This window comes from Rhinatrema bivittatum, chromosome 7, assembly GCF_901001135.1.
Source record: "Rhinatrema bivittatum chromosome 7, aRhiBiv1.1, whole genome shotgun sequence".
NCBI lineage: Eukaryota > Metazoa > Chordata > Amphibia > Gymnophiona > Rhinatrematidae > Rhinatrema > Rhinatrema bivittatum.
Genome location: NC_042621.1, coordinates 128,359,102 through 128,488,837, shown reverse-complemented (window position 1 = coordinate 128,488,837; position 129,736 = coordinate 128,359,102). Strand labels below are relative to the sequence as shown.

Genomic DNA, 129,736 nt, shown 5'->3' with positions numbered 1-129,736 from the left:
CCTCTGGCAATCTATGAACTTTATTCTCACTCAAAGACTGAATCATGTCTTCCAAGTCCTTTCCAAAAAGCAACTTGCCCTTGAAAGGAAGAGAGCCCAGCTGAGCTTTGGAAGAAACATCTGCAGACCAGTTTCTCAATCAGAGAAGCCTACATGCAGAGACAGCCGAAACCATCGACCTGGCGGATGTCCGCAGCAGGTCATAAAGGGCATCTGCACTATAAGCAACCGCAGCTTCCAGGTGCCCTGCCTGAAGAGCTTCTTCCTCCGACAGAGAAGCGTTGCCCTGTAGTTGTTGTACCCAGTGAAGACCAGCTCGCAAAGAAAAACTGCTGCACATGGCAGCATGCATTCCTTGTAGAAGAAACCTCAAAAGTTTCTTCTTCAGCTGAAGCTCCAGTTTGCGATCCTGTCGCCCCCATAACCAGGATGGTGGTCTTTTTTATAAACTCGAAGAAGGTCCAAGGCTTCCTCTGGCAGAGGATATAGCTTGTCCATGGCTTTACTGACCTTCAACACCAAATCAGGGATGGTCCCATTCATGGAATAGCAAGTCGGTAACCGAGAGATGAAAAGGGAAGGAAGTGGTTGGACCATGAAGTCCCAACATCACCGGATCAATGGTCCCTATCCGGGATTCTTCCTGTGGAACGTCGATGCCTAACTCCTCCAGAATCGCAGGGATAAGCGGGCCCAGCTCATCCTTTCTAAAAAGGCGGACCACTTTTGGGTTATCACCCTCAACAACATGGGAGCTGCAGATAGAAGCATGCTGCTGATCTCCATCACAGGTCTGCTCCCATTGGAGGTTTGGATGGCAGAGCCTGATCATCCGGATCGGAAGCCTCTGAAGAGGAATCAGTCTCCGAATGGGGTCCCAACGACCATAAGGGGCACTTCAGCTTTGAGGACTCGGCACCCTCCCGAGGTTTGGACCTCTTCCGAGAACCTGACAATGGCACCTCCAAAGAAGATTTTTCAACACCATGCTTTTTTGCTGATTTCCTGGCCTTAAAGGCCTTATGGAGGAGTAAGATAAACTTGTCGGAGTAGGAGGACGAAGAGGAGGAGTCTGAGGCCCCCTCAGGGCTCTCCTCAGCCGCGTCTGAGCCATGCCCCTTTGGTCTGCCCCCCTTGGGGGCTGTCTATTGTGGGGATAATGGAGGCAGGGAAACCCCTTCCCTCACTGTGGCTCATGTCGCTGCCCAGAAAGAATCCAATATGGGAACGGATCTGGAGAAGGGGCCCGCGCTCTCCCAAGCCCCGTGGAAGCTTTGCAGGCTTTTGAAACGTCACCTCTGGCTGCCACTAAAGTTCCCTCCCCCCCCCCCTCCCTCCCCTCCGGAAAGGCAGGACAAGCAAAGGCCGTTGTGCAAGATTCGCGCACGCGCCAACCCACACACCCAAGCCATCCGTCTCAGCATCACTGAGGAGAAAAAAGCCTCGAAGCACAGCGAAACAGCACAGAAAGGCAGGTAGCGGCAATCAACCCCGGCAGTAAAGTAAAGGGAGAGTCCGGCCCAGCAAGAAAAAGGAAAAGGTAAACCGAGAGATTTATTTATTTATTAATTTATTAATAAAGCTTGCCCAGCAGTCCTCTGTGGCCACTGGTCCTCCTAGGGTGAGGGAGCCGGGCTTCCTAGTATCACACCCAGTGCTGATATCAGTTGTCTATAGGGTCCTCGACTCCCAGCCTCAGCTGCCTCGAGTACCAGGGGGGATAGTCCCCTCAGGACCTGCCAACCCCCTGGGAGGCTGAAAGAAATCTTCTTCTGACACATTTATTATTATTTTTTTTAAATAAGACATAAGCCTAAATCTAATTAAACTCTCTCTCTGTTTTTGTTTTTTTTTTAAACTTAAGTACAGACTGTAGGTTTTGCACCTCCACCATCTGCTGGAGACAGAGAAATACTGATGGACTGTAGGTGATACCTCAGGATATAGGGCAGAGTCAGTCAAAATTTCTCTGTCTTCATCTGCTGGAGGGGAGGCAAAACCCAGGAGTCTGGACTGATCCGGGTACATACAGGTAATGGGGTTTGAGTTAAGAGAAATAAAATGGGAAGGGGTAGAAGAAAAGGGGAGAGGGAGGCAGACAAAGTACTGGGGGAAATTATGCGCACCCCCCCCCCCCCCCCACACACACACACAAAATCTTCCCTCCCCCTCCCCACCAGAGAGAGGAGCAGGAGAGGAAGTATTGTGTGTTTGTGTGGGGAACAAAGTGGAGAGTGCAAGGGGAAAAGAATGTACACATCAACCTCAAACCCAGCATATTTACTGGCACTGTCCCCCTACATCCACACAAATTGAGGGGGGGGGGTGTGTGTATGCGGTGGGGACATGTAGAGGAAAGGAGTGGACAAGTGGAGTGCATGAGGGAGAAAGGGTACACAAACAAACACACAGCTGATAGCATTCCTCCACCCCACCAAGTACACACACGTTGGGGAGGGGGGAGATATAGGGGTAGGGGAGGGAAACAGAAGAGTGCAATCCCATAACACATCTCCGTATCACCACTTCCTCAACTTCCCACACAACCACCTCTACACCATCTTCATCCCTTACATAACACCATGCCCATACACCTGGGTGAGAATGCAACAGAAGCAGAGTGCCCCCCCTATCTCTATACCACTCACACTTTCCCAACATACACACCCTGCAAGTCTATTGACCTATACCCTGCTCTACACTCAAGACACATAAACCCTATTCCTCCATCCCCACAGAGCAAATACGTAACACCCACACACCTACAGCTTCTATAACAGATCCAGGTCATGGAGTCATAAAATGCACTCTTTAAGTTGGTATGCAATTCTAATCTACTCTTTTTTTGGAATTTTCCTTAACATATAGGCACACTCAGTCAGGGTGTGGGGGGTGTCAAGAAGTCTATACCTCTCCCTTTCATTAGCTCATCAAGCAGCCTGTCTGTATATTATCATTCAGTTGCCTCACCCTTGCATTCTACACCTAGGCAGGAATGTAGAGTCCAGAGTGGACAGACTACTGGTGAGATTGGCGAAATGATGCAAGCAAGGGTGTAGCTCTTAAAGTACTGCACATGCAAGGAATGAAATGTTCTTTTTCCTAGCGTGTAGCCAGATGGACTCAGGACCAATGGGTATAGTGTACTCCTGATAGCAGATGGGAGACGGAGTCAGATTTCAAAGCTGACGTCAGCCTACATATACCCATGCAGGAAGCTTTGCTCTTCAGTATTTCTCAGTCTCCTAAAGCAAAAAGGGACACATCCACACACTAGAATAGTGTTAGCATTTCGAAAACAAAGAAGAAAGAAAATTTACCTCAAGAAGACGAGCCCCGATCTGCGGTGATACCTAAGGATCTCTCCCTGTCGAGAATTCCTGAAGTGATTTCAGAGATCCTTCAGAGGTAAGCCTCTGTCTGGTAGCTGGTTCCTGGCGTGGACTTAGCCCCCAGAGTGGCTGAGAGGCAGCGGGTGCAGAATCGAGCGAGGCGGTGAAGGTAATTTCCTCTCCCCCCACAGCCGGAGCCCGCCCGGCACGAGACCAGGAAACGCCGAGACCAGGTAAGGTAGAAACCTCTTCTAAGTCTCCAAGGCTCGAACAGCCGAACAGATAGTCTCTTCCGGCGTCTGTTAAAGCGGGTTGAGCAGCTCAGTCCGAGCTAGACCCCGATCCGGTGCGAGGGTACACACACGTGGAGAACCTCCGAGGGGGGGGGTTCGCCATCTTGTCCACGTGGACGTCGGCACCATTTCCCCCCCTTGATTGCCATGTTGCCCGCTCATCTGAGCCGTGCGCACAGCGACGCGCATATCTGTGCTGAGCGCACAGTGGCCTGCACAAACGGCCCGAGCACACAAATAGCGCCATGTGCACAGCAGTGTGCACATCTCAGCCAGGCGCACAAACTACTAGCCTGCGCGCATCCCGCATGCACAGAGCGCACACAACTAAGCCGACACGCATACCAACGCGCACAGACGAGTTTTGAGTCACTCCACGTGCCCAAATCATGGCACCGCTGGCCGAGAAGGCCAAGGGACAAGCCCTCTGCCCAGCCTGCCACATGAGAGCTACGCAACCTGAAGTGGCCTCCGCCCTATGCCAGCAATGCGAAGAGGCTCAGGGGGAACCTAAGCAAGGCCTCCCCACAGCTGGTAGAGGGTTCCAGATCCACTAACTATAGTCCCCCGGACCTCTGTATCTCCGACTCAGTGCCTACACAGGAAGGCACCTTGGGGGCCTCCATCATAAACCCGCCGGGACTCAATATGGACCCAGGGACCTTTTCCTGGGTGGAATTCTTCAAAGGGCTGCAAACCTTTGTCCAATCGCAATCGGTACCGCCTGCGACATAGTCCCAGTCTCCACCAGAAGCACAAGATCTTCCAGGCACCTCTCAAGACGTGTCCCACCTAGGCAAGAGCCTCCCTACAGGGGATACAGACACCTCGGGGGACGAGACTGACTCCGTGGAGGAAAGGGAAATCCCTCCAGAGATGGAACCATACCGAACCATGCTGCGATTCTTCTCCAAAGACAAGTTGCCAGTTCTTGTGTCTCTGACCCTGAAGATGCTGGCCATTCCAGGCACGGGTACCACAGCGGAGCCAAAGACGAATCCCGTTTTGGTGTCCCTCCGTCAGGCCTCATGCTATTTCCCAATGTTGCAGGCCGTGCAACTGATTGACCTGGCCAGCTTCAAAGGAGGACAGGCCTTAGAAGTCCTATACCCCCTGGAACCCACGACCAAGGAACTCCTATGGTTCCCAAAAGTGGACGGCATGGTCTGCGCAATCTCTAAGCGCACAACTATCCCGGTCAAAGGAGGAGTGGCACTCAAGGATGCCCAGGACAGGAAGCCATCCTTAAAACAGTCCTTTGATGTAGCAGCAATGACCCTGCAAATCGCGTCCTGCTGCGCCATAGTAACACGTACCTGCTTGCTTCTCTCCAGAGACGCAACCACGTCCGGTGAAATATTAGAACCGGCGATATGCGACCTCAGACCTAGTGTGCACCTCAGCCAGGGGCATCTCCTCCATAGTGGCAGCCAGAAGACAACTATGGCTCTGAAATTGGTCGGCCGATGAGACCTCCAAAGTGAACCTTACAAGAATGCCTTTTAGAGGATCCCTCCTGTTCGGAAGCGAATTGGAGAAGTTAGCCAACAAATGGGGAGATATTCCGGTACCTCATCTACCAGAGGACAGGAACAAAAGAAACCAGCGTTCCTCCCCCTGAAGAACCAAGGGCAGAGGAGCCCAGCCTTTTAGACCGTACAAGAACACATACTGCCAAGCACCTCGTCCCACAGGCAGGTCCTAGACCTTTCGGAACAGACACAACAAGAGGGGCGCAGGCTGAGGTACAGGCTTCAGCCACACCCCACAATGAGAATCAGCAGACCCATCCACAGGAAAAAGTTATAGGAGGCAGACTTACCCTCTTCTACCAAAGATGGGTTGAGATAACGTCAGACAAGTAGGTCCTAACCATCATTCAAGAGGGATACTTTCTGGACTTCCACAGCATCCCTCCAGACAAATTTGTGAGATCACCGTGCCACCCCCTCTCCAAGAAGACGGCAGTGGAAACCACACTGACAAAACTATTCAGCCTAAAGGCGATAACCTCGGTGCCCATGCACCAACAAAATACTGGTCACTATTCCCTCTATTTTATCATGCCCAAGAAGGAAGGAACGTTCCGGCCCATCCTGGACTTCAAGACAGTCAATCGTTACCTGAGGGTACCACACTTCCGCATGGAAACCCTACTCTCAGTCATAAGGGTAGTACAGCCGGGAGAATTCCTGACTTCACTGGATCTATCCGAAGCCTATCTCCACATCCCGGTCCATCATGACCATCAACGTTTCCTACGCTTTTCGGTACTGGATCATCATTACCAGTTCCGGGCGCTACCATTTGGACTAGCTACCACCCCTCGGACCTTCACCAAAATCATGGTGGTAGTGGCAGCAACACTGAGGAAAGAAGGAATCCTCATTCACCCCTACCTGGATGATTGGCTGATCAGGGCAAAATCTCCAGAGGAAAGTCACCAGGCGACCACCAGATTCAAGAATCTGCTACAGAATCTCGGGTGGGTCATCAACACAGCCAAGAGCTGCCTGCAGCCCTCCCAATCGCTAGAGTACCTGGGAGTCCGGTTCGACACCAAGAAAGACAAGGTTGTCCTTCCCCCCTACAAGAAGGAAACTGATGGGTCAGCTATGAAAACTGTTGAACTATGCTTGCCCAAGGTATGGGACTACCTCCAAGTCCTCGGTCTCATGACATCAACCCTGGAAGTCGTTCCATGGGCAAGGGTCCACATGCGCCCACTACAGTGTTCCCTACTGTCACGATAGAACCAGACGTCCCACAATTACTCCGTTCACCTCCAGCTACCAGCAGAGGTTCGAACCCAGCTCCAATGGTGGCTACAGGAAGACTATCTGAGCAAGGGAGTAAAACTATCCCCACCAAATTGGATCTTGCTCATCACGGATGCAAGCCTGCAAGGGTGGGGAGCCCACTGTCAGGAACTGAAGGCCCAGGGACAATGGGACAAGGAAGAAGCGAGATGGAACATAAACCGGCTGGAAGCCCGAGCAGTCAGACTAGCCTGTCTATGATTCAGCCACAGTCTCCGGGGCGAGTCTGTCAGAGTCATGTCGGACAAAGCCACTACAGTTGCCTACATCAACCGCCAGGGAGGAAGCAGAAGCCAACAGGTGTCCCTGGAGATAGATCACTCCCCAACCCTCTTCGCCTAATTTCAAACTCCTCTCATTTCAAAAAATCACTCAAAACTCATTTGTTTCAATTAGCATTTAAAACACTTACTCAAGACCAAACATAAAGCTTTTTCCACTGTCCCATTTATAGCCCCTATCAGTCTCACTCATATCATTCTACTCTTCCCCTCCTTTCCTTCCCTCCAACCAGTTATCTCATTAATCTTATTGCACTTTCCTTCCTTCCCTCCCATAGCAATAGCGAGTCCCATGGCAACAATTTTATTTTATTTATTTTAGTAAATATCTGATTTATTTTTAGCTAGAATTCGTTCCAGCTATTAATTAATTTTATGTATATTTTAATTTAATTTGATTTTGATTGTTTCTTTATAATTTTATTTTCATCTAATGTAAACCACTTTGACAAAACCGATTTTATAAAGTGGTATATAAATACTTTTAAATAAAATAAATAAAATCCCCTCATGATGTGGGCAGAAACAAACCTGCAAGGCATCTCAGCCTCACACATCGTGGGAAAAGACAATGTCTCTACGGACTACCTCAGCAGGGAGAGTCTAGACCCAGGGGAATGGACGCTGTCAACCACAGCCTTCCAGCTAATAGTAAACTGCTGGGGAACCCCAGCCATGGATCTACTGGCAACCTGGTCCAACGCCCAAGTTCTTCAGCCACAGATAAGAACTGCAATCCCGGGGAATTGACGCCCTCGTCCAGACCTGGCCACAGGAAGACCTGCTGTACGCTTTCCCCCCCATGGCCACTACTGGGCAGGATCATCTGCAAGATAGACCACAGGGGACTAGTACTTCTAGTGGCCCTGGACTGGCCAAGAAGGCCATGGCGGGCAGAAATGCAAAGACATCTTGCGGGGAACTCTCTGTGCCTACCTCCACACAGGGACCTTCTCCAGCAAGGACCGATCCTCCACAGAGACCCGACTCTATTCTCTCTTACGGTCTGGCCCTTGAGAGGACTAACCTGAAGAAAACTGGATACTCTAAGGCAGTAATTGACACCTTGCTCCGAGCACGGAAGTTCTCCACATCTCTAGCTTATATACGAATACGGAGAGTATTCGAAGCCTGGTGTGAAGACCGCGAGATCCTTCCACGGACAGTCAAAATTCCCAACATCCTGGAATTTCTGCAGGACGGCTTGAAGAAGGGGCTGTCCCTCAACTTCAAGGTTCAGGGGGCCGCACTGGCCTGCTTCAGGGCCAAAATGGACGGCATCAACCTATCAACCCATCCAGATGTTTCCCGCTTCCTGAGAGGGATCAAACAAATCCAACCACCAGTGCCCCTATGAAATCTCAATCTAGTACTAGACTTCCTAGCGGGAACTTCCTTCAGACCAACACGCGGTCTGCCACTACGGCTCCTGATCTTGAAGACTGCATTCCTAGTGGCAATATGTTCAGCCCGTCGCATCTCCGAGCTTCAAGCGCTATCCTGTCGGGAGCCGTTCCTCAGGTTCACATCGGGAGCCATACAGGTACACACTGTCCCCTCCTTTCTACCAAAGGTGGTCTCTCAATTTCATCTAAACCAAACCATCTCACTGCCATCGCCAGATGAACATAAGGACTCGGAAGACTCACGCCTTCTTCGCCATCTAAACATCGGCAGACTCCTAGTCTGATACCTGGAAAGATTGGAATCTGTGCGAAAGATGGACCACCTATTCGTCCTTCACAGTGGGAAGAAACAGGGGGAAGCCTCGCAAGTAACCATAGCCCGCTGAATCAAAGAAGTAATCAAAGCGGCCTACGTAGAGGCAGGGAAGCCCCCACCTCTGCAAGTCAAGGCCCATTCAACAAGGGCCCAGTGTCCTGGGTGGAAACCAAGATGCTGTCACCCACCGACATCTGTTGGGCGGCAACGTGGTCCTCCATTCACACCTTCTCCAGGTTGTACCACCTGGATGTCCAGGCCCGGGAGGACACAACCTTTACTAAGTGGGCCACGGGCAGCCTTCCGCCCTGTTCGGGAGTAGCTTTTGTACATCCCATTGGTCCTGAGTCCATCTGGCTACACGCTAGGAAATGGAGAAATTACTTACCTGATAATTTTGTTTTCCTTAGTGTAGACAGATGGACTCAGCACTCCGCACACGGCTGCCCCGGAATCCGGCAACCTCGGGTGACAAGCCCCGAGAACAAGACAAGCACGGGTAAGCCAGATATTACCCCTAGTTCAAGACACCCATTGTTGCCGGGTGTCAGCGTTATCTGGTTGAGTGCACTGCCGGTCTCCATTTGGAAATCAGTTGAACCAGTACTAGTTAATCAAGTTATTAAAGCACACATATATCCACAATTGCTTTTCGAGGAGAATACTAAAGAGCAGAGCTTCCTACACGGGTATATGTAGGCTGACGTCAGCTTTGAAATCTGACTCAGTCTCCCATCTGCTATCAGGAGTACACTATACCCATTGGTCCTGAGTCCATCTGGCTACACTAAGGAAAACGAAATTATCAGGTAAGTAATTTCTCCTTTACATAAGAACATAAGAAATTGCCATGCTGGGTCAGACCAAGGGTCCATCAAGCCCAGCATCCTGTTTCCAACAGAGGCCAAAACCAGGCCACAAGAACCTGGCAATTACCCAAACACTAAGAAGATCCCATGCTATTGATGCAATTAATAGCAGTGGCTATCTCCTAAGTAAAATTGATAAATAGCCATTAATGGACTTCTCCTCCAAGAACTTATCCAAACCTTTTTTGAACCCAGCTACACTAACTGCACTACCACATCCTCTGGCAACAAATTCCAGAGCTTTATTGTGCGTTGAGTGAAAAAGAATTTTCTCCGATTAGTTTTAAATGTGCTACTTGCTAACTTCATGGAATGCCCCCTAGTCCTTCTATTATTCGAAAGTGAAAATAACCGAGTCACATCTACTCGTTCAAGACCTCTCATGATCTTAAAGACCTCTATCATATCCCCCCTCAGTCGTCTCTTCTCCAAGCTGAACAGCCCTAACCTCTTCAGCCTTTCCTCATAGGGAAGCTGTTCCATCCCCTTTATCATTTTGGTTGCCCTTCTCTGTACCTTCTCCATCGCAACTATATCTTTTTTGAGATGCGGTGACCAGAATTGTACACAGTATTCAAGGTGCGGTCTCACCATGGAGCGATACAGAGGCATTATGACATTTTCCGTTCTATTAACCATTCCCTTCCTAATAATTCCTAACATTCTGTTTGCTTTTTTGACTGCTGCAGCACACTGAGCTGACGATTTTAAAGTATTATCCACTATGATGCCTAGATCGTTTTCCTGGGTGGTAGCTCCTAATATGGACCCTAACCTACTAATTATGTATTGCTGTCATTGGCTCTCATTTAAATACTATTTGCGTTTTGCTTGTGGTGAAGGGAAAGGGAAGGCTGCTTAATTTACTATTAAAATGAAACCCTCCCAGTAGCAGAATGGGATTCTTCACCTGTCCATATTTATTCAGTTAACTACTCATGTTATGTTTACATTAAAAAAAAATGCTTTGTTTTAAACTGTGTTTCTGTCTACTTCCTTTCAGGATTTTTAGTCTCATTCTAATTTTTTTAGTCTCATTCTAATTCTTTCATAGATAAGTTGAGTTTTTGCACCTCATTAAAATGATAATGCGTGATATGCCAGCTTATTTGTGTTTATATGACTGCTAAACCTGCCTGAAACAGTCTAAGAATGCAAATTTTTTTTTTCTTATAGAAGAAACCTTTTGCTGAAAAATGACAGCAAATTGTTTAGGTTTCTTTTACACATGAAAATGTTGAAAAGAAGATATTCAGTAGCATTAAGGTAATTCTGTCTCTGCAGAATTACTCAAAACTAGGAGACTTGGTGGATCAAAAATTAAATTGGTGTCCTCTAGGTTTTACAGCTCCATGCTCTAACCATAAACCTAGTGTCTTAATTAAACAATAGAAGGCAAAATATTATAACAACTAATTCTTCTGGAATTTACTTTACAACAGAATGAGGGGAAAAGCCTTAACTCCATTTGATGCTGCTGGAATCCTGAGAGGGAATTACAACTTAGTTTAATAATCAGGTTTGCAGTCTTATGTACTGTAAATGGATCCAGTCCATACTCACTACATCTGGATTTCTCCCCTACCTGTGTGGCTCACTCTCTTTCTGGATCCCTCATATTCTTGATAGCACAGTTATAGCTCTTTTTAAAGGGAAACATGTCCATATATGTACAGCCCTGCAACACAGCAATTCACAAAAGAGTATAACCATGGCAGCTAGGTAAGTTTGCAAACCTGAAATATTTCCAAACAGAAATATAGCTAAGCAGACTCCAAACTTGCTTTCTTGCCTATGCTTCTAGCACAGTGGTTCCCAACCCTGTCCTGGGGACCCCCCAGCCAGTCAGGTTTTCAGGATATCCACAATGAATATGCATGAGAGAAATTTTGCATGCACTACCTCCATAACATGCAAATGTTATGCAAGCTTGGATTTTCATTTTAGCAAATCTTCAGATAATACAATCAGCTTTTACTTGTTCCCTAACATTTCACAAAACTGCAACACAGTGGCCTGACCATCCTGCTTTTTTTGTCTGGGATTTTCCTAAACAAACTTCATCTTGGGACTTACCCACAAATCTTCCGAGACCGTCATGCAGGTCTAGCACCAAAAATTGAGAAAAAGCATTTCACAGTACATGTGTTTCTACACCATGTCCTAATACTTGATATCAAATAATAGTTCACATTCTAAAACACGCACATGCAAAGTACCATGGCTTAACAACTGTTACATATTCAGCTTAATAGCAACTGACTGTCACATAGTTTGAAGAGAAAAAAAGAATACTTCCAGTAAAAGTTAGTTTAAAAGTTCATCTTGTGAGTTAATGATTCTTCTAAGCACAATAAGGTCTGCAGCAAGCATGACTAATATACTGATATGCTGTCAAAACATTGTTCTAATAAAAAAAAAAATAATCCCCAAAAATGCATGTTTTCAACATCAATGCAAATGATTAGTTCCAGGTATTGTATCAAAGATCCACGCCTGTCCCCGCACAAGTTCTAAATGAGGTCCAGCACAGTCAAAGACTTTTTGAGCAAGACAGCAGAGCCAGCTGCAGAGCTCTGAGGGGTCAGTGGAATTTATACTTTCTGGCTGGCTTCAGGTTGATGTAAGTTTTCTTCATTTCTTCACTCTCAGGTTTCTTTAAGTCCTTGTATCTCTCACCTTTAAGGCTTACTACCTGATTGTCAATGTAGCGGATCAGCTTCATGGGTGCCTGGAAGGTGATGAGAAGGACACAGGGTAACAACTTGATATCTGCAAGACTAGGAGATTGCTTTCAGTTCTAGCCCTCCTTTCCTAATGTTCATTCATCCTCAGTAACATTTATGTTGGTTGTTTTCTTCTTACCTTTACTCCCCGCCCTCTGCTGAACAAGCCCAGCAGCACCCTAAACCTTCCACGTTGGCAGGGTTGTAGCAAAGATACCTGCATGGAGGTGGAACCCAGTGCTGCTCTTACCCAGTAGGCCTTTCCCTGTACCGGAATGTGTGATACTCATACACTCATCTGGCACCAGAAAGGTGGCATGACATGGTCTCCTTGCATAGCAGCAAAACCCAGGGGTCCGACAAATGATGCTTTAGTTATTATGATTTCTCTTGTACATACCCCCTAAGAAGTGCTCTAAAGCCTGCGATTATCTAAGATATAGACTGTGCGATAGAAATAGACAGCAGATAGGCTGAAGAGAGTTTTCTCTTCTTTAAATTACACATGCGAGTCAAATGACAGCTTTTACAGTTGAAGTCCCCAATAACCCACCCTCACCTCCTTTGGAGCCACCGGCCTGTGAGTTCTCTTATCTTCCTCACGGTCTACCATCATGTATCTAGAATGGGGTGATAAACCAGAAAGTCAGCTCTCCTCATGCAAAATTCAGTCTGTAAAATGTCACTGGGGGGAGGTATTCAGTGGGTCAATTTGCTCAACTGGCTTACATCCCCTTTTCCAGTGATTCCGATACAATGTTGGACATGCAGTGCAATGGCAGTTGTACCATTCTTTGTTAAAGCACCAACAAATCAATACTTGATAAGGGCTTTCTACCAAGTTAAAATGTTAGTTTAATTGTCATTGTTCATAATGTGATACTCACATAAAAGCCATTTTAAATGATGTAAGACATGCTGGCTGCCTCAGGTAACCAAGAAGTACTGAACAGCAGCCCGAGTTTTTCAAAAACAGAAACAGACTGCCGTAGGAGAGCAACGAGGCCCAGCCAGCCTAACCATTTTCCTTTCCTGCAGCAGGGTTTATTTGGTTTTCACTTAGCCTTTTTGTTGCTACCTCAAGTCAAGTTACATTCAGGTACAGGAGATATTTCCATGTCCTTAAAGGGCTTACAATCTAATGAACCAATGTAAAAAGCTGAATGTTAAAACTGTGCCTCTGAATTCAGTACATTGTTTCCTAATGAACAGGCTAATTTTTTAATTCCTGATGCAATAAACTAATGGCCTGGTAATGTATCGGGAGTTAAAAAATGTACACAAATGTTTGATATTGCATTTTGTAACATTTTGGAAATTTGAATGTTTTTAATGTATATTGCTTAGGCCTTCTGTGTTAAGCAATTAATAAATGTAAATGTAAAATACTAACTACAGGTCCTGAACAGAAATCGAGCTTCTGCCCGTAGATGAACATTAGCTCTGGAAACTTTACTCCACTTTGGACTAAGATTTAAGTTTCCAGCACTAAGAAAACACAAGGTAAGCCAGCATGCCTTTCTGCTTTTTTTTTTTTGGGAGGGGGGAGGAGATAGCTAATACCATCATTAGCATGGGATTTCCATTTGAGGGTGCTAACAAAAACACTCTGCGCATAGATTTTGGGCACAAAACTCCTTGCTGCATCAGCAGTGAAATTTGTGCACATAACTGAGGATTAAATTGGACATTGTGCTGAGTGCGCCTTAATGCACTCAGCACAATGTCCAATGAAGGAGTTAATAAACATGTGGATAAAGGTGAACCGGTAGATATAGTATACGTGGATTTTCAGAAGGCGTTTGACAAAGTTCCTCATGAGAGGCTTCTAGGAAAAGTAAAAAGTCATGGGATAGGTGGCGATGTCCTTTCGTGGATTGCAAACTGGCTAAAAGACAGGAAACAGAGAGTAGGATTAAATGGGCAATTTTCTCAGTGGAAGGGAGTGGACAGTGGAGTGCCTCAGGGATCTGTATTGGGACCCTTACTTTTCAATATATTTATAAATGATCTGGAAAGAAATACGACAAGTGAGATAATCAAATTTGCAGATGACACAAAATTGTTCAGAGTAGTTAAATCACAAGCAGATTGTGATAAATTGTGAGACTGGAAAATTGGGCATCCAAATGGCAAATGAAATTTAATGTGGATAAGTGCAAGGTGATGCATATAGGGAAAAATAACCCATGCTATAATTACACAATGTTGGGTTCCATATTAGGTGCTACAACCCAAGAAAGAGATCTAGGTGTCATAGTGGATAACACATTGAAATCGTCGGTTCAGTGTGCTGCAGCAGTCATAAAAGCAAACAGAATGTTGGGAATTATTAGAAAGGGAATGGTGAATAAAACGGAAAATGTCATAATGCCTCTGTATCGCTCCATGGTGAGACCGCACCTTGAATACTGTGTACAATTCTGGTCGCCGCATCTCAAAAAAGATATAATTGCGATGGAGAAGGTACAGAGAAGGGCTACCAAAATGATAAGGGGAATGGAACAACTCCCCTATGAGGAAAGATTAAAGAGGTTAGGACTTTTCAGCTTGGAGAAGAGACGACTGAGGGGGGATATGATAGAGGTGTTTAAAATCATGAGAGTTCTAGAACGGGTAGATGTGAATCGGTTATTTACTCTTTCGGATAGTAGAAAGACTAGGGGGCACTCCATGAAGTTAACATGTGGCACATTTAAAACTAATCGGAGAAAGTTCTTTTTTACTCAACGCACAATTAAACTCTGGAATTTGTTGCCAGAGGATGTGGTTAGTGCAGTTAGTATAGCTGTGTTTAAAAAAGGATTGGATAAGTTCTTGGAGGAGAAGTCCATTACCTGCTATTAAGTTCACTTAGAGAACAGCCACTGCCATTAGCAATGGTAACATGGACTAGACTTAGTTTTTGGGTACTTGCCAGGTTCTTGTGGCCTGGATTGGCCACTGTTGGAGACGGGATGCTGGGCTTGATGGACCCTTGGTCTGACCCAGTATGGCATTTTCTTATGTTCTTATGGCTTCTAAGGTAGAGGATCAATTGTCTGAGGTCTAAGATGGGACGCAGACCTCCCGAATTCTTTGGGATTAGGAAGTAACAGGAGCAAAATCCCGATCCCATCTATGACTTAAGAACTACCTTTATGACTCAGTGGAAGAATAGGCTCTGGACTTCTGTCTAAACTGGCAGCAATGATGAGAGTTTGTGCGTTCCATCACCGTATGTGAAAGTTGTGGATAGTGAGAAAGGTTGAGATGGTATCCCCTTGGTGACAGACTGCTACATAGGTAAGAAATTCTTTATTCTGGCCCCCCTATGGGAACTCGTTTCTCCTGGAGTGGTTGCACTAAAAACTTTGCGACGTTTTTGCCTGTGACTGCTGTGAGGGCTTCTAAGGCTTACAATCAAGTAATGTTCCTCACACTGCAGACTGCTGGGACTGTTGTCGCGTTACTTGTAGTAGAGGAAGGCCTATATGGTCATCTTGAGTAATATGGCTGTTTAAATTAATATGATTTAACGAGTCGTAGATAATGTTTCAGTTGTCCACAGGGACTGAACAGCTACATTTTGTTGCTTCAGTTGCGATACAGTCTCCCTTATGTTTCCCTGTGCGGAGCAAAGCCATAGTTCGAGCTCTGATGGCGGCTGCTAATGTTCTCACTAGCAGGTTGAAAGGTTCATATATTGCTCTTAGCAGGTGGTGAATCGCCTTTTCAAGGTCTGGTAGCTCTTCAGTGCCAGCTCCACCACTACAGACTGATTTGGCAGTTGAACCACACCATAACCCAGTGACTTCTGAATGCAGAGCTTTAAGTCCAGCTTTCTAGCCACTGGTGTGAGGGAGATCAGTTTCCCACATCTTCATCTGGTCTTTGTCCAACATTGAATGCGTGGGAAGAGCTACCGGTTCCAAGGAGACTTCCAAGATGTGAAGGATATTTGTGACATCAGTTCTTGCGTCTGACCTTTGCGTATGTAGACTCCTAGGGACTTCCCCACGAACTTGGAGTACATCAGATCTTCCAGGGGGCAGGAGAGGGATACAATTCAGAGGCATTGGTGATAGTTCTGACTGAAACCTTGTCAAGCTTCCTGGCGAGTTCCCTGGAGAGTGACCCACCGATGAAAGTTGAGGAGATCATGGCGGCAAGAAGATAGGCAACACTGGGGGAGTGGGTGATGGAGAATATTCATCCCTTGGAACCCACAGTAGTGTGTCTGACGAGGAATCCTTTTGAGGTGAGAAGGGCAGTGCTCCCAGAATAACCTCGGAAGGAAGGTGACAAGGTACAGGAAGCAGCAGTGCAAGTGTAGGCGGAAATGTAGCATAACCCGGTGAGAACATTGTAAAGAATGACTTGACTATGTCTGTCAGTTGCTCCATCAAAGTTTGAAGCTTCTGAGTAGGAGACTGTGGTTCATATTCTTCCTCCAGCAATAATACCAGTTCTGGTTGTAACAAAGAGGACTTCGTAGAAGACAGCGGAATAATAGAGCACCTTGGGTCTGGTCCCTCTAAATGCAGTCCCTGGATCATGAAATGGCTAATTGGCATTGTATGTACTGAAGGTGAAAAGTAAAATGTTGGTGCTGGGTACAGCAAGGTGCTGTATGACACTGGCAAAGCTGCAGCTAGACTCTGCAAAGTTGACTGAACTACGATTGGTTCACCCCATGGGGAGTGACGAAGCGAATAAAATTCTGTGCGCGTTCTCGGCTCAGACTTCAAGCTCTTTGCATCGAGAGGGCCGGTGAAGCTGCATGCTGCCCTGGCGAGCTAGGAGTACTTGTGTGCGCCATCTGCTTCAGATGAGTCTGGACAGTATGCTTCGAATGTTTGTGTGTTGGAGTGCGTCGAGAGCAGCGGCGAAGCTATACAATGTCCTGGCATGCTCGGAGTTTTGTACACTATCCACTTCCAGTGCATCAGGTCGGTTCATTTTAGATGCTCCGATGCATCCCTTGGGTATTTTGAGGCACCTAAAGCTTGTAATGTACTCTTGACATGTCTCGATGAGACCAGTGCAATTGATGCAGGGCACTTCAATTGCATCAGTGGAGTCAAAGCAGTTAGCTTCAAGCATTTGTCCTGCGCCTTTTCTTCGAGACATGCGCCGTCTTTTCCAATACTTTCCTCAGCATACAAGGCTTTCTTCGAAGCAACCGGTTTCAAGTGTGCCAGCTCCTTTGCATCTTGAGACGAGGAGTGTGTCGATGGTGCTCCTTTTAGCTTTTTCATAGTTAGTGCATCTCCCCTTCCTGCTTTTGCTTGTGTGTGTGTGTGGGCGGTGTCAAAAGGAGAAGAGTAGATGCTTACCACACTGTCCAAGGACCGTGAAGCAGAGTGACGGCAGCCTACTTGGGCCTGTCGTAATTCCTCTATTTTCCTTGCTCTTTTTTTTGAGCTCGTGGGGACATTGTGCCACAGGCTGGGCATGATAAAGCCCCAGGCAGCAGTAGCACTTGTCATGGGTGTCCACTACGGCCATCAACCAACTGCAGGCACAGGCCTTGAAGCCGCTTACCAGTTTTTTGGAGGCCATTCGTTAACTGTAGCTTTTATTTATTTTTGTAATGGCACTAAAAAGGCCATTTGGGGACTGCAGAAGCAGTGGATAGGCAAAAAAAAGTGAGAAATTGAAGAAAACACTGTGTGGTGAAAAAACTGAGGTGAGAGAGCGAAAAATCCATCCATACTCCTGTGTGGACAAAAAAAAGACCGATGAGAGTTGCAGAGCGCTGGCTGCACGGAAACTCCCACAAATGCTCACTAGAGCAAAAAGCTCTACTAGCTATGAGAGAGAAGTCTGTTCGTTGCCACCAGATGGCATCAAACCTAGAGGTCATGGCTAATTCAGACTGCTTATCGACTGAAAAATAACATTAGCCCAGAGTTCTTTGGGCAGCTTCTTGTTTGGCATGTTTTGACTTTTGCTTCAGATTGACTTCATACAACAGAACAGTTTGATTCTTCAACCAGGAGTATTCAAATCAGCTCAACTACTGTGATTGGAAACAAGTGGGCTCTATTTAATTTATATGGACCTTGTTAATGCAATTATTTGATCCAGAGCTAACCTGGGTTTGTATGACAAAGGGTGTAAAGACTTATTCAATCAAGACTTGTTTTTTATTCTTAATTACTATTGGACTATATCTATACAGTAATTGTTCTTTCATGATGAAAGTGTAGCATATGTTATGTAGATCAATGAAACAAACTCATACAAATCTAAAATATATTAAAGAACATTTCAGACAGCAGAATGCATATGCACCAAGGCACTTGCATCCTCAACACATCATACCCATCATTCCAACATGCATGGTCCTTCCACACCAATATCTTAAAAGAAATTAGCTGCTTTTTATTACTTACTTCTGTAAAATTATGTCTTTCAGTTCTCCTTTAGTGGAGGATACATGAGCCAATGACATTCCCTAGAGAAAAAAAAAATAGCTGAGGAAACCTGTCAGTGATATATAGACAAGTCCTTTGGTAATCTGTTGTCACTAAGCTCACGCGGTAAAACAATTTTTTCTGGGGCCAACATGTGACCAGAAATTAATCCCAAAGCACAGGATTCTTTTAAGTATACATTACCAGCTTATACCCTCCCACCTTTATGAACAATGTTTCTTGCTTGTCTAAAGTCCATTTAAGAACATAAGAATTGCCATGCTGGTTCAGACCAAGGTCCATTGAGCTGAACATCCTGTCTCCAACAGTGGCCAATCCAGGTCACAGGTACCTGGCAGATCCCATAAAGTAGATCTAATTCTTGTTATTTATACCCAGGGATACCTTGTTAATAATGTGTTATGGACTTTTCTTCCAGCAACTTGTCCAAACCTCTTTTAAACCTCACTATACTAATCGCATTGATCATGTCATCTGGCAATAGATTTCATAGCTTGATAGTGTGCTGAGTGAAAAACTACATAGCCACTGCTATTACTACCATTAGTAGCATGGGATATACTTCATTTTTGGGTACTTGCCAGGTGCTTGCAGCCTGGATTGGCCACTGTTGGCAACAGGATGCTGGGCTTGATGGACCCTTGTTCTGACCCAGTATGGCAATTTCTTATGTTCTTATGATCTATTTTGAATTTGCTCATTGTAAGTTTCATAGAGTGTCCTCTTGTTTTAGTATTATTTGAAAGGGTAAAGAATGTTACTTTATTTATCCCTTCCATCCCACTCACGATTTTATAAACTTGATTCATATCTCCTCTAACAATCTCTTTTCCAAGCTGAACAGCACTAGCTTGCATAGCCTCTCATCATAGGAGAGATGCTCTATCACCTTTATCATTTTTGTTGCCCTCCTTTGCATCTTTTCTAGTTCCACTATGGTTTAGTCTTCTTTTGACCTTTTTTTTTTTTTGTTTTAATTTTATTTTTATTAATTTAAACAAAATTTACAAAAGATTATCACTTTGTACAGAAACATAGGAAACAATCTATCTCCATCTTGCAACTTTATCAGTTATCAAAAAGAATAACATTTTCAAATAAACTTGACCCCAAATATATGCAAAGGGTGTTACAGCCAGAAATAAATGAGGAGAATTCTTTAAGAAACTTTTACTAAAGAAAAGGCTTAACGGTCAATAACAACTATTCTTCCTTTTCTATGACTCCACGTTTGAAGCTTCCTGGGCTGGGGGATCAGGAAGTAATCTTTTCCTATTCTTTAATAATTCTTTCATTTGTTCAGGTACAAAGAAAACATAAGTAACATTATCTAGCTTTAATATACATCGACAAGGATACCTGAGTACAAAGCTTGCCCCCAACAAGCGGGCGTCCTATCTCATTGACAGGAACCCCCGCCTTCTCTCTTGGGTAGCCTGTGCCAAATCTGGGAAGACCTGCACAGATTTACCCATGAATTCTGCTCTCATATTTGAAAAGTAATTCCTCATTACTAGACTGAGGTCTTGTGAATAAATAAAAGAAACCAAGAGAGTAGATCTCTCTATCACTTCTGGCATAGAAGTCTCTAGAAAAGTTGTTAAGTTAGCAAGATCAAGCTCTGGAGAAGCTTCTTCTCCTCTAGGCCTTACATGAGGCATGAAATACACCTTATTCAAAGCTGGAATATTTTCAGGTGCTATCTTCAAAATTTCCAACATGTATTTCCTCAAAGTTACTCTCGGTTGTTCGCCCATAATCTTTGGGAAATTTATAAATCTAAGGTTTAAATTCCTTGATTTATTTTCAAGCTGTTCCAATTTCCTATTAATGGCGATACGATCTTTCAGCATAGCTGCTTGCATATCTTGGGACTTCTTTACTTGCTCTTCCAACCTCAAAATCTTTTGATGTTGTTCCAAAAATTTTGCATTATATTCATGAGTAAAACCTTCAATTTTCTGGGTCACATTCGATTGTTGTTGAGCTACTTTATATAATGCCATCCCCATTTTAGTCATCAGCTCCCAGAGAGCGTCCATGGATACAACCTCAGGTTTAGGGAATAAAGCATTTCCTGCTTCGGGCTCAAACTTAAAGAAATCTTCGCCATTAAGGGCATTTGTTGTGGAAACAAAGTCCAAATTCAAGCTTGCCGCCTGTAGCCCTGCCATCCCTTCTCCTGTCTCCTCCAGGCCTGCATTTTCTCTCCCATTCCCCGCGGTGGTTCCTGCAGCTGTACCCAACTCCCCAGTAGGGACCGATAAAGCACTCACCGGGCTCGAGGAGTCTCTGGGGACTGGCACTGGAGGTATCCTGGGGTCTGGAGGGCTCAGGGTGGTTTCTCCAGGGTCTACCATGACTCCTCTCGTGGTTACCTCTGCGGAGCGTGTCACCTCCAATCTTGAATAGTTTGCAGCCAGCTCGGCTATCGTACGCTGTCCGGGTGGAAGGGATGGCGCTGCAGGATACACGCGAACCCGACCTTTCCTTTTCGGGGGCATATTCAGATATTCTCCAGCGAAGAAACAAATAATTTGTTGGAAAACGGAGAGCGTCTAAGCTGAGCTGCTACACCGCCGCCATCTTGGCCACACCCCTAGTGCACTTCCTTGACTTTTTTAATGCAAGGAATACATTTTATCTGGGCTTCCAACATGGTATTTTTAAACAATGTCCATGCCTCAATCAGTTTTATCCCTTGCAACTGCTCTTTAGTTTTTTGTTTTTTTTTTTTTTAATTTCCTCATTCTATTATAGTCTCCCTTTTTAAAGTTATATGCTACTGTAGTAGTTTTACTTAATGCTCTCCCTTCAATGATTTCAGATTTGATTGCATTATGATCACTATTGCTTAATGGCCCCATCACAGTAACCCCTCATCAGATTATGCGTGCATTCCACTGAAGACTAAATTAAATGCCCCTCTCATCAATTCTAGGATCAGCTGCTCCATGAAGCAGTCATTTACGGCATCTAGAAACTTAACCTTTCTAGCATGTCCTCATGAGACACTGACCCAATCAATGCCGGGAAACTGAAATCTCCCATTACTGCTGTTGTCACATTTATTTGCTTTTTAATTTCAACTAGCATTTTATAGTCTGTTTCTTCATTTTGGCTAGGTGACCAGTAGTAAACACCCACTGTTATACTCTTAACCATCACAGAAGCAATTTCTATAAGGATTCCACAGCGCACTTTGTTTTCTGTAGGATTTTTATCATGCTTGACTCTGCCATCTTTTACATATATATCACCCTTACACCAATTTGATATGCCCTATCACATACATATAATTTATACCCTGATATCACACAGTGTCCCATTAGTTATCCTTCTTCCACCATATATCTGAAATGCCTATAATGCCACACATTCTAACTCACCAATCTTACTGTTCAGACTTCTGACATTTGTATATGCATGTTTATTTGTACTTTCTTTTCTCTTTGTATTCACAACCTGCTTGTTAGCAAATGATTCAAGCAGTTTAGAGTCATTCATATTTGGGTGCTTTCTGTCTAGTTCATCTAGACTACTTCTGTCTTAAAACACAATCTCTTTATTAGTATATTCTAACTTCCCAGTTTTGCAAGCATCTTTGCAAGATACATCTCTCTGAACCATGTGCTTCTGAATGACTGTTGACTTTCCCCAATGTCTACTTTAAAAGCTGTTCTATCTTCTTTTAAAATGTTAACACCAGCAGCATGGATTCATTCTGGTTAAGGTAGAACCCAAGTATAGGCTCCCCCTTGTCCAGAATATTCTCCAGTTCCTAAAAAATTTAAACTCCTCTTCCCTGCACCATTGTTTCATCCACTAATTGAGACTCTGGAGCCCTGCACATGGAAAAGAGAGCATTTCTGAGAATGCTACCCTGGAGGTTCTAGATTTCAATTTCCTATTTAAAAACCTATATTTTGCCTCCAGAACCTCCTTCCTATGTCACTGGTACCCACATGTTCCACAAAATGGGTCCTCCACAGCACTCTCTAAAAATCTTATCTAGTGTGCATGGGAGGTCTGCTACCTTCATACCAGGTAGGCAAGTTACCAAGTGATCCTCACACCCACCAGTCACCCAACGATCTACATTCCTAATGATTGAATCACCCACTACAATGGCCATCCTAACCTTTCCCTCCTGGGCAAACGACCCTGGAGACACAACCTCAATGTCAGAAGATAAGGCATTACCTGGAGGGCAGGTCCTGGCTCCTCCAAAGTAGCACTAGGACTGCTTTACTAGAGTTGGGACTACTGTACTATATCCCTGAAGATCTCTTCTATGTATCTGTTTGCCTCGGCTCCTCCAGAGATCACTTATTCTCTGACAGTCAGGAGCAAAGTGCACTGGTCCACACATTTATTTATTTAAAATATTTTTTATACTGTCAAGTTAAATACCATCATAATGATTTACAGGAAGGCACATAAATTAAGGTTGGTTAATGTATTGGAACATACATTCTACATAGGTGCCATAAAGATTCGGTAACAATTTTGTGATCAATATTATTTGGTGAAAGTGATAAATCATGTCCTTTTACACAGGTTTCATTCTAGATTACAGGTTGTTTATAAATTGAATATTTCTTCTATGTTAACAGTGTGATAAAATAATAAAAGCGCACATATCGAGTTAAGTGTTTTGCGCGGGTGTTCTACCGCCTGCTCCCTTCTATTTTCTATTCTCTATTCTCTTTGTGATAGGCTTGTCTAAAAAGCCAGGTTTTTAAACTTTTTTAATGTTTTGAAATCTCTTTGTAACCTGATCTCAAGTGGCATGGTGTTCCATAGTATAGGTCCTGCCAGTGATAATGCCCTTTCTCTAACTTGTGTTAGTCTTGCTGTTTTGACAGAGGGAATGGTTAGTAGTGCTTTGTTAGCTGATCTCAGCTATCTATGTGGAACGTGTACCCGTAGTGCTGTGTTCAACCATTCTGCTTTTCTATTGTGTATTAATTTCTGTATAGTGCTTTGTATTGTATTCTGTGCTCAATGGGTAACCAGTGTAATTCTGCTAGAGTTTCTGTAATGTGGTCTCTTTTTCTTTTCCCAGTCAGATTTCTTGCTGCAGTGTTTTGTAGAATTTGGAGTGGTCTTAGCGTTGTGTATGGTAATCCTAATAGTAGGGCATTGCAGTAATCCGTGCTTGCAAATATTAAAGCTTGAAGCACTGTTCAAAAGTTTGTGGGTGCTAGTAAAGGTTTTAATCTCCTGAGAACCATGAGTTTTGCGTAGCCTTCCTTTACTTTTAAAGATATGTGTTGTTTCATGCTTAGTTCCGTGACTACTATTACTCCGAGGTTCCGTACCTTCTCAGATAATTCTATTTTCTGGTTGTTTTTCAGCATAACTGGTTTTGAATGACCTCGATATTTTATTGCTCTAAATGTAGAAATGTGTTTTTTTTAATGTTAATAATTAGCTCCATTTGGTTTAGTAGCTGTTTTATTATATCTAGATACATGTTGGCTAGGTTTAGTGTCTTTTCAATTGTGTCAGACAGGTAGGATTATTTGAATGTCGTCAGCATATATGTAATGTATGATACCTAGGCCTGCCAGTAGGTGGCATAGTGGCAGAAGGTATATGTTAAATAGTGTTGCAGACAGGGCTGATCCCTGTGGTACTCCTGTTTGAAGTTTTATTTTTTCTGATATTACGTCTTTGATCTGTACTTGGAAATACCTGTGATTTAGATAAGATCTGAACCAGTTGATTGTTTTGCTGTGTAATCCTATTTCTTCTAGTCTTTTTAATAGAATATCATGGTTTACCGTATCAAAAGCTGAGGGCAGATCTAGCAATACTAGAATGAAATGTTTTCCTATCAAAACCTCTCATGATGTTGTCTGTTAGTGAAAGCAGCAGTGCCTCTGTGCTGTAATATTTACGGAAGCCATGTTGTGATGGATACAGTATATTATTGCTATCCAGATGTTCAGCTAGTTGTTTTTGTACGGTTTTTTCTATTAATTTTGCAATTAATGGAAGATTTGATACCAGTCTTTCGTTGCTTAGGTCCAGTGGGTCGGGTTTTTTTTTTTTTATTCATGATTGGTTTTATGATTACTCCTTTCAGTATATCTGGCATTGCTCCTTCCTGTAAAGATAGGTTTACGATTTTTGCTAATATCGGGGATATTATGTTGGCTGCTTTTTTTATGTCCATAGTTGGTATTGAGTCAATTATATGTGGGGCTGGATTAACCTTTTTTAGCATGTATTCAACTTCCAGGTACGATATCTCGTTAAATGTAGACCATTGGGTAACATCTCTTTTTTGCATTTTGATTTCTTGCTTGGTTGTGTTTGGGATTTTGGCTTTTAAGTTTGTAATTTTTTCACTGAAGAACTTTGCTATTTTGTTACACTTATTTTCTGGTAGGTTTTGTGGAGATTCTGATTTGCCATTGGTGAGATTATACACTATGGTAAATAAGGTTCTTGGGTTATTTGCAAATTTTTCTATTTTAGAGCTAAAGTATTGTTTCTTTGCATTAAGAATTACTTGTTTGTAGTATGCTAGATGTTTTCTAAATTTAGTTAGGTTTTCGGTTGTTTTATCTTTTCTCCATTCTTTTTCTTTTTTCCTAAGATTTCTTTTAACTTTCTTTATCTTTTCATTGTGCCATGGATTTATCTGTTTTGGTTCTTTGATGCATGTAAATTTTACGGGGTTTATCTCGTCTGCTAGTTTGTTGGTTGTTTGCATCCATGCTGTTGTTGCAGAACAGCAATCGTTAAAGTCAAATTCAGTTAGCTTTTCTTCTAATTTATCTTTTAGTGTTTCTATGTTGTAGGGTGGTCGATACTTAAATTCTATGGGTTCTTTTGTTTGTATCACTTGTGGTTCCAGATAATTAATAGAAGATTGTATGAGGAAGTGACCTGACCATGGAATTTGTGTGTATTCTGTTTTGATGTGTTTTAAGTAGCTGTGGTTGATAAATGTAAGGTCAAGAGAGTGTCCCGCTTTGTGCGTGGGTTTATCAGTAATGAGCGTGAATCCTATAGCTGTCATTATATCCATTAGTGTCTGGCAGGTATTTGATAATGGGCAGATAATCATACATGTGGCCCTTGGTGCAAAAGACTAGATAGCCCTCAACACGCTGCTGGGCTTCTGTCTATATCTTAATTTTGAGTTGCTAAAGTTTTAAAAGCTGATTAAGGAATAACTATGACTCTCAATTTAAGGGTTTTTAAATGATTTATTTGGTGTCTAAAATTTAAGGGCCTGATTTTAAAAAGCATTCACACACTTAAAATTGGGTTTTATATATGTAAATGCACTTTACCCATGTAAGAGGGGTTTTTGAAAATTACTACAATATATACTATTGAATTGTCCATAGGATTTACCTGCATAAGTGCACTTTTAAGTGCAATTTTTAAAATTGCTACAATAGTATGTTACATTTATGTGTATAACTCCTTCTAAGGTTTTTTTAAATTGATAACTAAGTGACATGTTAAATTGTGAATGATCAGCAACAACATTAAAATTAATCAATCACTAAAATAAAAAAAAAATTGTATGTTATTCTAAATCTGACTCTTATTTTGAAGATTTTCCTCCTTCTTGGGGGGTGGGGGGTGGGGACGGGAATCAAACTAGTGACTAGTTGCACAGAAATCAGTACTCTCACCTTCTCAGCTCAAGTAATTGAGCTTTGCAAACTCATAATTCTAACATTTACAAACAAATATTTACTTATTTTACTAGCTCAGAAAAGTCTATTCTCCCAAACCACATACAATTCTTAACACTTGCAAACAAATACTAGCCTTAAGAACTAAAACAATGTACACAGCCAGTAAAGCAGAGTTGCTTACCTGTAACAGGTATTCTACGAGGACAGAAGGAAATCAGCCCTCACATATGGGGTGACATCATCCTATAGAGCTTGACAATGTATAACTTTGAATGAGCCTCACTGGGCATGCTCATTGCATGACATTATACTGTGCGTCCATGCGGTGTCCCTTCAGTCTCTCTTTAGCAAAATGAAATTTGAACATCTCAAGGAAGAGGCTTTGTCAGTGGCCGAGCCCTTGTTGTGGAATTCTCTTTCAGACCAACTGTGGGCTATAGACTGTTTAAAATCTTAAGAAAGTACTTAAAATCCACCTATTTACTCAGGATTTTGAAGGCATGATTCTTACCATTGAGCCTTTCAGTTTTCAGGAACCCTACAAGCAGTTACAGTGTGTTTATTAGTTTTTGTTTGATTTTGCTAATTTTCTGTTATAATTTTCAGTCATTTTATTAATGTTTGTTATTTTAAATATATTTTAATTTCCATTTTTATACGTTTCCATTATTTATGTATGTATATTGCTCTTCTCTGCCTCAAATATGATGTGAAGGAAATGCAAATTGTTTTAAATAAATAAATGAATAAATAAATGAATAAAATAAATGTTGGAGAAGCTAATTCCATTGAGAGGTGGATGGGTTTCATGAGAACAGACATCCTGCTGTCCTCAGAGAACACCTGCTACAGGTAAGCAATTCTGCTTTCACGAGGTCAAGCAGGATGGCAGTCCTCACATGGCTCATCCCTTTTTACAGGCTGCCCAAATGAAAAAGGGGAACAACAAAACCAGTGCCAACGGCCACAAGAACAATGGTTTTGTTGGTCTCAATAAGGAAATTGAATTGTCAACATTCCTCTGATTCAGTTTTTTTTTTTATACCTTTTGTTCCTATATTAATTTGAATTTTTCAATTTCTCATCCTTATTCCCCTTCTTTATACCTTTTCATATATTCCCCATCTTTTCATACCCTCCATAAATTTATTTCTCCCATTTCCCTTGTATTTAATTCTGGTGACAAAAATTTGTTTTTGCCGGTTCTCATTTGATCAATTTACCTAACTTTCCTTAATCCTTCCACTTTCCGTTCCTCACGTTGTTACTGCTTCTTCGACCTTTACACCCTGTGCACAATCATTTCCAGTGTTTCCAACTCAGTTTCTTCTGGTTTTGCAGTGCCTTCTGCTCTGACGTCATTAGCACTGTCACAATCCTTTTGTCAGGCTTCCCCTCCATTTCATGCTCTATTCCTTCTTAAAGCTAGCCTTTAGCTCTGCTGCTCTTGCTGTCACAGCCGGCTGTTTCGAATTACTGTCAACAAAAGGTTTGTCTTGCCTTGTTTCACTCGCCTTTTGATGCACTGTTTACAATCCATCAAGTTCCTTTGCTTCCTTCTCCTTTCATACTCCTTTTTCACTGCTTTTTGCCACACCAGCGTTACAGAGCCACATGGCACTCTGAGTAGTCCTTACAACAGCTTGTTTACACAACTTTAGCCTTCTTTCCTTTAATTTCAATGTTCCCATATTTCGGTCTCATTTTCTCACTGTTTAACGTTTTTAACTTACTTTTCAGCATCTCTTTGTATTTGAGTATGTTCCATGGCTTGTGGCATTGGCAGGCTTTGTTTATTGGATTGCACATTGTTTCATATCTTTTTTTCCTTCCCCTCTCAGGCTAATTCCTCCCTCTCAATTCAATCTGGCTCCAAATGTGTTTCAAAATGCATATCTTTTCCAACCCATTTTTTAGTTTAGTTTTTTTTTTAGTTTATCCACAGCCTTTCTTACCTCATCTTTATATAAACCCTGTTTCCTACCTCTTGAATCGCTATGTATGGTGAATACTGTGTACAATTCTGGTGGCCGCATCTCAAAAAAGATATAGTTGCGATGGAGAAGATACAGAGAAGGGCGACCAAAATGATAAAGGGGATGGAACAGCTCCCCTATGAGGAAAGACTAAAGAGGTTAGGACTTTTCAGCTTGGAGAAGAGACAGCTGAGGGGGGATATGATAGAGGTGTTTAAAATCATGAGAGGTCTAGAACGGGTTAATGAGAATCAGTTATTTACTCTTTCAGATAATAGAAAGACTAGGGGGCACGCCATGAAATTAGCATGTGGCACATTTAAAACTAATCGGAGAAAGTTCTTTTTCACTCATCGCACAATTAAACTCTGAAATTTGTTGCCAGAGGATGTGGTTAGTACAGTTAGTGTAGCTGTGTTTAAAAAAGGATTAGATAAGTTCTTGGAGGAGAAGTCCATTACCTGCTATTAAGTTCACTTAGAGAATAGCCACTGCCATTAGCAATGGTAATATGGAATAGACTTAGTTTTTGGGTACTTGCCAGGTTCTTATGGCCTGGATTGGCCACTGTTGGAAACAAGATGCTGGGCTTGATGGACCCTTGGTCTGACCCAGTATGGCATGTTCTTATGTAAATATTCTACATATTAATTCTTTTTTTCTGGAATACTACCTTTTGTGGTACACTATACCTTTTCCCTTCTGTTTTTTAGGATGATTTTAGATTGCCAATCTCCCTTTATTAGATCTGCACCCATCTTTACATGCATAAGTGGTAGGTATGCCTTTTGGTTTCCTACTATCTAAAAATGTTAGAAGCTTTTTGTTTGTGCTCTATTCACATTTATTTTTTACATTTTTCCTTTTGAAATAGTACAATGTACATAGCATAACCATAATATCTCTCTTATTTGGGTATGTATTCATTATCCTCTGCTTTTTGCCATATGTTATATGGTCCTTTGTATATTTATAGTTAATGTTATGTTTGTGTTTTTTCAGAATTCACTTTCAACCCTACACAGATTTCTGCTCTTATGTAAACTGCTCTTATGTAAACTGTCCCTCCCATGTTGGAGGACCAATTCCATAATAGATATTGTTATGTACAAACCCTGAAGGCATCTAGTGCTTATGCATTCTGAGGTTGTTGGACCATTTATGAGCACTACTGCAACACAAGTTTATACTGGGCCACTTGTTTATGTAAAGTTGCAAAGACCGGATAGAGGCAGTACAAAGAAGAGTGACCAAAATGGTGTGGGGTCAGCATCGGAAGACTTATGAGACGAGGCTGAAGGATCTGAATACGTATACCCTGGAAGAGAGGAGCAGGGGAGATATGATACAATCATTCAGATACCTGAAAGGTTTTAATGATGCACAAGCATCAAACCTTTTCTGTTGGAAAGGAATCATTAGAACTAGGGGTCATAAAATGAAACTCCAGGGAGGACGACTCAGAGCTAATGTCAAGAAATATTTCTTCACAGAAAGGGTGGTGAATGCCTGGAATGCCCATCTGGGGGAAGTGGTGAAGACGAAAATAGTGAAAGAATTCAAAGGGGCATGGGATAAACACTGTGGATCCCTAAAGGCTAGAGGATGGAAATGAAGAAAAGAGTGCATGGGGATAACTTGCTGATGCAGCTGTTACTACTAATGAGCCTGATACTTTTGATGCAACTCCAACATTGCTCTCTGCTTCCATGCAAGGGTCAAGGGAAATAGAATCCAAACAGCATCCAATGAAGGCCCTGACTTTTACTCTGGGAAACTGATAAGCATGGGGGTAACCCGAACAGTGCGGCAGTCTAGGTGGATCATTTGGTCCTTTTCTGCCATCATTTCAATGTTTTTATGTAAACCTTTCCCTGACTGGAAAGGTCATCTGGGATCCTGGCTAAGCTTTCTGGACACAATAAACAAGGCGGAGTAAATAGCACACACATATAGAGCAAATGCAATGGAGCTAATGAGTGGCAAACATTGATAACTGATCAATACATTTCAGAAAATAAAGCTTTTATTGTAGATATAGTCACAAACAATGGTGTACATTAATCGAATATATCTTAATTATGTAAGCACAAGGACCCCGACACGGCCGTGTTTCGCATCAGGGCTGCGTCAAGGGGGCCAGACACTGTACATATCTGTAAACAAGAGAGTTCAATACTATATAACTTTGTTTCTTGTTTACAGATATGTACAGTGTCTGGTCCCCTTGACGCAGCCCTGATGCGAAACACGGCCGTGTTGGGGTCCTCGTGCTTACATAATTCGGGTACCTCCAGGAGCAGGGTGGGTGTGGAATGGCTGTGGAGAGCTGCTGGACCATTGCGCAATGATCTTGGATCTGTGCCACCACCTATCTCTGAAGAGATTCTCTCCAGTACACATTATATCAGCAAGTCTTTCCTGCATTTCAAGGCGGAGATCTGAGACCTGCAGCCAGGTGAGTCCACATGCCCCGATCCCTACAGCAGAGACGCTTGATGTCATTTTGAAATCATCATAGATTGAATGGACCATGTGTTTTCCAAACTCCAGCCCTCTGTCTACCAGAGAGTGAAGGGCGTCTAGCTGCTTTTGAAGAAGCTGCTCAGCCACCCCCTGCACTTGCTTCAGGATGTTCTACAGATTTTGGCCCATGATGAACTAGTAGGCTGCTATGCGGGCAATAAGCATTGCACCTTGAAAAGTCTCTCTCTCAATAGAATCCATAGGTCTAGAATCCCTCCCAGTGGCACAGAAGAACAGGTTCTGAACCTTTTGGCCTTTTTGAGAATGGATTTGATGACCACAGATTGGTGTGGCATCTGCTTGTCGAATTCAGGAGCCTTCTGGATGAGGAAGACTGTGTCTGCCTTCCTATTTACAGGAGCCACTGAGAAGGGGGTCTCCCACATTCTTATCAGCACCTACTGAAGGATCTCATGAACTGGGACTGCAAGATCTCCTTAGGGGCCTCCACAAACTGCAGAATATCTAGCAATTTGTTATGGGACTCTTCTTCCGTCTGTAAAATAAATGGAATGGTTTCAGCCACTGCTCACACAAATGAGTGGTGGAGGAAGGAGTTGGAGGGGAGACCCATAGACATCTCTTCTTCAGAGATGTCTGCAGAGTGGTAGTTGTACCCCCAAGAATAACGAGAACCTGAGTCACTGTGATCTGCAGGGGAGGGCTCTTTTGGCACTCTATCCTTAGCTAGTGAATCTCAGACCGATGCAAATGGCTATTTGGGCCTGGACCCTTAGGAAGTTTCCTTCAGTGTCTTAGGGAAACTTCCCCTCCCAAGGAGTAGGAGATCAGCAGAGAACTGGCAGCCATTGACCCCAATGCTCCTATAGGCATTGGCACCAGTATCAATGCAGCGCCGGCAACCATCTGAACAGAGTTGAGCAGCAGTTCAAGGATCATAGATACTGTCCTCTGTGCCCCAGCACAGAGGCTCTGCTGTGCCTTTTCCACAGCCCACTGGATCCTTTTCTCCAGTTCCTCCTCAAAAATCACTAGTACCAACAGACTAGGAAGCAGGAGAGATGGCCATATCCTCTTTGGAACCAAGAGGCGAATTGGAGGCAGACACCAGGACCAGTGGAGATTGTCACATGCCCCCGCATTTCCAAAGGATGAGCTCTCCTTGCTGTGGGACTGCTTAGGGGTGCCCTCTGCCAAAGCCGGACCATCCCCACTCCTGGCATCAGGCATCGACAGACACAGATGCTGATACATTTTTGGCTTCCATCGATGTCCAGGTTGAAGAGCTGGAACCAGATGTTTTCTTTGAACGGGAGAAGTTGGATAATGGTTTGTCTCTGGGTTCCCTACCAGCCATTGATGTCAAGGGAACTGATAGTCCCCTTCATGATAATGGCCCCTCTGCCACAGGTACAGCTCCAGGGTCCTTTGATGTTGATGCCTCCAATGCATCGGTCTTCCAGTGCCCAAATAGATGCTCCATAGAATCCAATTGGGACTTTTGCCCCTTTGGCTTCATTTCTAGGCACCGGCAACACCCATGGATGTTATGCGATGCCCCCAAGCACAGGACACATCTATCACAGGGGTCCTTCCACACTCATGGCATCACTGGAACCCATTAAAATCTTTGACAGCTTTTCTGTGTCGGTCTCAATCGAATGATGTCACTCCATGTGTGAGCACTGTCATCCTGCTTGTGCTCGGAGAATACTTTGTCTTTGATATATATATATATACACACATATATTTAAAGATTTTAACCATTTTTTCTTAGCAAATCCAACTTACCACCAGCAAATGAAGGTTCTTTAGGCAGTACTTCCTCCTTCTTACTGTAAAAACTGCTTACATCATCAACTTCACTGAGAGTCTGCTCATTTTTATAATCCTTTAGTCTCATACCCTTTGCTAGTTCATTAGGCAATTGCTAGCTCCATCTTGGTCTTAAATTACACACCATGGAACCATTTTCCCAATTCTTTTCTCCTCACTTATAAAAAGTTTGACCATCATGATCATCTCCTGTTCTTTTTGGATAAATGAAAACAGATCCAGTGTTTGGTCTCAGCTCACAGTTCAGACTTTCTTATCCCTGTCATTATTGCTATAACCAGCCCAACTGTCAGTGCAGGAAAAAGTTATTTACAATGAACTGGAGGTCAAGTCATAGTAAAGTCACCAGAGTAAATGAAGTACATTAAGACAGGACCCTGCCTCAGACGCTAAATGGATCAACACCTCCTCCTCCCAATGACAAACCATTTAATTGGTTGAAATCTTGGAACAACAGATCACTTAGTTATCAACATATTCCTTTATTTTTAAGTTGGTTTTAGACTCCTACCAGTAGTAAAGGCCCAAATAACTAGTAAGCCAAAACCTGATGTGTTTATTTGGTTTAGCTGTCAAAGCAATTAGTACAGAATGGGCAGACTAAACCTTTATGCTCTGGGAGAATAACAAGTTTCAGCTTACATCAGAATCCACCATCTGATGGCTCAGGGGAAGAATGCAAAGCTCTCTGCTGCTCTTCAGTTACCTTTCAACTTTTGTTTTGGCAGAATAAAATCTACAGATGGATGATCCCACCTGATCCCTTCTTACACTGAAAAATTCTTCATTTCCCCACCAAGCCATCTTAAGTTGTCACCAGGTTTGCTCTTCTAGAGGTTCCACTATAGTTAAAAGTTGTTACAATTAGCATTCCCTTCCTATTCCCAGCCTTCTTTTAACTGGATTTCCTAAAACATCAAAGTAAACCATGTAAGCTTTGTATTTGTTAAATTCTGATATTTCATATTTTTGGGATACACAGGAATGTGTATAGTAAGATTTTGGAGATGGAGAAATTACTACTTAACTGATAATTTTCTTTCCTCTAAGGAAGGCAGGCCACCAGTGAGTTATGCACTCCTACCAGAAGATGGAGATAGAGTAAAGCTGACTTGCTGATGTCACTGACATATAGCCCTGCCCCGAAACACCCCACCAGTATCTCTAGAAAAGCCAAACTGTGGACAAACTGATTATATTTGAACATGACTATTAACAGTCAACCACTCATGCTTCCAACCAACTGGGAAACACTGAGCTCAGCAAAAAAAAAACCCCGTATCAACTAATCTTAGGGGCTGGTTATATCACTTACCAGTCCTTCAAACAAATTAACAGAAATCATACTTTTCATTATCTGTATCTAAAGAACAAACTAAAAGCAAGTAGGCAGTCCAGGGTGGGTTGTGGATTGGCCTGCTTTCCTTAGAGGAAAGGAAATTATCAAGTAGGAAATAATTTCTCCTTCCTCTGCACTCAGGCAGGCCAATCCACACCAGTGGTATGTACCAAAAGCTACTCCTCAAAAGGGCGGGAGACTGCCCGTGGTCCTATCAACACTGCACACATGAAAGTCACATTCTCCTTAGCCCTAATGTTCAAGTGGTAATGCTTGGAGAAAGTATTTAAGGACTACATTGCTGCTCAGCAAATCTTGACGGGAGACAGCAACTGAAGCTCCGCCCATGAAACCGCCTAATTTCTAATGGAATGTGACTGACCTGTCTAGATAATGGGACATCTGCATCCACGTAGGTGGCCGTGATGACTTCTTTCACCTAACAGGCCACATTGCCGTTTTTCCCTGTTTACCTCTACCATGGAGCATAAAAAGTTGATTAGACTTCCTGAAGGAGTAAGTAATTGTCAAGTATCACACCAGATGCCACTTGACATTTAAGGCATGCAACAGACAATAATTATGATCATCTCTACCCTGTCCTGCTCTTTGTGAAAAAAACCGAAGGAGAGTCCAATATGGCTGCAAATCAAGTGGAATTTCTCCCTTTTCTAGAGGGGAGAAAACCAAGTCCCCATTGGCGCCATCCGACATATGATCCACATCCCCCTGAACATCTCCAGGGATAGCCTCCCTGCGACATTTGCCCACAGTAGCTGACAAGTGGGAGTCCCAAGCATGCAATCCCTTCTTAGTAGAATGCTTTGCCTCTGCTGGGCATCCCTGCAGACCCTGGAAAAATTCCACCCAGAAGGAGAATGGATCCATACCAGGGTCCACAGGCACAAACCTGGTATTCTTCGAACCCTCTCTCGGTGTCGTGAACAAGAGAGTAGGGGAAAGGAAAATTGGTTCTTACCTGCTAATTTTCATTCCTGTAGTACCACGGATCAGTCCAGACTGCTGGGATGTACCCAAGCCGCCTTAACTGGGGTGGGATCTGGAAAGTCCTGCTCGAAGCACTCCGCTACCAAAACAATCGACATCCGGAGCACGGACATCCAACCGGTAATGCTTAGCAAAAGTGTGCAAAGATTTCCAGATAGCTGCTTGGCAAATCTCCTGCATCAAAACACACTGGCTCTCTGCCCAGAGGCCGCTTGAGATCTGATCGAATGAGATTTAAGACCATCCGGTACCTGCCGCCCGTGGCATATGTGTGCCAAAGCTAAAGTTTCTTTTAACCATTGAGCAATAGTAGCTTTGGATGCTTTTTGTCCTTTCTTAGGACTGCTCCATAAGACAAAAAGATGGTCCGACTATCGAAAGGTATTAGTTATTTCTAAGTAACTAAGAAGCATCCGGCGGACATCCAATTTACGCAAATCATAAGCCTGAGGAGACTTGTGATCCAAATCTGAAAAAGCCGGTAACTCCACTGACTGATTCATATGAAAGGCCGAGACCACCTTTGGCAGGAAAGAAGGCACCGTCCGAAGTGAAACGCCTGAATCCGAGATCTGCAAGAACGGCTCCCAACAGGACAACACTTGAATCTCAGAAATCCGCCTGGCTGAACAGATAGCCACGAGGAACACCGCCTTGAGCGTCAGATCCTTCAGCGTAGCCCGCTTGAGAGGCTCAAAAGGAAGACTGCACAGCCCCCGGAGCACCAGATTCAAACTCCACGAAGGGCACACTGGACGCACTGGAGGGTGTAAATGCTTAGCCCCTTTCAGAAAGCGTGCCACATCAGGGTGTCCTGCAAAGGTCACACCATCAATTTTACCTCGTAAACAGCCCAATTCTGCAACTTGCACCCGAAGCGAATTGTATGCCAAGCCTTTCTTTAAGCCTTCCTGTAAGAATGCGAGAATGTGCACAATGGTGGCCCTTCGCGGGAAACCTTCAACCCGCCGCACCAGGAATCGAAAACCTTCCAGACTTTAACATAGGTGAATGAAGTAGAGGTCTTACATGCGCGCAGCAGGGTGGATATAACCGAATCCGGATAGCCTCTCTTTCTCAATTGCCTCCTCTCATAAGCCAAGCTGCTAGACAAAAGCGAGCCGCCTGATTGAAAAATACTGAACCCTGTCGAAGGAGATTTGGAAGGTGACCGAGACGCAATGGCCCATCTACCGCCAAGTTGATCAGGTCTGCAAACCAAGGTCACAGATCTGGGGCTACGAGGATCACCGGCCCCTGATGGGACTCTATCAGCCTCAGGACCTTGCCAACCAATGGCCAAGGAGGAAACACAGAGAAGTACGTCGTGGGGCCACGGAAGGACCAGGGCATCTACTCCTTCCACCCCGTGTTCCCTTCTGTGACTGAAGAAACGAGCCGCTTTTGCGTTCATCCGAGTTGCCATCAAGTCCAGATGAGAAATTCCCCACCAACGAGTCAAGAGCATCAGCGCTTCCTCAGACAGTTCCCACTCTCCGGGGTCTAGCTGTTGGCGACTGAGGAAATCCGCCTCGACGTTGTCCACTCTGGTGATGTGAGATGCCGCCAATAGAACGAGATTGCATTCCGCCCAGACCATCAGCTTGTCTGCTTCCGCAGCCACCGGCCGACTTTTCGTTCCCCCTTGACAATTTATGTACGCCACAGTGGTCGCATTGTCGGAGAGAACCATTACGGACTGATGGCAGACGAGGGGGAGGAAGTTGCGCAGCACTAGATCTATTTATTTATTTATTTACTTTTATATACCGGTGATCGATTTTACATGAACTGCTCTAGTCTCCAAATGATTTATGGACCACTTGGACTCCTTAGTTGTCCATTGCCCTTGTGCCGATCATGACTGACAAACCACCCCCCCAACCGGAGAGACTGGCATCCATTGTCACAATCAGCCACTGGGGATTCTCCAGGTCCATCCCCAACTGTAAGTGCTTGGGAACCAACCACCATCCAAGACTGCTCCTGGCTGGATCCATGAGAGATAAGCGGAGGTGAAACTCTTCGGACTTGGGGTCCCAGCGGGAAAGCAACGCTCTCTGCAAATGTCTCATATGAGCGAATGCCCAGGGAACTATTCTCCAGAGTAGACGCCATAGATCCAAGAACTTGCAAGTAGTCCCAGACCCTGGGCAAAGGGAGGGCCAACAGATGGTGAACCTGTCCATCCTGTCCCTGGGAAGGAAAACCTTGCCTACAACCATGTCGAAACGGGCTCCCAGGAACTCCAACACCTGAGACGGAACTAGTTAACTCTTGGAGAAATTGACAACCCAGCTGAGTGACTGAAGATGATGCAAAACCGACTGAACTGCCTTCTGACAAAGGGCTTCAGACTTTGCCCGAATCAGCCAGTCGTCCAAATAGGGATGAACTAGGATCCCCTCCCGCTGGAGAGCTGCTGCTACCACCACCATTACCTTGGTGAAAACGCGGGGAGCCGTCGCTAAACCGAATGGGAGTGCCTGAAACTGGTAATGTTCGCCCAATACCATGAACCACAGAAACCTCTGATGATGCTCTTGGATGTCAATGTGCAGGTAAGCCTCCATCAGATCCAAAGAGGCCAAAAATTTGCCTTTCTGAGCAGCCGCAAAGTCTCCATGCGAAAACGAAGTACTCAAAGCGCCCTGTTGACTTTCTTCAGGCCTAGAATCTGACGAAAGGAGCCTTCCTTCTTGGGGACTACGAAATAAATGGAGTATCTGCTGGTCCGGCATTCGCCCGGCGGAACTGGGATGATCGCTCCTAGAGCCTTCAAACGACACAGGGTCTGGAGTACCACCTGTTGCTTTGCCCGAGGCCCACAAGGAGACACCAAGAAAAGATCCAGCAGTGGGCGAGCAAAATCTAAAGCATAACAGTGTTCTAAAATGTTTAGGACCCACTGATCCGACGTGATTTTGACCCATTCCTCTCGAAACAGAGAGAGACTACCTCCGATCTCCGAACCCGAGGAATGGGTCGGCGCACCTTCATTGGGGAAACTTGTTGGCGGAGAATCCTTGGGAGGTTCCGTCGTGGAGAGGCCACCTGCTGCAAAAGGAACGGGCCCAAGCCTGGAACCTCGATGACGCCTGGCGAGGAGGAAGAGATGGGGGCCCTACTGGACCAAAAATGACATTGGCCCTGAAAATGGCCCCTAAAAGAACTGAAGGGGCGAGAAGACCTGGGTTTGTTCTCCAGCAGCTTGTAAACTTTGTTATCCCCTAGGTCCTTGATGAGATTTTCCAGATCATCCCCGAATAAAAGCTTGCCTTTGAACGGGAAGGACCCCAGTTGGGGCTTGGAAGAGCCGTCAGCTGACCAATCGTGGAGCCAAAGAAGTCTCCTCGCTGACACAGCCGAGGACATCGTGCGTGAGAAAGTAGGTAGAAGATCATACAGGGCATCCGCTGTATAAGCAACCGCTACTTCCATCCGCTCCGCCTGCTCCGCTTCTGCCGGTGGAAGTTCCTGAGCCGTAAGTAACTGTTGTACCCATCTAAGGGTGGCTCTCTGCTTGAGACTACTGCAGATGGCCGTTCTGACACCAAGCGCCGACACCTCAAAAATCCGCTTGAGGAGAATCTCCAGCTTACTGTCCTGGAGATCTTTGAGGGCAGCCCCTCCTGTCACTGGAACGGTGGTGCGCTTGGCGATTGTCGAGACGGGCCACATCAACCTTTGGAATCTTAAGTTCTAAGGACTCATCTGGGAGTGGATAAAGCTTCTCCATGGCCCTGCTAACCCGCAGAGTGGCTTCCGGGGCATCCCATTCCCGGGTCATGAGCTGCAAGAGCCTCGGGTGGAAAGGAAAAGTTCTAGGAGGGGTGCGAAGGCAGGACAACACAGGATCCCCCGGGGAAGGCGCCGCCACCAGTTGTGGAGCTGGAATATCGAGTTCCGCGAGCACGTGTGGAATCAAAGGGTCCAGCTCATCCCTTCAAAATAACCTAAGCACCCGCGGGTCATCCCCCTCAAGCAGGGTGGAATTAGCAAATCCATTGCCTGGGTCCTCAGAGAGAGGGTCTTGGGACGCGAGGTCAGGAGGGGGAGAGGGCGGCGTTACATCTGCATTAGGAGGTGTGCGGGGTAGTCTGACCCTAGGAGCCTCCTGACCATCCCCAGGCCTGGGGATCTTAGCTGGAGGAGATTCCTGCCTCCATATAAGCCTTATGGAGTAAAAGAACAACTTGTGAAGAAAAGGAGTGCTGCCTCTTTAAGGCGCCCCCCAGAGGCAATTAAGGAGGCGACGGAGGATCAATTCCCGAATCGAGGGGCCTCTCAGGACTCAAATTAGGTGGCAGTGGGAAATCCCCTCCCCCAGAGCAGCATCTGAGCTCGAGTCTCCCAAAATGGCTGTCGTTCCCGCACTAATCGGGGATGGCCGTTTCTTCTGAAGCTGCTTACAGGTTCCAGCTCCTCGCGGCTGCGATATTCTTTTGCCTGCTGCAGGCAACTGTGAAGGGCCATCACTCCTGGGAATGCAGCAAGAACACAGTCCCTCGCGGGAGAGCCACACTGCCGGCTCTTCACAGGCCGAGCACCGCAATCCCCGCGGCATGGTAAGAGAAGCTGCGGAGGAAAACAGCTGGGTAATAGATAATTACCCCTTCTGGAGACCCAGGAAATAAGCAGGCTGACGCGGCTCTTTTTTTGCCGGTCTAACAGGGGAATGAAACTTCCCTGTTTGTAATGACTAAAAAGTAGCCTTCAACAGAGGAATGAAGCGTCTAGAGCAGTGGTTCTCAACCCTGTCCTGGGGACCCCCCCAGCCAGTCGGGTTTTCAGGATATCCACAATGAATATGCATGAGAGAAAATTTTCATTGTGGATATCCTGAAAACCCGACTGGCTGGGGGGGTCCCCAGGACAGGGTTGAGAACCACTGGTCTAGAGGTATGGAGGGGGGAGGGACCGGCCCACTGGTAAATCTCCCCTCTCACCGGGCTTCTGAATCTACTCCAGGTAATAGAGGCTTTAGGACCAAAGATCTGCCTTGCCTGCTGACACTAGAACTGCCCTCCTAGGGAGAATCCGTACTCCTTGTAGTTTCCTCAGTCTTAAAACTTTTTTTTTTCAAGCTACTTACTAAAACCTTGATCTAGCCAGAGGCACTGAAGGGTGAAAAGGTCCCTTCCAACTTATTAAAAAATCAAAAATTTGTAAAGGATCAGGACCTCAGGTTATGCCATCCTTCATCTGCTGGAGTCAGAGAAATACTGAAGGATCACAGGTGGCAAATGGATTATCAGAGGGTGCCTTACAGCTTTTTTTTCTGACTCCATCTGCTGGAAGGGAGGCATAAAGTAGCAGTCTGGCTGATCCGGGTATGTACAGGCAACTGTCCGCTGTGTCGCCTTCCGCCACTCTCTCCTCCGAAGCCACCACAGACCAAGGGAATGTCCCAACCTCCACAAAATCTGTAGCAGCCAAATCACTTTTAGCATCTAAACAGCATTAACACAAGCATAGAAAGCGATGGCTGGATTGCCCTTATATGGCAAGCCTCACAGATAGCAAGGTGCTTAGACTTTTTTGTCCTTGGTGCCATAGCTTTCCTGTACTCTGTTCTAGGCAGCCTCCTGTATGCACCCAAACAGCGCCTGGATATACCTGCTCAAATACCCACTCAAATCTAGGCCACGGCCTTACACGCACAAATACCCGAGAATGCATGCCTATGCCTAAGTGTGCAGGAAAGAAATCTGCCACCACAGCCGGCTGACTGAACCGAGCATAAGAAGCACGGCCTAACCAAAAACTGCTCAATCTGTCAAGCCCGAGCCGCCTCCACTCTACATTAACTCCCCAGAGAAGTGAGAGGGAAAAGGTGGTAAGAAATGCAGAGGAAAATGTTGAGGGATGGGAGACCCGGTAAGGAAAAAAAAAAGAGGGGGCCTAGAACTTCTACTCTGTTTTTTGTTTTTTTTTAACCACAGCAATCCCCAAAAGGGAGATGCATGTCCACCATCTGCTGGAGAATATTGGTGGGCTAATGTTGGGGTGGAGCTATATGTCAGCAGCGTTAGTGAGTCAGCTTTACTCCATTTTCATAACCCACTGGTGTGGATTGGCCTGCCTGAGTGAAGAGGAAGTCACTATTTCAAAGCTGAGAACAGACATACAGCAAATCTCTGTTTTTAAATAAGGAAAAGGCTTAGGCTTGTTACTCGAAATATTATCACACGCAATGGTTTGTTCTGCATTGTGACTGCAACAAAGACTTATCCTTTTCACTCCTCAAATCATCATGGGTGAATTTCTGCCAATTCACACAGTCTGTACAATGAACCATCTCCTGTGACCAAGATGCAGTTCTTCACAGCTACTTCAAAATGCTGCTCTTTGGGTGGCTTCCTGATGTTGCAAAAATTTGGTTGAGCTCCTCCTTGTAAGGCCTTGTTAGGGCAATATGTTCATGATTCTCAACCAAGACAAACCCATACAGCTGAAGCATAAATCAAAAACTTGAACTGGGGCATTTGCTGAATGGCTTTCATATGGTAATGCCTGTCGGTCACAAAGGATGTGGCCCACATTTAAGCTCACATGCCAAGGTGACAGAATCTGTATCCCCAAACTATCTGGTTTCCCTGTTTTTGTCTTTTCAAGGGTGATGCAAAACATCTTATCTACAAGATCCTGCAGTTTTCACAGCGGCAGCAATTCTGTGATCGATATACCTTTGAATTAATGCTTTTGCAAAGTTCCACTTTTCCCTCCATGATTAACTGCACAGCTTCTTCCATGTCTCCCATCGCCACAGACAATACCTTCTCAGCTTGGGTCACAGTGCATGCCGGGAACATCTCCAGAAGCATCTCCACTGCAGTTTTCAGGTCACCTTTCTAATGATCCAGAGAAGAAACAACCAAGAATACCAATTCATCTGTTTTATTTACATGGAACTCTGCTAACAATAAAGGGGGCCTAAGCGGAAAAACAGTCTTAGCGCACCATTAAACAGGGCAGTTCAATCAAGTGGATATAAACAGTTTTATAGCACACTGGGCGCTTCAGGGGAAAACAAAACCTATAACTTAAGTTTTAAAAGTACTACAAAGGGATTTGCAGCCACACAGAAAATTTGTTTTTAAGCAATATTTACTTTGCTTAACTGTAATTTAACATTTTACTATACTGCCTTCAGCAGGATTCCAATGAAAATGATATGGAAAGCAATTTATATAAATACTGAAATAAATATTTTTCCGGAGTGCTGAAGTCAGAGCACTCTGAAAAAAATGGATCCCAGAATAAAAATGACACCACAAAATGCTCACACACTACCACAAATAGCAAAATATGAATAGACCACTGGCATAGCCCAGGGGTACGCAGCACTGGTCCTTGAGTGCCACAAACAGGTTGGGTTTTCAGGGTATCCACAATGAATAAGCACGAGATATATCTGCATGCTGTGAAGACAATGTAGACAAATATACCTCATGCATATTCATTGTGGATAGCCTAAAAATAAGACCATTTGTGGCACTCCAGGACCAGAACTGCCTACTCCTGGCATAGCTAATTCATCTTCTATTGATTGTTCAAAAATATCCTATTCCTTGTTTTTCACGTAGTGAACAAGCCAATTTCTAAACCTTAGTAGCTCTGATTTTGCGTAGATTCTAAACCAAGACACTTTGACATTGATATTCAGACTTTGTCTAGGCAACTTTTCAAGTTACCTTGACAACGCCCAAAATGTAAATTTTTTCCCCTTCTGTCCAGTTAAATTATGCCTGGGTAACTCATTACCCTGACAAAATTTAGCCGGGTAAAAAGAAGCAATGGGGGGCATTCCGGGGGCGGATATTCAGCGCTACCGGGCTAAGGTTAGCTAGGTAAGTCTGGTTGGTAAAAATAAATAGCTGCCCTAATGTTATCTGAGTAACTTTAGCTGGGTATATTCAGTGAAACACTTATCCAGCTATGTTCTGCTGAATATGCAGATACAGTTACCCGAGTAATTTTGTGAACTGGATTCTCAAATGTGGGTCTAGGGTAGTTGTGATCTCATTATCCTGTGCTGCCACACAAGAAGCAGGAAATAAACATTTTATTTTGGGCTCTAATGGGTTAGGTAGCTCAGCATAGCAGGCTAATGCTGCTCAAAAAAAATTTTTTTTTTTAATTTATGATTTTTCAAAATATTACAAAGAACAAGCTTTGCACAGAAACTTCAGAGAGATTTAACAAAGGAAAGAATAAAAAGAAAACAATTCATAGTACGCGAATCATACAATGATATATAAGCAAGTTTTCCATAGATAGCAGAATGATTTAGCCATGCTGTCTGGGTGATGTTATCCGGGTATCACAGGGCGGAGCTGTCTCTCTAAGCTCGCAGAGCTTTTCCCGTGTGGCTGTGGGGCTCTTCCCGCATGCCTCGTGCAAGTCTCTTAAGTTGGTTATAAAGCCGATCTATGTAGAGTAAAATTCAGATGGCTGTCCAGGGAGGAGGGAGGGTTTGCATGGCTAAATCATCCTGCTATCTGGGGGAAAACACAGTTTAAGGTAAGCAAACTTGTTTTTTTCCATCGATAAGCAGACTTATTTAGCCAGGCTGTCTGGGAGGCCCAAGCTGAAGGTTGCTTGTGTTAACGATATTAAGTAGGAGGCCCCAAAAGTAAAAAAAAAAAAAAAAAAAAGTAAAAATCTGCCTGCGGCCCGGAAGACAGACGCTCAATTATACCGGCGTCCATTTTCCAAACCCGTGGCTGTCAGCGGGCTCGAGAACCGACGCTGGAAAAATAGAGTGTTGGCTGTCAAACCCGTTGACAGCCACTGCTCCTATCAAAAAGGAGGTGCTAGGGACGCGCTAGTGCCCCCAGCGCCTCCTTTTACCACAGGCCCTAATTTGCATAGGCCACCCTCCTGAATCACATGCCCAGGAGAGTGGCCTGTGCGTTTGCCGGCTCTCCCGCGCCTTTTTCTGTATCAGCCTGTCAATTAGCAACTCATGCTTGTGGTCAGCCACTATTTTTGTTGGACAGGATGCAATGCTGCTGATCCCAATGCACTGTCAGCTTGCTTGAGACAGTAGTGGGATGTGAAAGAATGAATTGATGACCACGTTGCTGCTTTACAAATATCTTGAATTGGTACATTGTGCATGTGCGCTAATGAAGTCGCTCTGACCTGATACGCCTTAATTGGATTAAGTAACACCATTGAATGTGATGTGTAACAGAATTGAATGCATTGAGTTATCCAATTGGATAGTGTCATTTTTAGACCGAACACTTTCTCTTGAAGATCATTGTCCTTACGAACACTGACTCAGAGTGCTATTCCCAACTTGTCCAGAATCTGAAATAAGAGAAGTCTAGGTTTAGAACGTCCTTGTAGGGGATCTGATGGAGTGTGCACTCTGATTAGGGAAGCTGGAACTCCTAACAGAAGTAAATCTGATATCTTGGAAAGGAGAAGTTGGAGAGTATCCTCAGATGCCAGGAGGAAAACAGAAATATGATGGCAGAAAAAGACAGTATGGCCCATCTGTCCAATTAATTTAGCATTATAATTCTAATCACTTCTTTAGAGATCCCCTGTAATTATTTCATGCTTTCTTGAATTCACATACTGTTTTTGTTTCCACTACTTCCACTGGGAGGCTGCTCCACATATCGACCACCCTTTCGACCCAGAGGACCCAGCTTGCTTTGCTGATGGGGGAAACCTCTTAAAGGAGCTCCTGCTCAACTCTACACCTGGAGAGCATGAAGAAGTCCTGCTCTGAGAGAAGGATTGACTGTGGTTCCTCAATCTCATGCAGTTCCTCAATTTTTGTGACCATGAACATGTGCAGCCACAATGATAGCAATTTGTTTAGTCGTAGCCAAGTCCAAATCAGAGATTTTGTCAGTTGATAATGGACATTTTCCTACTGCATATACACTCTTTGAAATCACTCATTGTGGGATTTTTGTAACTGGACAATCTATGAAGAAATCTTCATATCTGTTTCTTTTTTATGTAATACTGAAAAGTGCTGTTTGGGGGTTGGCCGAATGAAGCAACAAAATGATTGAGAAAAGGTATGTAAAATATGATTACAAGGAAAAATAATTCCTGAAGAGAAAGTGTACACAACTGTGCTGAGGCTTGGGCAAAAAAAGACTGAGGGACTTCACGAGGCAATGCCTGTGTGGGAATTCCTGCACATGCTCAGTAGAGCAAAAGCCCTATGAGCTTAGAGAGAAAGGTCCATTTGGTGCCATTGGATGACATCATCCATGTGTCATGGCTAATTCAGTGCCCTACTTGTTGTCGAAGAACTCAGAGTATCAGAGTTAGCCAGCTAAGTTATTCAGATAATTTCACCCTGCCCAGGAACATCCCCGATTTATCTGGCTAAATTTTACCTGAGTAAAAATTTAGTTGCTAGGCGGGGCAGGATAATTAGATCTCAGGGTTTGGCTGGGTAATATAAAAGTTACATGGACAAAATTCTCCCAAGTAAGGATCTGTTAGAGATGATAAATTACATTACTGTTATCAATATGTGAGTGTCCTGATGATGTCAAAAAGCAAAAGAACTTGCTTTGTTCTGTCAAACTCTGAAAAATGAACTCACAAATTAGTCCTTGATGAACTCCAAACCAATCAACTGGACATACTGTTTGTCACCACAGGGATGTAAAGTGGGACAAAGCTATCTCTTTATTACTGAGGATTGGATTCTGGCTGAGGACTTCAGCAGACAAGAACTGTGACAAAGGAAAATGGATTCTTACCTGCTAATTTTCGTTCCTGTAGTTCCTGTAGTACTAAGGATCAGTCCAGACTGCTGGGTTATGCCTCCCTTCCAGCAGATGGAGTCAGAGAAAAGCTGAAAAGCACCCCCAGATAACCCGGTTTGCCACCTGTGATCCTTCAGTATAATCAATATCAAAGCAGAATGAAGTAAATTTAAACAACCAATGACTAGATCAAGAGAATTTAGCTGAACAATAACCTGTGAAAACTATGTATAGGACAAGAGTACGGATTGAAATGCTTCCATGGATAAGCTTGCTTAAAAATCTTCAGATTAAGAGCATGCCATACTGGGTCAGACCAAGAGTCCATCAAGCCCAGCATCCTGTCTCCAACAGTGGCCAATCCAGGCCATAAGAACCTGGCAAGTACCCAAAAACTAAGTCTATTCCATGTTACCGTTGCTAATGGCAATGGCTATTCTGTAAGTGAACTTAATAGCAGGTAATGGACTTCTCCTCCAAGAACTTATCCAATCCTTTTTTAAACACAGCTATACTAACTGCACTAACCATATCCTCTGGCAACAAATTCCAGAGTTTAATTGTGTGTTGAGTAAAAAAGAACTTTCTCCGATTAGTTTTAAATGTGTCACATGCTAACTTCATGGAGTGTCCCCTAGTCTTTCTATTATCCGAAAGAGTAAATAACCGATTCACATCTACCCGTTCTAGACCTCTCATGATTTTAAACATCTCTATCATATCCCCCCTCAGCCGTCTCTTCTCCAAGCTAAAAGGTCCTAACCTCTTTAGTCTTTCCTCATAGGGGAGCTGTTCCATTCCCCTTATCATTTTGGTAGCCCTTCTCTGTACCTTCTCCATCGCAATTATATCTTTTTTGAGATGCGGTACTTGGATGCGGTACTTGGACGTGACTAATGCTAAAACTGCAGAGAGAAAAAAAACAAAACCAACCGAGTGGACTCTCCTGAACACTATACACCTGGGCGGGCGTCTGGACTGATCCTTGGTACTACAGGAACAAAAATTAGCAGGTAAGAACCAATTTTCCTTTCCCTGTACGTACCAGGATCAGTCCAGACCACTGGGATGTACCCAAGCTGCCCTAAATGGGGTGGGACCCGGAGAATCCTGCTCGAAACACACTGCTGCCAAAAGAATCAACATCTGGAGCCCGGACGTCTAAACGGTAATGCTTAGCAAACGTGTGCAAAGATTTCCAAGTAGCTGCCCTGCAAATCTCTTGTGGCGAAACACATTGGCTCTCTGCCCAAGATGCCGCTTGAGATCTGATCTAATGAGCCTTAAGACCATCTGGCACTTGCCGCCTGTGACATATGTATGCCGAAGCAATAGCGTCCTTCAACCATTGGGCAATAGTAGTCTTTGAAGCCTTACACCCTTTCTTAGGACTGCTCCATAAGACAAAAAGATGTTCTGACAATCAAAAAGCATTAGTCACATCCACTGCAGAAGTATCCTGCGGATGTCCAGTCTCCTCAAATCCTGATCCTGAGGAGAATTCCTATCCAAATCTGGAAAAGCTGGTAACAACTGACTGATTTACGTGAAACGCCGACACAACCTTCAGCAGAAAAGAAGGCACCGTCCGAAGCGAAACCCCAGAGTTCGAGATTCGCAAGAACGGTTCTCTGCAGGACAACGCTTGAATCTCCGATATTTGTCTGGCCAAACAGACAGCCATGAGGAAACCGCCTTGAGTGTTAAATCTTTCATCATAGCCCGCTTGATAGGCTCAAAGGGAAGACCACAGAGCCCACGGAGAACCAAATTTAAACTCCACAAAGGACACACTGCACACACCGGCAGGTGTAAATGTTTGGCTCCCTTCAAAAAACGCGCCACATCCGGATGTCCTGCAATGGATGTACCATCAACCTTACCTCTTAAACAGCCTAACGCCGCTACCTGAACTGGGAGTGAGCTATACGCCAGTCCTTTCTTTAAGCCTTCCTGCAAGAACGCGAGAATGTGCACAATAGTGGCCTGGTGCGGGGATACCTTCAACCCACTGCACCAGGAATCGAAAACCTTCCACACCCGAACATAGGTGAGAAGTAGAGGTCTTTCGTGCGCGTAGTATAATGGTAATCACCATATCCGGATAGCCCTTCTTTCTCAACTGTCTCCTCTCATAAGCCAAGCCGCTAGACAAAAGCGAGCCGCCTGATCGAAAAATACTGGACCCTGTCAGAGTAAATTCGGTAGGTGACTGAGATGCAAGGGACCGTCTACCGATAAATTGATCAGGTCTGAGAACCAAGGCCTCCACGGCCACTCCGGAGCTTCGAGAATAACCGGCCCCCGGTGGGACGCTATTCGCCTTAAGACCTTCCCCATCAAAGGCCAAGGAGGAAAAACAGAGGAGCGCATCGTGAGGCCACGGAAGGACCAGGGCATCCACCCCTTCTGACCCGTGCTCCCTTCTGCGACTGAAGAAACGAGCCGCTTTCGCGTTTAGCTGAGTCGCCATCAAATCCAGCCGGGGGGCTCCCCTCCAGCGAGTTGAGCCGCATCGCCTCCTCGAACAGTTCCCATTCGCCGGGATCTAGCCTTTATCGACTAAGAAAATCTGCCTGGACGTTGTCCACTCCGGCTATGTGTGACGCCGCCAACCGGAGCAGATTGCGTTTTGCCCAGACCATCAACTTGTCCACCTCTGCGGCCACCCCTTGACGATTTATGTAAGCCACGGTTGTCGCATTGTCGGATAGGATCCTTACCAAATGATGCTGGATTAGTGGGAGAAAATGGCGCAACGCTAGACGAACCGCCCTTGTCTCCAACCGATTTATGGACCACTTGGACTCCTGCGCTGTCCTTGTGCTGATCATGACTGACAGACTGCCCCCAACTGGAAAGGCTGGCATCCGTTGTCACGATCATCCACTGTGGATTCTCTAGATCCATTCTCTGCTGTAAGTGATCGCAGATCAACTACCATTCTAGACTGATCCTAGCTGAATCCAGAAGGGGCAACGGCAAGTGGAACTCCTCTGCAAAGGCCTCATATGAGCAAACGCCCAGGGAACCAACTCCAGAGTAGATGCCATAGAACCAAGAACTTGCAAATAGTCCCATACCTTAGGCAACGGAAGGGCCAAAAGACATCGAACCTGAGTCATTAGTTTGCCCATCCTCTCCCGAGGCAGGAAAAGCTTGCCTACAGACATATCAAACTGTACTCCCAGAACTTCCAACACCTGGGACGGTACCAATTGGCTCTTGGAGAAATTGACAACCCATCTGAGTGAATGGAGGCGATGCAAAACAGACTGCACCGACACCTTGCAGAGCTCTTCCGATTTCGCCCGAATGAGCCAGTCGTCCAGACAGGGATGAACTAAGATCCCCTCCTGTCGCAGACACGCTGCCACTACATAAGAACATAAGAAATTGCCATGCTGGGTCAGACCAAGGGTCCATCAAGCCCAGCATCCTGTTTCCAACAGAGGCCAAACCAGGCCACAAGAACCTGGCAATTACCCAAACACTAAGAAGATCCCATGTACTGATGCAATTAATAGCAATGGCTATTCCCTAAATAAAACTTGATTAATAGCCGTTAATGGACATCTCTTCCAAGAACTTATCCAAACCTTTTTTGAACCCAGATACACTAACTGCACTAACCACATCCTCTGGCAACCAATTCCCAAGCTTTATTGTGCGTTGAGTAAAAAAGAATTTTCTCCCATTAGTCTTAAATGTGCTACTTGCTAACTTCATGGAATGCCCCCTAGTCCTTCTATTATTCGAAAGTGTATATAACTGATTCACATCTACTTGTTCAAGACCTCTCATGATCTTAAAGACCTCTATCACATCCCCCCTCAGCCATCTCTTCTCCAAGCTGAACAGCCCTAACCTCTTCAGCCTTACCTCATAGGGGATCTGTTCCATCCCCTTTATCATTTTGGTTGCAACTTCTCCATCGCAACTATATTTGTTTTGAGATGCAGCGACCAGAACTATACACAGTATTCAAGGTGTGGTCTCACCATGGAGCGATATAGAGGCATTATGACATTTTCTGTTTTATTAACCATTCCCTTCCTAATAATTCCTAACATTGTTTGCTTTTTTGACTGATGTAGCACACTGAGCCGACGATTTTAAAGTATTATCCACTATGATGCCTAGATTTTTTTCCTGGGTGGTAGCTCTCAATATGGAACCTAACATCGTACAGAGGATATCTCCCCAAGGCCTACTGTCCAGGAGGGAAGGGTTAGGTCGGCCGTCATAGTTGGTGGTTCGATTATTAGGAATGTAGACAGTTGGGTGGCTGGTGGGCATGAGGATCGCCTGGTAACATGCCTACCTGGTGCGAAGGTGGCGGACCTCACGCGTCACCTAGATAGGATTTTAGACAGTGCTGGGGAGGAGCCGGCTGTCGTGGTACATGTGGGCACCAACGAAATAGGAAAATGTGGGAGGGAGGTTCTGGAAGCCAAATTTAGACTCTTAGGTATAAAACCTAAATCCAGAACCTCCAGGGTAGCATTCTCTGAAATGCTCCCTGTTCCACGCGCAGGTCACCAGAGGCAGGCAGAGCACCGGAGTCTCAATGCGTGGATGAGATGATGGTGCAAGGAAGAGGGATTCAGTTTTGTTAGGAACTGGGGAACCTTTTGGGGAAGGGGGAGTCTCTTCTGAAGCGATGGGCTCCATCTTAACCAGGGTGGAACCAGACTGCTGGTGCTTACCTTTAAAAAGGAGATAGAGCAGCTTTTAAACTAGAACAAAGGGGAAAGCCGACAGTCGCTCAGCAGCGCATGGTTCGGAGAGAGGTATCTTCAAAGGATACTAATGATGCATTAGAATTAGGGCATCCTGACAGTGAGGTTCCAATAATAAGAAAAGTATTCCAAGTGCCTGTAACTAAAAACTCACCTGAGCTAAAAAATTCTAACTTATCCCTATCAATTAAAAAGCAGAATGAAAATACAAACAAAAAACAAACTTTGAAATGTTTGTATGCTAATGCCAGAAGTCTAAGAAGTAAGATTGGAGAATTAGAATGTATAGAAGTGAATGACAGACTTAATTGGCATCTCAGAGACATGGTGGAAGGAGGACAACCAATGGGATAGTGCTATACCGGGGTACAAATTGTATCGCAATGATAGAGAGGAGCACCCGGGAGGCGGTGTGGCGCTTTATGTCTGGGATGGCATAGAGTCCAACAGGATAAACATCCTGCATGAGACTAAATGCACAATTGAATCTTTATGGGTACAAATCCCTTGTGTGTCGGGGAAGACTATAGTGATAGGAGTATACTACCGTCCACCTGGTCAAGATGGTGAGACTGACAGTGAAATGCTAAGAGAAATTAAGGAAGCTAACCAAATTGGTAATGCAGTAATAATGGGAGACTTCAATTACCCCAATATTGACTGGGTAAATGTATCATCAGGACTCGCTACAGAGATAAAGTTCCTGGATGGAATAAATGATAGATTTATGGAGCAATTGGTTCAGGAACCGACGAGAGAGGGAGCAATTTTAGACCTAATGCTCAGTGGAGCACATGATTTGGTGAGAGAGGTAACAGTGGTGGGGCCGCTTGGCAATAGTGATCATAATATGATCAAATTTGAATTAAGGATTGGAAGGGGGACAGTAAGCAAATCCACGGCTCTCGTGCTAAACTTTCAAAAGGGAAACTTTGATAAAATGAGAAAAATAGTTAGAAAAAAACTGAAAGGAGCAGCTACAAAGGTAAAAAGTGTGCAAGAGGTGTGGTCATTGTTAAAAAAATACCATCCTAGAAGCACAATCCAGATGTATTCCACACATTAAGAAAGGTGGAAGAAGGCAAAACGGTTATCGGCATGGTTAAAAGGGGAGGTGAAAGAAGCTGTTTTAGCCAAAAGATCTTCATTCAAAAATTGGAAGAAGGATCCAACAGAAGAAAATAGGATAATGCATAAATGTTGGCAAGTTAAATGTAAGACATTGATAAGACAGGCTAAGAGAGAATTTGAAAAGAAGTTAGCCGTAGAGGCAAAAACTCACAGTAAAAACTTTTAAAAATATATCCGAAGCAGAAAGCCTGTGAGGGAGTCAGTTGGACCGTTAGATGATCAAGGGGTTAAAGGGGCACTTAGAGAAGATAAGGCCATCGCGGAAAGATTAAATGATTTCTTTTCTTCAGTGTTTACTGAAGAGGATATTGGGGAGGTACCCGTACTGGAGAAGGTTTTCATGGATAATGATTCAGATGGACTGAACCAAATCACGGTGAACCTAGAAGATGTGGTAGACCTGATTGATAAACTGAAGAGTAGTAAATCACCTGGGCCAGATGGTATACACCCCAGAGTTCTGAAGGAACTAAAAATGAAATTTCAGACCTATTAGTAAAAATTTGTAACCTATCATTAAAATCATCCATTGTACCTGAAGACTGGAGGATAGCTAATATAACCCCCATATTTAAAAAGGGCTCCAGGGGAGATCCGAGAAATTACAGACCGGTTAGCCTGACTTCAGTGCCAGGAAAAATAGTGGAAAGTGTTCTAAACATCAAAATCACAGAACATATAGAAAGACATGGTTTAATGGAACAAAGTCAGCATGGCTTTACCCAAGGCAAGTCTTGCCTCACAAATCTGCTTCACTTTTTTGAAGGAGTTAATAAACATGTGGATAAAGGTGAACCAGTAGATGTAGTATACTTGGATTTCACCTGGAACTGGAAAGAAGCAGCGATGTAAGTGCTGCGATCCTTAGACCCGCCCCCCCATGACGTCACTAACATCGGACAATTAAGACAACCTCAACACCAGGCGTCACGCGCCGAAGGGGCGCCTCAAAGGGGCTCTCCCCTTTGTGCACCCCTTCGTGCAAACCTTTGTGTATATGTAAAAATGTATATTTATGTTTCCTTTGTTAACTAAGCTGTTTCATTGTATTCGACTAAGGAATTTTTTCCTGCTTTTTCTGTTTCACTGTAAACCGGCATGATTTGCATTTAATGCAAGAATGTCGGTATATAAAAGTTAAAAATAAATTTCACTGGGCAACAAATTTTCACAAAAGTCATGTTACGGAAATGAAATTAGTCAATTCTTATACATTTCCATGTGCTAAACACGAATGTAACTGTGAAAATGCAAAATTGGCTCTAGTTTTTTGTAATATGCAATAATATAATTACATCTTGAACTGTATGCCAATAGCTCACTGGGCAACACATTTTCACAAAAGTCATGTTACTGAAATGAAATTAGTCAATTCTTATACATTTCCATGTGCTAAACATGAATGTGACTGTGAAAATGCAAAATTGGCTCTAGTTTTTTGTAATATGCAATAATATAATTACATCTTGAACTGTATGCCAATAGCTCACTGGGCAACACATTTTCACAAAAGTCATGTTACTGAAATGAAATTAGTCAATTCTTATAAATTTCCATGTGCTAAACATGAATGTGACTGTGAAAATGCAAAATTGGCTCTAGTTTTTTTGTAATATGCAATAATATAATTACATCTTGAATTGTATGCCAATAGTAGGAGACCTACGGTTAATACCGTTTGAAAAATGAAGTCATAGACTACGTCTTAGATTTCTTTGCTTGTCTCTTGTACACCTGTTCGGGAGCATCTCTGCGGAGTGTCCAGCAGTAGTCAGCCAGCATGAATATTTCAAATGCACACCCTTTCTGACTGGGCTTCATATAGTACACTGCTGACGTCAGCTTACTCAGCAGCAGCATGGCAGTAGAACTGCATTGCATCAGAAAATGATGTAATAAACTCTGGATGATGTGTGCATGATAGTATTATGCAATATGATGCAATATTACATCATTCTAGGCTTATTTAAAGTCCTACTGGATAAATTTACATGACTAAACATAGAAAGTGAACTATATTAAATATCTTCAAAACTAGAGCCAATAAAAACTTTTCATGGTCATATTCGTGTTCAGCACATCACGATACTACAGAGTAGGACCTTTTTAGGTCAGTAACACTTTCATTGTTGCCCAGTCAGAAGGCATTTGACAAAGTTATTCATGAGAGGCTTCTAGGAAAAGTAAAAAGTCATGGGATAGGTGGTGATGTCCTTTCGTGGATTACAAACTGGCTAAAAGATAGGAAACAGAGTAGGATTAAATGGACAATTTTCTCAGTGGAAGGGAGTGGGCAGTGGAGTGCCTCAGGGATCTGTACTGGGACCCTTACTTTTCAATATATTTATAAATGATCTGGAAAGAAATACGACGAGTGAGGTAATCAAATTTGCAGATGATACAAAATTGTTCAGAGTAGTTAAATTACAAGCAGATTGTGATAAATTGCAGAAAGACCTTGTGAGGCTGGAAAATTGGGCATCCAAATGGCAGATGAAATTTAATGTAGACAAGTGCAAGGTGATGCATATAGGGAAAAATAACCCATGCTATAGTTACACAATATTAGGTTCTAGGGATGTGAATCGTTTTTCAACGATTAAAATTATCATCAGATAACTTTAATATTGTCTTAAATCGCCAAAGACCTCAATACAATAGGAATTCTAACGATTTATCATTAAAAAAATTGTAAATCGGGCTAGTGTGCACTAACGGGAAACTAACAGAAAATGATACAAATTGACACTTTTCAGGTCAGTTAAGGTCAGTTAGGAATGAATATGTATTCCTATTGGCTGGCTGCCCTCTTATTTATTGATGTTACCAAGGTTCACACTGAGGTGATGGTTGGGGGGATGGTAAATGGAAATGCACTAAATGGAAATGGAAACTCACGAACACTAACAGAAAATGATACAAATTGACACTTTTCAGGTCAGTTATTGGCTGGCTGCCCTCTTATTTATTGATGTTACCAAGGTTCCCACTGAGGTGATGGATGAGGGGATGGGAAATGGAAACGGTTGGTAGCTTGACAAAAAAAGTAATGTGATGATCATCACTCATGTGACTAGAACTTGTTTATTATTTTTGTTACCAGGCAGGCACTGGCAGGTGAAATGCTAGTGCATGTTGAATTTGCCAACCCCTGTGCATTGTAGAAAGGTGGTCCTGGAACTATTATACACACTTCAAATATATGTATATGGTAATTGTTGGTAAGTGTATTTTTGAAGTGGCCACACTGGCCAGTATGTTTACTTTCCCTCCAACTTTACTCACTAGCTAAGCTTTATAAGAAGGGCTTCTCTGCTTGTGTGTTGCTTTTGTTTGGTGTGAGGAGAGGAGAAACATCAGATCTTTATTCAATCTACTACATCTATTATATTAACCTACTCAATTTTTTTAAATGATTTATGATATCAGTGAATTAATAATTAATTACTAGGTGGTGGTGAATGTCTGACTAGGCTATTAGCCTAGTGTCACTGGCAAGGCTAGTGGCATTTTAGCAGAATTATAATTTATTAGTACTGCAGCATTATATTCAAGCCTAGGTAGGCAGGCAGTGCACCACTCCAGCAGTCACATCATTGCTTCCTGTGCATTGCATTATATATATAATATTATCAATCAATCAGTGTACTATTAGCTGCAGCTGGTGATTGATTAATACTGAAATATCAGTCTAATTACTAGTGTGTCGTCTTACAGTGCCAGTGTGTTGGCGCTGGACTTGCACGTGAGCCTTAAATTAATAAATCAATTGTTTGTTAGTAGTGCTAGTATATTAAAGTATAATATTATTTATTATGGGGTAGCCTAGTGTCATTGGCTAGTGGCTGGCTACTAGCCACGCCAGTGAGCCACTAGTCAGATTACTAGTCACACAGTGACCTGTCACTTGATTATATCCTTCCTATGCTCTGTCCAGGCAGACTCAGGTCCAGCGCTTACTTTGTTGGCGCTGGACTTGAGTCTGCCTGGCTGGTGGTGGTTAGTGGTTACAATTTATAAATCTCTCAGTATCAGGGGTAGTGGCTGGCTACTAGCCTTACCAGTGAGCCACTAGTCAGATTACTAGTCACACAGTGACCTGTCACTTGACTATATCCTTCCTATGCTGATTTGTTCCAAGATTGGTTCCATGTAAACTGCCCCCGGCAGTAGTTCTTACTGTTATTTGGAAACCGGAGTGATATGTATTGTATACAGGAACTCCCGGTATATAAAAACTATAAATAAATAAATAAATAAATGCTCTGTCCAGGCAGACCCAGGTCCAGCGCTTACTTTGTTGGCGCTGGACTTGAGTCTGCCTGGCTGGCGGACGGTTACAATTTATAAATCTCTCAGTATCAGGGGTAGTGGCTGGATAGTGGCTGGCTACTAGCCATGCCAGTGAGCCACTAGTCAGATTAATAGTCACTCAGTGACGTGTCACTGACTGACGAAGTCACTCACTAACTAACCCTTCTTTATATCTTATCTATTAGGTGCTGCTATCAGTACACTGCTGTGCCAGCTTACTTGTTGGTACTGGACTAGACTTGCAGCCATAAAGTTTTAAAATGTTTGCTGGTAAGAAGAAGAGTGCTACTGGAAAGAGAATTCCAGTCACTAGAAAAAAACTGCGATTTGATAATGATACCCCTTCTAATGCAGCTAATGTAAAAGTGCAAGGTAACTTGCAGGACAAGAAAGGAGCAAAATCAGGAAAGGTGAAAGTCAAATCTGTGCAGCGGCAGTAAAGTTTATTGATAGATGAAGTGCTACAGAAAGTGTTGAATAAAGAATCAGAGGACTCTGAGGAGGATGACAATGTTGATGATGATCAGGATGAGGAGAAGAACACCACCAATGACAATGGTAGTAATGAATCAGATGATGGTAGTCCGATTGCAAAAACCACTGCCAGTGCCAGTATCCTCTCTATTCCTAAACCAGTTGAAAATTGGCAGGTTAATACAACAACTTCTTCTGCTACTTCTACTACTACTACTACTACTATGACAACAATGACAAGAAATGTCCAGCCTAGAGTAAGGGACAGTAGAAAAACATCTAAGGTTTGGAATCATTTTAATGTTATGGAGGATTGGAGATGTGCTGAATGTATCCATTGTAAAAGGATGGTGAGCCGTGGAAGAAGTATTGGACATCTTACTACCACCACCATGAAATATCACCTTGAAAGAGAACATAGAGCACTGTTGCTTGCAGAAGAAGCTGCAGGGAAGCCACAGAAGGAAATTACTTCAGAAGATTGTGTGTATGTGAAGCAGAAGCAGTCTCCTTCTCCTCTTCCCCGGCAGCAGAGGAAAGCTACTATTGAGCAGATGGGGTGGTGTCCTTCTTCAGTTTCACAGACTAGGAAGCAAGTATTATCCAAAGTGGTGACACGACAAATTGCTGTAATGATTGCTGTGGATGATCAGCCACTGCAGATTGTAGAGAATGATGTATTTAAGCAGCTGATCCATCTTTTAGCCCCTGACTACAAAATTCCTTCAAGAACTACATTTACCCATCAGGTGATTCCTTCCCTGTACTCACAATGTCGTGCTGAAATGCAGATTGTGATGGCAAGGTCAAAGGGAAGGAGCATACATCTCACCACTGATCTTTGGACTAGTATGAATGCAATGCTCGCATATTTGTCTCTAACAGCACATTGGTGGCAGCTGGATGAGGCATTAACTGACAGCCCAAGCAGCAGTGGCTGCAGTAGCACCAGCAGCTCCAAAAAGCTTTCTCCAGGATACCGGTGGGCTTTACTGCATGCTCAAGTGGTAGACAGACAAACTTCTGTAAATATCTTACAGACAATTCAGGGGATGATGGAAGGATGGAAAGGGCTATTTAGAAGCAGTGATATGGAATGTTTAAATGGATATATCATTACTGACAATGCTGCCAATATGATTAAGGCTCTGGATGATGGTGGATTCAAAGGCATCCGATGCTTTGCACATACACTGCACCTGGTAGTGAGGGATGCATTGGGGCTAAGTGGCAAGGAAGTGCAAGGTGCTGGTACTAGTCAAGCCCTGAAGCAGTTGATTGAAAAGTGTCGCAAAATAGCTGGGCATTTCAATCGCAGTGTGAAAAGTGGGAAGGAACTCAGAGAAAAACAAATAGCAGTTAGGGCACCATTGCATAACCTTGTTCAAGATGTGCCTACCAGATGGAATTCCACTTATCTTATGTTGGAGAGGTTGTCTGAACAACAGACACCTCTGCATGATTTGGCAATGGAATCAGAAATTGGATTGGAAAATCCACTTGGATGTCAGGACTGGAAAACATTGCACAGATGGTGTATGTCTTCAAGCCTTTCAAAGAATATACTGATGAACTGAGTGCAGCTACAGCCACATTAGGTGATATCATCCCTGTAATATATGATCTGGAGCAGGTATTAGAGGAATTTCTGCATCAGACAGATTTGTCGAAGGAAGTGTTGCAGCTTGTGAAATGCTTAAAAGAGCAAGTACAGAAAAGGTTGAAACCTCTAAAGGAAAATGATTGCTATATGTTAGCTGATATGTGTGACCCACGTGTGAAAGGCAGTTTTGCTCTCAAGTGCAATACTCTTGCATACTGGAAAAATAAGTTGATTAAAATGGTTGAAAAGATTTAAACTCCTCCCACTCCATCCTGCTCAACTTCTTCCAGTTCCACCAGCTGCTCCCCTCTCATGATGACACCCCATTCTCCTCCCAAATTTCATCAAACTGGTGCTATTTCAAAAGCAAGAGCAAGACTTGGCAGAATTGAGACTGGTGGTGCTGCTGCTAACCAGCAGCAATACCTGCAAGAGAAGGTTGCAGAAATTCATGTGAAGAATTTTCTCTGAGCCAGTTCAGAGCATGGAGTCAGATCCCCTGAGATATTGGGCAGAAAAAGCTTCAATGTGGCCTTATCTTACCATAGTAGCACAACACTTTCTTTCCTGCCCACCCACCAGTGTGCAAAGTGAAAGCGTATTTTCATTGACAGGGAACATTGTGAGTCCACACCGTGCACGTTTGAATCCAGGCTTAGTAGAGGCATTGGTTTTCATCAAAATGAACCTTCCGCTGCTTGAGAATGTGAAAATTCGCTGTGACTGGGAGGAGGAGTGAGTCTCTTGTCTAGGATGGGGATGCAAGGTCATTTGGGGACGCAACAGGATGGAGCATTCAGCAGCAGCACTGCCTCATGATAAAACTGCCCCTGCCTCTTCACCTCAGGTGTCTGCTGTGCTGTTATCATCTATCTTGTCAGCTTAATGAATAAGGACTTTGTATGTGCAAGAAAGAAACCTAAGTTTGTGTCTATCAACTGTGTGCGCTAGTATTTAGCAGCTGTTAGAAAACAGGAAGTTAAAGTACTTTTGAGTTTTGACCATAGTCTCTCTAAGCAGTTAATGTTGTGTGTGTATCATACTAATATTTTAAATATCATGTAATATTTAAGTTGTATTATTTATATTTATATGTTATATGTTACTCATATGTTAAGAAACGCTGTTTAATGTAACGCCTTTAATGCGACAGTTATTGTTCTATGTAAACCGACCTGATTCGATATAAAAATCCGAAATAAATACTGTGATAGGGGCATGGTTTATTTTTCAGGCTGAGACAGTTTATAGCTCAGCTTACCAAACCGGTCCTGGGGATTCCACAGCCAGTTGGATTTTTAGAATATCCACAAAGAATATGCATGAGATACATTTGCATATCATGGGGACTCAGTATATGCAAATTTACAATATGCATAAAATCCGGCTGAGTGGTTATTTGGGAAACCCTGGTTTATAGGGGCCAATTTGTCTCACTCTCTAGAAATAAAGCCTGACCACCTAAGTTAGTGCCTAAATCAAAACCATCTCTCCACTATGTGTCATGAGTTTCTTAACCTCCCTGTGGTCAGTATTCAAAAGCTTTCTCTGGCCGAGATTTAAATATTTCTCCCTGCTGAGCAGATACATGTTAAGCTGAATTTTCAAGTTGCATTAATAAAAAACAGCATTTACGTGTTTAAATTGCATATACTTGTTTATATACTAGTACAACATGAGTAAATCTACACGTGTGAAAAAAAGGGATGGTCCAGGTGTTCCCAAGTGGAAGCCAACATTTATGTATGTCAGTCGCTATTTTATAAGAGATTTACTGTATGTGTAGATTTGGCAGCTTACTTAATATTTACTCTCGCTCTTTATCTGGAGTAAGTGATTGTATAAGTCTTAACAGTGAAATACTGACTAGGTCGGGGTCTGGGAGAAATGGGGGAAGCTGAGGCTGATCTTGATGAGTTGCAGATGGATTGGAAACTGAAAGACTAATTGATACACTGGTAATTTTATTGCTGTGTGCATGTTAGAAAATCTCTTGACAAGCACACATAAATCCCAATTTACAATAATTTTAATAATTGAGGCCACTACTATTTCTCAAATGAAAAACATTTTATTAACTACAAAAATATAACAAAAATAAACAATACTGTTAAAAATATAACTTTAAAATGACAAAATAATAAAATTAAAAAAAAAATTATGTGTTGTTTAGCACCCCACTCAGGGCTAATTTGGTACTCATTAGTACTCAAGGATGTGGAGAGGAAGATGGCAACCCGGGAGGAGGATCCTGCTCTGGAGCAGAGGGCACTGGCATCTCCTCCTCACGAGGCATCTCATGAGGAGGAGATATCTGTGCCCTCCACTCCTGAATGGCCTCCTCCATGGCTGACAGCCTCCTCTGCACATCCTTGAAATGTGCCCTGAGGCTGTTTACTCCCTGCAGGATCTCCTTCAGCATGCCAAACTGCGCATGTGCAGTGCATACGCAGCTTGGAGGAGATCCTGCAGGGAGTAAAGCAGCAGTGGTGCTGGTGCTGCTGCTGGTCCTGGCTGTGGCTGCCTCCATTCTTTCTTCACCACTGGTGGCACTGGTGGTTGTGGCTGCCTCTTCTTGCCCTGTAAAGAAATGTAAAAAAAATTCAACATAAGATATAGAACAGGTGTGGGCAGTTCCGGTCCTCGAGGGCCACAAACCAGTCTGGTTTTCAGTCTGGTTTTATCCCTAATGAATATGCATGAGAGAGATTTGCATGCACTCTGCCTCAGTTGTATGCCTCCCTCCCCTCTCACTGACTAATACCCCCTTCCCTCAGTCTCACATTCCTCCCCCATTCACATTTGCAGCATGTTGGTCAATGGTCAGGGCTCAATTATCTAATAGTATAATACCTGGCCCACCAGGGACGGTTCCCTCCGTCCTCCTCTGCTGACAGCTACTGGGCCCAGGAAGCCCCGCCTCGTCCCTGCTGGTGTGTGGTTCTGTACGAAGACACAGATCAAATTTCAGAGAACAACAGTTAAAATTTAAAAAAAAGGAATCTGATCTGACACAAACATTATTAAACAAAAATTCCATTACAATTAATTGAATAATATTTGTGTACTTGTTCTCAAAACAACCTACCAGGCAAAGGACGCGCTAAAGTCCTGCGGACCTCCTCAAGCCAATCACCCGCGTGAAGTCTCAGATGCCGACCTGAGAATTAGAGGTAGAAAGGAAATAGAATAACATTAATTGATTAATAAATTAATTACAAACACAACATGCCCTACTAGGTTATTTTTTTATGCAATATATAAAATTCAGTAATAAAAAAATACTTAGCTATCTTTCAATGTGGCATTCCAAATTCCCAAATACAAATCCCACCATTTCAAAATGATAAATAAATATAAATAATATACCACTAGTTAACATTATCTCTCACCTTTCTTCTTGAGATCTTTGATCTCACACGGGTAAGAGGCTCTCCGGCAGAACTCCTCCTGGAGAGCCACCCAGGCAGCAGACTCCCTTTGAAGGTTAGGCCTGCTGCCTGAGGGGGTGTAGAGATTCTCCTCATCCAGGAGGAGTAGCCGGGCTAGGAGGTCCACATCTGCCTGTGTGAACCGGGGCTTCCTGGACCTAGTATCATCAGCTGCCTTTGAGGAGGACGGTTGGGCTGACTCCCTATCAAGATCCATCTACAATGAGAAAATAAAAAAGAAGATGAAAAAACGTAAGTTCAGAAGCTCAGAATGCAAAGGGCTGAAGTATCCCACCCTTCACATCCCTTCCCCCCCCCCCCTGCTGGTATATGGGAAAGAGAAGGGGTGGGGGAGGTGAAGGGGCAAGCAGTCCCACTCCCTGGTCTCTGAAGGACAGATCTCTTCAGAAAATCAGAGCTGAATGCAGGGGCTGTCTTCCCCTTCACATCCCTCCCCCCCCACTGCTGATATATGGGAGAGGGAAGGGGAGGGGGTGGGGGAGGTGAAGGGGCAAGCAGTCCCTCTCCCTGGTCTCTGAAGGACAGATCTCTTCAGAAAATCACAGCTGCTAAATGCAGGGGCTGTCTCCCCCTTCACATCCCTCTCCCCCCCCCCCCCCACTGCTGGTATATAGGAGAGGGAAGGGGAGAGGGAGAGGCAAGCAGCCCCACTCCCTGGTCTCTGAAGGACAGATCTCTTCAGAAAATTAGAGCTGAATGCAGGGGCTGTCTCCCCCTTCACATCCCTCTCCCCCCCCACTGCTGGTATCTGGGAGAGAGAAGGGGAAAGGGAGAGGGTGGGGGAGGTGAAGGGGCAAGCAGCCCCACTCCCTGGTCTCTGAAGGACAGATCTCTTCAGAAAATCAGAGCTGCTGAATGCAGGGGCTGTCTCCCCCTTCACATCCCTCCCTCCCCCCCCCCCCCACTGCTGGTATATGGGAGAGGGAAGGGGAGGGGGTGGGGGAGGTGAAGGGGCAAGCAGCCCCACTCCCTGGTCTCTGAAGGACAGATCTCTTCAGAAAATCAGAGCTGCTTAATGCAGGGGCTGTCTCCCCCTTCACATCCCTCCCTCCCCCCCCACTGCTGGTATACGGGAGGGGGAGGGGGAGGGGAAGGTGCAAGCAGCCCCACTCCCTGGTCTCTGAAGGACAGATCTCTTCAGAAAATCAGAGCTGAATGCAGGGGCTGTCTCCCCCTTCACACACACCCCCACACACACTGTGCTCAAGTTTGCAGTTCCTGTGTTAAACTAAACTTCTTTTTTTTCACTAGCGTAGCATAAAATAAAATGAAGTACTTTGTGTATTAAACTAAGGAAACTTTACATAAAATGAAATTAAGTACTTCTCTAATATGCTACTTTAGTGAAACAAAACATTTAATAAAGAAACTTGCAACCTGAGCTTCAAAACATTAACATACTATAAGAAAAACTACACAAAAAAGTTTATTATTAATTTATTATACTTACAATGGTTAAATTTACAGAGCAGGCTGTTACACTGTTCTACTATAGTACTGAGTGAGTGCTTGCACTACTTCCTGGCACCTGCTGCTAGCACTTTCTCTTGTGGCAGTGGCTAATGGCTGGCTAGTGGCTACTGCGTGCTTATCTGGTATCAAAATGGCGACGGGGAACAGCACCAAGCATGCGCGGGTTAGTGCACACTAACTCCCGTTAGTGCGCACTAACCGGAAAAAACGATTTTTTAGCTAAAAAATCGTGCCAAACACGATTTTCTTCTCCTGCCAGCTGATTTCGATCGTTAAAATGATCGGGCACACGATTCACATCTCTATTAGGTTCCATATTAGGTGCTACTACCCAAGAAAGAGATCTAGGCGTCATAGTGGATAACACATTGAAATCGTCGGTTCAGTGTGCTGCGGCAGTCAAAAAAGCAAACAATGTTGGGAATTATTAGAAAGGGAATGGTGAATAAAACGGAAAATGTCATAATGCCTCTGTATCGCTCCATGGTGAGACCGCACCTTGAATATTGTGTACAATTCTGGTCGCCGCATCTCAAAAAAGATATAATTGCGATGGAGAAGGTAAAGAGAAGGGCTACCAAAATGATAAGGGGAATGGAACAGCTCCCCTATGAGGAAAGACTAAAGAGGTTAGGACTTTTCAGCTTGGAGAAGAGACGGCTGAGGGGGGATATGATAGAGGTGTTTAAAATCATGCGAGGTCTAGAATGGGTAGATGTGCATCGGTTTTTCACTCTTTCGGATAATAAAAAGACTAGGGGGCACTCCATGAAGTTAGCATGTGGCACTTTTAAAACTAATCGGAGAAAGTTCTTTTTCACTCAATGCACAATTAAACTCTGGCATTTGTTGCCAGAGGATGTGATTAGTGCAGTTAGTATAGCTGTGTTTAAAAAAGGATTGGATAAGTTCTTGGATGAGAAGTCCATTACCTGCTATTAATTAAGTTGACTTATATAATAACCACCGCTATTGGCAACGGTAATATGGAATAGACTTAGTTTTTGGGTTCTTGCCAGGTTCTCATGGCCTGGATTGGCCACTGTTGGAAACAGGATGCTGGGCTTGATGGACCCTTGGTCTGACCCAGTATGGCATATTCTTATGTTCTTACAGCAAGGGTTATTTTCCCTATATGCAACACCTTGCACTTGTCCGCATTAAATTTCATCTGCCATTTGGATGCCCAATCTTCCAGTCTTGCAAGGTCTCCTGTAATGTATCTCAATCCACTTTTGATTTAACTACTCTGAATAATTTTGTATCATCCGCAAATTTGATAACCTCACTCATCGTATTCCTTTCCAGATCATTTATATATATTGAAAAGCACTGGTCCAAGTACAGATCCCTGAGGCACTCCATTGAGAAGATTCACCATTTAATCCTACTCTGTTTCCTGTCTTTTAACCAGTCTGTAATCCATGAAAGGACATCACCTCCTATCCCATGACTTTTTAGTTTTTTTAGAAGCCTCTCATGAGGGACTTTGGTGAAGACTCGGGGAGCCGTCGCTAAACCAAATGGCAGTGCACAAAACTGGTAATGCTCACCCAAGACCATGAACCGCAGAAACCTTCAATGATGTTCTTGGATTCCTATGTGAAGGTAAGCCTCAGTCATATCCAAAGAAGCCAAAAATTCGCCTTTGTGGACGGCCGCAATGACAGACCTCAATGTCTCCATTCGAAAACAAGGGACCCGTAGTGCTCTGTTGACCTTTTTTAAATTCCAATATCGGCCGGAAGGAGCCTTCCTTCTTGAGGACTATGAAATAAATGGAGTACCTGCCGGTCTGACATTCGTTCGGTGGCACCGGGACAACCGCTCCCAGAGCCTTGAGCCGAGACAGGGTTTGGAAAAATGACCTGTTGCTTTGCCTGAGACCCGCAAGGAGACACCAGGAACAGATCCCGAAGCAGGCAAGCAAAATCCAAAGCGTAACAGTGTTCTATGATATCTAGAACCCATTGGTCCGAAGAAATCTTGACCCATTTCCTTGCGAAACAGGGAGAGACTACCACCGATCTCGGGAACGGAGGAATGGGCCGGCGCACCTTCATTGGGAAGCCTTGTTGGAGGAAAATTCTTGGGAGGATCCTTCACGCTGAGGCCATCTACCACGAACGGAATGAGCCCAAGCCTGAGACCTTGCCGACAACGGCCGAGGGGCAAAAAACGAGCCCTTACCCATACGAAAAAGGCGCTGACCCCGAAAATGACCCTGGATCGCACCAAAAGGGCAAGACAGCCTGGGCTTGTTCTCCGGGAGCTTGTAAACCTTATTGTCCCCTAAGGACTTAACCAGTTGTTCCAGATCATCTCCAAATAACAGCTTTCCTCTAAACGGAAAGGCACTCAGCTGAGTCTTAGAAGAGAGTTCACCCGACCAATTGTGGAGCCAAAGAAGCCTCCTTGTCGAAACTGCCGAGGACATCGTACGCGCAGAAGTACGAAGAAGATCGTACAAAGCGTCTGCTGTATAAGCAACTGCCGCTTCCATGCGGTCGGCCTCTTCTGCCTCCGCCGGAGGGAGCTCTTGAGTTGTGAGTAATTGCTGAACCCATCTAAGGGTAGCTCTCTGCATGAGACTACTACAGACTGCCGCCTTAACTCTGAGGGCCGATACGTCAAATATCCACTTAAGTAAACCTCCAGCTTTCTATCCTGGAGGTCCTTGAGAGCTGCTCCTCCCATTACCGGAACCGTGGTGTGCTTGGCGATGGCTGACACAGCCACATCCACCTTAGGGATGGCTGATAAAGTTTTTCCATGGCCCTACTATCCCTTAGGGTGGTTTCAGGCGCATCCCATTCCCGAGTCATAAGCTGTAAAAGCATTGGGTGGAAAGGAAAAAGTTCTAGGAAGGGCCCGCAGGCCCAACAAAACAGGATCCCCCTGAAGAAGGATCCGTCACCAGCTGCGGAGCCTGAATATCTAGTTCCTGTAGCACATGAGGAATCAAAGGGTCTAGCTCCTCCTTACTAAATAATCGGAGCACCCGCGGATCATCCCCCTCCACCGGAGCGGCATTGTCAACATCATGGCTCGTATCCACCGGGGAGGGGTCCGGAATCACGGACCCTGGAGGAGTGGAAGGCGCCGGTAGCTCAGAGTCAGGAGCAGGACGGAAAGGCTGGGTCCTAGGAGCCCCTTGATCCTCCGCAGGCCTGGGGATCTTAGCAGGAGGAGAAGGCAGACTTGCCCATCCAAGTCTGCCTCAGCCTCCATATAAGCTTTGTGAAGCAGTAAAATAAACTGAGAAGAAAATGGGTGCTGTCTCTTTAAGGGCCCCCGGAGTCACGGCAGGAGGAGGAGAAGAATCATGTCCCAAATCGCGAGGCCTTTGGGGGCTTAACGTAGGTGGAGAAATCGGCGGGAAATCCCCTCCCCCTGAGCCCTGTGCATCGGAGCCCTGCGCAGCAGCGGGGCCGGAATCGGGCAAAATGGCCGCTGTTCTCGCACTTGTCGGGGACGGGGCAGGCCTCTCTCCTTGTGAACTGTCTGACTGCGGCCTAAGCCACGTGATCGTGGCAACGCTGATCTTTTCCCTGCAATCGGCAGCTGCGAAGGCCCCTCGCCCCCAGGGATACAGCGAGAGCAGAGGCCTTCACGAGAGAGCCACGCTGCCGGCTCTCCACATGCTGCACATCGCGATCCTCGCGGCATGGCAATCTAAGCCGAAAGTAGAAATTCAGCAAAGTGAAGCAATTCACCCCCTCTGGAGCCCCGGGAGATTTCAGCAGGCTCGCTCTGTTTAAAAGGCTTATCCTTTGTCTTTTATTTATGTATTTATTTTTTCTTTTTCAGAGCTATTCAACCAGGGGAATGTACATCCCTGGGCTTAATATATAATTTGTAGCTTCCACCAGAGGAATTAAGATATGTCTGGCACTTGGGGGGAGGGGGGGGGGTAGGGACCGGCCCACTGGTAAATCCCCCCCAACTCACCAGGCTGCGTTAATATTCTCCAGGAATTAAGGCCAAGGGCAGGAGCCCAGCCTTGCCCACTATTACAAAGTGATCTCAGTCTTCCCTTATTTTATTTTATTTTTTTTTTACTATTTACTACAAGTTGATCTAGTCAAAGGTACTAAGGTTAGGACACCCCCTTCACTTATTAAGCAATCAAATAAAGAATTTTGCAAGGATCAGGACTGCAAGTTATGCTATCCTTCATCTGCTGGAGTCAGAGAAATACTGGGGGATTGCAGGTGGCACACAGCTTTTCTCTGACTCCCATCTGCTGAAAGGGAGGCATAACCCAGCGGTCTGGACTGATCCTGGTACATACAGGGAACTGTCTCGTGGTTTTGTGCATCAGCTAAGAGACTCCTGAAGGATGTGGTACTTGCTCACTCTAGAAATTGATCACTGAAGGCATCAAACTGTGCCCGATATTTATCTGCCTTTCTTTTCTCAAAATACTGTGAAGGCTTAGCTAGGAAATTTTTTACTTGCCTTGGTTTGAAAGGCTGCCATGAGTTCTGGAAAGTGTAATCTAGTTGTAATGGAAATTAATAAACATGGCCTTATAAACCTCTTTAAAAAAATTCTACTTTGTAAATGATTGCTTTAAGGAAGCTTTTATTGAACAGAAATTTCGACTAAAGTAAACAAAGAAAGATCTTGTGGGTATTCCGAATAAAAAGTGAGGTATCACAGAGGCAGTTCGAATCTAGTAGTACTGTTCCTTACCATTTGTTGCAGCCTCTGTAAACCGGCCTATGCCTTTGCTTACAGTACCTGAGCAGTGGCTCCCTCCATTGAAAGCTGTATCCTCCCTTCAGCATTTTCCCTGGGCTCCTTGCTGCAGTTGGCAGATGTCTCACAGACTCTTCCTGTAGCTTTTGGGAGGACATTTTCTTAAGAGAACACAATACATATTTTCAAGAACTTAGTGTATTTTATTCTGTTTTCCCCTTCTCTTCTGTGAATGCATCTCTCTACCTTTTTCATCCTCTTGCAGTTTTATTTTTGTTTTAACACTTCCTAAAATGGACAAAATCTACAAGGCCTGGTAGCCTGGTGTGTATTTAGGTTAGAGGTAGAATTTAGCAACCTCAATTGAAACAGTCAGTGGTTTTACACCATCTCTCTTCATCCTCCTCCATCAAGGACAGACATTTGCAGCCACCTTCAGTGGTGCAGACAGCTATGAGACTTGTCAGTGAGCTGGCAAGGGTTACTAAGACAGCAGTCCACAATTCTACCCTCCCTTCATGAGAGCTGCCAGCAGAAAAGCATTCAGCTTCACTGCAGCCTCGAGTCCAAGCTCAGAATACAATCCAAGGAATCAAAACCCAATAACCACACAGTCAGCAGATAAGTCCACTAAAAGAGTTGAGTAAAAATTCCATTCTTTACTAACAAGCAAGCTACCTGAAGCTGTCATGGAAAACAATTGTATCACATTACTAGTATTTCTGTGTAGCATGAAAGCCTGTCGGCTCAAGGAGTGGAATAGCAGTCTAGTGTTTAAAGCAGGGGGCTGCAAACCAGGGAAGCCTCCTGCTGCTCTTTGTGACCTGGGTAAGTCACTTCACCCTCCATTGCCTCAGATACGAACAGATTCTGAGCCTTCTGGAGATAGGGAAATACCTAGAGTACCTGAATGTAATCCGCTCTGAAGTGTCTGAAAGGCAGAATATAAACTGAATAATTAAAATAAAAAAAAATAAGGGCCTCTCATCAGGATACCTAGCCACTGGCTGCTGTTCACTGTTTCAGACTTATTTTATTAATTTATATTCCACTTTTTGGCACAATCCAGTGGGAGCATTGAGAGGAGGATCACCTTGCTAGTGGCTGAAAGGAATCAGTAAGTTTTACCTGGGAATTTTTTTTTTCTTTAAAGTATTGGGGCGAAGTTAACTATTGGGGAATATTATTCAGTGTGTTTGTGCTTTTAATATTTATTTATTTATCAAGTTTTATATACCGTCATTTCGTATCGCCATCACAACGGTTTACAAATAGTCAGTAAGGCCAAATGGGTGCTAAACGGCGCTGTAAGCAAAATTGCTTACCTTGTAATAGGTGTTATCCCAGGACAGCAGGATGTAGTCCTCACATATGGGTGACATCGGTAATGGAGCCCTATGTACGGAAAAACTTCTTTAAAAGTTTCCATGAAACTTTTGAATGGCACCGGAGTGCCTACTGAGCATGCCCAGCATGCTATGATATTCCCTGCCACAGGGGTCTCCCTTCAGTCTTATTTGTAGCAATAAGCGTTAGCCAAAAATAAAATAATAAAACGTAACGGACCCAACTCCGCGGGGTGGCGGGTGGGTTTCGTGAGGACTACATCCTGCTGTCCTGGGATAACACCTATTACAAGGTAAGCAATTTTGCTTTATCCCAGGACAAGCAGGATGCTAGTCCTCACATATGGGTGATTAGCAAGCTAGAGGCTGAGTCATTTTGAGGTGAGCAACAGTGAAGTATTGTTGTTGAAATGAATCAGCCGAAATCACAGCAGGTTGGATGTAGAAGGAGTTGGGGTTACACTGGAAATAAGTTCTTTAAGACAGATTGTCCATATACTGAATCTTGTCTTCCTTCTTTGTCTAGGCAGTAGTGAGCTGCAAAGATGTGAAGAGAACTCCATGTTGCTGCTTTACAAATGTCCAGAATAGGTACAGAGCGAAGGTGCGCTACTGAAGTTGACATTGCTCTGACTGAGTGTGCTTTTACTCGCCCTTGAAGAGTAAGGCCTGCTTTGTCATAACAAAATTGTATGCAATCTGCTAGCCAGTTGGACAGAGTATGCTTACCCACTGCTTTACCTGGTTTGTTTGGATCATAGGATACAAACAGCTGACTGGAGTTCCTTTGGGCTGTTCTGCGGTTTAAATAAAAGGATAACGCACGCTTACAGTCCAAAGCAGACCTGGGCAAGGGGCGGCCCGCGGGCTGAATCCGGCCCGCCTACGGTCTGAATCCGGCCCGCCCACTGCTGAGAGCAGACGGGGAATGAGGCACTGCTGCCTTCCCTTGCAGAGGGAAGGCAAGCAGTTCATTCTCCGCTCCCTCGCTCCCCGATTGGCCGGCCAATCGGGGAGCGAGGGAGCGGAGAATGAACTGGGTTTTTTTTTTTACAGCGTCCGCGGGGGGGGGGGGAGGAGGGAGTGACTCGAGCGAAGGCACGCTGTCCGATTGGCCGGTGCTGGGCAAGCCTTGCCCAGCACCGGCCAATCGGGCAGCGTGCCTTCGCTCGAGTTTCTTTCCTACATATGTCACGGAGTTTTTTGCCGGTCCGCGGCGCGCGCTCCCGGTCTCTCCCGCTGCCGTTGCCGCTGGGCTGTCAGCACGTTCAAGCCCAGTGGGAACGGCAGCGGTGTTGGAAGAAGCTGTGGCACCCGCGGCTGGCCTTTTCTTCTTCCTGCGCCTGCCCCCCTCCCGTGACCCGAAACAGGAAGTGATACATGGAGCGGTGCGCGGGAAGGAGAAAGAGCCGTGCCGCGTCGGCTGCAGCATCGGCCCCCGAGCAATTGAACCAGCCGGCAATCGAGAAGAGTCAGCAGCATGAGCCTCCCGCGGCCGAAGGGATTCTTCTTTCTTGGCCTGCGGGGGCTCATGCTGCTGACTCCTTTCTCGATTGCCGGCTGGTTCAATTGCTCGGGGGCCGATGCTGCAGCCGACGCGGCACGGCTCTTTCTCCTTCCCGCGCACCGCTCCGTGTATCACTTCCTGTTTCGGGTCACGGGAGGGGGGCAGGCGCAGGAAGAAGAAAAGGCCAGCCGCGGGTGCCACAGCTTCTTCCAACACCGCTGCCGTTCCCACTGGGCTTGAACGTGCTGACAGCCCAGCGGCAACGGCAGCGGGAGAGACCGGGAGCGCGCGCCGCGGACCGGCAAAAAACTCCGTGACATATGTAGGGGGAAGAGGAAGTGAGTAAGAGAGAGTGAGAAGCAGCCAGCCAGCCTGTGTGTGATTGAGTGGTCAGAGAGCTGATGTGTGTGTGTGTATGTGAGAGACAATGAAAGTGATTGCTCAGGGAGATGACTGATGTGTATGTGAGAGTGTGAGGCATTAGTCAGGGAGGTGACTGATGTGTGTGTGTGTGTGAGAGAAAAAGCATGGAAGTGAGAAGTCTGGGTATGTGGGAAAGCATGAGCATAAGAAGCCTGGAGTTGTGGGAGTGAGAAACCTGGGTGAGTGTGCATGCATGAGAGAGAGAGACTGCTTGGTAAGGTGACTGTGTGTGTGAGAGAAAAAGACTGGTGTGTGTGAATGTGAGAGAAAGTGATTATGGGAATGAGAAGCCTGTGCATGTGAAGAGAGTGAGCATGAGAGTGAGAAACCTGGGTGTGTGTGAGACACAGCATGGGAGGGAGAAGCCTGTATATCTGAAAGAGAACTTGGGAGTGGGAAGCCTGTGTGTGTGTGTATGCATGAGTGAGATCAGGTGACTGGTGTGTGTGTGTGTGTGTGTGTGAGAGAGAGAGAGAAAAAGTGATTATGGGAATGAGAAGCCTGTGCATGTGAAGAGTGAGCATGGGAGTGAGAAACCCGGGTGTGTGTGAGACACATCATGGGAGGGAGAAGCCGGTATATCTGAAAGAACATGGGAGTGAGAGACTGGTGTGTGTGTGTGTGTGTGTGTGAGAGAGAGAAAGAAAGTGATTTTGGGAATGAGAAGCCTGTGCATGTGGAGAGAACAAGCATGGGAGTGAGAGACTGGTGAGTGAGTGTGTGTGTGTGTGAGAGAGAGAGACAGAGAAAGTGATTATGAGAGTGAGAAGACCATATATGCAAGTAGAACACGGGAGTGGGAAGCCTGTGTGTGTGTATGGCATGAGAGAAACTGTTCAGGAAGGTGACTGGTGTGTGTGTGCCAAAGACTGGGAGATGATTGGTGTGTGAGAGACAGAAACTGGTCATGGGGGCATGACTGGTATGGTGTGTGTGTGAGAGACATGGGCACTAAGGAAGGGGACCATAAGTATAGAGCTTAGCTTCTACTGCTGCTTCTGGTGTGTGCCATGGCCTGCAGGGAAGGGGAGTAGGAGAGCTGCTGGAGGGGGTAAGTAAAGGTGGCTTAAGTTTATTTTTCTTGACTGCCATTTTAATTGTGTGATGTCTGCTTTTTTTGAAATATTTTATTGGTGTTTGGAGAATGTTTAATAGTTTTTATGAGTTTTTAATTGTTGGATGTTATTCTGTTCATAGCTGTTTAGAAACATTTATTCTGCTTATTAGTATAGTTTTACAATTATTTCTGTTTGGGGATCTATAGCTGCTTGTTAGTTCTGTTTTCCTAATAAGAGGTGTATTGGTGTTTAGGGTCTGATGTAATATTTGTAGTGTTGCCTTTTCATAGATAGGGTTGCTCCTGTTTGAGTGTATTCCATAATACAGGTGTAAGTGTGTGCGGATTAGTTTATGTGCATTACTACAGATCCTGGGAGTATGTTAGGTCGGTTCTGTGTCTGTTACCGAGATGAGATATTTTGCTAGCATGTAAGCGTTTGTATCGGTCTTATTTGTTGTGTTTTCTCAGAGGACATACATTGGTGGTAAACTGCTGTCTTTTCATAAGTAGGGCTATTGAGAACTGAGTTAATTATATTAGTCCGGCCCTCTAAAACCATCCCAATTTCTCATGCGGCCCCGTGGGAAAATTAATTGCCCACCCCTGGTCCAAAGTGTGTAAGGCTCTTTCTCCCTGGTGAGAGTGAGGCCTAGGAAAGAATGTTGGTAAAACTATTGATTGGTTCAAGTGAAATTCCGTGACAACTTTAGGAAGGAATTTTGGATGTGTCCGGAGGACTACCCTGTCATGGAGGAACTTTGTAAAAGGTTCGTATGTGACTAGCGCTTGTAATTCACTGACCCTTCTAGCTGATGTAATGGCTATGAGAAAAACCGTTTTCCAAGTTAGGTATTTAAGGTCACAAGTATTTATGGGTTCAAAAGGAGAACGCATAAGCCTAGTTAATACTACGTTCAGGTCCCATTGTATGCTTGGGGAATGAACTGGAGGTTTAATGTGAGTTAGGCCTCTCATGAATTTACTGACGAGAGGCTGTGTGGAGATAGGAGCATCTTCCAGCTTATTATGGTAAGCTGAGATTGCACTTAAGTGTACCCTTACAGATGATGTCTTAAGACCAGAGTCTGAGAGATGGTAAAGGTAATCTAGTAGTGAGGTAGTGGGGCAAGTGAAAGGATCTAAATCTTTCTGAGTGCAACACAGTGTAAACCGTTTCCATTTGTAGGAATAATTCTTTCTAGTGGAAGGTTTACGTGCAGCTATAAGCACTTGAGATATAGTGGATGGAAGGTTGAGAGGCTGTAAGATCAAGCTTTCAACATCCATGCTGTCAGGGACAGGGACTGAAGGTTGGGTTGGCGCAACTGACCCTGTTCTTGAGTTATGAGATTGGGAGCTACTCCCAGGCGAATTGGATCCCTGACAGAGATCTAGCAGTGTGGGAAACCATACTTGTCGAGGCCAATATGGGGCTATGAGTATCATTGTCCCCTTGTCCTGTTGTAGCTTCACTAGAGTCTTGGTTATGAGTGGTATCGGAGGATACGCGTATAACAGGCCTGAATTCCAATGGCGAGCAAAGGTGTCCCTTGGTAGGCTGTTGGACTGCCAGAGGAGAGAGCAGTAATTGTTCACTTTGTAGTTCAAGTGGGATGCAAAGAGATCTATCGTCGGTTGACCCCAGCGTTGGAAGATCTTGGATGCTATTGCTGGATCCAAGGACCATTCGTGCGGTTGGAACTGACGACTGAGGCGATCTGCTACTATGTTGTGGATGCCTGCTAGGTAAGTGGCCCGTAGAAGAATTGAGTGTGTCAGGGCCCAGTCCCAAATCTGTGCTGCTTCTTGACAAAGGAGGTAGGAACCTGTCCCCCCTTGTTTGTTGATGTACCACATGGCTACTATGTTGTCCGTTTGGATCAGAACAGTCTTGTGTGATAGGCAGTCCTTGAACGCATGCAGCGCATAGCATATAGCTCGAAGCTCCAGGAAGTTTATTTGAAAAGAGGCTTCGAGCTTTGTCCACTTGCCCTGTGTCTTTAGATGACCAATGTGTGCTCCCCACCCTAAGGTGGATGCATCTGTAGTCAAAGTCACTTGTGGAACTGGTTGCTGGAAAGGTAGGCCTTTGAGCAGGTTGTTCATTGATGTCCACCAGAGGAGCGCAGATTTGAGCTCTGGTGTGATGTGAATAGGAGTGGACATTGGTTGAGTGGCTTGTATCCACTGTGCTTTGAGTGTCCATTGTAGAAGTCGCATGGTCAATCTGGCCATGGGAGTTACATGAACCGTGGAAGCCATGTGCCCTAGAAGAATGAGGCACTGGTGAGCTGTTACCTGGAATTGGTTGCGAAGATTGTGAGTCAACAGCACAAGTGTTTGAGCACGGTCTCTTGGAAGAAAAGCTGTTGCTATTGTAGTGTTTAGTTCTGCACCTATGAACTGTATCAGATGAGTTGGTGACAGATGGGATTTCTGGTAGTTGATGAGAAATCCCAAGGAGTTAAGCACTTGGATGGTGAGCTTGAGAGAAGTGAGAGCTCCTTCTTTTGACTGACTTTTGATGAGCCAATCGTCCAGATAAGGGAACACGTGCACTCTTTGCTTGTGGAGGTGTGCCACTGCTGCAGCCATGCACTTTGTGAATACTCGTGGTGCTGATGCAAGGCCGAATGGCAGCACTCTGTATTTAAAATGCTGATCCAGTACCCGAAAATGCAGGTACTGGCGATGAGGAGGAAAAATGGGAATGTGAGCGTATGCATCTTGAAGATCCAGAGAGCAGAGCCAATCTCCCCTTTGAAGAAGAGGCAGAATGGTGCCTAGGGATATCATTCTGATTTTTTCTTTTTTGAGAAATTTGTTGAGATTTCTGAGGTCTAGAATGGGTCGAAGGCCTCCTGTTTTCTTTGGAATGAGGAAATATCTGGAGTAGAATCCTCTGCCCTTTTGAGGTCCAGGAACTGGTTCTATGGCCCTGGCTCTCAGAAGGGTGGATAATTCTGTTTGAAGAATTATGGAGTGTTGATTTATTGTGCAAGAGTGAAGTGGTGGATTTTGCATTGGGATAGTTAAGAAATCCAGCCTGTAACAGTGAGTCGTGATTGATAACACCCACTGGTCGGTGGTGATGGAGGTCCAATTGTTGTGGAAGTACTGTATGCGACCTCCTACTGGTGTTTCTGGGAACGGGTTGATCTGGCTGCTGCTCTCTGGGGCTTTTCAGAAACCAGAAGTGGTTGCCGTTTGTGGAGGTGGTTGAGCCCTTGCAGGCCTTTGTCTAGGCTGCTGGCGTTGTGTTGGGCGGCTAGCTCTTGGCCTACCTGCTGGGGGGTAATATAGACGTGGGCGATAAGGCCGTCGAGTGTCACGCCTTGGAAATTTCCTGGCAGAAGGCTGGGTGTCTTGTGGTTGGGACGACAACTGTTTCAAGGTTTCAGTGTGGTCCTTTAGGGTTGCCACAGCTTCTTTTATTTTCTCACCAAAGAGATTGTCCCCTGAGCAAGGTAGATCTGCCAAATGTTCTTGAACCTCTGGGCGCAGATCTGAGGCTTTGAGCCATGCCCATCTTCTTGCTGCAATACCTGATGCTGAGAGCCTTGCAGCAGTTTCAAAACAATCGTAGGTTGCTCGAACCTCGTGTTTCCCAGAGTCCAGGCCCTTATGAACTATGTCCTGTAAGGATTCCTGATATTGTTCAGGGAGAGAGAGAGAGAGAGTTCCTGAACCTGCTTCCAAAGGTTTCTTTGGTACTGGTTCATGTACAGTTGGTAAGATGACATTTTTGAGACCAGCATTGAACCTTGAAAGATTTTTCTTCCTAGGTTATCCAACAGCCTACTCTCTTTCCCAGGTGGTACAGAGGAGTGAGATTTTTGCCGCTTTGCTTTCTTTTGAGCGGATTCCACGACCACTGATTGGTCGGGCAACTGTATTTTCTGGAACCCTGGAATAGGTTGCACCAGATATGTTGATTCTGCTCTTTTATTAACTGCAGATACTGAACCCGGATGCTCCCAAATTCTATATTGTAGTTCCTGGAACACCTCATGAACCGGGACTGCTAACATCTCCTTGGGAGGGTCCACAAACTGGAGGACTTCCAAGGTCTTCTGACGTGCATCTACTTCCGTTTGAATGGGAAAGGGAATGGTGTCAGCCATCTCTTTAACAAAGTTGGTAAAAGAGATGTCCTCAGGAGGAGATTTCCTGTGGTCATCTGGCGGAGAAGGCTCTGAAAATATTTCCTCATCAGATGAAAATTCAGAGCTGGTGTCTATAGGAATCTCATGTGTGTGATGAGGACGAGATGGTAAGACTGGAGAACGAGGCCTTGGGGGTCTTGGAACTCCAGATGGGCCTGGAATCGGTGCTGGCATCGGAGATATCGGTGTGGGCACCGGTGTAGGTACCGGTGGATGGATCGGTGGAGGTACCTGTGGCATCGATGTCGGTTCCCGTGCCCTCGTCGGTGTCTGCGGCATCGATGGTGATGGCTCTGTCGGTGATGGAACGGGTATCGGTGGAGTTGTCGCATCACTTAAAGCCTGATGCACCGCTTGACGGATAAAGGCGTCAAGTTCCGCTCTCACAGCTGGTGATAACAGAGCAGCTGTGGAGGGAGGCGGTGTTGGCGATGCCAATACAACCTCAGAGCCCTGAGGAGGTATGGAGCCTGTCACCGATATCGGTGGGGATCGTCCTTCACTAGGCCTCGGAGCCTCAGTCCCCGTCCGGGGTTTCTTTGCCGGCGAGGCCGTGTCCTCCGATGGATTCTCGGTCATCGTTACCTGGCGTCTCCGATGCCGGTGGTGGTGCTTTTCCTTCTGTTTTTCGCTCCCCGAGGTTGATGCTTTTGAAGACACCGAAGGGGATGGCGTTGAGGCATCTCCCGCCTCCGGACGTTTCTTCTTTAGGGTTAGTTGACGTACGGAAGCGGATGGAGAAGAATGCGCTGAGGTCGAGGGCCGTGGAAGCAATTGGATGTTAAATAATTGCTCCATCTTTTCGGCCCGAAGACGACGACCTTTTGCTGTCATTTCCGCACATGATTTACATGTTTGGATATTGTGGTCTTTGCCGAGGCAAAGAACACATTCGAAATGAGGGTCGGTAATCGACATAGTCCTCACGCAGTTTGGGCACTTTTTGAAGCCCGAGGCCATGGCGCCGGACAGCCGTCGACGGCGATAAGCCGAAAAATATCGTTCCCGGCCGGGAATCGACAACGGGAAAAAGTTATAGGAAGGGAAACCCTTGCGGACGGAGTAATTTTTTTCCAAAAATACGAATTTTTTTCGCTAGGTGAAATTCACCTCAGGACTCCAATTTAGCCCGCGATGCTAACGGCTTCGCGGAAAAAAGAAGACTGAAGGGAGACCCCTGTGGCAGGGAATATCATAGCATGCTGGGCATGCTCAGTAGGCACTCCGGTGCCATTCAAAAGTTTCATGGAAACTTTTAAAAAGTTTTTCCGTACATAGGGCTCCATTACCGATGTCACCCATATGTGAGGACTAGCATCCTGCTTGTCCTGGGATAATACTAATTTGCCTGTAAGCCTGATACTTTTGATGCAGCTCCAACATTGCTCTCTGCTTCCATGGCAACGATTAAGGGAAATCGGATTCAAACAGCATCTGAGGGCCCTGACTTTTATGGTCTGGGAAACTGATAAGCTTGGGGGCAACCTGTACAGTGCAGCAGATGCTGGCATAAGCTTGCTGGGCAGACTGGGTGGCTCATTTGGTCCTTTTCTGCTTTCTATGTTTCTATGACTAGGGTAAGGTCCAGGGATTGGATTCAGTCACTGCTCCATCGGGGAGAGGGACTGGGGACTGCCATTGTGTGCATACTTTAAATTTTTTTTTTTTTTTTTTTTTTATTTTGGCCCTAGGTTGAAATGGAGGTCAGCAATGACCTCCACTCAATCTCCCCGTTTGCCAGTGGGCTATTTTTATGGTGGCCAGTGGCCCTTTAAGACGATGGCAATCTTGTGATGTTGGGGGCCACCATCGTGTTAAAGGGCTGCTCGCTGCGTTCTTTTGTGTTGTAGTGTTTGACTGCAACACAAAAGAACGCACCATCGAGCCACAATGTGTTTTCGGGGGAGGGGCCACACTATTGCAGTGACAGCCCCTTGCAATAATGGGACCCTCTCTTGCGAGAAAACATTGCGGCTTGATGAATTTAGAGGTAAGTTTGTACCTCAGGCAACAGAGGGTAAAACTGATTTGCCTTAAGTCCCGAGGAGCGGCAATTAAAGTCATGAAGGACTTTGTCAAATGCTTTCTGGAAATCTAGATACACTATATCAACTGGCTTACCTTTATCCACATGTTTATTTACACTCAAAAAATGTAGCAGATTGGTGAGGCAAGACTTGCCTTGGTTAAATCCATGTTGGCTTTGTCTCATTAAACTATGCCTATTTATATGTTCACAAATATTTAGCAAGAAAATCTCCCTCTAAATATACTAAGTAATGTTACATGGATAATTTTAAACCTAACCAGATAACAAAAACAAACTCCTTGCAGGCCAGCTGTGATGTCAGGCCTATTTTCCAATCCCCTCTCCTGTTGGGGTGCTTTGAAAAGGTTTTCCTATGAAGCTGTCATCAATGCACTGTGAAATCACATTGCTTGTACCCGTAAAAACTAAATTTAAGGTTTCTGACATGACAGAACATGCTGAAATGCTAAAATAAAGGCCAAAAGTAAAAAAAGTATGTTGTGCCCATTTCTGATATATACCAGGTCCCAAAAGCAGAACTTGTAAGGAAAATGCCTGTTCTTATTCAGAGGGTACCCTCAGAGACAGGAGTCTCTTGCTAATGATTCTCCTTTCTTGAAGCTGCGGGCTGTTGAAATAGTCTTTCACTGGCTGCAGTCTTCCTTTCACTCATTATGACACTCACCTTTACTGCAAACGTTTCTCAACTTTCCTGCTAGTTCAAACATCATGTCATAAACTGCCATGCTGCAAGAAAATATACCAAAGCTGCTGAGACAGGACAACACAACAATGCTCAGCAGTTACAGTTTTTCTTACCCATTCTGTACCCCTAGGGACAAGTCCTTGAGGTGTTTTATTTGGATTACCATCTGGCTCCAGTTTTGGAAAAAAGATTGATCCAGTTTTGGTTTTCTACCTCTGCATGCATGGACTTGTAGCTTTGATTCTCTTAGGAAAATCAATGAGAAAAATCAGAACTTCATATGCATGCAGTGGTGTAAATCCTAGACAGGATCAAATTGTCTTCCAAAAATGGAACCAGATGTTAACCTAATGATCTGGTCAAACAGAGTTGCTACATGTCCTCCATGAATTACATCAACCTTTATATCAATACCATAGGCATTGACCACATGTCACAGAGGACAGTTCAATGTGATGACATTTTATAAATGGACTCTATAAATTCACTAGCTTCCCACATCAGGGTCATTTCTCCTTAAAATATAGCAGCATTGTAATATCAGAAAGAAACAACAAATGTAGCTGCTCCGCTCAGAAGTCTCATTTCCTGGAATTTGGCCAGTATCACCATCAAAGAGCACAAGCTTATTAAACACAGAAACATGATGGCAGACAAAGACCATATGACCTACCTAATCTTCCCATCCACCACCAACTTCTCAGCTCTATAATCCTTACCATAACTTTAGAGATCTCTGTATTGGCCCTATGCTTTCTTGAATTCAGAGCTATCCTTGTCTCCACCTCCTCCACTGGGAGACTTCCTTGCATTCACTACCCTTTATGTAAGAAAATACTTCCTTAGATTACTCCAGAGTCTACTCCCTTTCACCCTCAGTCCATGACCTCTTGTTCCAGAGCCTTTTTTCTGTTGAAAGAGGCTCACTCATATACATTGATACTTTGGAGGTCTTTAAATGATGCTATCATCTATCCCAGTGATGATGAACTCCAATCCTCAAGTGCCACAAACAGGTCAGATTTTCAGGATATCCACAATGAATATGCATGAGATAGATATGCATACCATATGGAGGCACTGCATGCAAATCTCTCTCATGCATATTCATTGTAGATATCCTGAAAACCTGGCCTGTTTGTGGTACTTGAGGACTGGAGTTTGCTTTCACTGATCAATCCTATCTTTCCTCTTGAACATACATATTTAGATCTTTAAATCCATCCCCATATGCTTTAAAATGAAGACCATGGACCATTTTAGTAGCCACTCTCTGGGCTGAATCTTCAATTTATATACTTTTGAAGATGCAACCTCCAGAATTGTACACAGTATTCCAAATGGTTTCAAGGGATTTATAAAGAGGCAATATCATCTCCTTTTTCTAGTGACCATTCCTCTCCCTATGAACCCAAGCATATTTCTGGCTTTTGCAGTTGCCTTGCCACCGGTTTGGTCACCTTCAGATATGATTATCCCCAGATCCTGCTCTTGTTTCGTGCACATTGTACCATGCCCGCGGGTTTTTGCAGTGCAAATGAGTTTCTCTCCATTTCTTAGCACTAAATCTTAGCTGCCAGACTCTAGACCATTCCTCAGACTTTGCTAGATCTCTCCACAGGTTTTCCACACAGGATGTCTACCCTATTGCAGACATTGGTATCATCTGCATAAAGGCAACCCTTTCCCATTAGTCCTTCACTTAAGAAAATGTTGGAAAGAACTAGTCCAAGGACTGATCCCTGTGTCACACCGCAAGTAATGTCCTTTCCTCAGAGTGAACTCCTTTTACCACTATCTTTTGTTGCTTTCCACTCAACTAGTTTCTAATCCAGTCAGTCACTTTAGGGCTCATTACAAGGACATTCAATTTATTTATAAGTCAACTATGCTGAACCGTGTCAAAGACATTAACATTCTCCCCTAATCCACCTCTGGTCACCTAGTCAAAGAAACTGACAAAATTCACCTCACAAGACCCACCTCTGGTAGGGATCTTGTAATCCCTTGGATTCCAGAAATTGCACTATTCTCCGTTTTAGCAGCAGTTTCATTAATTTAGTCACCACAGAGATCAGATTAACCAGCCTGTAATTCCCAGCTTCCTCTTTACTTTCACCTCTGAAAAAGAATCACATCCACCTGTCTCCAGTTCTCTGGAGCTCCCCATGACTCTAAAGAAGCATTCTTCAGGGCATACCTGTCAATTTCAGCAAAGCCTGGGATGTAACCCTCCATCATTTCAACGAAGGTCTCCACGTCAACATTCTCTTCAGATGCATCTGGTGAACCCAGATCCTCAAGAACACTAGTGATATAGGAAAAGAATACCTCATCCATCGCACTGCAGGCAAAAAAAAATAAAGAGCAGCTATCAACTAACCTGCCTGTCATGGAGTCATACCAAACAGCTGAAGAGGACTAGTAGCAGACCACAGCTAGACAAAATCACCTCAACTATAGATTAAACTTACAAAAATCTTGGTTTGTGGCAATATTTTCAATGATATTATGTAGCTGAAATTGGGAAAATGTTATATGTAAGTATGTGTGAATAAAAAAAAAAAATCTATATTATCTACTTATACATGGGGTCTATTTCAGGCATTCGGGCAAGACTGTAAATTTTGCAGGTGCTTGGTCACATAAGCACCTAAAATTTTGACAAAGGTGCTTGGAGCAGTCTTGTAATTTGTATGGCACTTCTTCACTCCATTATTGGGCTTGATGAGAGAAACAGGAGCAACATCCGCAGTTGAAGAGCCATACACCAGTTCCTAAACCCTTGCCTGGCGCAGAGTTGGTAGGCTATCCTTCTCTCAAGTACATGAGAGAGGGGAAGGAGACAGGGAGACTGGGAGCAGATGCTCTTACTTTTAACCTATGCTGCTGGACCTGCCAAGACTCAGGATGCAGGGAGAGGTAAAGGCTGTGATTGAGGGGAATGAAGGTAAGAAATAACATGGAAAGTGATGGCAGAGAAAGCAGCAATATTGAGGGGAGAGGGACTTGAAAGAAGGAAGATGTGAAAAGAATATCTACGTAGGAGGGGTAGAGCCAGGGAAAGGAGGAACTTAAGAGGACAAGAGCACCCTCTCTCCCGGCACGCGCACAGGCCACTCGATTCAGGAGGGTGGCCTATGCAAATTAGGGCCCGCGGTAAAAGGAGGCGCTAGGGACACTAGCTCGTCCCTAGTGCCTCCTTTTTGACAGGAGCGGCGGCTGTCAGCGGGTTTGACAGCTGACGCTCAATTTTGCTGGCGGTTCTCAAACCCGCTGCCAGCCAAGGGTTCTGAAAATGGACGCCGGCATAATTGAGTGTCCGTCTTCTGACCCGCGGGCCGATTTTTAATTTTTTTTTTTTTTTACTTTTGGGGCCTCCGACTTAATATCGCTATGATATTAAGTCAGAGGGTGTACAGAAAGCAGGGCCATCAACATGCATTTGCATGTTGCGGGGGTTATTAGTTTCGGGGGGTTGGACGTGTGTTTTCGACACGCTATTTCCCCCTTACTGTATAAGGGGTAAAGCTAGTGCGTCGAAAACGTGCGTCCAAACCTGGGCTAACCATGCGCTCCACCGGAGTGCACTGTACTGTATCGGCCTGAAGATTAGGCAAATCTTTTACTGAACACTAATAACCACCCTATAGTTTTAGATGCAACAGAGGCCTTAAGAGATTCACAGACATCAAAATCAAATATAATTTTTTTTTGAGGGGGGGGGGGGGGGGAAATTCTCAAAATGCTGTTTTATGCATAGAAATGCTTTTTTATAAAATTGACTGCCTGTTTGTGTGAAAGATTCCCCGTGAAGGTTTTCCCAGGTGGGGATAGGGGCGCAGTTTTCACTTGTGTGTGCACAGCGTTTTCCAGATTTTAAAAAGGCATGCACGTAAGTTTACACAGGAAATGCATGTGCTCTGGATAGCAGGTGTAATGGATGCTTTTGGTGAAATCATTTTCAAAGCGAATACAAGCATGTTATGTTCCCTTCTTGAAGACTGGTATAACCCGTGTGTATTTGTTGCGCAAGTTACCTGCAATGTTACAAAATTACCTTCCCTGTGATTTTAATTTTTAAAATAAATTGACATTATGAATTTTAATTAAATTCATTGAAAAACATGGAAAACCTGACTTTTTTTTTTATCACTGCAAAACAGTAGCACAAAACTCTACAGCCAAACTGTAAAGAAGAGTATTGATTTGACTGGATACACCTTTCAGCAGTAACTAATATTGCACATCATATGTTAATACTTTTTCTCGTTTCATCCATGATTTTGCACTTTAGAGTAATGACATCAATATTCTGCTTAAAGCAAAGAAACAAACAAAAAATAAGATATCATGGCATAAGCTCAAAAATAAGCATCATCCCTGATTGAAAGGAAGAGTGAAAACAATCTTCCAGAAAGATAAGCTCTTCCTTTTTCTCTGTGCTACTCCATTCCTCTCTCCTTGCTCTATGCCTCTCCGCCCTTTATCCCTCTTCCCATTCTCTCCTTGCACTCTATGACTCACGCCACTTTCTCACTGTGCTTGTGTTTGGCCTTTTCGCCTTGAATTCTTGTGACTCTCTCTCCTCCTCTGAGCCTATCACTGACTGTTTTCCTCTCTGTCCTTTACTCTTCCCTTTCCCCGTGCCTTTGTCCTCCTCTGCTCCCTAAGATCCGTACTCTTTCTTCTCTGGTCCAAGCCTTTTCTCTCTGCCCCCAGTCCTCCTCCCTGTTCCCTTTGTTTTATTTCTTCCCTGCTCCATACCCCTCTGCCGCCCCCCCCCCCCCCCCATCTCCGCTGACCTTTTCTCCCCCTTCACTGGATGAAATGAAAAAAGGATGATGCTGACACAGTATGGCTATTGCTGGTATTGCAGCCTTTCACTCAACTATACTAAAACTCTGATCACTGTTAGTACTGCAGCCTCAGGACAGAGACAGAGTAAAGCAGAGTTGCTTACCTGTTAACATGTGTTCTCCTAGGACAGCAGGATGTTAGAACTCACACTTGGATGGTAGTCCTCATACATGGGTGACATCATTGGATGGAGCCTGGCACGGAAAATTTATATCAAAGTTTCTGTGCATACGGAGCATGAGGTCCCTCTTCAGTCTCGAAAGACAGAATTACATTAAAGAAAATAGGATAAACCCAACTCCGCAGGGTGGCGGGTGGGTTTCGTGAGGACTAACATCCTGCTGTCCTAGGAGAACACCTGTTATAGGGAAGCAACTCCTCTTTCTCCAAGGACAAGCAGGATGGTAGTCCTCACACATGGGTGAATCCTTAGCTATAGGCTGCTCCCCAACACAAAAGGGGACTAACAGACACCCACCAAGTGCCAACAGGCACAACAATAATGCTGTTGGTAACAGAGAGGGAGACAGCCTGAACCCAAATAATGGGCCCTAGGCAGGGAGAGTTGGGTCCTACACATCAAAGAGGCACTTTCCCAGGCCTGGCACCATGCATTGAAGGTGACCAGTGCCAATGCTTCCTCAGCTTCCCTTGGTGCTTGGCTCGGTCTTTCCACATTGCCGAGGTAGATGACGAGGAACCCAAAGTCCTCGACCTGGAAGAGACTGGCATCGATGGAACCGACAGCCCCGCTGATGTTGATGGCGCAGTGTCAATCGGTGAGGCTCCCGCCAATGCTGATGTCGATGGCTTGGATTTCCTCGACCAGAAGAATTTTTCCATCTTGTCAAGTTAAGCGCGACGTACTTTAGGGGTCATCTGGACACACAAGTAGTAACCCTGATGTCATGCGATGCCCCCAGGCAGAGGACACAGACCTCGTGAGGGTCTGTAATGGACATAGTGCTCGGACACTGGGGGCATTGACGAAAATCGGACAAGGCCATGCCGATCGAAAGGAAAAATGAGAGCGGTGACAGCGGGCGGTCGAAGCTGGTGGGCACCGAGGCACCGCCGCCACAGGGGGGGAACAGAGGCAAAAAGGAGAACCGAGAGGGACCCAGAGTCGATAAAAACCGCGAAAAATCCAAAAACTAGTCTGAAAGTTTTCCAAGGCAATTTTATAAGAAAAAGCAGAGGGTTCACTTCACTGCGAGGCAAAAGCTCTGCGGAAAAAAAAAAAGAGACTGAAGAGGGAACCTGTGTGGATGCGTGGTATATGACATACTGGGCATGCTCAGTACGCACAAAGTTCCAGAAACTTTGATATAAGTTTTCCGTGCTGGGTTCCATTCAATGAGGTCACCCATGTGTTAGGTGTACTATCCTGCTTGTCCTAGGACAGGGATGGCAAACTCCAGTCCTCAAGGGCCGCAGACAGGCCAGGTTTTCAGGATATCCACAATGAGCACGCATGAGAAAGATTTGCATCCAACGGAGGCAGTGCATGCAGATCTTTCTCATGCATATTCGTTGTAGATATCCTGAAAACCTGACCTGTTTGCAGCCCTCGAGGACTGGAGTTCACCATCCCTGTCCTAGGAGAATATATTCTAATAATGTTATTAAAATATATATTATACATATAATTTTTTTAATTACATTTGGACAGAGATATGACCTATTGCATTCATATGGCAGCACCATATAAAATTGATTAGATCCATGACATTAATAAACTGCATTTGTATATTCCCCAATAGCTACCAAGAAAGATCCAGATCAACAACTGTGTGCATCATGCAAAAGGCAGCAAAGAAATGAACTAGTTGCACCTTTATTCCAGTATTTAAAATATAGGATGAAATAAATAAATAGTTTCCATCTGTCATGTTAAGGGGTGGAAAAAAAAAATACAAGCCTCAGGTGCCAGCAAAAATTGTTAGGATCCAAGGTAATTGCTGTTCCATTATTTGCTCTTTTTTCTTTTGGGCTATTTCTTACTTTTCCTTTTTTTTTTTTTTTTTTTATCTCCCCAATCCTTCCAGATTCTCTCCTCTGAACTCATCATTCCCCACAGCTTCTTCCTCTCCTTACAGTCCTTCTCCTGCCACTACATCTTTCTCCCTGGCCTAGGTCCACCAACCACTGTGACTCTTCTCATTGCCCAGGCCCTACCAGCCAACACAACACTTTCTTCCTGGTCCTGCTAGCAACTCCCTATCCCCAGCATTGGACCTGCTGGTATCTCTTCAGTCATGCACCAGGTCCCGAATTTTAGGTGCCCAGGCAATCTGGCACCTGGAAATTTTCCAGCATACCCTCCCCTAAAAAAAAAAAAAAAAGAGGCAGACATCATAAAGTCTTGCCAAGCAATCAACTTTTGAACCAGTTGCCAAGCAGGGAACCATGTTGGCAGCCAGCATCCGTTTTGTCAACATTGGCAACTTGCAACAACTTGCCCCCCTCCATGCCCCCACCCCACCAGTAGTGCAGACCCCATGAACACAAGAAATCAGTTAGAAAATGCTAGGAAAACTGTGTTGGGAAAACACCTGCCATGGCACAGCAAGATAGCCTCTGCCCACCGACCCCCCGCAGTGTATCCAAGCAAGAGGGCCTCGCCATCCAGGCTATTTCTGCCCAACTGGAACTGCCAGGACTGTCCCAAAGGACATGCTGTTTGCCAAAATCCTTGATATCCATCCCCCAAGGTGCCTACCGGCTTGGGTATTCCCGCCCTCTCCAGCTGCAACAAGAGCATATATCCAACACTCAACAGAAGTAAATCACTAACATATTTAACTAACTAACCAATACTGCTTCTAGAGAACATGTACCCCTGGTACCCCCCAACCTGTGTACACTACTAACAAAAGGGCTGGTGGGTGGGATTGTGGCAAGCCCCGGCAATATGGCGGCTGCCGCTGCACAGCAAGAGGGAATTTGAGTTGCTTACCTGTAACAGGTGTTCTCCTAAGACAGCAGGATGCTAATCCTCATATGTGGGTGACATCATCAGATGGAGCCCGGCACTAGAAACTTTGACTTGCACACTGAGCATGCCCAGAATGCCACTATCTATGTGTCCAGGCGGGAGTCCCCCTTTAGTCTTGTAACAAGCAAAAAAATAAAACAACAAAATGCAGGAGAATCCAACTCCACGGATTGGCAGGCGGGTTTCCTGAGGACTAACAAGCTGCTGTCCTAGCAGAACACCTGTACAGGTAAGGCAACTCTGCTTTCTCCTAGGACAAGCAGAATGGTGGTCCTCACATGTGGGTGAATGCCAAGCTATAGGCTGCTCCCAGATACAACAATGGCCAACAGACCCTAACTGGGTGCCAAAAGGCACAAGAAACTATGGTGCTGTTGGTAACAGAGGGAGGCAGCCTGAACTCTAACAATGAGCCCTAGGTAGGGAGAGTTGGATTTAACACTGGAAGATTGAGAAAGACAGATTGGCCGAAGCTACTGTCATGCTGATCATCCTTGTCCAAGCAGTAGTGGGCAGTGAATGTGTCTAAGGAACTCCACGTCACAACCCTGCAGATTTCGGCAACAGGAACCGCCCACAAGTGGGCTACTGACGCCGCCATAGCTCTCACAGAATGAGCTTTGATACGGCCTCCAAGCTAAAGGTCCACCTGCGGATAGCAGAAGCAGATACAATCCGCCAGCCAGATGGGCAGAGTTTGCTTGCTCACCTCAACTCCCAATCTGTTCTTGTCTAAAGATATGAAGAGTTGTGGGGACTGCCTGTGGGCTGTTATGCGTTCTAGGTAGAAAGCTAAGGCTCTCCTGCAATCCAAACTGTGCAGCATCCATTTGCCCTGGTGTGAATGAGGCCTCGGAAAGAAGGTGAGCAGAATGACTGACTGATTTTCATGTCAGTCACCACCTTAGGCAGTAACTTAGGATGCATATGCAGAACCACACTATCAAGAAAGAATTTCATGTAGGGTGGATACGTAACCAAAGCCTGAAGCTCACTGACCCTGCGTGCCGAAGCAACCACCACCAGGAAGAGAACCTTCCAGGTGAGGAACTTCAGATCGCTGGAGCACAGAGACTCGATAGGATCTCGCATGAGCCGTGCCAATACCACGTTGAGGTCCAAGGACACAACAGGAAGTTGGAGGGGAGGCTTCAGCTGAATCAGACCCCGCATAAGTCGCCCTTCTAAGGGCTGCAAAGAGATGGACATACCAGCAACATCCCGATGGTAAGCACTGATGGCACTTAGGTGTATCCTTACTGAATTGGTTTTTAACCCAGTCTCCCAGAGCTGCCACAAACAATCCAGCAGTTTCAGAGTGAGACAGGTGAATGGATCCAAGCCATGACCCTCGCACCAGATGGAGAACCTCTTCCACTTCAGTCTGTAAGACTTCCTAGTGGAAGGCTTCCTAGAAGCAAAAAGCACCTGAGACACGTCAGAGAGGTCAAGGGACCACAGGACTAGCCTCTCAACATCCGGCCAAAGCTAACAACCTGAGGTTGGACTTGCCCCGATCGTGTGTAATCAGATCCAGGGAGGTCCCTAGACTAATCGGGTCTCTGATCAACAGGTTCTGCAGGAATAGGTGCCAGACTTGTCTTGGCCAATAGGGAGCCACCAGGATCATGGTCCCTTGTCCTGCTGGAGCTTTAAGAGTCTTCATTACCAGCAGAAGCAGAGGGTACGCATACAGAAGACCCTTGCCCCAATGGCGGGCGAAGGCTGGTAGTCTGTCTGCCCTGAAGAGAGAGCAGAAGTGGCTCACTTTTCTGTTGCAAGGGGAAGCAAAGTAGTCCATGACTGGGATTCCTCACAGGTGAAAGATCCGGTCTGCTACTGTTTGATCCAGCGCTCACTCTTGTGGTTGGAATGCAATCACATTCTCTGTGATTGCACACTATTCATAGAAGCATGCCTTGCGACAGAGTCCAGGCCCATATCTGCACTGCCTCCTGACAGAGGAGGAATGAACCAGTGCCCCCCTGTTTATATACCACTTCGCTACCTGATTGTCTATCTGGATTAGGATTGCTTTTGTGGGACAAGTGAACCCGAAATGCCCAAAGAGCATAGCGGATCGCCCGAAGCTCCAGGAATTTGATCTGGCATTGAGATTCTTGAGCTGACCAATGACCTTGGGTACAGAGGTTGTCCACATACACCCCCCAACCGAGGGGGGATGCATCAGAGGTCAGTCCGACCTGGGGTGGGGTGAACTTGAAACAGGACCCCTTGCTCCAGATTGGATAGGTCCTCCCCACTAGGACAGGGAGACCTGGAGAGGTGGCGTAATGCACATACATGCATCGAGGTTCTTGGTCGCCTGCGTCCATTGAGACTGTAATGTCCACCGCACTCTGTGCATGCACATATGGGCCAAGGGGGTAACATTGGTTACCGATCAAATACAGAATACAATTCAAAATCCTAATTATCCATAATACCAATTCTACCACCTTATGTTCTCTCCTTCGTATATACAAACCTTCCAGACATTTGAGATCAATGAACAAAAATTTGCTAGATGTACCATCCCCTTGACAGGCTCGTCAAAAATGACCAGGAAAAGAGCGTTTTCGGTTGCTGGCCCGATCCTTTGGAACACTTTACCAGACTCACTAAGAACCATATCCAATCAGAATCACTTCAAAAAAATCATTAAAAGCACATCTCTTTCAACTTGCATTTAAAATTACATCCACCAAATAATTTTTCAAAATCTTAATTTCATTTTTTGACTCAATTGCAATGGCACCATATTACTATTTTAGTATTATTCTAAGTTGTCTTTTAATAGTTTTATGTTTTTAATTTTTTTTATTAATTATATTTTTTGTAATATATTTTTCACTTTTCCTTTTTAGAACGATAGTTTTGTACACAGTTTTGATTAAACATTGTTTGTAAAAGCAGTATAGAAACATTTTTAAATAAATAAATAAACAAACATGGACAGATGGTGCCATGTGACCCAGAAGATGCAGCAGAAGACGAGCTGAAACCTGCTGGCATCAGTGAAACAAACTCGCAAGGGACGATAGGGCAAGTGCTCGATCATGGGGCAGAAACACCCTGGCTTGCACTGTGTCCAGACTGGCCCCGATAAATCCCAGGCGTGGCAATGGGATGAGATAGGACTTGAGGTAATTGATAAACCAGAGACTGCAGCACCCCAATAGTCAGATTGCGTAATGCACCTTGATGAGTGGCACTCTTGATCAGCCAGTCGTCGAGGTAGGTAAACGCGTGTAATCCCCTGATGACGGAGGTGCGCTCCCATAACTGCCAGGCACTTGGGGAAAACATGAGGGGCTGATGCAAAGCCGAATGGCAACACTATCTTAAAAGTGTTCCCTGCCTATAACAAATCGGAGATACTTCCTGTGATTAGGGAAGATCTCAGTGTGGGTGTATGCATCTTTTAAGTTGAGGGAGCACAACCAGTCTGCTTTTTGCAAGAGTGGGATTAGGATGCCCATGGAGACCATCTTGAACTTATCTTTTTGAAGAAACTTGTTCAAGGCTCTGAGATCGAGAATAGGGCGGAGGCCCCCTGTTGTCTTTGGTATCAGGAAATACAGAGAGTAGAACCCCCATCCCTGCTGACGCAGATAAACAGGCTCGACGGCTCATTTCCTGATGAGCAGATGGGGCCCACAATGGGCATGGGGGAGAGTCCGCGGGAACATACCTGAAGTTTAGCCTCTACCCCTGGCAAAAGATGGAGAGAACCCACTAGCCTGAGGTAACGTTGGGCCAGTATTCCGCAAAAACACGCAGCCTGCCCCCAACTGGAGGGTAGGGCGCCGAGGGTACGGCAGTCTGGCTCATGCTCCACTGCTCCTAGTCAAAACCCTGTAGCGGGGCGTTGATGGGGGGGGGGGGGGGGGGGGGGGGGTCTGGCTGAGTCCCGGGAACCCTCTGCTGCCTGGAGCGACCCCAGGAAGCCACGTGTGGCATGTGCACCCTTGAGGCAGGAGGGTAGTATTTTCGCTGGCGAAAGGACTTCTTAGAGCCCTGTCGCGAGGATTTTCTGATTGAGGATGGTGGGTCAGAGGTGCTGGGGGAAAGATGCTGAAGGGTCTCATGGTGGTCCTTCAGCTGGGCCAGCGCATCCCTGACCTTATCCCCGAAGAGATTCTCCCTGGTGCAGGGGAGATCTGTCAGCTTCTCCTGGACCTCCAGACGAATGTCTGAGGCAAGAAGCCAGGCCATCCTTCAGGCGCCAATGTCCACTGCGGCCACCCTGGCCGCCATCTCAAAAACATCATAGGTGGATCGCACCTCGTGTTTCTCTGCCTCCAGACCTTACTGTACACCACCATTGAAAAGGCGTCCTTCTGCTGTTGAGGCAGGCACTTCAACAGTTTCTGGACTTGCTTCCACAAGTTTTGATTGTACTGAGTCATATACGGTTGGTAGGAGGATATGTGGGTATTGAGCATAGCTCCCTGGTAGACCTTCCTACCCAGAGCATCCAACGCCCGATGCATCTGATCTAGAGGAGCAGAGGCGTGAGTGCAGGAGTACTTGGTTTTCTTGAGGGTGGACTCCACCACAACAGATTGATGTGGGAGGTGTCACCTCTCAAACCCCAATGCTTGTTTATTTATTTAATTAAAAGTATTTATATACCGTTTTTACAAATGGAATTTTTATCAAAACGGTTCACAAGAATAATATTAAACTAAAATTAAATTTAAAAGAATAAAAATTACACAAAATCGGTATAATAAACAATCAAAGTAAACACATTTTTACAAAATTAAACTACTCTTAAAAAGAGAAATAAGAAAAAACTTGTGCCATTCAATTACCCTAAAGGTAGAGGAAAAAAAGGGAGGGGGGTTAATTAATTATATGATGATGTGAAAAAAAAAGCAGGGGGGGGGGGATGCACTAAATAAATCGCATTTGCCTTTCGATTGACCAGAGGAACGGACACAGGGTGTGTCCAGATCTTGAGGAGTAACTCCTTGAAAATATCATGGATGGGACAGCCACTATTTCCTTTGGGGCATCCACAAACTTGAGGACTTCCAGCATCTTGTGTCTGGCATCCTCCTCAGTGAGGAGCTGAAAAGGGATGGCCTCCGCTATCACCTGTACAAAGCCCGCAAAGAAAAGGTCTTCCTGGAGTGGGGACCTTCGCCTCTTGTCTGGCGGAGAGTTCCGATAGAAGGTCGTCAGAGTCTTCTGAAGAGGATTCAGAGCTATCCTCCTCCCATGGATCATATGGAGGCTCCTCCTTGCCAAGGTCTCCTGGGGGCTGATGTGGAGGGTCCCTGCCCAAGCCTCTCTGTTTGGGCCCCAAAGACATCGACCACCCCTTTGACCCCCGATGGCCCAGGGCCAGAATTGGGGAATCACAGCCACGGAACTGGCGCCTCTGCAGGTGTCATTGACCGCGCTGATTCTTCCTCCTCCTCGGACCCGATCATGGGAATCGTTCCGGAGGTGGGCATCAGTGGCCGCTGGGGCACAGAGGTATCCCGGGCACCAATTGCATCGTAAGTACGCCCAAAAGGATGTCTAAATGCTTGAGCAGGGGCGCCAAATCCAGCATCGGCATGGGGACTGGTGCCGATGGCGGATCAATACCCCGCAGGGCTTGTAGTACCACTAGCTGAACACTGCGATCCAACTCCTCTTCAAAGTCCACTGAGGAAAGAACAGACTGAGGAGGAGGAGGAGGAGAAGGCATCATCACAGTCTCCTCGGAATCCTGAGGAGGCTCAGTGCCCAGCACCAGTATTGGTGAGGAACGCCTGGGACTCCCCCAGGTCTGATAGAGGCCAAGGCCTCCTCTCCATAGGGCTGCTTCGGAGCCAGCACAGCAGACACTGGTGTTGTGTAAGGACGGCAATTGGTGACAATGCTTGCGGGATTTCCTTCGGTGCTCGGCCCAATCTTTCCCGGCAATGAGGAAGGCGAAGATCCAAATGTCTTGGAATGTGAGGACACTGGAGATGGCCCATCTCCGGCCCCTCTCTCTTGAGAGGGACCCGGAGGAGAAGAGAGGGACAGCATATCTAGCAGCTCCCTCCAGCCTCCCGGTGTCGACGCCTCCAATGCTGGAGTAGATGGGTCAGACTTTTTGTGCCTAGAAAGCTTTTCCACCTTATCCAGCCAGGCGCAATGGCCTTTGGTCACAGAGAGTGTACCCCCGGACATCATGCAACGCTCCCAGGCAGAGGATACAGACCTCATGCGGATCAATGAGAGACATGGTGCACGGGCACTGAAGGCATTATTGAAAACCGGACAACATAAAAAACAGCCGGCAAGTGATCGATGGCTGGTGGCCACCAAGAATCGACACAATGGAAATCGACCGCAACAAGGGAAAAAATTTAACCTACCGTGCCGCAGGAAGGATACCGATCAGTGGAAGGGAGACCTGACACAGAGACCGCCGAGAAAACGACGGACAGACTCTGCCTCGCGGTAGTGGACCTCTACTTTCAAACACTTCGCGGAAAAAAATGAGACTGAAGGGGGACCCTGCGTGGATGCATGGATAGTAGCATGCTGAAAGAAGGGAGATCATCCATGACGTCATGGGAAGAGACTGCGAGAGTTCTCCTAGGCCAAGCAGGATGGTAGTCCTCGCATGTGGGTGATCTCAGATGGAGCCCAGCATGGAACATTTCTAGAAACTTTGACTGGCACACTGAGCATGCCCAGCATGCCACTATCCATGCGTCCCACGCAGGGACCTCCCATTTCTCCGAGTTGCTGAAAGAAGCTTCCCACATACACAGGAACTGAACCTGGGGGCAGGGTGGGAGGGCTGCGGAGGCTGAGTGGGAGATTAAAGCTGGGCAGGTTGCTAAAACTGAGGAAGGGAAATGAGGTTGGGGGCCTGTTGATGCGCAAAGAAAAAGGAATGAGCTGCTGAGGAGGGAGCTCGAGATGGGGAGAGGGATGTGAGACAAAATTCATGCTTGTGGGGGATGGGTGTTTATCCCATGCCCTTCTGAATTCCTTTACCATCTTTGTCCTCACTACCTTTTCTGGGAGAGCATTCCAAGCATCCATCACTCTTTCCGTGAAAAAAACCCCCCAAAAAAACTTCTTGACGTTGGTCCTGACCCTACTCCTTTGGAGCTTCATATTATGACCCTTTGGATCTACAGTTTTCTTTCTATCGACAAGGGATTGATTCATATGCATTATTAATAATTTCAGATATTTAAAAGTCTATATTATATCTCCCTGTCACTCCTCTCCTTAGGATATACATATTTAAGTCCTTAAGTCTTATTACTTTTTTGGTAGCCCTTCTTAAGACCATTTCCATACTGTCTCTATCCTTTGAGTTATGATCTCCAGAACTGAACAAAATACTTCAGATGAGGCCTCACCAACGACCTGTACCTTTTTTCTGCTGGTTATGCCTCTCCATGCAGCCAGGAATCCCTCTGGCCTTAGCCACCGCTTGTCACATTACTTCAGTCGCCTTCAGATCATCAGACACCATCACACCACGGTCTCTCTTCCTGTCTGTGTACATCAGACTTTCTCCCCCCATCACACACAGCTTCTTTGGATTTCTGTACCCCAAAATGCATGACTCTGCAATTCTTGGTATTGAATCCCAAGCTGCCAAACCTTCAACCATGTCTCAAGCTTACTCAGATCTCTTTTCATTTTCTCTACTCCTTCAGATGTGTCTGCTCTGTTGCAGATCTTAGTATCGTCCACAAAAAGCAGACTTTTCCTTCTAACCCTTATGCAATATCATTCACAAAGACGTATAAATAATTTTTTATTTTTTTTTTAAGAGATGTGCAAAACTTGAATCTTTCGTATTTCCTGCAGTTCGGGCCTTTGTAATTCAGGGGACCTCAATTTCAGGTTAGTGTGCACTAACCCAAAAACCAGATTTTCCCGAAAATTTGGTTTGGTTTTTGGGCTCCCCGAACCAGGATGAATTAGGCAATTTCAACGAAATTGCCTAATTCGTCTTAAATGATTGCACATCCCTAATAATTTTTGGTGGCAGAGAACCTGAAACAGTAACAGAAAGGAAGTTTATCATCTGCAGATTGGAAAGATTTCTGTTGTCATAGTTATGGCAGCAGCTTGAATGCTACATGTGGTTGGGGCTGGCAGCCTGCTTAAACCTGATGCAAGGGGGATGGAGAAGCTGTGGGAAGGCTGCCAGAAAATCACTGCTGCTGAGTTTGAAATGTTACTGCTGTTGCTGAAATGGCAAGTTTCTTTGGTGTCTCTCTTCACAGGAGCTCCATTTAGCTAAGCTGCTTAGTTAAGCTTAAGAACAGAGCTACCTTTGCTGGTACGCGAGTCCAAGAGCTACTAATTCAGGCTCCAGCTGGAATCAGGTTTTTCTCTTATTTTTATTTCTAGTTTAAAGGGTTGCAGTTGTATATTATTTTGGCTGAGTCTAAATTACAGGAATTTAAAAACAGACAATTCTCAGCATTTCTTAAAAATCTGAAAAGTGCCACTAATTTTGATGTGGGCATCTGTCCCAAGAATCATGCAGAGCATGGTAGCTAACAGCAATGAAACACTCCTCACATTTTGTGCATGCGATTTTCCCCTTTAATTCTCATATATTTTGTTTTAAATGAATGATCACATGGGGAAGAACATCACTGCTATCTTCGTCACTGTGCAAGAAATTATTTTAACTTCACTGCTGATTTGAAAACAAAAGTATTAATACCAAATCTGCAAAACAGGAAATGATACTGTGCTTACCATGTCCGTAGATGTTTCCAATGAACTATGGTTATTTTGTGCACTGAGAATGGGAAAAATCAGTGCACAACACAATGGCATGTTTTGTGTGCTCACTAAGATCACTGAGAAGGCAGGCCCACTGTTTCTCACTATTTAGCAAGGAGATACTATCGCCAGGGCTGCCACTCCTTCAGCCATGAGGACAACATAACCCCCGTCCCCCATGGACCCAAAGAGCAGAAGATTAGCAATTATCAATGTAACAGATCTTCCACTGCCCAAGAAACACTTTAACAATCTCCTGGTTTTGCTGGACATTCTGGTAAGAGTACCTTGGGGCAACAGGGCTAGAATATGTGGGAACAACAGTGGAAATTATGGCCTTGAACATTTCTTTTGCTTTTCTGGCAAGGTGCCAGGAATAGCAGCCAGATTCTTGTATGAGCGAAGCAGACAACACAAGGGGTTGGGTTTTTTCCTTCTCAAATCTTTGCATCTTTAGGAAAAGACAGAGGACTTGCTTTAAGTTCTGGTGCATGAGGAGAACAATCAGATCTGGGAACCAACTGTTATTAGCAAACAACTAATCAGAGGCTTCTGAACCAGACAGTACGAGCCCAGGAGACCCAGTAGGAAGTGCCGTGTTGGTTGAATGTAGCCACCACACGGGACTGATCAAACAGTGGACAACCACCAATAAGGGCATGCCATTTTTGTGGGTATTTTTGCTTGCTTTATTTTGTTCTTTTCTGCTTTTCTTTCCTCTCTTCTCCCCATGTATCAGTCTATTCCTTTTCCCTTCTTCTTTCCAGTCACCTTTCTTCCCTCTCTTCTCCATCGTCTCTTACTCCCGCCCAACCAGCCTGCCTTTCCTTTTCTCTTTGTTAGAAGCAGCTCCTGTGGGCTGCAGTGACAGCAGAAGCAACTGGAGGTCGACTCGGGCTACAGCAGGAATTACCAGAAGCCAATTTTTAGGTACCCTGGTAACCAGATGACAGTGCATGCGAGAGAGATACTGAAAATAGCAAAGACAGAGAGGGGAGGACATGAGCAGGATGGAGAAAAAGGTAGACAGCAAAGAGAGGCTGCGAGAGGCAAAGCGGGGAGGAGGATCTGGACATACAAGGGAAGTTTGGGGTTTTACTCACTCTGTGATTAGTAATGGGAGTAGAAAATTCTCTCAGCATTTTCTGGTGCATATGATGGTACCTGAAACTGCTGTGTCCCTATTAACACACCTTTTCTGTGGGTAGGTATTTTATTTCATTTTTTACTTTATGTTAAATTTTTAGCTTGTGCCTTTTCATTGGTAGCTCAAGGTCAGTTACATTAAATATTTCCCTGTCCTGTGAGGGCTCACAATCTAAGGGCCTGATTTACTAAGGCTTCTCTCCTATTCCTTGTCTATGAGAAACATGCTTAATAAATAAGGCCCTAGGTACCTGATTCACTAAGGGGTAGATTTTCAGACAAGCGCGAACAGCCTACTTTTGTTTGCGCTCCAGGCGCAAACAAAAGTACGCTGGATTTTAGTAGATACGCGCGTAGTCGCGCGTATCGGCTAAAATCCTGGATCGGCGCGCGCAAGGCTATCGATTTTGTATAGCCTGCGCGCGCCGAGCCGCGCTGCCTCCCCCCGTTCCCTCCAAGGCCGCTCCGAAATCGGAGCGGCCTTAGAGGGAACTTTCCTTTGCCCTCCCCTCACCTTCCCCTACCTAACCCACCCGCCCGGCCCTGTCTACACCCCCCCCTTACCTTTGTCGGGGGATTTACGCCTCCCGGAGGGAGACGTAAATCCCCCGCGCGCCAGCGGGCCTGCTGCGCGCCGGGCCGCGACCTGGGGGCGGGTACGGAGGGTGCGGCCACGCCCCCGGGCCGTAGCCACGCCCCGTACCCGCCCCCAAAACGCTGCCGACACGCCCCCGGAACGCCGCGACGACCGGGCCCGCCCCCCGACACGCCCCCCTCCGAGAACCCCGGGACTTACGCGAGTCCCGGGGCTCTGCGCGCGCCGGGAGGCCTATGTAAAATAGGCTTCCCGGCGCGCAGGGCCCTGCTCGCCTAAATCCGCCCGGTTTTGGGCGGATTTAGGCGAGCAGGGCTCTGAAAATCTACCCCCATGGGTTTTTCCCACAGACACAAAATGGGAGAAAAGGCTTAGTGAATCTGGCTCTTAAGTTTGTACATGAGGCAAAAGAGTTAAGTAACTTGCCCAAAGTCACAAGGAGAAACAGCAGGATTTAAATTCTGGCTTCCCTGGTTTGCAGCTTGCTGCTCTAACTGTGAGGCTACTTCTCCACTAACAGAAGGGATAAAGGAAGAGAGCTACCTTCTTGGCGGCACCAACCTGCAGGAAAGCCACATGGGCAATTACATTTCGGTTCTTGGTACTATCATGTGTTCCAGAAGATGCTGATGGAATTTCCAGTGCCCCTCTGCCCCGTCTTCTGAACATTCACGGATCTTAGCTCCAGTAGCTTTGATGCATGAAAAAAGTTTTTAGGCTAGTGCAGATGGATCTCAAATTGTATGCCCCATATAAGCATGTGCATAGATATATTTAAATGGATATATAGATATATACACAAATATATACCTACACACACACAATTATATATAATCCATGAGGTACAAAAAAAGGGTGAATATTGTTTAGTGGAAAAGAAAGAATGTAATGGGAATTTACCTAAAAATGGGTCAGAAGAGAGAAGAATTTCAGAATAAGAACAGAGTTTCATAGAGAACATGTATTAGTCAGCCAACTTACAAGAGGAACATGTGGGGCCAGGCCTTTGAATATTCCTCTAGGTTTGCCTGTTCTATAAGGCACAGGGTTAGTCAGCTGATAGTGATATGGGCTGACAAGAGGATCTGCATACATCCAGGAACCTGAAAGCTTTCATACACTTGGGACACCTGGATTAAGACAAACAAAACACTACCCAAATAGGGGCAGATTTTTAATCCTTCGTACGCGGGGTACATTTGTGCACGTTGCACGGCGCGCACAAACGTACACCCGATTTTATAACATGCGCGCGCTGCCGCGTGCATGTTATAAAATACAGGGTTGGCGCACGCAAGGGGGTGCACACTTGTGCACCTTGCGCGCGCCGAGCCCTAGGGGAGCCCCGATGGCTTTCCCCGTTCCCTCCAAGGCCGCTCCAAAATCAGAGCGGCCTTGGAAGGAACTTTTCTTTCGCTTCCCCCCACCTTCCCCTCCCTTCCCCTATCTAACCCACACCCCCAGCCCTACCTAAACCCCCCCCACCCTATTTTTTTTTATGCCTGCCTCTTGCAGGCGTATCTTGCGCGCACCGGCCATCTGCCGGCATGCGAACCTCCGGCACGGCTGCTGTGCCGGAGGACTCGGGACCATCCCCGGATCGGCACCACGCCCACGACCCCGCCCCTTTTTCAAAGCCCTGGGATATACGCATGTCCCGGGGCTTGCGCGCAACACCGAGCCTATGCAAAATAGGCTCGGCGCGCGCAGGGGTAGGTTTTCGGGGTTACATGAAAATCTACCCCATAGTGTCCAGCGTAATATGAAGACAGGTCCTCATAGTAGTGTCTATTCTACAAAAAAAACATCATAGATGTTTGAGAAATTATCCATAGGTGTAAATCTCCCTGGGACAGAGATGAATATCCCTGATCTGAAGATCCATTTTGCAACATATATAAGAAAAAACCGTATTCCTACCTGAGGTCAGCCTCTGGGACGTGGGATTGGATGAAATGAGTTAGTGAATCCCGAATTATTTTTTCCATGTTTCTGCAGATGGATATCTTCAGAGAAGAAAAAGAAACAAATATTTGGGTTTTAAAGGAAACTATCAGGAAAAATGAGAAAGTGAAAGAAGGACCATATTTTTCTAAACTCTCTTTTTAGAGCTGCCTTTCCTTTTTGGTTCAGCCCTTTTGCTGTTTTTCCCCACTGTTTTTGATATAAATATGAAGGTATTAAACCCTTGATGGTCCATACTGCAATGGCTGTCACTTGCATACAGTTAAGGCCAGATGTCCTCAAGTTTTTTTCTATTTTGTCTCTATAGGAAAAATCCTTAGCACACCTGACCCTTAGAGTGTTACTGGAGATCGTCAGGATGGGTCAATCCTATTACTTTAATTTGCACATCTAGGTGGCTGCAGTAGGACTATAAAACTTGCTAGTTATTCCCATTTAATCATCCATAACAATGCACACAAAACCATTTAAGGCAATTATTAGTAAAAGGTTCAAGTAAGTTCATTTTGTGTATGTTCATACAATTAAAAATAAGATCCTAAATTTACCGGCACAGAACATCTCAAAATATAAACCTTCAGCAATCTGAGATTCACCTAGAACAGAGCACACCAACCTCTCCCCATTCAAGCTTCTATTTATGAATTTTTGCAGCGCGTTAATGATTTGCTGTACAACCGCTGATCGTACTTTGTTTTCCCTCAGCTGAAACATGCCAACCACTAACATATCATTAAAAAAAAATGTTATAACTGAGTGCAACCCCTCCCCCGCCACTTCACCATGGATCAACCTCAGCAAGTACAGGAGTGAGAAAAAAAAAACCTTTCTGCAGCCTCGGTACAGGGTTCCTTCTGTATCGGGAGACTCATAAATACAAAAAAAGAAAACACCATGGTTGTGTTCCAAAGCAAAAAAAAAGAGAATTTATTCAGAGTCCCACAAGAAAAATCTACTTTGGCAAAAACAATCAGCAGTCTCAGAAAAAAAAAAATTTAAGGAGAAAGGAAAACTTCAAGCAATACACTTCATGGCTCTTAGAGGAAATCTCCAAAGTTCTCATAACAGTTACGCTCAGTTCTTTTTCATCCATTACTCTTAATCCAAGTCTCCTGTCACTTCCACAATCTCTTGCTGAGGCCCTTTTCTTCTCTCAGGCTCCCTCAAGGGAAAAACTGCAGTGGGATTCTTCTCTCAGCTTCCTCAGGCCAGCCTGCCATTCCTACGGACCGAGGAGTCCTTTCCTCCCAGTTATTCACAGCTGGTACTGGGGCAACTTCTTCAAATTTACTCCATCCAGCAGATGCCAAGAGTATTTCACTGCTCCTCTCTCCAAGAAGTCTGGCTTGGACTCCTTGGCTTCTTCAGACAGTTCCCACAACCCCTTGTGTCTCACGGGAAGCACCTTTATATGCTGCCTTAAACCCATTCCATCTGGGGAAGACACCCACCATTCATCACTGTCTAAGCTCCCTCCTAGCTACACCTCCCATTACTGGAACGTTCCACATTTTACTGAACAGTTCCTTGCTCGTGAACCTAAACAGGGGTCACCAGTAGTGTCCAATGTACCATGCATCTGATGTCACCCAAACATTTATGATGCATTTAACCTGCCAATTATTGCATTACAATGTATCTGGATGTAACTGCACTTTATTATAAATGTACTGAATGTAACTTCTGCATTGTATCTAATTGTCCTTTGATGAATCTAGCTGTTACTGATGTTACCTTAGGTTATGCAATCTATTTAAACTGCTCTTTGTTGTATTTACAATGTTTATATCACTTTGTAAAATTGATATTTTCATCAATAAAGTTTATTTTGTTTATAAAGAAAAGTTGTTAATAGTGCAAGACAAAGCAATGGAAATGAAAACTTATCCCACACAGGAATTGGAGAAATCTAAACACTGCTCTAGCAAGGTCTCTTAACCCTGGCTCTGAAAGAATCGGTTCTTTCTCCATGTTCAGTTTGTCCTCGCCTTCAGTGTGCCAAATAGAAGTAGTATAGCGCTAGACGTTCTGGGATCCTTATAAGGCTAATTCAATGAAGCAGTCCATGAAAATATTTTCAAAGCATTTCCTACTTTTATTCACAGAGTGCAGGAAAAGTTTTGGTCCCTCGATACGGACCATGTTTCACCACATGGGCTGTGTCAGGAGGGACAGAAGCCCAAAGTCTCAACTAGTATCGTGTCCCAATGGATTCAGAACAACTGGATCCACACGCACATAAAGGAAATGCTAGATGTGCAATGGGGTTTAAAGCACGGGCCTTGCGAAGTTGTTTCGGACCTGGTTTTTAAAGAGCTTGGAAGAGTGATATCAAGTGGCAATCGGCCATCCAAAGCGGGAGCAATTTATGTACAGGCTGGGTAGTGGGGCAGGTGCCTTAATACACTGCTGTATCCGTGGCACTCGGGGCGGTCTCTGCTGTGCCTACTACCCAGCCTGTACACAAATTGCTATTATTCTAATAATAGCCACACCTTCCAAACTACATGTCATGGGCACTAGAATTGGAGAAAGAATAGTGCAGCGATTCTCTGTCAGAAACTTTCACAAACTTGGTTCCCTCAGATCCAAAGGAAGAGCGGCAAGGCTGCAGAACACCCCAATAGAAGCCTCCAGATTCAAGTGTGCATCGACTGCCTGCTCTGTAGGGGAAATATCAGTTTTAAGCTGCAGCTCACTGGGTGAATGCTAGTGTGTGGAAGAGAACTGTATAGTGTCTCTATCCTGAAAAAAGACAACATGGAATGGCTGGAATGAGGATACCAGACAGAACACAGACTAGTTGTCTGCCAGTCAAAATATCAAAAGATCTCCAGGCCACACTCAAAGGAATTCCTCCGAAACAGGTCCCCTTTTGTTTAGTTGTATGCATTATTGTATAGACGCACTAATAGTTGTATCCCAGTCAGACACTATACCGGTACATGCTTTGATGAGTTTTAATGGCCCAAATGTTGTGGTGACCCAAGCTAATGTCTCTCCTGAATCCTGCTCACTAGGCTGGCAGAGAATGGGACATAGCCTCCACCAGGGAGGGAAGAAGATCCCAGACATTGTGCAGCTAGATAAAAAGTTCCAGTGGTCTATGGCCTTCAGTGGAGGATGATCATGTAACAGCTTGAAAAGTGGCAATATGGCAAACAGGACCTAAAAAATAAATCCTGGTACCTGCATTCCACATTGCTTCTGTTTTGGAATGGTAGTAGCCACAGTTCAAGCAGGTTCTGACTAGGCTAAAAGTCAACTTATTGTAGGAAAGTACTGTATTTTGCACTCCATAAGACGCACTTTTTTTCCCCCAAAAATGGGGGGGAAATGACTGTGCGTCTTATGGAGCAAATATTAAAAAAAACAAACAAAAAAAAAACAACTACCTACAACTCCCCACCCTACTGACCCCCCCAAGACTTGCTAAAGTCCCTGGAGGTCCAGCAGGGGTCCGGGCGCAATCTCCTGCACTCGCACCGTCGGCTGCCAGTATTCAAAATGGCGCCAATAGCCTTTGCCCTTACTATGTCACAAAGACTACCGGTGCCAATGGTCGGCCCCTGTCACATGGTAGGAGCACAAGATGGCGCCGGCCGTCCATTGCTCCTACCATGTGACAGGGGCCAACCAATGGCACCGGTAACCCCTGTGACATAGTAAGGGCAAAGGCTATTGGCACCATTTTGAATACTGGCAGCCGACGGCCCGAGTGCAGGAGATTGCTCTCAGACCCCCGCTGGACCACCAGGGACTTTTGGCAAGTCTTGGGGGGGGGGTCAGGAGGGTGGGGGGTTGTAGTTAATTAAATTTAAAGTGTTGGGATGGGGAATGGGGACAAAAAAAACATTTTATGCCCTCCCCTAATTTGCTCCATAAGACGCACAGATGCCCGGAAACAGAGCCGGTTTAGCACACCATTTTTTTTTTTTTTTCCCCGCTCTGAATCCTATGTGTGTCTTATGGTCAGATGAGTCTTATGGATTGAAAAATACGGTACTTCTCCCTCTTACAGAGAAATGTAGTTTTGTGCGCTAATTTCCTTTCTGTGGGTCCTGCCAGACCAGTCCAGGCACCTGGTTTTATGCTCTCCTACCAGCAGATGGAGACAGACACAACTAGTTTGCTGACATTACCCTATGTAGGGTCTCTAGCCTGCCAGTATTCTTTGTAACAAGCTAAATCCATAACTCTTCCCTAATCACCGTGCTTCCAAGAGAGACAACCAACACCAATTGGGCTAAACAAACCTGCCCGAAGCCATAAACTCAACATTATAGGAGTGGAATTACACAGCCACTTAAAAGAACAGGAATTATTGTAAACCTGTAGACAGAGAGGAAAAGCAAAATATGGCAGTCCATAAGGGTCCTGGACTGGTCTGGCAGCACTCAAAGAAAAGAAATTGGCAGGTAAGACTACATTTCTCTTTCCTCTTTCTATTATCAGTTATTTACTCTTTCGGATAATAGAAAGACTAGGGGGCACTCCATGAAGTTAGCATGTGGCACATTTAAAACTAATTGGAGAAAGTCCTTTTTCACTCAACGCACAATTAAACTCTGGAATTTATTGCCAGAGGATGTGGTTAGTGCAGTTAGTGTAGCTGTGTTTAAAAAAGGATTGGATAAGTTCTTGGAGGAGAAGTCCATTGACTGCTATTAATTAAGTTGACTTAGAAAATAGCCACTGCTATTACTAGCAACTGTAGCATGGAATAGTCTTAGTTTTTGGGTACTTGCCATGTTCTTATGGCCTGGATTGGCCACTGTTGGAAACAGGATGTTGGGCTTGATGGACCCTTGGTCTGACCCAGTATGGTATGTTCTTAGTAATCTTAGTAAACTCTTCGTCTAGCCAGACCAGTACAGACACCTGGGATGTACCAAAGCCATCCCTCAGACAGGGTAGGATACTGCAAAAAGAGTTCTCAATAAGCCAGAACTGAACATGATCTCCTCTCTGGATCAAACATCCAGTCAGTAACACTTTGTTTAGAAATACAAGGATGTCCAAGTAGTTGCCTTGCAGATTTCCATCAGGGACACAAAGTTCTTGTCCATGGTGATGCCTGAATCCTGGTCAAATACACCCGAAGACATCTGGGAAATGTAAACCTTTAATGATTAAAACTGATTGCTTTTTTAATCCATTGGGCTATTGAAGCTTTCAAGTCTGCCTCACCTTCCGTTGACCACTGAAAAGGATGAATAAATGGTCTGACCTTCTAAACAGACAAGAGGATTCTGTGAACATCCAACTGATTAAGATCCTTGTAGCCTTCAGAGGAGAATTCTTTCTTGAAGTAGTAGAGTAAAAACATCTTAGGTGGAACTGCGATACTAACTTGGGTAAAAAGGTTAGACCATGTGAATCAACACTGCTTCCTGTAAATCTCACAAAAGATTCTACAGGACATGGCCTGCAATTCCAAAATTCATCTCACTGAACAGATATCTGCTAGGATGACTATTTTAAGAGATAGACCTTATAATGATGCACCTTTGACAAGCTTGAATGGAGAGGTACTCGCAATCTTTGGACCACATTCAGCTCCCAAAAGGGTACCAATTCCCTCCTGGGAGGACAGCTATGTTTCACTCTTCTTAGGAAGCACGAAGCATCCAGATGACCTGATAGAGGAGTGCCTTGAAGATATTGCCTATAGACACCTTAAGACAATTTAGCACCATTCCTTTCTCCAGGCCCTCTTTACAGGAAAGTCAAATTTGATACAACTGACACTTAAAAAGGGGATAGCACTCTTTCAGTACACAATGCTTCAAATAGCCTCCATATCCTAATGTAAACTAGGGAAATGGATATTTTCTGGGACTGCAAAAGAGCAATTACCAGCTTGCCTGAATAGCCCTTCTTATTTAGACAAGCCTGCTCAAGGACCAGAATAAGAAAATGGAATTGTATCCTACGGCACTGCTTTCTTATCCCGATCTTGCAGTTTTTCGTAAAAAGATTAATTTGTTTGAATCAGGTAGCATTTGGACAATAAGTGTGCATTTGTTCTTTGATTCAGCTGGATATAATTATGTCATGTTTAATCAGTTTTAATTTGTAAATTGTATTGTTTTAACTGTTTTATTATGAGTGCACTAATGTGGTCCACTCAGCACAGTTTTTCTGCTATGGGCGGAATATAAGCATTTAAAATCTACTAAATAAATGAAGCTTGACCGACGTGCCGCAAATGCGCAGTAGAGAGGAATTCTACCGTGCATGTGCAGGCAGCATGTCGGTCAGAGCTTGCCAGTAACCAAAATGGCGCGGCGAGGAGCAAGAGCAGTAATGGCGGCGGCGAGCAGTAGCGGCGGCGCGCGCGAGGGAGGGAGGGACCTCCCCCAGAGATCTTCCGTCTGTGCCATCCGAAGGGGTTGTGAATGAGGGGAGGGAGGAGGAAGTGACTGAGGGGAGGGGAGGAGGGGGAGAGAGTGACTGAGGGGAGGGGGGAGAGAGTGACTGAGGGGAGGGAGGAGGGAGTGACTGAGGGGGAGGGAGGAGGGGAGGAGAGGGAGGAGAGAATGAGGGATTAGGAAATGGACTGAAAAAAAAAAAGGTTAATGTAGCCCGTTGTTAGGGGCTTAACAGCTAGTAAGTAAATAAATAAATACTGGTCCCAGTGCCAAAAGATTCCTGTCCTGGGGAAGCTGTAGAGATTCCCCCTCTAAGTCTCATAAGTTCCATATACCACAGATGCCTAGGCCAATTGGATGCATCAATATACCAGAAAAAAAGAAAAAAGGGGGAGGTCTCCTCATAGCTGCCAAAAAATTTCTTAACCTCACTCTACAATCTATCAATACTATACCTAAACTGGAGGTAGGCTTATTCAAATCAAAGTCGCTCCAAATCCTCCTCACCTATGCTCCCCCTGGACTTTTAGATCAAGACGCTTCTCCTATGGTGGAAATCATAGCCAAATACTTAAAACTAGATTCTCCAGCCATAATCCTTGGAGATTTTAATCTTCACATCGATGCCAATCCTCGATCTTCTAACTGCGAAGCCTTCCTATCAGCCCTCTCGGACATGGGCTTCAAACAATACATCAACCAACCTACACACAAAGCAGGTCATACCCTTGACCTTATCTTCACAAATTCCAACCTCATTCCACTTTCACCCCCTCTATGGAGACCGTGGCTGTGTTGCAGGTGGTACCGATTGCGCCTGGACAAAGGTTTGCAGTCCTTTGAAGAATTCCACCCAGGAAAAGATCCCTGGGTCCATATTGAATCCAGTGGCATTCCTCGAGGTGCTCATCTGAGGACGGTCCGAGCCGGAGATTCAGAGGTCCGCGGTAATATCATTGGTGGAGCCAGATTCCTCTACTGGCTGAGGGGGCCTTGCTTTGGTTCCCCCCAGAGTCTCTTCGCACTGCAGGCATAGGGCAGAGGCAACTTCAGGTTGCGCAGCTCGGCAGAGGGCTTGTCCCTTGGCTTTCTTGGCCGGTGGTGCCATGATTTGTGTGCGTGGAGTGGCTCAAAACTAGTCTGTGCACGCGCCGGGAGACTTAGTTGTGCGCTCCGGGTGTCCTGACTATGTGCGTGCAGTATGAGGAAGAAGTACATGCAGGCCGCTATTTGTGCGCTTAGCGGGGATGCGCGCGCCACTGTGCGCATGGCACTGTTGTGCATGCCGCTGTGCACACCACTATGCGCACAAGTCCTTTGTGCGCCCAGCTTGCTGCTGTGCGCACAGCTCAGATATGAGGACAGTACAGCGATCAAGGGGTGGAAATGGCGCCGAAGACCCCCCCACCCCGGGAGGGTCTCCACGAGTGTGGACCCTCGCACCGAATCAGGGTCTAGACCGGACGGGCTGCTCAACTCTATTTAACAGACGCCGGAAAGACGATCTGTGCGGCTATCTGAGCCTCGGAGGACAGAGACTTTAAGAAAGTTTTCTACCTTACCTTGTCTTGGTGCTTCCCGGTCTCGCACCGGGCGGTCTCCGGCTGCCGGGGGAGAGGGAAAATACCTTCACCACCGTGCTCGGTATTGCACCCAATGCATCTCAGCCACTCTGGGGGCTAAATCCATGCCGGGAACTGGCTACCGGACCGAGGCTTGCCTCCGAGGGATCTCGGAAACCACCTCAGGAATTCTCGACTGGGGGAGGGACCCTAAGGTATCACCGCAGGACAGCGGGACTCGTCTTGTAGAGGTAAGATTTCTTTCTTCTTTGGTTTGGATTTTCTAACGCTGTGCAAGTGTGTGTAGTGTCCCTATCAGCTTAGGAGATGGAGAAATACTGAAGAGCTAATCTTCCTGCACGGGTATATTTAGGCTGACGTCGGATTGAAATCTGACTCAGTCTCCCAACTGCTATCAGGAGTACACTATACCCATTGGCCCTGAATCCATCTGCTACATGCTAGGAAAATCCTAGTTAGAGAAGAGAAATTTATATATAACTTGAGAGTGTTTTGAATACGTTTTTGTGAGATGAGAACACACACTGTCCAATGGCCTGTATTCTATGAGAAGAGGGAATTACACTGACATTTCACAAGTTTTCAGTGTCTGCCAAAGAAGCCTTATCAAGGAAATACAGATGGGATCCTGATTCTGTAGGGACTGATTCAGGAAGTCATTGGGACTAATTTATCAAATTATTTGATCAGACATTCGGGGGTCAATCAGGAAGTCATTAGCACTGATTTATCAAATTATTTTATTGTACAATTATTTTGTAAGGTGGTTATTCCTTTAAGATGATGTTAGTAGAGTGAGTGTGCAAGTGTGAATGAAAGTATATTAGGAGTGAGGTGTATGTATGTAAATGGGTTGAATGTGATGGGTTTGTGCAATAAATATAAATGATGCTAAATATAAGAACATAAGATATACCATACTGGGTCAGACCAAGGGTCCATCAAGCCCAGCATCCTGTGTCCAACAGTAGCCAATCCAGGCCATAAGAACCTGGCAAGTACCCAAATATTAAATGAATAGATCCCAAGCAACTAAACCTTATTGATTAATAGCATTTTATTGAATGTATTCATTGATTTAGACATTTTATGTACTGTCGTTCCATGTACAGATCACAATAGTTTACAAAGTGACATTCATACTTATAACTCAACTGACAATGATTGGTTACAAATGTTGTATTCCTATACAGGCATTAATATCTATCTAAAGAGTTTTCTATTACATATCAATCGCTGGTCTAGTTCTCAAGGTAAGGAGTAAGGGGATTTCAAATAAGATAAGATCATTTTCCACCTTTATTTATTCTCTCTTGGGTACATTTTCAAGATTTGATTATTATTTTAGTCATTCTTGTCTTTGGGGCTCTCTATTTCCTGGTGTTTATGTTCATCTATAAGCATTATTGAATAGCCATGTTTTTAGTTCGCATTTGAATCTTTTTCTATCAGGTAAAATACGTAACGTCTCGGGCAGAGAATTCCATATCTTTGGGCCTGCTACAGAAAACACCTGATCTCTTATTTGTGTTAGATGTGTGCTCCTTATTGTTGGAATAATCAGTAGTTCTTTATTTTGGGTGGGGTGAAGAATTGCCCACCTTTTGCAGAATTTTCTTTAGCGCGCAGAATTTTAAGCTGCCCGGCAGGCCTGCAAGCGGAGCCCATTTCATTTGCGGCCAAAGTGGAAGGAGGTCTGGAGGATTGCGAGTGGAGTCCATCCCACTCATAGCCAAAGGAGGCCTCGGTGGGCTGTGAGCGAAGCCCATCCTGCTCACGGCTGACGTCAAGGGAGGCACTGGTGGGCTGCAAACGGCGCCAATCTCACTCATGACTAAGGTTGAGTGAGGCCTTGATGGACCGTGAGTGAAGCCCATTCCACTCATGGCTTAAGTGGAAGGAGGCCCCAGTGGGCCACTAGCCCATCCTGCTCGCGGCTGAAGATGAGGGAGGTGCTGGTGGGCCGCAGCCGAAGAGCAGTGAACAGTTGATGACATTGAAGTGGCTTGAGTGTACGCATGCATAATGACAGGCACAGGAAGGGGTGTGTGTGTGATTTGGAGCTTGTGTGCCTGAAGGTGTATGTTTGTGAGAGGGAGCTCATGTGAAGAGGTGTGTGTGAATGAGAGAGAAAGCTATGTGTAGGGGTGTATGAGTGTGCAAGAGAGAGAAGGAGCCTGTGTGAATGTGTCTGTCAGGGAGAAATGGAGCCTATGTGAGGGGGAGGGTGTGTGTGCAATATAGAGAGGGAGTTTATGTGAGGGTGTTATGTTTGTGAGCAAGAGAGAGGGAGGGAGCCTGTGTGAGAGTGTGTGTGAGAGGCCAGACGGAGCCTGTGTAAGTGGGTTTGTGTATGCGAGAGAGAGGGAACCTGTGTGAGGGTGTGTGTGTGTGTGTGTGTGTGTGTGTGTGTGTGTGTGTGTGTGTGTGTGTGAGAGAGAGAGGGACAGCGGTAACCTGTTTGAGGGTGTATGTATGTGTGTGTGCAAGAGAGAGGGAGCCTGTGCGAGGATGTATGTGTGTGTGAAAGAGAGCACCTGTGTGAGGGTGGGTGTGTGTGTGTGTGTGAGAGAGAGCGAGCCTGTGTGAAAGGCTGTATGAGAGAGTAGTCAAATTCTAGAAGTGGAGGGCTGCGGGGTGGAGATAGTGAAAGGGGTTGAGCCTGGAGGGGAGTGGAAGACAGTAGAGAGCAGAGAGGTTACAGCCTGAGAGGGCAGAGTGAAAGGGGTCTGGTCAGGGGAGTAATGAGAGAGGGTGAAAGGGACAATCCTATATATTGTACTTCTAATGGAATTCAGCTTAAAATATTTAAAACTCTGCATCTTTGAATAATAATTTTTCTGTATTACATTTTAAAGTTAATTACTCAAAGATTGTGATGTATATTGTGTTTTGACCAATATAAAATATGCAGAATTTTAAAATTTTGTGCGCAGAATTTCCACAGGAGTATTTTGTGGATTGCAAACTGGCTAAAAGGGCAGAAACAGAGAATAGGATTAAATGGTCAGTTTTCTCAATGGAGAAAAAAAAACAGTAGAGTGCCTCAGGGATCTGTACTTGGACTGGTGACAATATATTTATAAATAATCTAGAAAGGCGAATGATGAGTGAGGATCAATTTTGCTGATGACAAAATTATTTAGAATTGATAAATCACAAGTGGATTGTGATAAATTGCAAGGGGACCTTGCGAGACCGAAGACTGGGCATCCAAATGGCAATTAAATTTAATGTGGACAAGTGCAAATTGACACACATTGGGAAAAGGAATCCATGTTATAGTCACACAATGTTAAGTTTCATATCAGGAGTTACTATCCAGGAAAAAGATCTGGGCATCATAGAGGATAATTCATTGCTCATCGGCTCAGTTTGTTATGGCAGTCAAAAAGCAGATAGAATATTAGGGATTATTAGGAAGGGAATGGTGAATAAAACGGAGAATGTCATAATACCTCTGTATCGCTTCATGGTGAGACTGCACCTTGAATACTGTGTACAATTCTGGTGGCCACAACTCAAAAAAGATATAGTTGCACTGGAGAAAGTACAGGAAGGATGAACAAAATGATAAAGGGGATGGAACAGCTCACTTATGAAGAAAGGCTAAAGAGGTTAGGGCTGTTCACTTTGGAGAAGAGATGGCTGAGGAGGAATATGTTAGAGGTCTACAAAATCATGAAAGGACTTGAACGGGTAAATGTGACTTGGCTATTTACTCTTTCAAATAATAGAACACTAGGGGGCACACCACGAAGTTAGAAAACAACTGGAGAAAATTATTTCACCCAACGCATAGTTAAGCTCTGGAATTCATTGTCAGAAGATGTGGTTAAGGCAGTTAACATAGGTGGGTTTAAAAAAAGGTTTGGACAAATTCCTAGAGAAGTCCATAAACTGCTATTAAATCAAACTGACTTAGGGAATAGCCATTGCTTATTATGGCATTTATAGCATGGGATTTATTTACTGTTTGGGTACCTTGGAAGCAGGATGCTGGGCTTGATGGACTCATCTGACCCAGTATGGCAACTTTTGTTCTTATTTTATGTATATTAATTTTATGCTGTCTAGGACACCGGTTTAGGCGGCGTATAAATAAACAAACAGGGACGGTATCTCTGATGAACGGGAAAGGCTTCTGCAGGCTTCTAAAGTCCCTCCAGAATTGGATCCTCCACATCCTTGCTGTCCTCTACCAGTAACTCTGCTATGCCCAAGGCCTGCTACAGGCTATGTGATCCTTAATTGCAGATTTTCTTTCTTGAAGAAATGTACTACCAGCAGGTCATCTCCCTCAATAGTAGGAATCTCTCACTTCCAAGACTCCTCTGCCAGATTGCTAACCCAGTCCTTCAGTCCCCTGTAGCTTACTTAACAAGAATATGACCCAGAAAACATGGACTGCTCACCCTGATCCAAACCAGATTCCCATCTGGATCTCTTCACCTGCCCTGGTAGCTTCGTTCCCTGAAAAGGAGGGAGGAGCAGAGGGAACTGCAGGAGCTCTCTGCTTCAAGCAGGTCTGATGCATCAGAAGCACACATTCAGGGGACAAGGGCAATGAGGGGTGCTGAGAGGACAAGTTCTCCTCAGTCTGCATGGCTCCCCACACTCCCCAATGGAGAAAGGCTAGGTGGCCCTGAAAATAACTTCTGAGGCTGGCAGCCTGCAATATGGCCATGGTTCCTGCCTCTGTCTGATCGCCTCCCCTCCCATGGAAGGCCTGTCTCAGGCTCTGCTGATAGTGTTGGGCCCACTGTTGAGTAAACTCTCCTGCCCCTAACTTCCACAGGCCTCCCAACATAAGAGTGGCAGAAAAAGGAAGTTGCTGAATTCTAACAGGCTCACCTAGGGCCACCATCCATGTGGTCGGGCTGCTTTTCCTGGGCACTCCTGGAAAGGCAAGATCTGGCCAATGTCAAGGCATCTATGACTTCATCTCCCACCCCCACCTTTTTTTTTTTTTTTTTAAACAAAATGTATGCATAGGACAAACCAGGGAGCTCTGCCTGCCTAGCTAAGCTAAAACTGGCAGCTACACGACTCACCCTTACCTTATTTATTTTTTTCAAGAGGAGAAGAGGGAAGGTGTCAGACTATAATAGCTATCAGGCTCCCCAGAGCCTGCAGACCAATGCCAGTTGAGGGCTCCTGACTGTGCTCAGCCCTACTCCAGACTGGGTGGAAAAGAACCCAGTCTGTCCCCCCAGGAGCAATTTTTCACCTTCCACTGAAGCACAGGCCTGCGCATTTATCATCTGCTGGAGACAGAGAAATATTGAAAAGCTGCAGGTTGCACGAGGCAAATCGTGGTTTCTATGCATAAAATATGATTTCTATGCACAAAAATGCTTACTGTGCACAAAGCATATTTTCTATGCATAAGATACAGATTATAGATCTTAGCACCACAACTCTTGCTTCTGCCCATAGACTAAACACTAGCACTAGAGACTTTATTCCACCTCAGACTCGAAATAAAGGGGCTGACATTCAGCAGCGGAGCAGCTAGTTAAGTTTGCCAGATATAGCTAACAACAGGGATATTCAGTGGCGGAGCCGTGCCGCCAAATGTACCCAGTTATCTTAAAGTTAGCTGGGTAAGTATATCCGGCTAACTCTGGCCCACCCCGAAAAGCGTCCCGCCCACCCCCAAATTATGCAGCTAAATTCAAGCAGTTAGAATTTAGCCTGCTACCGCTTCAAATATTGTCTCTGACATATGAGCTGTGTATTGTCCATGTCAGATTTGGCTTAGACAAGAAATTCCTACGTCAGTGGAGCATTTGCTGTACATTGTGAAGGTAAAGCTGAAAATTACCTTAAAAGGGTCCTTTTGTTCTGAAAAATTTTTGTGTCTCTAGAGAACAGGCTCACTGAAGTAGGCCAGTGCAATTCTTGCTGGTCACGTGCACTATACTAACAAAAGACATAAGAAGAGAAGCAAAAGCTATCAGTTATTGATGCCAAAGACAAACTAGCTGACACAATTAGTAAAAGTTATGCACTTTTGATTATTTTCCCCTCACTATCAGGATAGTTTGTGCACTCACCTTCCAGGAAAAGCAACAAACAATATTGCTACCCTGATATCTTTACTTCCTGCCAAGAGAAAAGGCATAATCTTTCCACAGACAGAACAAAGGTCACTAAAAATACTGATTGTAGGATTTTTTCAAGAAAGGTGCAGATAAATGCCAAGCTGGAAAAATCCAGGGAGCCGGGTCACTTGGGCATGTATAATTTGGCACCTGGCACTTAAATTACAGAAAAGGAAAAACCAAAAATAAAGAAGCAGCAGCAAAACAATATAAGAAACTAAACTACTTAAGATCAACATAAGAAAAAAAAAAAAGCCAAACAAATAATCAGAATAGCAACAAAAAAAGAATTTAAAAAAAGCATGAAAAAAGGAAAAACTTTCCTGGCTCCTAAACCTTCTAAATATATTTCCACCCTTGAATAATGGTAATTTTAAAATTTTCTATAAGTGCCAGTAGTGACCCAATGTTGTACAAAGTAAGCCTACCTACATCAAGAAGGCAAAAATGAATAGCAGGAGAAGCCATGACAGTGCAACGAACAGTGATCTCTGCCCCACAGAACATACAAAAGTGGAAAAAATGGGAAATCTACAAGAGATATGAAGTTAGTATTCACTGTAATTATAGCAGATCGGAAATAAGGTGGTGGCTTTTTATAGAGACCAGTGACATCGGCCTCAGAAGTGAAAGTTAAAAGTGAGGCAGTGAAGACTGGGGGAAGGTTCTCCCAGAAGTGAGGGAACAGCAAAGGGGAAATCATGAAGAGGAGGGTGAGCGGAAGAGCTCAAGGGACCGAGAAGAATGAAGTCTCTACAGAACGCAAGGTGTGAAAGCACTGTAGTCAGAGGTAAAGATGGACAGAGGAATACAAAGCCCTCAGAGCGAAAAGGAGAAGCTTGAATTTAATGCAGAATCAATAGACTAAGAGGGGGAAGCAGGGCCAGATTTATAGGATATGGAGAGGTCAGACAGGAAGTTGTAGTAGTCAAGAGGAAAGAAGAGGTCAATCTAATTTACTTTTGGGCAGGGCTATTAAAATCCCAGGTGCCTAACATTTGATGACTGGGATAGCATGCCTGGACCCAAGGAGAGAGATGCCACTGCAACCGGTCAAGGACACCAGTGATGCACTGGGCCTAGGCCAGAGAAGAGAAAACAGCCAGAGCAGCTGGCCTGGGGAAAGACTATGCAGGCCTGGGCTCCTCTTAGCAGAGAAAGGTGAGGGGGGGCAGTGTTTGCAAGGAGAAGCTGGAGCTTGTAGTGAGGGGAGAGCAAAGACATTTTAAAAATACGGAGGAAGAAAATAAGCAAAATAAGCCTGTAAACAAGATGAAAAACAAAAAAGTTATCAAAAAAGAAGAAAAAAACCCTGACCCCGCCCCTCCCTCCTCCTTTCCTCAAAATAAGACAAAAAGAGGGGAAAAAAGTTGTTGGGTTTGGGGATTTTTTGCATGAAGGAAAAGAATGTCTTCACTATTTTTGGCTGGTGCCTAAGTTTCCATATCTCCCCACCCCTGCCTATGTGAACTCAGACGTCATTTCATTAAATCTTAATTATACTTCGGGGGGAGGGAGGGTCTGCTGGGGTTTTTTTTTGCCATTATAATAAAAACTAACGAATGGCAAAAAGAATAAAATAGGAACCTTTGTTTTCAGTTTTTAACAAAAGGGAGGAAAAAAAAAATCAACAAAAGCTCATGGTGCTGTAGCCCAATAAAATCCTGTTCCAAAAGAAACTGTCGGCCCCCCCTCCCCCAACTATTAAGAAAGCCCTCACCCTGGTGGGGTCAATTGTTTTTATGCAGATTGGGACTTGCCTCAGTCCATTAAGGATGCTGCTCATGGAAGCAATAATTCCCAAGAGACAAGGTATTCACTGGCAGCCCAACCCTCCAGAGGGATTACTGCCAAATGAAATCATATTTTAAAATATTTTATATTTTCAGAGAAAAAAAACAAAAAACCAAATGACAACTATTCTGAAAAGTTAAGGGGATTACCACTGTGTGCCAGCCAATCAGATTGCTCAGAATCTAAGATCATTCTGGTTCTATTATAATATACAAATGATGGGTACTCTTCTTCGCCAGACTATTCTATATATATATATATATATATATATATATATATACATACATACATACACACACACATATACACATACACACACATACTATTGCTAACTGCATTCCCTGACCAGGAATCATCTTCCATGCTGCAATGCAGATGAGGATGGTGGCAAGTGTATCCTTTAAGTAAGGTTAAGGAGCCGCATGCCTTATCCCCTGCCAAGTCACTGGAAATGGACAAGGCTTCCCAACCTCTCCATTTGCCACTGATGTGAAAGATGACCATTATACCACTCATTAACCATTTTGACAACCCAATTGTATCCAGTTTATTTGACAATAAAGCCTAATCCACCTTGTCAAACTACTGGTGAGGTCTATAAATTAGTCTTTAATCATTTGCTCCGATCAATAGAGTTGGTGGAATCTGTGGCCTCCTTAAATAACCTGCAGGAATGTGACAGACTATCAGCAATATAGATACATAATCAACAACAGAAGGCAACTATCGATCCTACCCCCAATCCCCAAACACCTGACATTTGAAACAATTTCATAAGCGAATCTGCACTCCCCCCACCCCCCTCCACTGCACAGAGCTTAGATGGTGCAAGCAATCTTGTCAGGTTATACACATCATTCTGACAAAGAGAAATCGAGAATGAAGAAAGTAATATAAATGCAGAACATTCTTTTGTAAAATAATCCCAAGCAGCAAACTACCCAGTGCACTTGTAGGCTGGCTCTAACAAACTGCTATTTTAACAAGAAAACAAAATGTGTAAACATTTCATGATGCCAGTTTCTTTCTTTGGTACAGAAATTTGCATATTACTGTGACTAACAACCAATGCTAGAGCAGCTTTCTAAATGATTGATGACATCACTATGTGCACCAAGTGTGAAATTTCAAATGCACTAAATTGGCCTGTTCCCCTATAGGAAACAAAAAGTAGGAGGAAACAATGAAAAGCACAAGTTAGGGATCACCGGTTGTTCTATTATCTGTGGCAGAAATTGGAATGAAATTAGATGAAAAGTTCAAAAGTTATTATAGGGGAGATACAGACAGACATAGTGATTTACAAGGTCAACTTCCCTACAGGTAACTAGGTTAATAAAATTTAATGAGTACCATCTAATGTAAGGGAAACCTCAATGCACAAAACCAGTACATTAATTTTACAGATATTAACAAAGCTTTGTTAAATTTAGTTAATGAATCTGCCATGAAATTGCAGTGATTTTATAAGATATTCCTTTAAGATTTAAATGAGCAAAAGACTCCCTGACAAGGGATGATAATGTTCATTCACCTGAATCTTTATGATGCATCAACCAAATGAGGAGGTGTCAAGTGTACAGCTTCCTGCTTTTATTGCTACACTTGTAACCTGCTTCTTCTCAGAAGGGAGGATTTGGGCTTTTTTTTTTTTTTTTAATCTATTATCCAGGCCACTAGCTCACAGTGGAAGCATGAAGGGTGTGTTCTGCAAGAATGCATATGGAATTCTGTAAAAAAAAATTAAAATAATGGCACATGGAGGGCTGGCTTGATGGTTTTGTGACACGGCTGCACACTATAACAGTATGGATTACTGTAATTCTCTGCTCATTGGTATTCTTAAATACATAATTTGTCCATAACAAATTATTCAAAACACAGCTGCCAGATTATTAACTAACAAATCCAGTCGCGAGCAACTACACTGGTTACCCATATTATTTCGGCTTCAGTACAAACTTGGCTTAATTGTTCATTCTTTAATTTTCAACTTGCACTCTCCCTGGACAAATGCAATCATGAAGTTTTATTCTCCATCTAGATCATTGGCCTCGGCAAATAAACATCCCCTCGATATTCCATCACCTAAACTCGTACATCTCGATGAGACACGCGAAAGAGCACTATCGATAGCAGGACCAATGTTTTGGAATACACTTCCTATAGAACTAAGAAACTACAATGATTCCAAAATATTTAGAAAGGCTCTGAAAACATCTTTTTACAGTTGCTTTTAATGAATGATTTATTTAATGTATCTGGTTTTTTATCTTATAGATTGTGAACGGTTTCTTGTAAGCCACCCTGAATCTAAGAAGGGTGGAAAAGAAATGTTTTTAAATAAATAAATAAAATGTCTAAATAAATAACTCTGGAGGACCTAGGTTTGATCCCAGGGTCACATCTTCTGTTTCGTAGATGGGGTAAAGCTTAAGGATAGGGATGCTGTGAAATCTCAGCCATTGCGCAACAGTGACACCTAGTGGCTAAACAGAGAGTCCCTAATTACAGACTCTAGAAAGAGCACTGAAGTGTGGCTCCTGGCCAACGATAGGATATAAAACAATGGGGGATTGGGGAGGGGGGCGGGGAATAGTAGAATATAGGCAGTTTCCTTGAGGACAGAAACCCAAAGGAGCAGGAGGAAATTTATTTGCCTGGCTAAAAACAAAAATTTGTGGCACGTCGGCATGTAGAAAATGTGCTTACATATTATGTCAGTTACACACTGAAAAATCATGTTTATTCAAGATACTGAAACAAGGCAGCAACTTAATTTACAAACAATTATGTCAGACTATCAGGTCAATCCAGTAACGAGTGGTAGGAAGAGCTGCGTTAGTGCACGGCGCACCCGCAGTTGCCGCACGCACAGTCCAGCTCACCTACCGCTCGATCCTGTATGTAAATAGCTTGCAAATGCAAGCTGCGTCTAAGAAGCATCTGTGAAGCGTTAGGCCCGCGCAACCCATTTTACTGTATAGAGCGCTATACAGTAACCTGTATAGGCGGACACGCTGTTTTTTAAATCGTTAGCCCAGTTATTAGTAATGGTGAATAGTTGCTCAGCATGTTAAACAAATGTCCAATAAGGACTGTCTTCACCTGTCCATATAATTCTAGAATTAAAATTATCAACTCATACTAAACACCCCCTAAAAATTACATTTTCTCTTCACAAACTAATACATTCATAGAATACAGAATAAAGGATATTCTGACCTTGCTAATGAATAGTCTACATCTTAAATGTCTATACCTCAGTGCTAAGGCTGGAATTTTCTACCATTTTCAGGGATCATGTTACTTCTTACTCGAGCACCCAAACAACTTGTTAACATAGAAATGATGGCAGAAAAAGCCCAATCGGCCCATCCGATCTGCCCAACAAGCTCCCACACTTATTTTCCCATATTTATCTGTTCCACTGACCACCAAGTTCAGGGTCCTTGTTGGTAACTGTTTAATTCAAATTTCTTGCCACCCCCTGCCATTGATGCAGAGAGTAATGTTTGAGTTGCATCAAAGGTGAGCATAAGGCTTAATGGTTACGGGTATTAACCACCGCATCAAGCAAGTTGCCCTGATGCTTGTTTAGCCAGACTGCACAGATCCATATCTTGTTGGATGTTGTCTGAATGTTAATCCTCTTTGAGATTGTGCCCTGAAGCAGAATTTGTAACAATCAGCACTATGCAAACGCACAAAATTGTATTATCTATTTTTTGTAATTTTTTTAAACATGTTTTATTTAACTTGAAGGTTGTTGTGATCCACATTGTTCTTGTGACCTGTTCAACTGCGAAATATATATATCTAATTCAATTAAAAATAAAGCATGCCCTCTCCTATCTTGGGTTCTATTTTATTTTTACAGAGAAAGGAAGCCAGCAGCATTCAATATGAGCCAATGGGTGGGGGTTTTTTTTGTACGTTTATTGCTTTCATGACACGGTTCTTGAGTCTCCGATCCTCTCCATTTAGCAATAGCAACATCTTGGTCAGCTAACCCCACACAGCATGACTGGGAAATATTATGGAGGGCATCTCAGTTCCTAGTTATTTCTGAAGGAACGTTAGCCAATATGAAGGGAAGGGGAGGGGGGGGCGCTGGGAATAGCACTGCATAAGAAACAAATCCTTCCACCCCCTCCCAACCCCAATTCCAACCATAGGAAAGCATTCCCTGCTTAAAGCAATGCTGTGCTGTGCTTTATATTTTCGCCAGCAACACCTTCAACTCATTCTTTAGAAAGATTATAGCGATATATTCTCTCGTTCTAAGGAATAAAATGCATATTCATATAAACACACACAACTGGAGCTGGGCGATCTGCTCTTCCAGACTTCCACCATCCATGCACCGGGATGCTCAGCGACCCCCGTCAATTTCCCCGTGGCTGTCAACCCAACACAACTTCCACTCGAATACAAAGCAAGCTTACCTAAAGACTTCCCCTCCTTTCCCTGCTATATCGAACCGGAAGTTCTGACAGTGTCCCCCCCCCCCGCAAACTCTCTTCGAACCTGCCGCGCGGTACGCCTCACCTCACATTTAAACTTGCGCTGAAAGCCGGCAGCTGAGAGTGAAATTGCCTTTCCGCTTGGCGTCATTTCCTGTACGCAATGCCGTGCGTGCACGCTCTCGAGCCCTGCGCGCGCGTTCAAAGGGGCCCTGAGGTTAGGACTGTTGAAAGCGTGATGTCTTTGAACATTGAGTTTAGTTGACTTTCATAACTATAGTGTACGAAAAGCAGTTGCTTTGTAGTGTGGCCGGAGGGGATCCTGCTCTGAGGTGAACCGTTAGCACCCCTTGTTGGCTGGTAGAGGCTATCCAGTGTTCCCTTCGTGCTGGGCATGCCCCCCCACGGCAAGACCTAACCCAGCCAGTGTGAGCGAATGGGTGGGGAAGAGGCGGGTCAGAACATAGAGATTCTTGAGCTTTAGTTATGTGGTCTTAGACTTTTTTATTTTTTTTTAGCTACCTTTTACTAGGCTTCCTAGTGCTTCACAATTTTTTTTTCTTTTCATTTGGTTTTAATAGTGATATTATATAACGATGGATCGTGCTACTTGCTCCATACAGGCAGTAACGGTAGGCGGAACCCGTTACTTGTGATCTAGGTTTTTGGACGCCCAACAACACCATAGGCAACTCGATTTAACTGCGCCTCGCAGCTTTGATATGCTAGTTCCTTCTGGCTAACACAGTGGCTGTTATCTAGTTCACTGGTATAAAACTGTAAGTGACCACGCATGGGGAGATGCCTCTTCTGACCCTGTTAGTAGGCTCACTCAGACTTTTCAGTGTTCCCTCTTCTCTCTGGCAGGGATTTCTTTCTAGGATCCAGGATTTCCACACTGGAGAATCCAGTCACTTCCCTATGAGCATGGGTGGGCAACTCTGGTCCTCCAGGACCACAAACCAGTCAGATTTTCATGATATCCTAATAAATATGATGTGAAGGATGTATATATTTATTTATTTTAAAGTATTTATAGCTTATTTCTCCATAGTTTGGAGCAAATTACAAACAACATAGTCAAACAAGCATTACATCACCAAACCCAACTTACATTATACATTTTATAGTAAAAGTGCAAAATATATTGCAAAAAAAGGGGGGGAAATAGAACACCTACTGGGGAAGCTAATCATTGGTTCTAGAGAAGGTAGGCCCATCGCAGGACCATCAAATGCTAATTTAAAGAGGTGTGTTTTTAAGTTTTTCTTAAATATGCATATTTGCATGCAATCTGCCTCAGTTGTATGCAATTCTATTTTGCATATATTCAGTAGGGATATCCTGAAAACCTAACCAGAATTGGCTATCCCTGCTATAAACCCTTGTGCTCTCCTGTATCTAATAAACTCTTCCTTTCTAGGATCTAGGATTTCCCCATGGGAGAATCATCAGCTCCTTATAGAGCAGGGGGGATGGCCAACTCCATTCCTCAAGAGCCACAAACATCTGGTTTTCAGAATATTCATAATGGGGTAGATTTTCAGACGAGCGCGAACAGCCTACTTTTGTTTGCGCTCCAGGCGCAAACAAAAGTACGCTGGATTTTAGTAGATACGCGCGTAGTTGCGCGTATCGGCTAAAATCCTGGATCGGCGCGCGCAAGGCTATCGATTTCGTATAGCCTGCGTGCGCCGAGCCGCGCAGCCTACCCCCGTTCCCTCCTAGGCCGCTCCGAAATCGGAGCGGCCTAGAAGGGAACTTTCCTTTGCCCTCCCCTCACCTTCCCCTCCCTTCCCCTACCTAACCCACCCGCCCGGCCCTGTCTAAACCCCCATCCTACCTTTGTCGGGGGATTTGGGAGGCGTAAATTCCCGCGCGCCAGCGGGCCTCCTGCACGCCGGGCCGTGACCTGGGGGCGGGTATGGAGGGCGCGGCCATGCCCCGGGCCGTGGCCACGCCCCCGTACCCGCCCCCAAAACGCTGCCGACACGCCCCCGCAATGCCGCGAGCTCTGGCCCCGCCCCCCGACGCCTCCCGACACGCCCACTCCGAAAACCCCGGGACTTACGCGAGTCCCAGGGTTCTGCGCGCGCTGGTGAGCCTATGTAAAATAGGCTCACCGGCGCGCAGGGCCCTGCTCGCGTAAATCCGCCCGGTTTTGGGCGGATTTACGCGAGCAGGGCTCTGAAAATCCGCCCCAATGTATTCATCAATGAATTACACCAATCTCAGACTGAAAGAGAGAACCTGGCATAAAGTCCCATCTCAACAAAATGCATCCTCTTACAAATCAACCCTACACACCTACAGACTATGTATTTATTTATTTTATTTATTTAACAACTTTTCTATATTGTCGCTAAGTTATATACCATCGCAACGGTTTACAAATAGGCACATAGACTAAGGTTAGTAAATGTAGGATATTGTACATTCTAACAGGTGCCAATAAAGTTCGGTTATAATTTAATAAATAAAATCATTATTTGAGTAATGTTGGTCAAGTCCAGGTATATTATTGAGTTACTATCTCTTTGAGATATTACTTCTTAAATGTAGGATTGAGTAAATTCATTCTCATCTGCATTACTCTGTACTTTCATTCTCTACCCTCCACACTCTTTAGTGAAGGCTTTTTTAAAGAGCCATGTTTTTAAATTTTTTCTTAAAAGTTTTGAGATTATTCTGTAATCTGAGTTCAGGTGGCATCGTGTTCCATAGTATGGGCCCAGCCAATGATAAAGCCCTTTCTCTCACTTGGGTTAATTTTGCTGACTTTACTGAAGGGATTGTTAGTAGTGCTTTGTTTGCTGAGCGGAGGTTTCTTTGAGGAACGTGTACTCGTAAGGCTGTGTTTAGCCAGTCTGCTTCTTTATCATATATTAGTTTGTGTATGGTACATAAGGCCTTGTATTTTATCCTGTATTCGATGGGTAACCAATGTAAGTCTGCTAGAGTTTCGATTATATGGTCCCTCCTCTTTTTTCCCGTCAGTATTCTGGCTGCAGTATTTTGAAGTATCTGGAGTGGTCTTATCGATGTGCTTGGGAGTCCTAGTAAGAGTGCATTGCAGTAGTCAGTGCTGGAAAAGATAAGTGTTTGCAATACTGTTCTGAAGTGGGCGGGTGTGAGTAATGGTTTCAATCTTCTGAGGACCATAAGTTTTGTGTAGCCTTCTCTTACTTTTATAGATATGTGTTGCTTCAGGTTGATTTCTGGATCCATTATTACTCCCAGATTCAATTCTAAAAACTAAATGTGACTACTATGCCACCAAAATACACGAATACATGTACAATCCCAAAGCCATGTTTTCATATGTGGCTACCCTCACCAAATCAGCCCCGCCACCTATAGCAGACAATGAAGCCAGCACTAAATGCGAGGAACTCGCTTGCTTCTTTCATAATAAAATAACAAACATCCTCCTCCAATTCCCACCCACAACCACACCTATGCCCCCCAACCACCTCACCACTTTCAACACTACATTAGACTCGATCGACCTCACATCATCCAAGGAAATCGAGTCTATTCTCAAAAAGATCAAACCCGCCTCCCACCCCTCTGACACCATCCCCACCAAAACCCTTCTAGCCATTCCCAACTCTATTGCCAAACCCCTAGCAGACATCATCAACTGCTCCCTCTCCACTGGCACAGTCCCAGATCCCTTAAAACACGCAGTTGTCAAACCCCTAGCAGACATCATCAACTGCTCCCTCTCCACTGGCACAGTCCCAGATCCCTTAAAACACGCAGTTGTCAAACCCCTGCTCAAGAAACCATCCTTAGACCCCAAAGATCCAGCCAACTACCGTCCCATATCAAACCTTCCCCTCATAGCAAAAATTGTGGAAAAGGTGGTGAACTCCCAACTTATGGACTACCTTGAAGAAAACAACATCCTTCACCCTTTGCAATTTGGCTTTCGTAAAAACCTGAGCACCGAAACACTACTACTTTCACTCACTGATACCCTCCTTACTGGCCTAGACCGAGGCCATACCTTCATCATTGCGTTCCTCGACATCTCCTCAGCCTTTGACACGATAAGCCACAATCTTCTCATCTCCCGTCTAACTGACATTGGCATATCTGGCGTAGCCCTCCTCTGGTTCAAATCTTACCTGGCTAACCGACAATTCTCTGTTAAACTAGGCAATTCAGAATCCACTCATTTCTTTCTCTCCCAAGGTGTCCCCCAAGGATCCTCCCTATCCTCCACCCTATTTAACATCTACCTCCTACCCCTCTGTCAGCTTCTATCTGACCTCGGCCTCAAATTCTATATCTACGCTGATGATGTACAAATCATCATACCCATACAAGAATCAGTATCCATAGCACTAAAATTCTGGGAGAAATGCCTCACATCCATCAATTCACTACTCACCAACCTACACCTTGCCCTCAACTCCTCAAAAACAGAACTCTTCCTCATCCACAACCACCAAACTTTCAAGCTCCCCCTAGACAATGACCCAGCATCCAGCACGTTCTCCTCTCAGCCCCCAGTACGAAACCTGGGTGTCCTTATTGATCCTCATCTTAACCTAAAAAAACACATCAACTCTGTCTTAAAAGAAGGCTTCTATAAGCTCAACGTCATAAAAAAACTCAAACCCCTACTTCACACCCATGATCTCAGAACGGTCATCCAAGCAACCCTTTCATCCAAACTGGACTACTGCAATTCATTATATCTTGGCTTGCCCCACTCCACGATCAAACCTCTACAAATGCTACAGAATGCCACCGCTAGAATTATCATGAATGCACGCAAATCCGACCACATTACCCCGCTCCTTAAAGACCTCCACTGGTTCCCTATTCCATCACGCATCCTATTTAAGACCCTTTACCATCGTGCACAAATCTATCTACAAAAGCAACTCCTCCTGGCTCAGCAAACCCTTCCAACTCACACACTCCTCCCGCCCAATCAGAGCAAACCTTAAAGGCACCCTACAGATCCCTCCCCTCAAGGATGCTCGTCTCACCTCAACAAGGGACAGCACCCTATCAATTGACGGCCCCACTCGCTGGAATGCTCTACCCACAAACCTCTGCCTTGAGCCCTGCCCCTATAAATTCAAGAAAATGCTAAAGACCTGGCTCTTCCACCAGGCATATCCAGACTAGATCTAGGACTCTCCATTACACCTCCTTCTCCCTCCCAACAGACCAATTCCAGACACCCTTCCTCGCCTCTTTTACCCTACCACAGTAAACCCCATGCCTTTCCAGCTATTCACAATAATTATGCCAATTATGTTATTATGTTAAATATGTTAATTATGTTATGTTAATTATATTACCTTTTTCAGCTCTCCCTTCTGGCTCGATAACAGAGCCTCTTCCATCTGCAGCACCGTTGTTGTACCAAGTTAGTTTTGCTGTCCCTTCTTCCCCTCTCCCTGTTCATTGTACTCTCAATCTATCATTTGATGTAAACCGATATGATGTACCTACTAATATCGGTATATAAAAGCTCTTAAATAAATAAAATAAATAAATAGATTTGCATACAATAGAGTCAATGAGATTCTTGAGAACTAGAGTTGACCACCCCTGCTATAGAGACCCTGACTCTCCTGTTTCTAATATAGCAATCAAAAAAGAAACTCCCACAAATATTTCCTGTTTCTAAAAACAGACATCTCATGATTGTCATTTACTATAAGATAAAAATATATAAAGTGATACCATTTTACTGGACTATTAATACATTTCTTGAGTAGTTTCTGGGAGGTAATACTCATAAGAATGTAAGAAATATCATGCTGGACCAGACCAAAGTCCATCAAGCGCAACATTCTGTCTCTTGACAGTAGCCAATCCAGGTCACAAATACCTGGCAGATGCCATAAAATAGATCTGAATTTTGTTACTCACTCCCACGGATAGCAATAGCTTTCTTTACCTGGCTAATAATGTTATGGACGTTTCCTCCAGGAACTGTCCAAATCTTTTAAATCCTACTATGCTAGTCTTCACTGTCCTCTGGCAATAGATTCCACAGCTTGATTGTGTGCTAAGTGAAAAAGTACTTTTTACAATTTGTTTTAAATCTGCCAGTTGTTTGATGAAGTGTCCTTTGTTTTAATATTTTTGAAAATATAAATAACCATCCTTTGCTCTTCATCCATTCAGACCAGTCCATACTTATGGGTTATGCTTGCCAACCAGCAGAGAGTGTATCTTTAAGCTAGAAGCTGTATAATGGCCTGGAGCAATAAAGTTAAAAATAAAAAAAAAAGGCAAAAAAAAAAAAAAGCTTTGCAAAGGCCCTAATTAGCAACAGCATCTTATAGCAGTGGAGTTGGAGCTCAGGTGATTTGGCACATCTTTGACAGTGAGTCTCTGGTGTTGCAGAGAGTTTGATGGGGAACGCATGATGTGCAGAGCCACATGAGCTAAGTAAAATGGCGCCAATTGGCAGCAAGGAAGAATTGTGCTTTGTACAGCCTGTCATCTCAGATAGAGGTAGGCCAGGGCCAATTTGAGAATATGAAAGGAGTGTTTGGCAGCCCAAGGAGAGATGCCTATCTGTGACTTTTTTTGCCAGTGGAGAGGAGGGACTGGATCGTCGGCACCTGCAGAGGAAGGTGAATTCATTGTGTTCCTGGAGGCTGTGGCTGCCATTTTGCTGTTGGGGGGGACATGATCAAGATGGTGAGCTCCCCCCTTTAAGCCCAGAGTACTAGCAAGGCCATGAGGCCTTAGTTCCATGGGCTAGCACAGTGGTGGTTTCTTCCCCCGTGCTGGACATGCCTACCTTGCCCTGGGTGGAATATTTTAGGGGTCTGCAGGACTTTAGTATGGGACAAGGTGTAGGGCAAACTGGCCCAACTCTTCCTGTCCCTTTGGTTCCTTCGCAGCATCAGGGGAGGAAATATGCCAGGGCGCAATGGACAAGATTGTGCTAGAGTAGGACTTCTGGCTCAGAGGATTCTCTGGATGATTTTATGAAATTCTCTCCAGGCAGTGGCGATGACAGTGGCTTAGAAGAAGGAAAGGTTCCTTCTGATGTTGAGAACCATATGTCGATGCTGCATCTCTTTCATAGGGATGATTTGACATCCCTGGGCACATTGCAGATTGCAGAAGATAAAAAGGATGAGTAATCTGCTCCCAAGGAGGATCCTATCATGGTCAGTTTGCAGAAATCATCTCACTTCTTCCCACTGCACAAAGCAGTGCAGGATTTAATTGATTTAGCCTCCAGGACCTGTGAATCTATTTTTCAAGGGGGTTTGCTTCCTTGCCAAAATGTATATGTTGGACCTTCAGGTGGACAAGAAGTTTCATTTTCCCCAGGTAGATGCCGTGGTGTGCTCGGTGACTAAGAGAACTCTCATTCCATTTGAGGATGGTGCAGCTCTTAAGGATGCCTAGGACCAGAAAATAGAGGCTATGCTTAAGCAGGCCTTTAAGGCTGTGAGCGTGGCTCTTCAGATATTTACCTGCTGTTGTACTGTGGCAAGGTCTGATTTACATCTTGCGCAAGAGCACAGGAAGAGTTAGAGTAGGATTCCCCATTGCTGGAACCGGAGGCTGGGTTTCTGGCAGATGCTGGATACAATTTAGTCTGTTCCTCTGCCAGCAGAGTAGCCTCCCTAGTGGCAGCTCAGAGGCTTCTCTGGATGTGCAGTTGGTCAGCAGATGTTACCTGTAAGACCAGCTTGACAAAGTGGCCTTTTAAGAGGTGATTTTTGTTTGAAGAAGTGTTGGAGAAGATGCCTTGGGGCACTCAAAGGTGCCAAGTCTCCCTGAAGATAGGACCAGTGCTTCATCTCAAACATTTTCCTCCCTTAGTTGCTTTGGGATTTGAGGAGGTTTTGGCAAGGCTGCAGTTCTTCGGGACAGAAGTCTCAGACAAATTCCAGATTCCAGTCCTTTTGTCCCAATAAGTAAGAGAAGGATGGATCTGCAGCTTCCAGCTCCTCTAGAACAGTGCAATGAGTGCTTGGTGACCCAATTTCTGGTACTAGAGATAGACAGACATCTGTCTGTTTTATCAGAGGTGGTTCTAAATTATGATGGACCAGTGGGTCCTGGAAATCATAAAAAATATGTCCAGTTTCTGACACTTTCATGGTTTCCTTGTTATGTCTGGAAAAGAGAGGCTGTAGAGTCCACCCTCCAGATGCTCCTCGACTTGAAGACTGTCATACCGGTGCCAAAGGGACAGGAAAGACAAGGGCAATATTCCATTTACTTTGTGGTCCCAAAGAAAGAGGAGGCCTTTCACCCCATTCTGGACCTGAAGCGGGTCAACAACTTCCCGAAGATGGCCCACTTCAGGATGGAAACCTTACGATTGGTGATTATAGCAGTGCAAAAAGAGTTTCTGACCCCCTTAGATTTAATGAAAGCTTATCTTCACATTTCAATCCAGAAGGATCATCAATGTTTCCTTCATTTCACAGTAATAGGATACCATTTCAGTTTTAGACTCTGCCCTTTGGGTTAGTGACAACCCAGAGGACCTTCTCAAAAGTGTGATGGTAGTGGTCGAAGCGCAAGGAGAATATTTTGGTTCACCTTACCTAGACGATTGGTCAGGGCAATGTGCTTCCAGGAGAGCATCATGGCTTCTCATTGGGTAATCCAGCTATTACACTTGGGTTGATTATCAATTTGAAGAGCAATCTTCAGCCATCTCAGAAACTGATTTATCTAGGGGCTCAGTTTGATATGAAGATAGGCTATGTATGTCTAATGCAGCAACAAGTTCAAACTTTGTGGGGCCAGAATCTGACTGTATACTCTTATCTTTAGACTTTGGTTCCATGGCAGTGGCATTGGACCTGGTGCCGTGGACGAGAAATCACATGACTTCAGTTTGGGCTCCTCATGGTACTGATCAGTTGTACGCTTCCCCTTTTCCTGATTTTGGGTTCCTTTCGGCTTGGGCAGTGTGGGATCGGGCAGCAGCCGCAGCCTTAGAGCAGAACTCAAATATTAGGTCAGCTTTCTCTTTTTTTTTCTCAGCAGCTGCATTTTGATTGCTTCCCTTCCAATAGACCCACTTTGTCTTGCAGACCCCAGGTTAGGAACCACTAATTTAGAGCATACCCACAGCAAGAATTGCCCCCTCTACCTTGAGTCCTGGAGGTCTAGCCTTTCCCCCCCTGGAGGTCTATCCATGCCCTGGGGCTGTTGGGATAGTGCAAGGACTTAACTGTAGGACTGAATATGACCCCCTGCCTTCCTGGATAAATACCAGAAGAGGGCCTATAGAGAGTTTTGTTAGGCATGGGAAGGATGGGTGCTGGAGGGAACTAACTGGAGATCTTGTATACTCTTCTAACCAAGATGATGGCGTACAAATTAGGAAGATAAAAAAGACTGTCCCAGATAATAAGAGATCTTGCAGACGGTTACAGTCTGTGGTTGGCAGTTGGGACGCATACTTAGTAGTGTGGACAGAAGAGCTGAGGATACTGGATGGGCCAGTTGGCCTTTTTCTGACATCATATACTATGTTACTATGAACTGCCCTCCATGGCCCCTTCCTACAGTATCTGAATATAATCTACTTGGAAATATCTGAAAAGTGGAATATAAATCAAATAAATTCCCCAATCTTTTCTTCCATTTCCTTCACCACTCTGCTCCCTCCTGTCCTATAATGGCCAATTCCTTTGTCCTCCCACCTGCATGGCCCCTTTGTTGATCTTGCCCTTCCTCATATCTCCAGCCGTCCCCTCACCTCTTTTAACTGGTTTGAGGGCCAGCAGGGATTGCAAAGGAGGGAAAGTCAGTCAGTGTACACTTACAGGTTCTACAGTGGCTTCCCTCCTTGCATAAGTTTCTGTAGCAAGAAGCCCATGTAGAGGGAGAGGATGGGCCACCACAGGTTCTTGAGTTCATGCCAGCTCATAGCCCCTGTGTTGACTTTCCCTTCGCTTGCTGCCATGGATCATTTGCTGTTCTGGGTCTGTGGACTGCCAGAGTCCTTTCCTTCTTAGGACAATGATTTCCATTGGGAGGGACAGAGCTGTAAAGGGTAAACAGATAACTGACTATAAAACAAGGGTTAGGGCTGGACCAGCTGCTTAATGCCAATGCTGCAAGCTGGCATATGGAGGAACCTGGTTTAGATAACCAGCTTGGCTTTCTGCTTCCGGAGTTGGGCAGGGCTGGGGATGCTTCAGAGGCAGCTGGAGTCATAGTCGTCGTACAACGGTCACAGTGAGTGGCCAGATTCGGGACCCGTGATTGCAAGGCTCTGAAAGGAGCCCTGGTGCAGGGCCCCCAGCCATTGATTGTGGCTGCAGTGAGTGGGCTGAAGAAAGCTAAGAATGGGGATGTAAAATCCCCAGATAGTTGTAGATGAAGGCTCATGGAACAAGATTCCAGCCCTGGCCAGAAAGAGAAAAGAGCAGGAGAAAACCTGTGGGCATAAATAA

The 129,736-nt window shown here is 44.8% G+C and overlaps 1 protein-coding gene across 1 annotated transcript; it reads right to left on the bottom strand.

The window, feature by feature from the left end:
- Window positions 1-10,425: 10,425 nt before the first annotated feature.
- On the bottom strand, window positions 10,426-119,397 carry CUEDC2 (CUE domain containing 2). The gene is made up of 10 exons (XM_029609111.1): window positions 119,295-119,397; window positions 112,773-112,870; window positions 98,944-99,029; window positions 80,865-81,008; window positions 78,644-78,705; window positions 67,470-67,588; window positions 41,470-41,634; window positions 18,423-18,484; window positions 12,602-12,662; window positions 10,426-12,047 (listed from the first exon to the last, which is right to left on the bottom strand). Exons 3-10 carry the CDS (start codon window positions 99,009-99,011, stop codon window positions 11,901-11,903), a joined length of 828 nt encoding a protein of 275 aa, XP_029464971.1. The 5' UTR covers window positions 99,012-99,029; window positions 112,773-112,870; window positions 119,295-119,397; the 3' UTR covers window positions 10,426-11,900.
- Between the last annotated feature and the right edge of the window lie 10,339 nt (window positions 119,398-129,736).

Bases quoted from the DNA above. Each gene is read 5' to 3' on its own strand.
- CUEDC2 (XM_029609111.1), bottom strand. From the start codon at position 99,011: ATGGAAAAAATAATTCGGGATTCACTAACTCATTTCATCCAATCCCAC. The intron at 81,009-98,943 runs GTAGGAATACGG...TTTTGCCTGCAG, and splicing joins GTCCCAGAGGCTGACCTCAG to TGCGATGGATGAGGTATTCT. The intron at 41,635-67,469 runs GTACTGTAAGCA...CTGGATCATTAG, and splicing joins TGGAGGGAGCCACTGCTCAG to AAAGGTGACCTGAAAACTGC.